General features: G+C 37.9%; 27 protein-coding genes and 1 non-coding gene across 28 annotated transcripts; 12 read left to right on the top strand and 16 right to left on the bottom strand.

Moving 5' to 3' along the window:
- Positions 1–2385: 2385 nt before the first annotated feature.
- K444DRAFT_707122 (uncharacterized protein) lies at positions 2386–3207 on the bottom strand (the record flags this gene model as incomplete). Its single annotated transcript, XM_024888154.1, has 1 exon — positions 2386–3207. A coding segment is annotated over one exon (822 nt), but the record flags the coding sequence as incomplete, so codon positions are not given.
- Positions 3208–28780: 25573 nt separating this feature from the next.
- Positions 28781–29174, bottom strand: K444DRAFT_601439 (uncharacterized protein; the record flags this gene model as incomplete). Its single annotated transcript, XM_024878678.1, has 3 exons — positions 28781–28837; positions 28888–28959; positions 29000–29174. Coding segments are annotated over 3 exons (303 nt in total), but the record flags the coding sequence as incomplete, so codon positions are not given.
- Positions 29175–29718: 544 nt separating this feature from the next.
- K444DRAFT_620330 (uncharacterized protein) lies at positions 29719–30698 on the top strand. Its single transcript, XM_024881684.1, has 2 exons — positions 29719–30205; positions 30264–30698. Exons 1-2 carry the CDS (start codon positions 29935–29937, stop codon positions 30398–30400), a joined length of 408 nt encoding a protein of 135 aa, XP_024728083.1. The 5' UTR covers positions 29719–29934; the 3' UTR covers positions 30401–30698.
- A 583-nt stretch (positions 30699–31281) lies between these two features.
- K444DRAFT_493345 (uncharacterized protein) lies at positions 31282–31623 on the top strand (the record flags this gene model as incomplete). Its single annotated transcript, XM_024873238.1, has 2 exons — positions 31282–31379; positions 31416–31623. Coding segments are annotated over 2 exons (306 nt in total), but the record flags the coding sequence as incomplete, so codon positions are not given.
- Positions 31624–33785: 2162 nt separating this feature from the next.
- On the bottom strand, positions 33786–34382 carry K444DRAFT_620329 (uncharacterized protein). The gene has a single exon (XM_024881683.1). The coding sequence runs from the start codon at positions 34170–34172 to the stop codon at positions 33987–33989; it is 186 nt and encodes a 61-aa protein (XP_024728081.1). The 5' UTR covers positions 34173–34382; the 3' UTR covers positions 33786–33986.
- Positions 34383–34672: 290 nt separating this feature from the next.
- Positions 34673–38293, bottom strand: K444DRAFT_647460 (WD40 repeat-like protein; the record flags this gene model as incomplete). The annotated part of the gene is made up of 2 exons (XM_024885342.1): positions 34673–38212; positions 38270–38293. 2 exons carry the CDS (start codon positions 38291–38293, stop codon positions 34673–34675), a joined length of 3564 nt encoding a protein of 1187 aa, XP_024728080.1.
- A 576-nt stretch (positions 38294–38869) lies between these two features.
- On the top strand, positions 38870–41493 carry K444DRAFT_620327 (uncharacterized protein). The gene is made up of 3 exons (XM_024881682.1): positions 38870–39887; positions 39937–40389; positions 40502–41493. The coding sequence occupies exons 1-3, from the start codon at positions 39327–39329 to the stop codon at positions 41123–41125; spliced, it is 1638 nt and encodes a 545-aa protein (XP_024728079.1). The 5' UTR covers positions 38870–39326; the 3' UTR covers positions 41126–41493.
- Positions 41494–42296: 803 nt separating this feature from the next.
- K444DRAFT_620326 (DUF1769-domain-containing protein) lies at positions 42297–43551 on the bottom strand. The gene is made up of 3 exons (XM_024881681.1): positions 43173–43551; positions 42597–43128; positions 42297–42538 (listed from the first exon to the last, which is right to left on the bottom strand). The coding sequence occupies exons 1-3, from the start codon at positions 43311–43313 to the stop codon at positions 42468–42470; spliced, it is 744 nt and encodes a 247-aa protein (XP_024728078.1). The 5' UTR covers positions 43314–43551; the 3' UTR covers positions 42297–42467.
- Positions 43552–43878: 327 nt separating this feature from the next.
- On the bottom strand, positions 43879–45640 carry K444DRAFT_636518 (uncharacterized protein; the record flags this gene model as incomplete). Its single annotated transcript, XM_024884001.1, has 3 exons — positions 43879–44030; positions 44101–45324; positions 45430–45640. The coding sequence occupies 3 exons, from the start codon at positions 45638–45640 to the stop codon at positions 43879–43881; spliced, it is 1587 nt and encodes a 528-aa protein (XP_024728077.1).
- Positions 45641–48586: 2946 nt separating this feature from the next.
- Positions 48587–51948, bottom strand: K444DRAFT_647456 (transcription elongation factor Spt5; the record flags this gene model as incomplete). Its single annotated transcript, XM_024885341.1, has 3 exons — positions 48587–49236; positions 49284–51546; positions 51634–51948. The coding sequence occupies 3 exons, from the start codon at positions 51946–51948 to the stop codon at positions 48587–48589; spliced, it is 3228 nt and encodes a 1075-aa protein (XP_024728076.1).
- Positions 51949–52596: 648 nt separating this feature from the next.
- Positions 52597–54024, top strand: K444DRAFT_656605 (zeta-crystallin; the record flags this gene model as incomplete). Its single annotated transcript, XM_024886099.1, has 4 exons — positions 52597–52629; positions 52679–52786; positions 53105–53758; positions 53803–54024. The coding sequence occupies 4 exons, from the start codon at positions 52597–52599 to the stop codon at positions 54022–54024; spliced, it is 1017 nt and encodes a 338-aa protein (XP_024728075.1).
- Positions 54025–54239: 215 nt separating this feature from the next.
- Positions 54240–56454, bottom strand: K444DRAFT_647454 (WD40 repeat-like protein; the record flags this gene model as incomplete). Its single annotated transcript, XM_024885340.1, has 3 exons — positions 54240–54733; positions 54783–55392; positions 55453–56454. The coding sequence occupies 3 exons, from the start codon at positions 56452–56454 to the stop codon at positions 54240–54242; spliced, it is 2106 nt and encodes a 701-aa protein (XP_024728074.1).
- A 293-nt stretch (positions 56455–56747) lies between these two features.
- On the bottom strand, positions 56748–58753 carry K444DRAFT_669071 (nicotinate phosphoribosyltransferase). The gene is made up of 2 exons (XM_024887485.1): positions 58271–58753; positions 56748–58224 (listed from the first exon to the last, which is right to left on the bottom strand). The coding sequence occupies exons 1-2, from the start codon at positions 58464–58466 to the stop codon at positions 56999–57001; spliced, it is 1422 nt and encodes a 473-aa protein (XP_024728073.1). The 5' UTR covers positions 58467–58753; the 3' UTR covers positions 56748–56998.
- Positions 58726–58820, bottom strand: K444DRAFT_t35. Its single transcript has one exon. It is a non-coding gene; the product is annotated as a tRNA-Val (tRNA).
- Positions 58821–59626: 806 nt separating this feature from the next.
- On the bottom strand, positions 59627–61398 carry K444DRAFT_647452 (glycoside hydrolase family 76 protein; the record flags this gene model as incomplete). The annotated part of the gene is made up of 5 exons (XM_024885339.1): positions 59627–60232; positions 60289–60725; positions 60815–60938; positions 61057–61232; positions 61299–61398. 5 exons carry the CDS (start codon positions 61396–61398, stop codon positions 59627–59629), a joined length of 1443 nt encoding a protein of 480 aa, XP_024728072.1.
- Positions 61399–63224: 1826 nt separating this feature from the next.
- K444DRAFT_636510 (TRP-domain-containing protein) lies at positions 63225–65524 on the top strand (the record flags this gene model as incomplete). Its single annotated transcript, XM_024884000.1, has 2 exons — positions 63225–65437; positions 65491–65524. The coding sequence occupies 2 exons, from the start codon at positions 63225–63227 to the stop codon at positions 65522–65524; spliced, it is 2247 nt and encodes a 748-aa protein (XP_024728071.1).
- An 880-nt stretch (positions 65525–66404) lies between these two features.
- K444DRAFT_601407 (uncharacterized protein) lies at positions 66405–67606 on the top strand. The gene is made up of 2 exons (XM_024878677.1): positions 66405–67038; positions 67114–67606. Exons 1-2 carry the CDS (start codon positions 66549–66551, stop codon positions 67347–67349), a joined length of 726 nt encoding a protein of 241 aa, XP_024728070.1. The 5' UTR covers positions 66405–66548; the 3' UTR covers positions 67350–67606.
- A 2152-nt stretch (positions 67607–69758) lies between these two features.
- On the bottom strand, positions 69759–77977 carry K444DRAFT_225634 (1-phosphatidylinositol-3-phosphate 5-kinase-like protein FAB1). Its single transcript, XM_024871188.1, has 7 exons — positions 70649–77977; positions 70494–70592; positions 70391–70444; positions 70314–70341; positions 70210–70262; positions 70111–70159; positions 69759–70060 (listed from the first exon to the last, which is right to left on the bottom strand). Exons 1-7 carry the CDS (start codon positions 77816–77818, stop codon positions 69966–69968), a joined length of 7548 nt encoding a protein of 2515 aa, XP_024728069.1. The 5' UTR covers positions 77819–77977; the 3' UTR covers positions 69759–69965.
- A 595-nt stretch (positions 77978–78572) lies between these two features.
- K444DRAFT_636507 (uncharacterized protein) lies at positions 78573–83062 on the top strand (the record flags this gene model as incomplete). The annotated part of the gene is made up of 3 exons (XM_024883999.1): positions 78573–78752; positions 78800–78964; positions 79061–83062. 3 exons carry the CDS (start codon positions 78573–78575, stop codon positions 83060–83062), a joined length of 4347 nt encoding a protein of 1448 aa, XP_024728068.1.
- A 337-nt stretch (positions 83063–83399) lies between these two features.
- K444DRAFT_546165 (bola-like protein) lies at positions 83400–83868 on the bottom strand (the record flags this gene model as incomplete). Its single annotated transcript, XM_024876198.1, has 2 exons — positions 83400–83717; positions 83779–83868. 2 exons carry the CDS (start codon positions 83866–83868, stop codon positions 83400–83402), a joined length of 408 nt encoding a protein of 135 aa, XP_024728067.1.
- A 441-nt stretch (positions 83869–84309) lies between these two features.
- Positions 84310–86213, top strand: K444DRAFT_647447 (acetyl-CoA synthetase-like protein; the record flags this gene model as incomplete). The annotated part of the gene is made up of 4 exons (XM_024885338.1): positions 84310–84529; positions 84584–84879; positions 84931–86080; positions 86152–86213. The coding sequence occupies 4 exons, from the start codon at positions 84310–84312 to the stop codon at positions 86211–86213; spliced, it is 1728 nt and encodes a 575-aa protein (XP_024728066.1).
- A 400-nt stretch (positions 86214–86613) lies between these two features.
- Positions 86614–88093, bottom strand: K444DRAFT_656596 (glycosyltransferase family 50 protein; the record flags this gene model as incomplete). Its single annotated transcript, XM_024886098.1, has 3 exons — positions 87358–88093; positions 87033–87303; positions 86614–86943 (listed from the first exon to the last, which is right to left on the bottom strand). Exons 1-3 carry the CDS (start codon positions 88074–88076, stop codon positions 86614–86616), a joined length of 1320 nt encoding a protein of 439 aa, XP_024728065.1. The 5' UTR covers positions 88077–88093.
- Positions 88094–88276: 183 nt separating this feature from the next.
- Positions 88277–89334, top strand: K444DRAFT_601390 (Translin). The gene is made up of 3 exons (XM_024878676.1): positions 88277–88514; positions 88566–88583; positions 88629–89334. The coding sequence occupies exons 1-3, from the start codon at positions 88345–88347 to the stop codon at positions 89242–89244; spliced, it is 804 nt and encodes a 267-aa protein (XP_024728064.1). The 5' UTR covers positions 88277–88344; the 3' UTR covers positions 89245–89334.
- A 247-nt stretch (positions 89335–89581) lies between these two features.
- Positions 89582–90522, top strand: K444DRAFT_573611 (uncharacterized protein). The gene is made up of 3 exons (XM_024877410.1): positions 89582–89643; positions 89715–89875; positions 89931–90522. Exons 1-3 carry the CDS (start codon positions 89633–89635, stop codon positions 90272–90274), a joined length of 516 nt encoding a protein of 171 aa, XP_024728063.1. The 5' UTR covers positions 89582–89632; the 3' UTR covers positions 90275–90522.
- A 292-nt stretch (positions 90523–90814) lies between these two features.
- K444DRAFT_656592 (eukaryotic translation initiation factor 4E-1) lies at positions 90815–92242 on the top strand. The gene is made up of 3 exons (XM_024886097.1): positions 90815–91306; positions 91360–91431; positions 91485–92242. The coding sequence occupies exons 1-3, from the start codon at positions 91076–91078 to the stop codon at positions 91971–91973; spliced, it is 792 nt and encodes a 263-aa protein (XP_024728062.1). The 5' UTR covers positions 90815–91075; the 3' UTR covers positions 91974–92242.
- A 1854-nt stretch (positions 92243–94096) lies between these two features.
- Positions 94097–95829, bottom strand: K444DRAFT_545809 (uncharacterized protein; the record flags this gene model as incomplete). Its single annotated transcript, XM_024876169.1, has 2 exons — positions 94097–94353; positions 94404–95829. The coding sequence occupies 2 exons, from the start codon at positions 95827–95829 to the stop codon at positions 94097–94099; spliced, it is 1683 nt and encodes a 560-aa protein (XP_024728061.1).
- A 1461-nt stretch (positions 95830–97290) lies between these two features.
- On the bottom strand, positions 97291–97990 carry K444DRAFT_647444 (uncharacterized protein; the record flags this gene model as incomplete). Its single annotated transcript, XM_024885337.1, has 3 exons — positions 97291–97412; positions 97444–97646; positions 97803–97990. The coding sequence occupies 3 exons, from the start codon at positions 97988–97990 to the stop codon at positions 97291–97293; spliced, it is 513 nt and encodes a 170-aa protein (XP_024728060.1).
- Positions 97991–98509: 519 nt separating this feature from the next.
- Positions 98510–100423, top strand: K444DRAFT_543673 (uncharacterized protein; the record flags this gene model as incomplete). The annotated part of the gene is made up of 2 exons (XM_024875982.1): positions 98510–98692; positions 98750–100423. The coding sequence occupies 2 exons, from the start codon at positions 98510–98512 to the stop codon at positions 100421–100423; spliced, it is 1857 nt and encodes a 618-aa protein (XP_024728059.1).
- Positions 100424–124046: the final 23623 nt, after the last annotated feature.

The raw sequence follows: 124046 nt of genomic DNA, 5'->3' as shown, positions 1-124046 counted from the left end.
ATAATTAGCTGTTCATATTGCCAAAAGGGGATAACCGCCAGATAATTTTATCAGTCTCTGTATACCCTATAAAAGGCTTGTTTTGCTTTGGAAGCCCTATAGGCTATATGTTCCTTAAATCTGAGGTTTTCATCGAAATAGATCCCTAGCCATTTGACTACTTTGCTAGGGGAAACTAGTTCCCCATTAGGTAGTTTTAGACTAGGCTTATTTTTGGAATTATCAAAATGAATAAGCTCAGTTTTATCTATATCAAAGCTAATAGCATTCTTTTTCCCTAAATCGACTATATCCTTTACTTCCCGTTCTAGGGTCTTTATATTCTTTTTAAGACTTTTAGAAGCGGTAGTAAGGGATATATTATCTAAATAGGATCTGAATTTGATATTTGCAGATTTAAATAAGTCTCGGATATAGATAAGGAATAGTATAGGGGATATAGGGCTCCCTTGTGGAATGCCAGTAAGTATAGACCTAAATGCTTTAATATTATTATCAAAAGCTAGCCTTAATACCCGGTCGTCTAGGAATGACGATACCCATAGAATAAGGCTAGTAGGTAGTAGTAAACTAATCATAATCTGTAATAGCCTATTCTTGGACACGTGATCGAAGGCGCCTTTGATATCTAGGAAGAGAGTACTAGTTTTCAGCTTATAGGACTTATTTGATTCTACTTCATTTTGTAATAGTAGAGCAGTATCAATAGCTGACTTGTGGAGCCTACCTCCCATTTGAGTATGGTGCAGTAGGTTACTAGTCTCGGCTAAATAGCTAAGTCGCCTAGCTAGTATTCTCTCAGAAACCTTCCCTAAGCAATTAAGTAGGGAAATAACTCGATATGCTTTAGGTAGGGAATAGTTTGGTTTCCCTGATTTCTTTAGAATAAAGCCAGTAGCTTGTTTCCAGACTTTAGGGTGGTATCCCTTATTAATAAATAAGGAATATAGCCTATAAAAGATGTCTGGAGAAGCTCTATAAGCGTGGACTATAATCTCTTGAGTAACTAAGTCTGGTCCAGGGGTTTTCCCTTTTATCTTAGAAGTACAGGCTTGTTCTAGTTCTATTTTAGATAAAATAGGCCAGTCCCACTTTGAGCTAGGCCTATAGTCTATTAGACTAATAGGTGCTGTACTAGGAGGGGGTGGGAAAAGCACAGTTCTAAAGATATTATACTTCTCTTGGAAAGTCGATTTTAGCTCATTTGAGCTATTACTATTTAGGATACTAGGAATAGGTTGATATATAGTATCCTTAGTATATTTCATAGCTTTATAAATCGACTGGGAGTCTTTATTCTCTAAGAACTTATTCCAGTGTGCTAGTTTAGTGCTTTTAATAGCATTAAAATAGGTATTCTTTGCATTTTGGAGTTCTTGTTTATAGAGAGTATACCCTGAAGCTTTAGACTTACGGCTATAGTATAGCATTGATTTACATAAGGTCTTTAAGTCCTCATTCCACCAGGGTTTAGAATACGGACTAGTAGTAGATTTTGGAATACTATTACTAGCTGCTTCTACTATTCTATTAGTAAAGTCTTCTGCTAATAGGTCTAGTTCATGGGTTCCAGGTATACTAGTAAGTGGAAAGGGCATATTCTCAAGGCTATTAATAAGGTAGCTTGTAAATTTAGCCCAGTCCGCTTTCTTAGTATTAAATCTGACTGGATTAGAACTAGAGCTATAAGTCGACTTACTAATAGTAAATAGAACCCCAAAGTAATTAGAACCTAAGTCTGGTAGTACTTGCTAGTCTTTGATCTTAGTTACTATTCCACTAGTAGCAAAACTTAAGTCTAATACGGAAGGAATGGACATATTAGGCCTATAGAAGGTACCTTCCCCTATTTTATTTAATAGCCTTAAAGAGTGGTTCTCTATATAGCTAATTAAATGGATTGCATGAGTGCTTTGAGGTTTAAGGGGATCCCACCAAGGATGATGCGTATTAAAATCGCCTAGTAATAGAGAGCTATCTAAGAGAGTAGTAGGTAAAATATCCTCTCTTAGTATAGTTAATATACTATTAGGGTCTTCTGGGTGAACTGCATTATAGAAATTAATTAGCTGCATTTTTAGTGCACCTAGACTCAAGTCTATAATTAGGCAATCAGGATCACTTGGTGAGTTTTGAGCTAGACTAGCCTGTAGTTCGCGAGCTACGTAAACTAGAGTTCTAGGTCTCAAGGTACCGTAATTCGGGAGTATTTAGAAATAGCTAGGGTGTATAATGGAATGATATCCCCGATTAGTACTATCCCTTGCTATAATCCAGGGCTCTTGAATTACTAGGACTTTAATATCCAGTTCTATAGCCATTTGCAAGACGTTTTCAGTAGTAGGGCCACTACGATTTACATTAATTTGTAGTACTTTAATATAGCTACTCATTAATAGTAATAGTAGGAGTAGTAGCAGCTTGTTTGATTGCTAAGTAGACCTCACATAGCTTAGAACTAGCTGAGTGGGTAGTACTAGAGCAGTTGGCGCATTTAGTAGTCACGTGGGGGCATTTTTTACCCTTCTTTTTACAGATAGAGCAGAAATGGTTCTCTGTCACGTGCTCCTCACTATATAGCAAGTACTTAGGGTCTTTTTTGCAAATAGAGTCTAAGTGCCCGTACCCTGCACACTTAGTACACTGCGCAGTGCTAGAGATAGTATGGTATTTTACTACTTTAGCAGAGATTCCGGCTATAAGGAGTCTGTTTTTAATAGCTCTATTAGCTTGAATCTCGGTAGGGAATGCTACTACTACTGAACCGGCTCGCTGGAGGCCTGAGTCTCTCTTTTCCTTAGAAGTAGCCCAATAGGGCTGGCCAATAGGCTCTAGACCCTTATTAAAGGTCTTGATCTCTTCTAGGACTAAGTCCATTCCTTCGGGTATATCGAAATCACGAATAGGTAGACCGTGGATAATAACTTTATACCAGGGCTCTCCTTTTTGTATGCTTTTTACTAAGGGAAGCACCCCCTTTATAGTAGCTTCGTTTTGAACCAAAAAGTCAGAGTTGAACTCAGGGGTAGTATTAACTATAATATTACCCTTTGAGGAAAGAGAGACTGTAGAGATTACTAGTCCCTTGATTCCCTTAGCGCGGAAAGCATTATTAAGCAAATTGCGGACGGAAATAGCTGAAAACAAGCTAGCCTGCTCTATATGAGCTAGTAGGAAGGTGCTTTTCCTAGAGAGGGCTATAGATTTTGTACTAGTATTACGGGCACTAGAACCACTAGGTGGTTTCTTAGTGTCACGAGCACTACCGCCACTAGTAAGTGTACTAGGGCCTTTTCCTCCCTGATTTTTGGACTTAGTGTGTGATACTATAGTCTAGTCCTTTTCCGAGTGTGGTAGTTCTTGAGTAGCGATTTTAGCCCAAGTAGGCTTTCCGGAGGTAGTTTTAGCTTGATTTTTTTTTTTTTTTTTTTTTTTTTGTAACTGAAGGTTCTCGAGCCTCTCGAAGGTCTCCGGGATCGCCTGTCGATCTCTATGGATGATCGAGGGGTGATCGAGCAAAGTCGTCGCCTCGAAGTTAAGCGTAAGCTAAATGCGATGTTTAGGGTAGAGGAGTCTGCTTGAGCCGTCGGGGAAAAGGAGTCGGATTAAGCGATCACGCCGAGCTGACTCGGCGGAGGTCTTGCCCGATTTCGCCCGGGATCGAGCTCGCTATAGTTATCATTATAACTATTCCTGTGGGTTTTGGTGCCTTTGGTGGGGTCATGGTCTTAGTTCGAAGTTTGCTTTCGATTTTAATGACTAAGCAGTTCGGCCCTGAAGTTATCAGTTTCGATAATGATAATGAGGCAGTGTAACTGGTCGTTAGAGCTGATGATCTAGATCATCTTAGAAGTCTCTTATGTGACTTAAGCACGGCGTAGGCGGTATGATACATGAAATGATCGGAGGGTTCATCGTTTGCGAGCTTTTACGATCGATTGCCTAGCTTTAAGTTCGTCTTGGTTCGATTTGGTCTATGAGTTCGATAAAGTTTCGATCTGTCGATGGAGGCTTCAGTCGGATAGCCCGATGGTGTTAGCGAGTGAGTTGCTTGATGTGGGAGGTTGCTCAGAAGTCAATGGAGGGGGGGCTAGAGCCCGGGGGGTCAGGGGGGGCCATTTAGCCTGTTCTAGTTCTACTTATAGTAGGTTCTAGAGCCTGGGGCTAAAGGGCTGAAGTGTATGGAGTGAGTTCTGAAGGTGAGTGAAGTGTGGGTGTGAAAGTAGGGGGGGTAAAAAACCGGAAAAAAGGTGCCTTCTGGAAGTATTAAAGATATACTATCTAGCTTTAAGATTATTAGCTAATAGTAACTTAAACCTTAATTCTCTAGGTTCTGAAATAGCTTTAGTATACTTAAATATCTTAGTAATATCTAATTTAATAAATATATTAGTATTCTAATATTTCTTATCTTTAATATATTCTAAAATAGCTTTATTAATTAACTAAATAGCTTTATATACTAAAGCTTTTATTTTAAAAAGAAAATATAACTTCTTATAAATATTCTTACTAAGATTATTACAGATATTATTAATATATGAGCTAAAAGCTTTATTATATAATATAATTTTATTCTGGCCTTTAGTATTAAAACCGTTTATTATAGTCTTAATCTTATTAAGCTTCTCTTATCTACTTTTGGAAATGCCTTTAATAATATTCTCGAATTTCCTATTATTAGCTTAATAGTTCTTTAGCTTCTTCTTAGTTAATTCTAGTCTAGTTCCGTTTCTAATAAAGGTTTTCTATTTCAAGAGCTTATTATATATATTATTTAGCTTATCTAGAATATTTATATTAAATTTAGTATTTATAGCTATCTTTTTTAGTATTAGTAAGCCTTTTATAACTATTTAAGCTTCTTTAATATTCTAAACTTTAATATTATTAATCTATAGGCTTTTAATAATACTATAGCTTATAAGAACTAGTTACTATACTTTACTAACTTGAGAAATCTATTTTTTAGCTATTTTATTATTCTTAATAAATTATAAAGATATTATTAGTATAATAGTTATTAGTTATAGAATTAAAGGTTCTCGAGATTATAAGAATTTCTTTTAAGTATATCTTAAAATAAAGAATAAATTAGAATAGTTTTAAATTATATAAAGATATTATATATATTCGAGTTTTTCTTTTTTCCTAATAAGAAAATAAAGCTAAAATAGTAATATATATAATAAGAAAAGTAAATATAATAATTAGATATATTTAAGGTAATATAATTATAAATTAGAAATAAATATAAAAAATAAAATATAGAATTAAGCTTTTATTATAGAAAAGAATACAAATATATATATTTAAGGAAATATAATCTAGGAAATAATTAAAGCAAGTTAAACTAAATAGTAATAATAGAAAAATAAGAAAGTAATATAATATAAATATAAATATAATAGTAGTAATATCTAAAGTATTAGAATATAAAAGGAAATAATAAAATTTTTATAATATAGATATACTCTAATTCCCTATTTATTTAAAGATATCTTTATTAATTCAAGAAATAGTATAAAAGAAGAGAAATAATATAGGAAATATATAAAAAATAAAATATATAAATATTAGGAAAATATATAAAAAATATAAAATAAGTATTAATAAAAAAGAAATTAGAATAATAGAATAAGGTATTACTTCTTCCGAAACTAATTTGTATTTCTTTTAAAAGCTAATTATATTTATTTAATATTTATTAAAGTCGGCTTTATATAATATAAAACTATTTTAATATATACTTAAAATAAGAATTTTTACTTTAAACCTAATTCAAGTAAGAATTAAGCTAAGCTAAGTAATTACTAAAAGAAGCTATATTATAGCTTAACTATAGCTTAATTATAGTTCTACTATAGCTATACTATAGTTCTAATTTCGCTTGTATTAGTAAACTATAAGCTAGTTTAACTTTTTATTTTTTATTTTTATTTTTATTTCTTTTAATATACTTTATTAGTTTAGAACTATATAGTATAGTTAGCTAAGCTAGTATGAGTCTCAGTAGCTTATATATAGGCCCAAATTCCAATATAGGTAATAAATAGTTAAGAATATATTCCTGAAACAAAAACTTAAGGAAATAAAGAAAAATAAGTATAAATTATAATTTCTCTCCTATTTCCTATTTCTTTTTTCTCTTTTTCCCTATTTCTTTTCTCTTATTTCCTTTCCTATTTCCTCTCCTATTTCCTCTCCTATTTCTTCCCTTATTTCCTCTCTTATTTCCTCTCTTATTTCTACTTCTTTTATTTCTTTTACTTTTATACTTTGCTTAATATACTATTTTCTTATATATATACTAGTTTCTTTTAAGAATACTAGTATATTTAATATCCCAATTTCTGTATATAATAGTAATTATAGGTTAAAAGCACTAGCTTCTAAGCTTCCTTTAAATAAACTAAATAGTCTAAGTTATTTCTCCTTATATAATATATAGTATAAAAGGAAAGACTTTATATTCTTAGTCTTTCTATATTTGTATTTATTATTAGATATTATATTTAATCTATATAAATAGAACTTTAAATATCTATAGCCTAGTTTTAGTTAAAAGGCATTAGCTAGAAGCCTAAATATTCTATAAAATAGGTTTATCTTTCTAGATACTTTCTATAAATATATATTACTATATAATTCTAGCTAGGTTTTCGGTTTAGTATAAGATTCTAAAAGTAGTTTATATTCTAGTTTCTTAACTCTATTAATTTTAATTTCTAGAAAAGCAAAGAAAGTTTTTATTAATTCAGGTTCTAATATAGGAGAAGTAGTATCTAGCTTAGCTAGTTTATCTATTTCTTTATTCCCTATTATATCTATATATCCTAGAACCCAGATTAGTTCTATATTAGCTCCTTTAGCTTTAAGAACCTTAGTAGCTAATATAGCTCTAATCTATTAACTTTATTCTAGCTTATTAAAAGAAGTTTTTAATCTTAGTAAACTAGCTTATTAAAAGAAGTTTTTAATCTTAGTAAACTAGCTTAGTTATTTATAAAGATATTAAAAAGCTCTTCTATTATATAGATAATAGAGATTATATTACCGTAATATAATATAAGCTATACCTTAGAAGTAGTACTTCCCTTATATAGTAATATATTATCTTTTATATTTTACTCAACTCATTCCTCTTATATAACAAGTAGTAGTAATTATTAGATTTATATATATTATAATATAACCTGGGAATCTCTTTATTTTTGTAGTATTTCTACCTATAATTCAATAACCCTAGAGAGTACAAGCCATACTTAATAACAAGTTTAACTTTTCTATAGGACTTTATTAATCTCGCTTATTAATTCGATTAGTTTCAAGTAACTGGCTATTAATTTGCAGAGAGAATACAAACTATTAATAATATTATTAACTGCCTGGTCTTATAATATCTTACTATAGTCTCGAATATAATATAAGGTAGTTACTATAGCTAATTATCCTCGGTTAATAAACTTATATCCGTATAATAGCCTTCTTACCCAGCCCTACCGAGTATATAGGCTATTAACAGATCCGTATTTAATACTGCTATTAAGAAATTCGCCCTTCTTATAGACAAATACTTCCTGCTATAGAATAAAGGTATAGCCAAAACCGGAAGAAGTATTGAAAATAATAATTACTATACTGAAACTAGTATAGAGCCTTAACCAAGCAGCTGCTAACCTTCCGAACCGAATAGTAATAGAACTAAAGAGATCCCTAGAATAAATAATAATAGTAGTAATATAGCTAGTATAGCCCCGGTATAAGAATACCTTCTTTCCCCTAAAATAGCTACTAAAATAGCTATATTTATTATATGAGTACTAGATAAACGCAACAGATACTAGAGGCACTAGTTACTTGGTAGTAATAGAGCTAGGGCAAATAACAGAGGTAGTAGAGAAGGTAATAGTTTTAATAATAGAAACCAGAACTTCGGTAATAGATATAATATAGTTAATATAAGTAGAATTTCCTTAAGGTGAAATCCAGAAAATATTGGTTTTTTCGAACCTAATAATTCTGCAAATATAGAGGATTTCAAATATTAAGAAAAGACTATAATCTAGAGAAATATATATCTCTTTATTAATATCTTTTAATTTAATATATAAGAAGAATATAAAAGTATTATATATATGAACTTATATATTTACTTATATAAAATAGCTCAGAGATAATATATAAAGGAAATCGAGAAAATAATAAAACTTGCCTTTCGATTTGTACTAGAAGAAGTTATTTTATAAGTAAAGCACTTAGTAGACTACTTTAAAGACTCTATATCCAAAGTAATAAAAAAGCTCCAAAACAAAAAATATACTATAGAAGATATAAAGAAAGATTATAATATTTGCAGATATATAGTAATAATTATAAGATATATAAAAGCTATAGAAATAGACAAATTATATTAATAGCTTTCTTATATATATAATAATTTTAATCCCGAGCTTTGACCCTATATCTCTATTCCGGATAAAAAAACCTTACTATTAGAATAACTAAAAAACTTGGCTAATAAGTAAGAAGCTTAGTAAGACATAATTATAGTAAGATATTCTCGTAATATTCCGGCTTAACTAGCTCTATATTTCAATACCAGAAATACTAGCTCTAGATATTCATATAATAGTAATTATTAGAATACTACTTCCGAATTCTGCCCTTACTAATTCCGGTAGTAATAATAACTATACCAGTTTTAGTAAAGAGATAATACTAATTATAAGCAGAATATAAAACCCCTCTTATTACTAAAACCCTGATACCTCCTTATAATAGTATATAGAAAAGACAAAGAGAATAAGACTTACTTTAATAAAGGGTACTTCAAGTAAGAGTATAATAGGTAATAGTTTTACTAATACTACTAAAATAAGAGGGCTAACCTGGTATCTAATTATATTAATATACTAGAGGATTACGGAAATAAATATAAAAAGAAATTAGAAGATAGTAAATATATTACTATAGAGGAGTTTACTTTCCCAGACTTCCCGGTAAATAATATATAATCTCTATAAGACAAATTCTATTTAGCTATCTCTAATAATATTAAGTTCTATACTTATAGAAAGTATAATAACGTTTTCTTATTCTATTTCCAAATATTCAAATATATTTATACTAATACTTATAATAAAATGAAAGCCGGAACTATAATAACTCCTGAAGCTATAAAGCCTATTATAATAAAGGTTATTAAAGTAATTCCTTATAAAGTCGGATATAAAGCAGATAAGATTTCTTATATATATATAAAGATATATATATAGTTTGGACCGGGAAAACCGACCAAATTAATATATATTAATATAGGATATACTTGTCCTATTATAGGCCAGAACTAGCTGGATAGCTATAAAAAAGTTTCGTATAATACCTCCCAATCTATATCTTTTAAAGGAATCCTAAATAAAGTTATACTTATAAAACAAGTAATCTTCTCTATATATATACTTAATATAATAAGTGGCTAGAGATATTTGGATAAGATCTTTATTATAGTATAAGTTATAGACTAACTAGAACCGGGCCTGCTTCTCGGTAATAAATTCCTTTAATAAATATCCTCGATTATTAATTACCAGAACTCTATAGTTATAATAGGTATATATAATAATCTTATTATAGATATTATAGTTCTGTATTATATCCCTAAGATAATATATTATATTCTTGTAGCCAGAAAGCTTATTATTTTTCTAAAGTTAAGGGTAATAATTCCAGTCTAGTATATATTAGTTCCCGAAAACAGAATATATTTCTTCCAAGAAAGCTATACTAGTATAGAGAATACAATTCTGAATTATACTAACTTTATTAGTATAATTAATAATATAGATATTATAATAATAATCTTAGTAAATATAAATCTGGGCCAATTAATAAATATTAAGAACTAAGCCTTTTTTGGAGCCCCGAGTAACCAAGAAGAAATAGAGCTAATAATTCTATAAGAAACCGATCCGAACTTAAAAGAATCTTAATAGAATAAGTAATACAAGTTCGGTATTAATAAGCTATAAGATATACCGGAAATTATATATAAGAATAGTATATATATTTATAATAGAGATATACGAATAGTATATATCCTATATAATATTATTACCGAGTTTCGGGAATATTAGACTAATAAAAGCCTAATTAATATACTAGAAGAGAATTATATAAGGATCTCTCTTATTAAAGGCTAGTAAAATAAGAAGATTATATTAAAAAAGTTCCTCTTAAGTTATAAATATAAGAAGATTATTAATAATACCTTTAATAGGTTATACTAATAAGACTAAAAAGAATGGATTTATAAACCGACTTTTTTTACCTTACTAGTATTTATAGTTATAAAGAAATATCCTGTTATTAATCTCTATATTATAAACAAATTAGCTATTCCGGATATATATATACTATTATTATAATTAGACTTAATTAAAGTATTATAAGAAAAGAGGGCAATCTCTATTATTAATAGCTTTTAATTCTTTTACTAATTCTTTATTATAAGAAAGTATTAAGATTACTTTATAATTATTAGCTATTATAGCTTGGAATACTTAAAGGTTATACTTATAGGTTTCCGAAACTCTATCTAATATATTTAATAATTTATAAATAAATAGCTATATAACTATACCAGCTTTACTAGAAACTTTATTAATAATAATATTATTTTCTCGGATATAATAGAGTAGTATTTCTAATACCTTTATATTATTCTCGAGCTATTTACTAAATTATAGTTATTTCTATTAGTAAAAAAGTTCTTTATAGGATACCTGTCTATAAAATTATTAGACTATCTAGTAAATATATTTAGAATAGTAATAATACAGAAGCAAGTTTTAGTATTTAAAGAACTCACCTTTCTTATTATATTACAAGCCCTAAAATAATATATTAGAATAACCGGATAATTATAAGTATATCTTCCAAGCTATATCTATATAGTTAAACTAATATAGGAGCAAAAGACTCAGCTACTAGAAGCTAAATAAAAAATCGGTACTATAGAAGAGAAGTAAAAAGGCTACTATACTAGAACAAAATATAAGCCTATAATCCAGGAGCTTGTAGTATTTCAAAAGCTATAAAGTATATTTATAGTCCCCAGATTTCTGGTCTATTTCTTACCTAATAGAGTTCTTTTACTCAATTCGGATATATTACAGGAATAAGAGTTCTCTATTATAGCCTTTTATTTAGTATCCGGTATACTATTTTCCGGTTTTTTTACCCCCCTTACTTTTATACCCACACTTTACCCACCTTTAGAACTCACTCAATACACCTTAGCCCTTTGGCCCCAGGCTCTAGTACTTATTATAAGTAGAGCTAGAACAGGCTAAATAGCCCCCCCTGACCCCCCGGGCTCTAGCCCCCCTCCCATTGACTTTCAAGAGCTCGGAGAGCTTCCAGAGGGCCCTAGCGAATAGCTAGATCTATCCACTAGCTTCCTACTAGCTCGGTTTAGCCAGGGAGCTCAATTCGCATTCGATTTAGCTATAAATCCCATCTCTTTAAATAAACTCGCAGCCCCTTTTCCTTAGCCTAATTTAGCTAGTATAGCTTAACTGAGCCGCCTCTAGAACAGGCTAAAGCATAGCCCTAGCTTGAGCAATATTAATAGTAATATTAATAAGGAATACTAAAACTACGGAAACTATTACTAATATTAGAATTAAGCTTTAAATAAAGCTAAATTACTAATTTATTAAGCCCGGGACCTAATAGTTAAAGCTATTACTATTACTCCGTTATATAACCAGTAATCTCGACTACTAGATTTAGTAGAAATCTTTAGAGAATATACAGAATTTGGCCGTATCCGCTATACTAGTACTTTACTAGCTTCCCAGGTAGTAAACCTCGAAAATACTACTAAACGGATTGAAATTCAGTTAAGAACTCAAGCCAAACTAGCTACTTAAGCTAAAACTACCTCCGAAAAGCCTACTTGGGCTAAAATTGCTACTCAAGAACTATAATCTTACTCGGAAAAGAACTAGACTATAGTATTATATACTAAGTCCAAAAATCAGGGAGGAAAAGGCCCTAGTATACTTACTAGTAATAGTAGTACTCGTAATACTAATAAATTACTTAGTACTCGTAATACTAGTAGTTCTAGTACTCGTAATACTAGCTCGAAATCTATAGCCCTCTCTAGGAAAAGCACCTTTCTACTAGCTTATATAAAGTAGGCTAGCTTGTTCTCTGCTATTTCTACTTGTAATTTGCTTAATACTACTTTCTGTTTTAAAGGAATTAAGAGACTAGTAATCTCTATACTTTCTCTTTCCTTAAAGGGTAATATTATAGTTAATACTACTCCCGAATTTAACTCTGACTTTCTGGTTCAAAATTAAGCTATTATAAAGAGAGTACTTTCTTTAGTTATAAGTATATAAAAAGGAGAACCTTGGTATAAAGTTATTATTTATAGTTTACTAATTTATGAGTTTAATATACCCGAAGAAATAAACTTAGTTCTAGAAGAAATTAAGACCTTTAATAAGGGACTAGAGCCTATTAGCTAGCCCTATTAGGCTACTTCTAAGGAGAAAAGAGACTTAGGCCTCTAGCGAGCTAGTTTAGTAGTAGTAGTATTCCCTACTGAGATTCAAGCTAATAGAGCTATTAAAAATAGACTTCTTATAGCCGGGATCTTTACTAAAGTAGTAAAATACTATACTATTTCTAGTACTATATAGTATACTAGGTATATAGGGTATAGGTACTTAGATTCTATTTATAAAAAGAAACCTAAGTATTTACTATATAGTAAGGGTTACGTGACTAAGAACCATTTTTGCTCTATCTATAAGAAAAAGGGTAAAAAATGCCCTTATATAACTACTAAATGCTCTAATTACTTAAGTATTACTTACTTAGCTAATTTTAAGCTATATAAAGTTTATTTAGTAATTAAAAAAGCTACTACTATTATAATTCCTACTATTACTATTAATAAGTAGCTATATTAAAGTATTATAAGTTAATGTGAATTATAATAGCTCTATTACTAAAAATGTCTTGTAAATAGCTATAGAACTAGATATTAAAGTTCTAGTAATCCAGGAGCCTTAGGTAATAGTAGGGAATAATAATCGGGAATATTATTCTATTATATACTCTAGCTATTTCCAAATACTTCCGAATTATAATATCCTGAGGCCTAGAACCCTATTTTATATAGCTCGCAAACTATAAGCTAGTCTAGCCTCAAACTCACTAAGTAATTCTAATTACTTAATTATAGATTTAAGTCTAGATATACTAAAAATATAGCTAATTAATTTCTATAATATAATTTACCTAGAAGACCCTAATAATATATTAACTATATTAAGAGAGAATATTTTACTTATTACTTTCTATAATAGCTCTCTATTACTAGATAATTTTAATATATATTATTCTTAGTAAGATTTCCTTAAACCTTAAAGTAGTTATATAGTTTATTTAATTAGCTATATAGAGAACTATTCTTTAAGGCTATTAAATAAACCAGAAAAAGGTATTTTCTTTAGACCTAATATATCTATTTCTTTTATATTAGACTTAAGTTTTATTACTAGTAAAATAGTAACTAAGATTAAAGACTAGTAAGTACTACTAGACTTAGGTTCTAATTACTTCGGGGTTTTATTTACTATTAGTAAGTCGACTTATAGCTCTAGTTCTAATCCAGTCAGATTTAATACTAAGAAAGCAAACTAGGCTAAATTTATAAGCTATCTTATTAATAGCCTTGAGAATATATTCTTTCTACTTACTAGTATACCTGGAAACTATAAACTAGACCTATTAGTAAAAGACTTTACTAATAGAATAATAGAAGTAGCTAGTAATAGTATTCTAAAATCTATTACTAGTTCATATTCTAAACTCTAGTAAAATAAGAACTTAAAGACCTTATATAAATTAATACTATACTATAGCTATAAATCTAAAGCTTTAGGATATACTTTCTATAAATAAGAACTCTAAAATATAAAAAATACCTATTTTAATATTATTAAGAGTACTAAGCTAGTATACTAGAATAAGTTCTTAGAGAATAAAGACTTCTAGTCGATTTTTAAAGCTATAAAATATATTAAAAATACTATATATTAATCTATTTCTAGTATCTTAGATAATAGTTTAAATAAGCTAAAATCGACTTTCCAAGAGAAGTATAATATCTTTAGAACTATACTTTTCCTATTACTTCCTATTACTAAGCCTACTAGTTTAATAAACTATAGGTCTAGCTTAAAGTAGGACTGGCCTATTTTATCTAAAATAGAGCTAGAATAAGCCTGTACTTCTAAGGTAAAGGAGAAGATCTCTGGACTAGACTTAGTTACTCAAGAGATTATAGACCATGCTTATAGAGCTTCTCTAGATATCTTTTATAGGCTATACTCCTTATTTATTAATAAGGGATACTACCCTAAAGTCTGGAAATAAGCTACTGGCTTTATTCTAAAGAAATTAGGGAAACTAAACTATTTCCTACCTAAAGTATATTAAGTTATTTCCCTACTTAATTACTTAGGGAAGGTTTCGGAGAGAATACTAGCTAGGCGACTTAGCTATTTAGCCGAGACTAGTAACCTACTATATTGCTCCCAAATAGGAGATAGGCTTCACAAGTTAGCTATTAATACTGCTTTACTATTACAAAATGAAGTAGAATTAAATAAGTCCTATAAGCTAAAAACTAGTACTCTCTTCCTAGATATTAAAGATGCCTTTAATTACGTGTCCAAGAACAGGCTATTATAGATTATGATTAGTTTATTACTACTTACTAGCCTTATTCTATGGGTATTATTATTCCTAGATAACCGAGTATTATGACTAGCTTTTAATAATAGTATTAAAGTATTTAGGTCTATACTTACTAGTATTTCACAAGGCAGCCCTATATTCCCTATACTATTCCTTATCTATATCCGAGACTTATTTAAGTTAGCAAATATTAAATTCAGATCCTATTTAGATAATATATCCCTTACTACTACTTCTAAAAGTCTAAAGAAAAATATTAAGACTCTAGAAAGAGAAGTAAAGAATATAGTCGATTTAGGGAAAAAGAATACTATTAGCTTTAATATAGATAAAACAGAGCTTATTCATTTTAATAATTCCAAAAATAAGCCTAGTCTAAAACTACCTAATAGGGAATTAGTTTCCCCTAGTAAAGTAGTTAAATAGCTAGGGATCTATTTCGATAAAAATCTCAGATTTAAGAAATATATAGCCTATAGGGCTTCTAAAGCAAAACAAGCCTTTTATAGGATATAGAGACTTACGAATATATCGCGTGGCTTATCTCCTTTTATAATTAGATAGCTATATTTAGCCTGTATTACTAGTATAATAGACTATGGTTCTATACTATAGTAAAAGACTAAAAGTAAAGCTCAAATTTGGCCTTTATAAGTAATTTAAAACCTAGCCCTAAGGAAAACCCTAGGAGTATTCAAAACTGCTTCTATTATTCCTATAGAGGTCAAATTAGCTTTAGTTCTACCTATTATAAGGCTAAATCATAGTCGACGTTAATATGCCTTCCGTATCCTTAAACTAAGTCTAAAATACCCTATTAGACTAGAGTTCGAGAAGTTCTTCCAAAGATCCCGTAATTTAGAACTAGTAGAATCTAATATAAACTCTATTTATAGTCTAAATACTGATCTAAAGCGAAATCGCATGGCTAAAAAGTCTTAAGTAGAAACTATAGTAGACTCTATTAGTAATCTAATAGACTCTAAAGACCTAGAGACTATAAGACACTTTTATTTTGCCCCTTGGGACAGAGAAGTGCCTTATAAAATTACTATATTAAAAGAGCCAAAGAAAGAGACTACTATATTATATAACTTCTATCTAAAGACTTTATATAATAATAGCTCCATACTATCTATATATATAGATGAATCTCAAACTAAAAAAGGACTTGGAGTAGGCCTAGGGCTCGTAGTTTATAGTCACGAAACCCCTTATATTCCGGTCATAGCTAAATATAGAGAAAGCCAGAATATAAGAGCTAGTGCTATAGTCTATAATAGAGAACTAGAAGGCGTTACTAGGGCTATTGAGTATGCTAGTAGTAAAGTAAAGAGAGGGGAGCTTTTTAATATCTTTATAGATAACCAAGCTAGTTTACTAAGATTAAAAACTCCTTCTAATAAGCCAGAATAAAGTTAATAGATTAGAGCTATACTAGCTACTAAGGCCCTTAAAGCTAAAGGAGCTAATATAGAACTAATCTGGATTCCAGGGCATATAGATATAATAGGGAATAAAGAAGCAGACGAACTAGCTAAGCTAGGCACTACTTCTCCTATATTAGAACCTGAATTAGTAAAAACCTCCTTTGCTTTCCTAGGGATTAAAATTAATAAAGTTAAGAAACTAGAGTATGAACTACTTTTAGAATCTTATACTAAACCAAAAACCCAGCTAGAATTATATAGTAATATATATCTATAGAAAGTATCCAGAAAGATAAACCTATCTTCTGGAATATTTAGGCCCCTAGCTAGTACCTTCTTCTAGCTAAAGCTAGGCCACGGATATTTAAAGTCCTATTTATATAGGCTAAATATAATATCTAATAATAAATACAAATATAGAAAGACTAAGAATACAAAGCACCTCCTTTTATACTATATACTATATAAGGAGGAATAACTTAGACTATTTAGTCTATTTAAAGAAAGCTTGGAAGCTAGTGCTTTTAACCTATAACTACTATTATATACGGAAATTAGGATATTAAATATACTAGTATTCTTAAAAGAAACTAGTATATATATAAGAAAATAGTATATTAAGTAAAGCGTGGAAGTAGAAGAAGTAGAAGAAGTGGAAATAAGAGAGGAAATAGGGGAGGAAATAGGAGAGGAAATAGGAGAAGGGAAATAGGGTAAAAGAGAAAAGGGAAATAAGAAATAGGAGAGGAATTGCGATTTATACTTATTTTTTCTTTATTTTCTTAAGTTTTTGTTTCAGGGATATGTCCCTAACTATTTACCACCTATATTAGAATTTGGGCTTATATATAAGCTACTGAGACTCACACTAGCTTAGCTAGCCGTACTATATAATTCTAAACTAATAAAGCACGTTAAAAGAAAAAAGAAAAAGAAAAAAATTCTTTAGGCTAGAAATAGCTTTTTTTCCCCGAGCTTTAAGCTTTTTATTAATCTTATAAATAGAGATTTAACTAATAATAATATTTTTTCTTTTAGCTATATAATTAAATACTATAAAAATAAGAATAGCTAAATCTAATATTTGCTTTTTATTAAAAACCTCTTCTTATTTCTTTAGCTTTTATTTAGATATTATATCTTAATTAGACTATAGAAACTTCTTTTCTATAGTCTTATATAATTCCTTCTAATTAATTTAAAAGAAAGAAAACTACTTAAAAATAAAAGATTTCCAGAAATAGCTTATAATAAAATATTATTAATTAGTATCTTTTTAATATTTCTTATTAGATTATTTCTCTAGCTATTATTAAGAAATACTAATAATATAACTGAATTATATAAATTTAGGCTTATTTTTTTTTAGCTATATAAGCTTATATCTTCTATAATTAACTAGAATATTAATATATATTATCTATTTTCTATTAAGAATAATATTATAATCTCTAAGATTTAGAATAATTATAGATATATTAATACTTTATTTATTAATTAGAAATAAGACTTCTATATATTTCTTAGTAAACTTAACTAGTTTTCTATTAAAACTATATATAGTATAAAATAAAGAAAGAAGTTATAGTTCTATTTCTAAAAATTACTTTATAAGCTAAATAAGCTTTATATTAATAAAAGTATAACTATTAGTATTATATTTAAATAATTAAATAATTATTTATATATTACTTTCTTTAATAATATAAGTTATTATATATTAAATAAAAAATACTAGAACCTTTTTATATAGTATACTACTATATATAGTATTTTATATTTAAGATAAAATCTACTTTAATTAATAATTACTTTAATTATTAGTTTTCAAAATTAAAGTAGTAATTAAGAGATTTAAAAAGTCTTTAACTTAAGAATTATTATTCTATAAAGACTTAAATTTTTATATTAAATAATTAACTAGTAACTATAAATTATAAAAATTAAACTAGCCTTATTAAGCTATTTTATCTCTTATCTAAGAGAGCCCTCTTATGAGTGGCTAAAATCTCTTAGTTAGTTCTTAGCTAATTAAGAACGTAATTTCTTAGTAAGCTCTTAGCTAATTAAGAACGTGACTTGGATTTGGAACTAAGGATTCGGTTTATAAGATCGGGGCATCTATTAAGCCATAATTACGATTTAATGAGACATTTATTTAGCCGTCTTATAATTTGATTTCTAATAATCAGTGGATTTATAGGCCGTGCTTATTATAATCAATGGAGTTATGAGTCATTCTCGTGGTTTGGTATAGCTAGATTTTGTTATTTAAGTAGCTAGATTTCCCCCCCCTTAGAACCAGAAAATCAAGCACTCGAACAGCACTTCAAAATCACTCTACTCTTTGGTTTATAATCTAAAACCTTACTTTACTTTACTTTACTTTTAGTCTTTAAGACTTTACCTCCTATTAATTCCGACTATTCCGACAATTAGCTCTAGTATTAATAAGGAAAAAAAACTTAATTCCTAATTTATTTATACTAATAATATAGAATATTATAAAAGTATTTCTTTCTATTAGATAAGTTAAGTTAATCTTTACTAAATCTATATTATAAGCTCCTAAAGTAAAGACTTTCTTTAGAAATACTTGTTTTCCGGTTTTATATTATAATTAGAGCTTGAATTCTCTAAATACTTTATTAGAATAATATATTCTAATAGAATAGAAACTAAATCTAGCTTAATTCTAGAAAGAGCTACTTTAATTTCTTTACTATATAGAACCGAATAGTATCTAATATAATAGCTAAACTTGTTATAGTTATAGTATTTAATAATTAAGAAATCTTTAGTCTTTATAAGATATTACTTATATTTATAAGAGAGTATATACTTAATAAAAGTAGTTAATATAAGCTCTTTAAACTCTTTTTTAGAAGTATATTTTTTAGAAATATATAGAAATATAATACTAGAAGTAAATTTGGCTAGAATAATTCCTGTCTTCTTATATTTCTTAATCTTCTTATATATAACCTTAATCTACTAGTTATTAGTAGTATAATACTAAAGAAAGCAAGTAGTATTAATAAAAGAATTATTATAGTATATATATACTAACTTCTAGAGCTTTAGTAAGAGCTTCTTATTTAGTTTATATTTAATATCTTAAAGACTAATATTATTTTCTATAAATAGTTATAAGAAAAAAGTATAGAACTTCTAAAATACTTTATTAGAATATATTTAAAATTTATTAAAGTTATAGTAAATATTCTATATCTTATTAAAGTTAGAAAATAGTTTCTTTAGATAAGAATAGAATTCTAAGAACTAATAGTACTAATTTAGACTATTTTTATTTATATAAGAATTAGTTAGAATAAAAGTATTACTAGTAAATTTACTAGAAATATAGATAATCTTGAGATTTTCTAAGAAATATAAGATATAAAGAATTCTAAATAGAAATAAATAAGAGATAATTCGGAATTCTTTTAAAAAGAATTTAAAATAGCTAGAATAAATAGAACAGAAATAGTTAGAGCTATTATAAGCTAATTTATTATAGCTATATAGTATTTGACTTTATTCTCGAGCTTAGTATTATAAAGCTTAATATTCTTAAAAATAGCTTTATTATAACTATAGATATTTTTATATAAAATAGCTTTTTAGATATTTTTCTAATAGCTTTTTATAATAATATTAATATCTGAAAATAAGATATTAGGTTTTTTAGTCTATTTATATAACTCTCTAGTAATAATATAATTATTAGTTTCTAAAAGCTTTATAATAAAAGTAGAAAGTTTTATTTCTATAGACTTATTTATAGATTCTCTAAAAATACTAATAGAATATTTGGTTCGGAAAAAGCTATTAATAGAATAACCTAAACTAGTAAGAGCTTTACTAGAAGCTTTAGTAAAAGTTAATATAGTTTCTAGTTATATAGTATTTTAGAAAATTAATTTATTATATTTTTTCTTTATTATATTTTTTCTAGTAATTTTATTACTAGTATATATATAGGGCCTATAAGATTATAAAATAAAGCTTAAAAATAGTAATTAGGTTACTAGCCTATATATGCCTATTACTTTAGGATTTGATTAAAAAGTAGCCTTTATTTAAGGTTCTTTGATTTTCGGGTTTTTAGAGAAATTTCTAATATATTACTAATATATATTTATAAAGATATAAATACCTGATTTCTTTAAGAATTCTAAAGCTTTTTACTTTTATTATTCTAAAATCTATTACTTATATTTCTAAGATTCTATTATCTTAATAGTACCTATATTACTAATAGTTCTAAATTAGTTTATTTGAAATCCTTTATAAAATTAAAAGAAGAAAGCTTTAAATACTATTATAAATATAGTATTTAGGGCTTAGAAAGTAAAGTAAAAGGTTTCTTATAAAGACAATTCAAAGCTAAAGAAGAAAAAACTAGAATATAAGAGGCTATAAAGAAATATATATATCCTATAATATATTAGTTCCAAAGAAGCTTAGCTTTCTAAATATCTCTAGTATATTTCAAGTATACTTCTTTAGTAAAGCGGCCGCGTTATATATATCTAAAAGGTATCTAGTATCTAGTAAGATATCTCAAATACCAGGTATCTGAGAATTATAATAATTCTAACTAAATCTAAACTCTCTAATAAACTAATAATAATATTAAACTTAATAAAACTATTAAAAATTAAGTTAATATCTAGTTTAGTATTAAATCTATATTTTCTATTAGATCTATAATAGTAAGTATACTAATTAGATAAGTATAATTTTATATTATATTTTTAAAGACTTTATTTTTATTTAGTTTAGCTAATATAAATAAGCTAGAAATTTACTTTAATAATCTTACTAATTATCTTATTACTTTTACTAGAAAATATATCTATAATATAATATTTCAAATATTCTTTCCTGCTTTAAAATACTATATTATAAGGCTTTATTTCTGAATTATTTATTTATAATTTCTGCTTTTTTATAAAGATTAAATTATAATATTTATATTATTATTTTAGTTATTTATTTATTAGTAAGCTCTAAAATATACTAGAATAAGCAGGCTATAATATTAATATAGAAGCCCTTAAATATTTTATAAAATACTATAAGTAATATTAAAAATATATAAAATTACCTAAATAATTTAAATTTAATCTAAGAAATAATATTAGCTTTAACTATTTTATTATTATTAATATTTTCTATATTTCTAATAAATTTATATTCTATATTATTAATAAAAGTACTCGATATTAAGCTAGTTAATAGCTCTAGAATATTAGTATAATATATACCTGAAATATACTTAAATAATACTAGATTAATAACTATTTAGGCCTTTCTAATTAGATTATAATAAATACTAGAAAGTAGTTTACTAGTAAGAAATTTGCTTAGCTTATAAATATTATAGAAACTAAACTTAAAATTATTTCTATAAAAGCTTATAATTCTAATAGAATTATAAAATACTATTATAGCCTAATCTAATATATTTATTTTATTATTATAGCTAAAGTTAATAGAATTAATAAGAATATTATACTTTAAATAGCTTTTAAGGCTATTAATAATTCTATAAAATCTAATAATATTATTTTAATTCTTTTAATTTATAGTACTTTATTTTAAATAACTAAATATAATATTCTATTATTTACTATATTATAGTAATTAGTAATAATAGAAATTCAGAAGCTTTAAGCTAAATATTAAATTATAAATACTTTAAATATCTGAAATAGTTCTAGTATTACTAATATTTATAAACTATTTCTGAATTCGAATATTTTTATTTAGTATAAAGGAACTATTAGTTAATTTAATAATTGAAATAAATTATATAAGCTACTAGCTATTAATAAAGAGAACTATATACTAGCTCTATTATATAGTAATACTATATTCTATTTAATTTCTATAAAGCCTTTTTATATAAAGAATATTAAGATTATTATTAATAGCCTCAAATCTAAATCTATTCCCGAATTTAATAATAAGATTAAAAGTAATATAAATATAATTCCTTTTATTATTTCTGCTATTTTACTAAAGTATAATAAAGAATACCTTTATAAAATTCCGGATATTATAGTATTTCTATAAAATAATAAATTATATAAGAATTTCCGTTAAGTTAAAATTACTAGTTTTCTAAAAAAGAATATATTTAAAAGTTACTTCTAGATTTCAGATACTAAAGAAGATATATATCTTTAATTCCCGGTTTATTAATAAAATTAAAAATAAAAATATAGAAAAAGAGTTTAAGAAATTAAAACTAGTTATCTAAGCCTATAATAATAATAAGAAATATATAATATTAATATAATTATTTATTATTTAATATATTAGCTAGAGAATTATTCTTAGTATTATTATTATAATAATAGATATTATAGAATTATATTTATATAATATCTTATAAGCTTATATCTAATTAATAACCTTATTTAATTATAATTTCTATATTAACTTACTTTATAAGCTTACTAGAAAACTAAATCTAAAGAATAATTCTATTCTAAAAGTTATAAAACTATTATATAATATATTAAAAGCTAGAAACTATTAGTTTAAAACTTATTATTTCTATTATATTAATAAACTTTCTATAGAATAATTAACTTATAATTCTTGCCTTTTTTATAATAAGTAATTCTTCGGAATTATTAGTCTTTAAACTAATAATATTTTATTTATTAGAACTAATAATTTTATAAAGGCAAAGTAACTCAAGCTTTATAAAGTTAAGTTCTTAGCTAAGAAATATAAATTCCTTACTTTTAATTATAATCTCAAGTTTAATAGAGGTATTATCTATATAAATACTACTAGAATTACTTTTATATAGAAATTCTAATATAAAAACCTCTAAATTATTTCTATAAAAAATACTATTACTATAAATAATAAAGATACTATTTATTAAAATCTCTTTATTAAAAACTAATATATTATCTAAGATACTAGAGAAGTATATATTATATTAATTTATTAACCAGAAGCTTTATATAACCTATTAATTACTATTTAAGCTATTAAACTTTTAGAAACTAATATAAAAGTATTTAATAAGTATATTTAATAGCAAATTAAGAATATTACTAGAGAATTTAGATTTATAAAGCTAGTAAAAGAATTCTTATATTTAATTATTTATAAATAATAGAAATTTCTTTTTTTAAATTTAATATATTCTAGTTCTAATAAATAGAACTAGATATACTAATATTATTTACTAGTTCTTTACTAAATACAAGAGAGTTATTAGAAGTACTCTAGCTTTAGAACTCTATAATATAGCTTATAGTTTTAATATAAGTACTTTAATTAAATCTATAATTAATAAAGTACTAGAAATAGAACTATTATTAATTATTTATATAAATTTAAAGTTATTATATAAATGCCTTATTAAATTAAGTATTATTTAAGAGAAATATTTAATAATTAATATAATATATTTCTATTAGATATATAAATAATAAGAGATTATAAAAGTTAAGTAAATTAAAAGAGAATTGAATTCTATTAATTCTATAATAAAATTAAAGCTATTAAATACTCTTAAGTATCTTATTAATATAAATATAATATAATTAGATATAAAGAAATAAGTTAAATATAAATAGAATAAGAAATAAATATATGAGATAAAAGAATATATATAGAGATTTCTTTAGTATCTAATATCTAGATATCTAGTATTTAAATATCTAATATTAAACCGAATTAGAGAATATAAATATATGAAATAGAAGAATATTATAAGAAGAAAAGTTATATATAAAAAACTATAGCCTTTAGTATATAACTAAAACCTTAAAAATAATATAAATATATAAAATATTTAAGAGATCTAGTATTAGGCCGGATTAGAGAATTTATATATAATTAGAAAAAAGTACTATTTTTCTATTTTTCGCGTTTTTAGAAAAGGTTTTAATATTAATATAGCTATAATTATTAATAGTTATATAATATAATTATATAATATAGAAATAACTAAAGATAATAAAATATAAATAATAATTATATAACTTTATATTATATTAGTAATTCGACTAATAACTAGTTTCTATTAGACTTAATAAATTTAGAAATTATATATTAATATTATAATACTATAATTCTTATTTCTAAATAATTACTTTACTAATTTATATAAATAGTATTTTATAATTATATAATAGTATTATATATTTCTAGTAAACTAATAATTATAAAACTTTTAAAAAAATATTTTTATAACTTATAAGTTTTTTATTTTTAAATATCTTAAAATATATTTTTTAGTAATTTATTTTTCTAAAATAAATATTAATATTATATATAAAAAGCTTTTAATAATAAAGAATTATAAAAGAATATTAATAATATTAAAGAAATAAAAAAAGAAATTCTAATATATTTATTTTTAAAACTATAAAAAATACTAAATTTTAAAAGTATAATAAATTTAATTTTTATAAATATATTTTTTAAAACTTATTTTATAATTTAAAGAAATTATTTAAAAATATTAGAAATATTAATATTAAAAATATTAATATTAAAAATTCAAATAAATCTAATTTTTTAATAAAATTCAAAGCTATTAAAGCCTTATTATAACTAGTATAAAAGCTTAATATCTAGTATTTTTCTTAAATAAATAAATAATATTTCAATTTAAATTATTTAAATAGTTTTTTATTTATTAAACTAGTATAAAATAAACTAATTAGAAAAAAAATATATAAAATTTTAATTTTTTTTTAGTTTTTATTAAATATATTTAAAAAACTAATTACTTTAAACTTTGAACTTTTTATTATAAAAATAAATAATTAAATAAAAATAAGAAAAAACTATAATAAATACTTATTTATATATAAATAATATAGTTTTTTAAAAAGAAAAATTATATTTAGCTTTTTATTTTAATACTAATAAGATTAAAGTTTCTAGTATTATAATTTATAAAAGTAAACTAATTCTAATTTAAGTTATTTTTATTAAAAAAATTAAAAGTATTAGAAATTAATAAATAATAATAATTTATTTTATATTATAAACTTTAATAAAACCCCGAATAAATAATATATAGAATTATATATTAAATAACTTTAAGAAACTTTATAAAATAAAAACTAGTAAAATTTTCTTTTAATAAATAAAGAAATACTAATATTAGTAATTTATATTAATATAATAAATAGAAAATAGAAGTTTTTCTTTTCTTTTATTTATTTTATAAAACTAATTTCTTTTACTTTTTATTAGAAAACAAGCTATTTAAATATTATTTTAATACTAGTTTTAAATTAAATAAAAAATATTATAATAGTTATAATAAATAATAAATATAAGCTAATTTCTAATAATAATATAATTATTTATTAATATTATAATAATAATATATAAATAAATAAAGAGGAAAAGAAATATAATATAAGTAGCTAAAGCTTAAATATAGAAATATAATTATATAAGCTTATATATAATTACTAGTATATAGTTACTATATAATAATTAATTTAAATAATTAGAAATAAATCTAAAAAATCTAAATTTAAATTTACTAATACTTTTAATAAAATTATTTAAATTACTTTTTATAAATTACTTTCTTATATTTATATCTAATAAATTAAATATAAAAGAAGAAATTATAATAATTCTAGGTTTTATTTTTTCTATTTTTACTAAAGATTTATTATTTACTTTAGAAATTCTAATATTTACTTCTTTTTATATATTAATATATTTCTTTTAATTCTAATTAGTTTTTAATATTTCCAAGCCTTATATATTAAATATTTCGAGTTTCTTAATTCTTAAAATATTAATATCTCTAGCTTTTAAATTATTTATTACTAGATTCTTAATAACTAAATCTTTATTTATTACTTTTTAGAATTCCTTATTTAATATTTCTCGAAATTAGTTTAATATAAAAAAATATATAAAAGAAAAATATTAGAAGCTAGTAGCTAAATAAATAAAAAAGTATTTAAAGAGAAATAATAATAATAAAATAGCTTATTAAAAAAATTAAAACTTATTTTATTTAAATTATTTTAAATTATTTTTATATTTTCTATAATTAGAATTATTTAGAAATACTAGTTTTATTTAATATTATTCTTAAATATAATTATATAATATATTATATATATAATTATATATAAAAATATTATAATAATATTAATATTAAAAATATTAAAAAAGTAAATAAAGAATTTATAATTATTATATATATTTTATAAAAGACCTAAACTTTTAAAATTAAATCCCAAATAATTATAAATATTATATTATTAATATTTTTAAAAATAAACTTTATAATATTTCTTTAAGAAATTAGTAAATATTTAAATATATTAGAAAGACTTATTTTTGAAATATTAATTTAAATAATACTTTTATTAGTTTTATTAAAATAAAAAGTAAAATTCCGAAGTTTAATAAACTTTTTTAGTTTTTGAAAATCTAATTAATAATATTATTTAAAATATATTTTAAGAAATTTTTAAAAATTATAATAATATTTTTCTAAAACTAATAAATTTCTAATAAATAATAAGAAATCTAAAATTATATTAGCTTTAATAAATATTAAAACTAAATAATTTATTAATATATAAGATTTAAAACTCTTATTATAATATATAAAATAAGGAAATTAATAAGTAAATACTTAAAATATTTCAAGTATTTATTAGTAATAAAAAAGAAAACTATAAGATTATTTTTATATTTATTATAAAAACAAATAATAAAACTAGATATTATAAAAATAATTAAAAATAATTAAAGAAAACTTAAAAAGAGAAAAAAAGAAACCTTAAAAAGAGAAAAAAAGAAACCTTAAAAAAAGTTATTATATATATAATTATTAGAAAAAAGAATAATATATAATAATATAAAGAAATCCTTTTATAAAAATAAAGAACTACTTAAATTAATAATTTATTTTTATATTAGTTCTAATTAGAAATTAATATAATTAATTAATATATATTTTTAAAAGCCTATAAATAATTTTCAGAATTCTAGAAATATATTATTTAATTCTTTCTATAAAGCTATTTAAATTATATTAATATAAAATCTAATAAATAATATTTTAATACCTTAAATTAAACTAATTAGAATAATTAATTCTTAAATAAAATTATAATTATTAGCTAGTTCTTATATCTAAAATATAGTAATTATTTCTTTTTACTTTTTTAGCTTTAATCTAATTAAATAATTTTTATATTTATTATTTAAATTTTAAAAATAAAATTATATATAATTAAAAAATATATAATAAACCTTAAATATTATAAATATTAATTAAAGAGATTAATAGCTCTTTAATATTATATTTATATTATAAGTTTTTAGTTTATAAATTATTATATATATTATTAGAAGCTTTTATTTAGAAAAAGCTTTTCTAAATCTTATAAAAGAAATAGAAATTAGTTCTATATATAATTTAATATTATAATTTAATATTTTATTTTAATATTTTATTATTTTAATATTTTATTATTATTTAATTATTATTATTTAATTATTATTATTTAATTATTATTATTTAATTATTATTATTTCATTATTATAATTATAAGCTTTTTTTATATAATATTAATATATTTTAAAAGCTTTAAAATTATTAATTAATTAATAATAATTCCGAAAACTTCTAATAAAAACTTTATAATTTTATTTTAATATAATTAATATATTTTAGCTATAAATTAATAAATAATTTATTTTATATAAAATATAATTATTTTCCGGAAATCTTCTAAATAATATATAATAAATCTTCTAGTAATAATTCGTTTCTAATAAATATATTATATAAATAGTAATATTAAATCAATAGCAAGTTATTAAAGATAAATTTTATTAATAATAACTTTAAAATTATATAAATGTTATGATACCGGGCTCTAGGCTTGGAAAGCAAAGTAGAGTGGCTCTTAATCCGAGGATTCTAAACTAAGGAGGGAAGCTCGTATGTACAGGAGCTTTGGTGTTCTAAATACTAGCCAGCCGTATGCGTCATCGGTGATCACGTGACGCTAAATTTCCTAGTGAAGCGGCAGAGCATAACAATGAAATATATTCGATTTATTTAATTATATATAGTAGTAAGTAAATACCGGGCTTAAATACTAATATTATTAGGAAACTAAAGATTACTATATTCTATTATTTAATTAACTTACTTTAGAATCTGGAGTTATTATTATTAAGTAATTCGCAATTCAGTAATAATAGTTTATATGCAATGCGGCTCCTAATGCGGTTTTTGAAGCTCGGTAAAAAATAGTGTTTTAAAGCTAGTTTCGCCTACTGCTGTAGGACACAAAGATTATGACTGCAAATCTTAGCGCGTACCTTGACCCTTAACGAGATCATACCTGTAATACTGATCTAAGAAGTGCCTTTCCTGGGACAGATCGCTCATGTCGCGGGATTTGGTCATATGATCTTCTGAAATCCCGTTCCGTTGATTGAGCTCTGAGGCGGTTTGGTGAACGGAAAGAGGCGCAATAGATGCTTCAAATACATTCAAAGACGTGAGTGCACCGGGCAAACGAGGAGGCTGATCTGCAATGTCGAGAGGAGGACAAGGGCGATGTTTTGGAGCACTGCAAATAGTCAGTAGTGCACGTTAACGGAGCTGGGCTGTATGTATTACCATCATGACCAATTGTCGCTAGCAGTGGGAGAAAGAACGCGGACAGAAGTTCCTCCGCTTGTTCAATTTTGTCTCTTATGCTAATAGTCGTTAGCGCGACGTCAAGTCCGACTATTAGATCCGTCTCTCCTCGTCAATGGCGGTATTTTGTCAAATGCTAGGCTCCTATCGGGGTCCAAATACCTGGCCGGTTGCCAGATATTCGTACCATCCGCGAGGAAATCATCCCAGTGTACCTCTTCCTGTCGTCTGACGGCATCGTGATATTCTTTAGCAGCATCATTTGCTTGCCATGCCACTTCGAGAAACACGTGGCCCAGTCGCCGTTGAGTTCCAAACAATTTCTGTAAATAAACTTCGGTGAATCAGTCACGATCAGATGGCTTGTCCAGCCTTTTCAGGTCGCGCTCGGCAAGTGGCCACTTCGTGGCTATGGTGTCGCTTAGGCACAATACAGAACACCATATTCGTTGCTTCCATTCAGCTCGGCTTTCCAACCAGGGCTGAGAAAAGGATTTCGGGGCTTGAGTCAGGGAAAACACGAGGAGGTGTGCCGAATGCTGGAACCAATCAAGTGGTTTAAGGCCAGGAATATGCTCCGCCTCTCAGCCCTACAGGTAGGCTTTTCGCTGTTCATGAGCAGGCTTAACGCACTGGCGACTGAGTCTCGCATCCTTGTGAACTGTATTATTTATAGCACAGCATACTTGCCGTACCATAGTGGGCTTGTGGGTATTTTCCGTGATTTGGTCGATCAGAGACAAGCCAAGGGCTGTGGAAGAGGCTCAGGAAGACAGGATCAAAAGCTGACATGACGCCGGGTCAGCCATTCAGCAACATATTTCGAGGCAAAACTATACTTCTTAGCTGTGCAAAAGATTTTATAAAAGGACCCCACTTCCCCCAAGATATGGAATCATTTCCCAATACTCCAGGCTTCACCTCCCACACTGAGCATCTACATTCAATCCACCTCCAGTAATTCAACTCCACCACTCCAACCCCTTTTCTACCAGTTTTAACACCATATCATTCAACTCCAACGAAATGGTTTCCTTTACCACCTTCGCCTCCGTCATCTCTATGGCTCTCTTCGCCAGCGCCGCCCCAGCCGTCATGGAAGCAAGAGGCCCACCACCACCAACCTGGTCCGCCCTCGACTTCGCGCTCTTCAAGGCCGATGCCGGCCAGGAGTACCAATGCTATAACAATGTTGCAGACCTCCACGTACCGCCTACCGATCTCGGAAACTGCCACACGGCACCTACTTTCTACAATGCCAGAATCTGGGATCAGGCTTGGGGTTATACCTGTAAACGTATGTTGTTGCCTCTCAAAATACTTTCTTTGAAGAGACTTGCTGACGGTGATTGTAGTTGAGGTTTATGGTAACGGTGCGTGCAATGACCCGCCTGTGGGCACTATTTTGCCTAATGACTTCTCCTACCCTTGCAAGTTTCCCGGGGGCTCGCTTGTTGCGCTCAACTCTTGGAAGGCGACCTGCACCTGGTAGGTGCAGATCGCGGGTACATTGGATAATGGAAGAGGGCCGGGCATCGGACATCGGGCGTTAGAGAGAGGCAGTATAAGATGGGTTAGGAGTCCTAATGAGTTAAGCGTTTCTGGGTTCTTGAGCATGTTTGATGGCACTTTATGTATCTTCAGCGTTTTCCCAGCGTTTTAGTGTTAAGGTAGCTTAGAAAGGAATTATATTTGAGTTTCATTTAGAACTACGTCTCTTTCATACGAGGCAAAGAATACTCATATCTATAGGCAGATGTATAAAAACAATGTCTAAACATCTACAGGCGGATATAAACTCCTTACTTATAATGACCTCCGGCTCCGGTTCATGGTGAGAAGCTACAGTCGACTGACAGGAGGACGCCCTTGCAAAACCACACGCCACCGATCATTAAAGCAGGGGCCTCCATCTTAGGAGCTGTTGGGTCTGTTTCAGACGATGAGAAAAGGAGAGGTGCTACTGCTATAGCTTTCAAATCCCACCAATTGCCTCCCGCTGCTCACCGTAGTATGGCATAGAACTAATCATGAAAAGGAAATTCCCCATGTGGTGGAAGGAAACGGAGCTGCTGCTATTGCTACTGCAACGACAGATACGGAGGAGACTGCGGTAGAATCCGAAGGAGAAACCGAGGGAGATATTGCCTCATTAGGCAATGGGCAACTTGCCATTTTGATATTTGGTTTTTGTGGAGCTACGTTTGCGGTTGCTTTTGGTGAGTGGTTGTCCTGTCACCTCACCTCACCTTGTTGCTTTCCGAGGAATCGTTATCTTGATCATAGGAAGACTGTGAGAACTCGCTTGAAAGTCCAAGAACGGCTGAATAATGATCCGGGCTTATATGTCACTGATGAAAGATACTAACTGCTTTAGACAACACGATTATAGCTACGGCCATTCCCAAAATCACCTCGGCCTTCGACTCACTGCAAGATGTGGGCTGGTATGGTAAGAAGATTATTTTAGTGTTTCGTTTACTCTATGGCATCTAACCCGTCTATAGGTTCATCTTATCTTCTTACGGCCATAGCACCCCAGCCTTTATTTGGACGAATTTATACATATTGGCTCTAGTTATCTTCGAGCTCGGATCCATTATGTGTGCTACTGCTCGGAACTCTATAGTGCTTATCATTGGACGCGCTATAGCAGGTGCCGGAGCAAGTGCCCTCTTCTCTGGTGCAATAACTATTGTGGGCTTTACTACCCCGTTAAACAAACGGCCAATCTATATGGCTTCTATTTCTAGCATGTTCGGCATTGCTTCAGTAGTAGCGCCAGTTCTAGGGGGTGTATTTACTGATAAGGCAACCTGGAGATAGTGCTTCTGGGTAAGTTTCTATTCTAATTCTCATGGAATATTACTTACTAATTTGATAAATTAACTTGCCCTTTGGTGCCATCGCTTTAAGAATTGTGTTCTTTTACTTCAAACCTCCTAAGCGAAAGAATAGCGGCCTGACTACTATGGAGCAGATCCGAGAATTCGACCTTATAAGTACGGTATTCCTAATATATGCTATTGTGTGTCTTCTATTAGCACTACAGTGGGGAGGATCGAAATATGCATGGAAAGATTCCAAAATCTGGGGCTGTATCCTAGGATTTGGCCTCCTTATTATCGTCTTTATCATACTACAATCCGGCGGAGTGAACGGGCTATAATCCCGCCGCGAATATTTGGCCAGCGAACTGTATTCTTTGCATGCTTATACTCGTCTTTCATGTCTATGGGCCTATACGTACGTCTGAAATTCCATCCCTTGCCAGCGATTCAATTATACTAATAATTCTTGATAGGCACACATTTTCTTCCTGCCGCTTTACTTCCAGGTCGTAAAAGGAACTACTGCCGAGCAATCCGGTATCCGCAATATCTCGTATCTTGGGTCTATAATAGTTTCCTCGATTATTATTGGAGGTGGAATTACGGTTATCGGGTGGTATAAGCCATTTTTAATTATCAATGGTATTATATTTACTATCGGAGCCGGAATGATTTAGGCCCTGTTTCGCAACTTTTGAATGCTAGCATTTGGTCAGGAATCGAACACTAGCTTTCGATTATTAGGAATTTTAGTGTTTCGTAAATTTTTGTATGCTAGCAACCAAACACTGGTATTCGATTACCAGTATTTGCTCCCATATAAATCGCAGTTTTTTCAGAACCACCTACCATAGGTGGTTCTGAAAAAACCGAGTATTTGGATACTGGCTTTTGTCCTTTCCAACTACCTTTATAGCACTTCTTAAGACACAATATTTTAATTATTATATTAATATGGCGCTTCTCGTATAATTTTTGTTGTGAATTCTTTCTTAGGCCCTGTTTCGCAACTTTTGAATGCTAGCATTTGGTCAGCAATCGAACACTAGCTTTCGATTATTAGGAATTTTAGTGTTTCGTAAAATTTTGTATGCTAGCAACCAAATACTGGTATTCAATTACCAGTATTTGCTCCCATACAAATCGCAGTTTTTTCAGAACCACCTACCATAGGTGGTTCTGAAAAAACTGAGTATTTGGATGCTAGCTTTTGCCGTTTCTAACTACCTTTATAGCGCTTCTTAAGGCATAATATTTTAATTATTATATAGATATCGCGCTTCTCGTGCAATTTTTATTTTGAATTCTTTCTTAATATGAAAGCTATAGTAAAGTAATTAATTAATTAAATATTTTCGCCTTAGTAGAGAAATAATTATTAGGCTATAATACCCTATAAATATAGGGAGTAATCACTAAAGAAAAGTAAGCCTTGAGATTTGAGATTATCGGAGATTACTCTGAAACTTCCGTAATTGCGATGGTTATTGAGTATTTGTATTTTGCGAAACACCTCTAAATTATATGAATACTAGCTTTGAATACTGAGTATTGAACGCTAGTATTTGGTTGTTGGCGAATGCTAGCAATCAAAAGACGTGCGCCCGTGCGAAACAGGGCCTTAATAGGAAAGCTATAGTAAAGTAATTAATTAATTAATTACTTTTGCCTTAGGAGAGAAATAATTATTAGGCTATAATACCCTATAATTATAGGGAGTAATCACTAAAGAAAGGTAAGCCTTGAGATTTAAGATCACCGGAGATTATTCTGAAACTTCCGTAATTGCAATAGTTATTGAGTATTTGCATTTGCGAAACACCTCTAAATTATATAAATACCAGCTTTGAATACTGAGTATTGAACGCTAGTATTTGGTTGTTGGCGGATGCTAGCAATCAAAAGACGTGCGTCCGTGCGAAACAGGGCCTTACACACTTCAAATTCCATCTGGAGCTGCGAAATGGATTGGATATCAATTGCTAAGTGATTTCGGGGCCGGTGCCGGAGCTCAAATCCCTTTTATCGCTGTTCAAGTCGTGCTAAGCGCTAAAGATATGCCAACGAGCAACGCCCTTGCTAGCTTCTTCAATTCTCTCGGCGGAGCAATCGCAATTTCAATAGCTCTAGTTGCAACATAGACTAGAAGAGAGTTCATGGAGGCTTCTACCTATGGAAAATATCATCCCGAGATTCCATAATAACAACAGCATTACGGTTGCCCCATCAAACAATCTTAAGACCCCTTCAAGTCCTGCAAAGCATATTCTCTACCTCCTCCCACCTCTCCTTTCCAACACATGGCTTACACCAAAAGACGTCCTCCGGATCGACCCTCGTCTTAATCTCTAAAAGCCTCTCATAATTCTCGCCCCAAAACGCCTGTTGGAAACTAGGCTCACTTGCATCAACTTCGTTCACAAATGCGCCCATATCAGGAGCCAAGGCCCGTAGGGCAGCCACATAAGAGTTTGTCAAGAGGCCCTCCTGCTCAGCTTGTGCTGCTGGGTCGAGAGCGGGCCAAGTCACCGAATTCGCTATTTATGGCAGTCATTTGAGCACCATACTTTTGGATTTTGATTGGGGATAGAGGCCACTTACTCAAATGCACAATCGTCTTCCCCCAAGCGGGATTGGCAGCACTTCCTCCTGGAGGCACAAAACTGTTAACCTTTCCGCCAATCAGTACACTCTGCCCGCCAGTATCATGAGCGAAGATCTTCAATGCTGCTTGCAACGCAGCTAAATTTGCTGTTAAAGCCTTCTCGTCCAGAAGCCTCGATAAATGGCCTCAGTATGAGTAGATTTTCCGCTTTTGATACTCATGATATCAGACCTAGTCGAGAACCGCCAAGCCTCGGCCACTATGAAGTGAGGCCCCCTCTCATGTCCTCACCAGCTCTTTCGCATTGAAAATAGAATTAGGTTATATTTTATATTTTCCACCCCGATGTTGATTCTTGAGCTAGATCCACATCTTCTCTTGTCTGACAAACGACCTTCCAGACCTCCATCCCATTTCCTACGACCAGGATTTTACCGCCATGATTGTCTACCGCAAGTGAAGCTACATCCCCGACGTCCGCTACAGGGGTAAAGGCATCTCCTATCCTTTTGATATCGAGCGACAAGTTTCCCCTGCGATCGTTGTCCAAGTTGACACTCCACACCGTGATCTTTTGGTCGTTGCCCGAGGAGGCGAGTTTGACGCTCCCTTCCCGACACCCCGTCGCATGATTATGGAGAAAGCAGAGACCTGTGACAGCAGCAGCATGGGCTGATCTCAAAATAAAACAAGGTGGCATGGCAGTCGCCATCGAGCTGGAGATTGGGAATACCGAGATACCGAGAGCGTTGTCATCACCCCCGGTGGCAATCAGAATCTCTTCGTTGAACCTCATTAAATCTAGAGATTTGATCGCGCTTTGGTGGATCCTCCGGACCGAGACCAGAGTCAGTTGGACTGGTTCTGGTAGACCATTTCTCGGGACTGAGTCGAAACATCCCTTCCAAAGAGCGAGCCTGCCGTCCGTTGCCGTTGTGAAAATATAGGCCTCATCGTCCTTTATCTGAATATGACGGATCTGTGTGAGACAAGAAGATGTATACCTCCCAATGCAAACTAAGTGGAAGGAGTCGAGGCCGGAATAGATGTATGTTCGGATAGTTGAATCTGAATAGGCCAGGCTGACAAGGAGCCGGGGATCTTTTTGGACACCCGATAAGTTTGGCAACGCAGTAACGTGGAAATTCATGACTCTTAAGTCCCTATCCTCACTTGGATCAGGACAAGTTGCCTCACAGACGATGCCAATGCCAAAACCAGGAATCTGTTCCACTGCCCAAACGAAGAATTCCTCGTTGCCGCCACTACTGAACAGGTATCCTGACCCGTGCCATTGCAGATGCTGAATGCCAGCGGAATGTCTCTGTATGACTGCTGAACAGGCCAGAGGGTTTTGAAAATTTGGAGTTTTGCTGTGTTGCCAGATTCGTATGGCAGTATCTTCTGCCCCAGTTGCGATCAAACTCTGATCTTCAGATACTGCACAGGCTTTGATTTCTCGTCCATGACCGCCTGCCTTGACGATTTTGTGCGACGAACCCCGGTGAGAATGAAGGTATATCTTTGAGGCTTTCGTATAAACAAAATGACCACAGCCTGAACCTCTTATGGGTGAGTAAGCATAACTCCTATGGGAGCCACCACACTCAACACTCGTAACCTCGCACTGCTCAGTCTCATCCCATACCACAAAATTCTTGCCCTTGAATCCACGGAGGAAAAGCTTTTCGCCTTCGAACCAACCTGCCTCAATTATAAGTCTGAGCGGTGGTGCGCACTGGTGAACCCGGCGAACCATAAGTTGAGCCGCATTCATGCTAATATCTTGAACGATGGTGGTTGAGAAGATGGAGTAAAGGCCATCCCGGCTGGTAGTTAAAAAATACCTCGAGCCATCGTCTCCAGAGGCATCTGAAGATGGAAGGCTCGTGATGGCTGTAATGGCATCCCTCGGAACACTTCCAGGATGCGTCCAGATCTGGAGAGGCGATTCAGGGCTTCTGGAAGTATATAGAGCCAACGAGCCCGACCTAGATCCCATAACTAACATTCGGTTAATATTTCCAGCACTCGTAACCACGAATTTATTGGGCAAGTTGTACACTCCATTCTCAACGAGCCGCACCTGTGCTCCCGATAAATCAAGAGAGAAAAGCATTGCATTCGTTCCGCCTAGAGTCGTGACAAGTAGCTCAAAAGAGGACCTTTGTGAATCAAAGATTTTGAACATATCTGCAACCTTCCCCTCAACTTGTCCTAATTTGAGGAGTCTCTGGTGGCGATAGACATGGATGCTCCCATTAGTTCCAGCGAGACATGTCACACCTATCTCCGGAAACCCCACGAGAACAGAATATGACCGAAGATCTCCTGATCCTGACTCGGGAAGACTGACTTCGCTCCAATGCATCTCTGGGCCAATGTCACAGAGCAGAACACGGCCATACGTAGTAGTTGCAAGCAACTCCTTCTCCGAAACGAAAGCGTATTGATTGAAGCCATCTTTACGAACCTTCTTCGGTTTCATTTTCTCTGTTTGATTTCCATTAGTAGCTTCCGGCGAGTCCGGATGCGAGGCATTCGAAATGGGGTGCTCGATGACCGAGTTTCGGACAAGGCTTTTAAGTGCGAAGTCTTCCAGAATTTCATCAAGCTCCCATGATCTGCCCCAGGTCAACTCATCTGATGCTCCTTGCTTACCAAGAGATGGCGGGCTAGTGTCTCCCCGCAACGGAGTCTCGACAGCAGCCAGCCAGCTTGGGGTCGTAACCTTGTAGCTCGAGATTTTGCCATCTGCACCTCCAGTAATCAGGATGGCTTTCGAATGCCCGCTTCGGCGCACAGCTGTAGACCAGATGTGTTTTCCGCTGTGGAAAGCAAACGTGTGCAATTGATCGAGCCTCCCAGATGACCGTGGATGAGATGTTGGTGCAGTTGTCTCAAAATGTAAAGCCCATTGCTGTACCGCCGAATCCTCTCCAAACGAAAGTATGCTAATTGCAGAAGCATCGAGGGGTGTTGATTGTTCTCCGAGAAACCTGACTCGCCAAATTCTCGAGGCGTGGCCCATCGCCATGGCCAAGTACGACTTACTGCACCCGGTGTGAATTCCATTCTCACCAAATCCAGTCTCGCGGGCTTGCACCGCGGTAGCTGTGCGCTGACTATCCTGTGACTCCGCACTTAGATTCCACACCCGGATTGTGCGATCATCACTGCAGCTTGCCAGTAATCGAGTAATGCCATGTGAATCAATGATAGGTGGGGAGATATTGACACCAAAAATTGAACCTTCATGGCCTGTAAAGGTAAAAAGGATCCGGCTTGTCGAGGAAGACGCCTCATCTGATGGAAAGCAATGCCAAACAAGAATTTCACCAAAGACGGTTCCAGCAGCCACCAGGACTTGGGAAAGAGATTCCCAAGCGAGATGCGCAGAGTATAGAATTGACCTTGACGGCGAGTGCAGCGTCTCTAACACGTGTGCCTGTGGGGAATGACCAAGTCTTGCTCGAATGACTGTATTGTGCGCAGTGACAAGGACACAGCTAACCGCATCGAAAGGCGAAATGGCAACGTCAAGGATCCAATCTGATACTGGTATTGCAAAATCTATGACTGAACCCACATTTTGATCTAAGATCTGGTCAAATTCTCGCCTCGAAAGCAGCGTTAGGCTCGACCGGCCCCAGATGACGACCTGTAGGTCGAGTCCATGGTCGACATCATCTCGAACAGCGATACCATGAATGGTTTGCCCGTGGAATATCTCGCACTGGTGGAGCAGTTTGGCTTCTTTGGCGTCGAATATTTTCAGAAACGGGCCTTCTCCAGCGAGAATAAGAAACGTGCCTGCTCTGGTGTGATAGAATTCCAACGCAGTGATAGGGTTCACCAAGTGATCATGCTGGGTATGTTTAGAGGCGGCTTGAATGGTTTAATGGGAAGAGATGTCGAGACTGACCTTGATCGATATCGACATCGACATCGAGACACTTTCGTTGGCGGTTGTGGTTGATGGAGATGGAGGTTCTGGTCGTAAGGTAGGGCAAGGCGAGAGAAAATTATTGGCGAGCGTCGGTCGGGCTCGGGGTCGGGGCGGGGGATGGGACAAGGTTGCGAGTTAGCGAACACGTGCCTACCCGCCCAACCCCTGATTCCAGCCCGCACACTACAGCAGGCTAACCGAGCCTTTGGAACAACACCAGGGAGGCCATTTTTGCTCCTTCGAGGCTCGGCAAGCGACCAAGTTGCGTGGAGGAGGACAAAAGAGGAGATCTCGATGCGAGACCCAGGGTCAATCTGGCTGCGTGCTGACTCACAAACAGGACGGGAAATAAAATAACTGTTGTTCACGATGACGTACCGAATCCTCTTATCTGAGGATCGCTCACCCATCACGATCAAAGTACGGATACCAAACCAAATATTTCCAGCAGGCTGGAAGTGCCACAGAAAATAGTTTAGTAAGCTCGTTTGTGGTATCACGTGTGATGTGCTTGCAGGGCTGTCGTTCCCGTCACCTCTAGCTCCTTTTCCTTCTGCAGGGTCTTTTGTTTCATGCACCGGGCGCGTCATCGCCGCCAAACAATATCCACACCGAGGCAGCGACACGTGAAGGCAGCATGTACTGTACAGTATGCAAGCATGCAAGCAGGTCACAGGCCACAGTAGTGGCGTTGTTGACGACGCGAAACACCTGCTTGAATAAAGCAACATGACTACTGGCACATGCCACCTCAACCCCATCCATCCTCACGACGACACCTCCATCCTAATTTTCCACCTCCGGAGATTCGCATGTGCTTCGCCATCTGCCATGACAAACCCCCTTCTCTCTTCCTTCGCAGCCCCGTCTCGACCTCGCCCTCGCCCTCATTCAACGATCCCGACCACTAGGCTGCAACAAAACTGTTGAGCCCCTCTATGTTCTCGTCACCCTTGTCGCATACTTCGAATACAAGGGCATCGGAGTTGGCAGGTCGTTTGGAAAGTCAGAGGATCTGCCCCAAGCAACCGCCATGATCGGAACTTCGAAACTCGAGTATTACTTTATTATATCCTGCATCGTGGGCTTGCACTATCTTGCGCCCATATGCCTACTCTATTGCGTCTTCGTCATAAGCCTCTATGGCTTCAAGGCTGCAACCTATAGATTCCCTCTGCTCATCGAATCAGTAGCCGTTGCCGAATCTCTTTTCTATCTCCTAGTTTTTCTCCCCTACCGTTTCCATCTTCAGAAGGAAGCTGTCCACCCACCGGCGCCGACTCGGGAAGAACGACAGGAGCTCTTCCAGTTATGCAACGCGAATATTAGGGATCCAGAGGCATATCTGCGGAAGTGGTTCTTGGGGGCTGATCTGCAGGATATCAAGCGCGAGAATGTGAAAGATTTCTTCCTCTGGGCATTTTTCAACCGTGGCGGACCGCCCGGCGACGACGATGAGGAGCTGGAGGAGTATGTCGGGGCGACTGAAAAATTGCTGGGAAGGCCGATTGAGGCTGGCAGAGGAAGTGCACAGTGCTTACGGTTGACTCTTGACAAAGTTGGCATGTTGCACCGTAGCTTGACCTGGTATTGCGTAAGTTAGTCTTTGATTAACTTTGAGAATGTAGCTTACTCCGTGGTAGTGCGTTGGGTTTGTCGACTTCCTGACTTACATGAAGTTACTATCCCATGGCTTTCACTTTCATCGCCTGCGCCTTGCTCGATTCTTCACCCTCTTCCCTTTCCGTCCCCAGACCCTCCTGACAAAACATCGGTCTCCTGCAAAGCACACAACATACTGGCACCGGCCTCATACATCAACAACAAAGCTTCCTGTTGTTTTTATTCACGGAATTGGCATTGGTCTATATCCCTACACGAACTTCCTCAGCGAGCTCAACTCGACGTCCGGTATCGAATCCGATGATCCTAATGACCAAGTTGGGATTATTGCTATTGAGTTGATGCCTGTGTCTTTCAGAATCACGCATTCTGCATTGGGACGGACGGAGTTGTGTTATGAGATCGACCAAATTCTTAACAAGGAGTTTGCACCTGACCAGAAGTTCGTCCTAGCCTCTCATTCCTATGGAACAGTACGTGCAACGGAATTTTTCTACCTTGAGTGCCCTATAGAGTGAAGAACTCTCGCGGAATTTCTTTCACGCCCAGATTTCTCACCTTGAGACAATGCTAATGATTGCCTAGGTAATCACGACCCACCTTCTCAAGACGCCATCTATTGCGGAACGCATAGGATCTATTGTCCTGATCGACCCAGTTTCTATCCTACTGCACTTACCAGATGTAGCGTTCAACTTCACACGGAGGAAGCCTATACACGCCAATGAGCACCAGCTGTACTACTTTGCCAGTATGGACATGAGTGTCAGTCACACGCTGAGCAGACACTTTTTCTGGAACGAGAACGTCCTGTGGAAGAAAGATCTGGGAGGGAGGAGAGTAACCGTGAGTTTGAGCGGTAGAGATTTAATTGTTGATACAGAAGCCGTTGGACGATACCTGAGCACTGGAGCTGGATCGGAACTTCCGAGTGGTACAGCAAGCGGAGACGACGCGGACACTCTGATCGAAATTGAAGAATACAGTGACACGGAAAGAAATAGAATGAGTCTTCGTGGTGGCGAAGGTGGTGCGGATGGGGACGAGGAATTCGATATCGATGACGAGGAGTGGAAATTCCGGCCATGGAGAGGCGCCGGGATTGATATTCTCTGGTTTAGGGAATTGGACCATGCGCAGGTATTTGACAAGGCTTCCACCAGGAGACGGCTCATCGGTGCGATTCGAGCATACTGCGAGCACGAATGAATGTTTGCTTAGAGGGAAAAGGGGGGTCCGGGCCGGGCCGGGCTAGAAGAATTGAATGCTCGTTTAGCGCAACAGAGCACCAAGGTTGAGAAACTGGGAAATTGTTTCTTTTGAGCGTGCGAATTCTTTTATAGACCAAGAGTTCGGGACTAGTGAACCAGATTCTAAAGAGGGAAGCATACCATCCCACACAAAGTTAGACATGACCGTACAAGTAGAGATACCACAATTATTTTTTTCCTGAGATCCTTCCTGAAGCCCACTTTCCAGCGATGTTTGCAGATACCTTCTTCTCTTTCTATTAGATTGTAACAAAATGTCTCCCTTACAGAACCTCACGCCCCCACACTCAATAACTCACGAACCTGACACGGCGACCAAAACAGTGAGACCATTTCCTCTCCCAATTTGTACTGCAGCTGATGCGTGCAGTAGAGGGTCATCATTATTCTCTCGATCATCTTTGGTGTCTCTGCTCTATTTGGGATATTTATTTCCCTCGGGGTTCTAGTATGGAGACGTGCTGAGCGGAAGGATTTGGAAAAGAGGAATTTAGGAAAGGAGAATGGGAAGGGAAGGAAAGGGGGCGCAGAAAGAGGCTGAGGAGGGAGAGACGAGAGCGCCCGGGAGGGCAATAAGCCGTGCGTTATAAGATCGAAGCTGGTCGCGACGGCTGTAATGCTGTGAGAGGCGGAACGTTCGAGTGGAGGATCCAAAATAGAGAAGATGATGTTGTAGGTGAACAGAGCCCTACTTGTTTTCGATAGCATGTTCAATATCATCTGAATTCTCGAAAACCGCGATATCATCTTGTCTATTCTCATCTATCCTGATCTAGAGCCGAGTGATGTCCTGAGATCCCCAATTTTAGTACTTGTACAAATCCGAGACGCCTGGCCTCGGTTTCCGTTTATGTTCCTTCACAGTCCTTTTCCCAATGTCCCATCATACATCGTTCGCAGTCGGCACTGTCTATCTGGCAGCTCAGTCCACATCATCCTCACTCGTATCCGGCAACTTCTCGCTCTCTTCCTTTACCCCATGTTTAGCGATGCCATTCTTCTCCCTCTCATGTTTCTCCGCCTGCTCCTTCGGCATCATCTCGAACGGCTTTCCACCCTCCACGCCATCTTTCACATTTCCATTCTCATCGACATCCTCTTTCAGGTAGAGCGTGAAGAGCACGACGAAGAGCACGGTATCGGTCTTGCGGTTCTTAAGCACATATCTTAATGTGTGTGAGCGTTTTTGGACTTTCCTGTTGGCGCGCAAAAAGCAAGGTTGGTATTCCTGGTTAAAAATCAAAGGGGAGAGGGGGCTGAACACGCAGAGGAAAACAGACTTACCGTAAGCCTTGTCCGTCCCAGTATTTCATGATCGGGAGAGTGAACCCCGGTAATCGTAGGGCAAAGTCTTGAAGAAGTCAGCGAGAATTTGTGACGCAAAAACGAGAAAACGAAAAAAAACCTACCGTTGAAATCTAAATACGGGTTGAAGAAATCGCACCCGTAGATCTTGCCAGCCTCCCAGTCCCACTCCTTCCTGTTCTCCTCATTCAAGAAGTGTTTCTTCCTTGCCGCCTCGCTTTCGGGAATCCCCTTCTCCTTTCTCAACTCCACACCATCCTCATCGCCTCCCTCAGTAAACACCAACCCAGCGTCATGTTCAGGCTGTCCATCTACCTTCCCATTGCCACAGATATGCAACGTGTTTACACTGCTCGCAGCAGGTCCATACAGATACGGCTTCTCCGCATACACATCCCCATCCAAGCCGGGATCTACCAACCATTTCACAATCTTGAATGCAGTGCTGAATCCCGGGGGTAACCTGTCTCGAATTGGATGGTCGAAATCATTGCCAAATACTAGATCATTGCCATTGATGTTTTCTTTCAGAGTGAATTTGAAGGCGATGCTGTATTGGTCTTTGTTCTTGTCGTGAGGAGGGAGCTCGAAATACGGTGAGGAATTGGGAGAGTTTTGTGGCAGGCCGCGGTATGACTGGTATTGTCAGCTGGTGTGTTTGAGGGGGGACTTGGCCGTACTTGGATGCGGACATTGAGGTCCACCGAGATGAGCTCGGAGTGGATCGTGGTGGGTTTTGCATGGTTGACGGAGACGATTTGGTGCTTCGTAATATCGTACTCTGACCCCGCAGTGACCTGGAGGATGTAGTTGTGCGCCATGCTTCCGTCGTACTTGGATTTGCGTTTTCAATGTTCGAGTTACTGATGGCGCATTTGGGACGTTACACGCGATCAGCGGCCGGGAAACGAGTTGAATTGTTGGGAGGGAGGTCCAGACCGATCGCATTTACTGGGCAAATGCAGAGCCAAGCGATAGATACAAACTGGAAAGACTCGCTGGCAAAGTTATGATATCGGGACAGCAAGGAGGAGGTGATTCTGCGATAAAAGGTTAAATACCGGAGGGTATGTCCGAGTTTTTATTTTGCCGCGCAGGACAAGATGATCATCGAAAAAGGAGGCGGTGACGTCGCGAAAAGCTGGGGTCACATGCATGTGACAACCCCGCGGCAGTACAGCGACAGTTTTGATTCACCACGCTGGGATTTGGCAGGGCATGCGGTGAGCAGCCGGACAGATCAGAACGAGTTCTCAGCATGGCTGTAGTTATATCAGCACGCCATATTAAATTGTCTCGGTCTATTAATATTAACGTTATCTACACAACATGCAAGCCATTCTTGAAGCTGCCCTTCCCTCTTCTGTGTTATACCCCGTGGCTCTGTCAACATGATGTCGTTGGAGGAGGATCATTTGTGGGTGAGAGGAATTTGTCGATATTGACTCTCTCGTAAAAACTGATATGACCAAATCCAACCCAGTACTGAGCAAGTTTGTTGTGTGAGACCATGATCAGCTGGCTCTCGATATATTTGTCTGTGAATTGTCAACCTCTGTGAACATAATAATAATAATAATAATAATAAGCAATTGAAAGAGGACTCACCATCTCGGAACATTCTCGCTGCGACATGTCCTCTGCTCTTGACAATTCTTGCGCCACGAAACGTCTTCTCGGTCGCCTTGCGAACAAATCCAGTTTCCGAAATATCATCAGCGATGAATGTGTATTCTCCTCTTGGGATGTTCGGGTCTCCTGTCAATTTGATGGCTTCAATGCTTCCACGGTAGATCCTTTCTTCTTTCTTTCGCACTTCCCATTCTTCTACAGTCTCGTCATCGGCCTGAATAACGCTTCCCTCATCGAAAGGCTCCTCATTGTCCGGTTGATTCATGAGTAAGAACTCACACCCATGTCCACTGTAATCACCAACCCAGATTCCCCTGAAAGGCTTCTCCCCCGTCGGCGTATAAAGTTTTGGATCCAGTGTTGCGTAAGTGGATACTTCCTCTCCCATGTGAAAACCCGGCGTGTTACGGCCAGCAACCATTTCCATCCAACTTCTGATCCTGAAAGCCTGGTCACTAACTTCCTCCCGCCTCTGTGGTTTGTGGCCACTGCCTACGAAGGCTTCTTGGCTAGCGTTCCGAACACGGTGCCTAGCTGGAATCGTAGGAGGCGGCCAGAGCTGCATGTTTGGGCGAACGTCGACGGGCTTGGTGAGAAGGAAGTTGGAGAACACGCCACGGTGGTTTCGATCATTGAGATGCATGGAAGTTTCGGCACAAAAACGATGTCCCCGTTGGATTTTGGTGGATGATGCCGTAAGTGACTCCAGGGGGAGTGCATCAAGTTGGAGGACAGGCTGATCCAAATGTAGACGACATCGAGGATTGAAAGAGTGGATGAGAACTTGGTCGTCGGCCTCCCAAGGATCGAAGGTTGGTGGCGACCGCTCTGCCACAAGGCGGTAGCCTTCGATACAGCCTCGGCGGGGATCATAGCGAGCAATGATAACCTTCCCTGTTAGAAAATTGTCACAGAACCAGATCTTGTACTTCGGCAGGAACCAGTGGGGATCATGGGAGATATAGAGGTCTCGGTATGTGCTGCATGGGTACGGTGAGGTTAGAGTAAGCCCAGGAACATTCTCCTGAACATGACGTTGCCATGACAAGTCGGATTTGCTGTGGCTAGAAAGGAGCTTGCAGGTCGAGGAGACCCTAACCAGCTCAGCGGGGCCGAGAAAGGACAGGATCAGATCGATCAGTTCGGATGGAAGACGCGTGAGGCAGCTCCCTTTGGGCGACGGATAAGAGGCGAGTATATCTAGAATGGGTACGAATTAACAATGACTCGTGAGTTTGAAGCTATAACCCAACAGAAAAGGACATGGTAATGGCTTCAAAAAGCCAGGATGAGTCAGTGGCATACCGACAAGACTTTGAGAAGCTTTGCTGGACTCGCCGTTCTCCTTTGAGGACGACAAATTGTTCCTCTGCTCGAGGTCTGCTTCTTCTGGCCCCGTTACAGCCACTGACTGGACCAAATTCAGATTCTCGTCCTGCCCAGGGTCGACTCCACCATGGAGATACTCCCAATCATTATCCATTGGGGGGTCGAGTCCAGATGTTGAGGACGCCATGTTTCAAGGATTTGGTCTGAAAGTCGGCGGACGAACAGCTCGTGTTCCAATTCTCACAATCTCTCTTATCGAAGGTTTTCCCCTCGTAAAGACGGGAGATGGGGCGGGGGGGGAGGGAGAAAGACGAAGCTTTATGGCTCGTGCCAGCCTTCCTGCTGCATGTACGCACGGGTAGAGGGGGTCCGTAGGAGCTCGCGAATCTCTGTACCAATCCCCGGTAGACGCCCTGCACCTTGTCCTCAACGTGCAGAACGCCACCAGGATAAAGACCGTCTTTGAAGGGGTGGCGGGAAGGGGGCAGATGTTGTGCGACGGTGAGGCCTGGCGTCGCGGGAGAGGGCCTTGAGCTTCCTATTCAGGATGACGAAAGTGAAAGTGCGGGGAGTTGGCGTCGGCAAGATAGAACGAACGAACTATTGGGCCTCCTGCCAGCGGACGGAGCGGGCTGGGGGTTGGGGCGAGTGCTCAGCGGAGGAGGCTACGGAGTAGATTTCTACCTCGACCTTGGCCGGGGCTTGGCATTAGCTTGGGCAATTGGTTCAACTTTTCGACGCCGAATTATTCGACGTGATGAATGATGCTACCTCGCTACTATTGGCAAGCTGTTGGCCGCAGCCGCAGCCGCAGCGGAGCTCGGAGTGTGGGTGGCCTGCGTGGGCTGTTGCAGTTGCAGTTGCAGTTGTAAGAGGGCATGAAGGCAGGCCGCGACGGCGACAAGTGGGGGAGCCAGTGGAATGCGAGTGGGAGCGGGAGTGGACTTCCAGCGCAGAGCAGCGCAGAGCAGATCACGAAGGGCAGGTCACAGGAGGTGCTCGCTCAGGAGAGGAGCTGTGCAAGGCAAGGAAAGGCCCATCGCTCGCATCGCGCCGCCGACATCGCCATGGCTGCACAGTTGAGCGTTGCCCGGTTTAATTTTAGTTCCATGCGGCAAAGTGTGCAGCAACAAGCAGCAGCATCGCGCACGGCCACCGCGCCCTCATCGTGGGGAAACCTCGTGGCAAGACATGGATGCTATTCCCGCGCCGCGCCGCTGAAGAGCTTCAGCCTTCAGCCTTCAGCCTTCAGCAAACGAGGCTTGAACCTGATTGTCCTCTCCACCTGTGTGCTTCTCAGTTGGTTCCCCGATCCCACAAATTAAGTGGTGTGGACCGCAACCACGGAGCTGGGCTCGTGCCTGGAACATCGCGACTCGTGAGTCAGTTTTCTCTCTGAGTGAGACAATCATGTCGAGACTCGAGAAGGGAGAACATTATTCCGAGACTTATGGAGCTGCTCGTCGAGTGATGTTTGATGATGGCTGGGGTGGAGGATTGGCTCAACAAAAAGACTCGCTTACACTGTGGAGCAAGCGAACTGGAACGTGCCACCACTCTTCACTCAACTTCACGGTTCACGGTTCACGATTCACGATTTACGATTCTACACTCTGTGCTGCTATTACTTTCCAATACAATACTTCCCCCTGCGCACTGCGCTATCCAACTATGTTGTTTGTGTCCCTATCATATTAATCGCCCATCGTAAATTAACATTCTCGTACCCCTCATCCGTATTCAATGAGTTCCCTTCTCGCGCTCTTGAAGGATCTCGTGCCCGTTGTGACGGGCAGCTCTCCCGTTCTCATTACAAGGTCCACCGACTTGGATTCGGGTACTGGTCAAACAGAAGGTATGATTAGAAAGGGGCCAATCATAAACATGTCGGACGAGTTGTGCACAAGCCTTCGCCACTTTCTCGCTACTTTGCGGCAGTCCTTACTCTTTTCTTGTACCTAGCTCACACAACCCTCGTCCTTTCCCATCTAACTTAATATCGTAACAGCTCCCACTCTTGGTCATCTCTGTATGTTCTGGTAATGCAATTTTGTGCATTGCGATTTGTAACAGCAAATTTCCCACCATTAGCTGAAATAAATGAAGTCCTTTGCAAACCTCAAAAGGTTGATGAATCTGCCTCGTACTCAAGTGCATGTGCGGATTGGAGCAATGCTATAGATACTCGGAAGTCGCCCTTGTTCAAGAGACCTCGCACCCGAGAATTTTCTTCTCTTAAATTGGAGCATGAGAACATGTCTCCAATTCTCAGCAACTAGGGTTTCTCCTCGGAAGTAAATCCTAATGAATTCAAGAATCTCACATAAATACTGCATGTCATTTCAATATAACCTGGTTATATTCTCATTCTCACACCTCATAGTAACGGTCGCGCACCCACACACCGCCTCCGCAGTTCATCATCACGGAGAACAAGGCCAGCCCTCCCCCCTTTCTTCTTGCCGAGCTAGCTCCAATCCTGTTACTTACTTCACAACGGACACAATTGTCTACGCCGCTAGTCGTCGCGGGGGCCGTGATATCAGACAACGGCAAAACAAGACAGGAGCTCTCTCCAGGAGATCTTGCACTGATTCCAGCGTGCACTGGACACCAGGAGGTGAATGGTGGCGATGAAATGACCGTAAGGGAAATAAATCCATTTTCCTTGACAACCTCCTGTCCCCCTTCTTCTCGAGTGCTCCCAAGACAGTCTTTTTTGACAGATGTTTCCAGTGAGACCCTATTGTAGGAAAATGCTAACTCCTCGGCCTTTAGTGGATAATCACGAGGAGTGGAGGAGAGCCCGTAGTCTTAAATCTCGAAGGCTGGGGTGGCAATACAAAAGCTTAACCAACGTCTGATCACAGCTCAGGCTGTCCTTCACAGGATCACATAACAATATGTAAGAGCTAGGGTGAACACTTGGGACCCACAAGGATGATTCTGATGCCATTTCTACTCAGCGCTAAAACTGAAAGGAGACCGAGACCCAAGCGGGGTTGGGTTAAATCTCAATATGCAATCCCATGTGTCGAACCTTTTGGTTTTTTAAGACAGTGATGAAAAGTAAAGCCCGACGCCTGCCGTCCTCAAGAATAACCCGCCCATGCAAATGCTCGCCCTGATGGTTTCAATCTACGTAACGAGGTCCATCGTCCTGCCAGTTTGCTGCTGGTGTCTCTGGCATTCCATAAGCCCCTGGTGTTGGTGCTGCGTAATAACCTTGTTGGGCTCCAGGGGTAGGTGCGTCCATTGCCTGAGGAGTTGGTGCCCATTGAGCTCCCCAGGACGGGGCCGGAGTTGGGGCTGCTGCAGGTGTCGGTGCGTTGTACGGCGCAGGAGTTGGAGCTGAGTAGGCGCCTGGAGTCGGAGCGTTCATAGCCGTAGGCGTGGGCGCTGACATATGCGCTCCAGGAGTCGGTGCATCATATGAATTTCCGCCCCATCCACTAGGCGCTGGTTGGTTCGAGCCCCAATTGTCATTGGAGGGAGTAGGATGCTGGTATGCCGGTGTTTTTGATCCCCATGTGTCACCACCGCCTCCATATCCCGGGGTCTTGGAACCCGCAGCGAACCCATCCTGCTGGAGACCGTAAGCCGGCGTCTTTGCCCCCGAAGACCAAGCAGGGGTTCTGTTTCCACCACCATAAGACGTTCTACTGCCATCGTACGGGTTCACAGTCCGTGAGCCATCGACCCAAGCAGGGGTTCGACCACCATTTGCATCGCCAGATGATTTCCAGGCAGGTGTACGCCCACCGTTGGCCCCCCCAGCAGGTGCTATAAAAGTCAGCAATGAAAACTCAACATGCGACTATGGAACTTACTTCTTGCGGTGTTCCAGGCTGGGGTCCGCTCGACACCTGCAGCTGGCGTACGACCACCATCCCACCCACCGGGAGTAGCTCCTCCCATACCTCCTCTGCCACCCCGAGGAGTAAAGCCCCCTCTGCCTCCACCGTGACCACCTCTCGAGTTGGGATCAATACTCTGCCCACTAATCCGATCCTTGAATCCTAACGCATCCTTCGGAACATTCACAGTCTTGTTCTTGGTGTGCAATTCGACTCGAGCATTGGTATCTGTTGTCTCTTTCACAATTCCAAGCAAGCCCTTGTAAGGCCCCCGTCGAATGGTCACGGTCTGGCCAATAGAGCGATCTCTACCAAAGGTTTTTGGGGGTGCCATGGCGCCATTGCTTTCCGGGTTTCGTTTCATGGCGGGGTTCATGGCGTTGAGATCCGGAGCCGCTGCCGTCGTAGTGACTCGCCCCCCCTTTGCAGAGACCGTGGCGACGCTTGTGGTGCGTGCAACAAAAACACCAGCATTTTCGCTCTGCGCAGAATTTCGTAGGAACAGGTATGCTCGATGGATGTGAATGATCTTACCAGATCTGGCTTCTCCACCGAACTCCTTGACAACATCGTCGACCCGAATTTCAGATCCATTTCTGTCTGTGGCAACAGCGTGTTTGCGTCTCTCGAGCTTGTTCGAGATCTGGGAAGGCATGACCATTCGGGTCTGGCTGTTTTGATCAAGAACAACCAATGACTCGCGATCGACCTTGACTACACATGCCACCGTGGAAGGATCAAGTTGGACCAGATCCCAAAGCTCGAATTGTCCCAGAGATCCGCTACCACCTGAGTCGCTTGCCTCTCGAAGGTCTTTGCTGAAAACAGTGATCTCCGTATTGCCTTGGTCACTCAAAAGAGTGACGCGATCTTCCACAATCTTCACGACCATGCCCACCTCATCTCTAAAACGACTTCCGCCGATGACCTTGACATGATCTCCCTCTTTAAATCTCTTGCGGAGACCCTTGACTGGAACCTCGATTGTCTGGCCCTTGAGGTCGCCCTCAGAAACAGCCATCGTGACGATGTCGCCTTGCACAGACACAGCTTTTCCCACAACCCCCTTCTGCTCGCCCTCGTAGACTTCGATCACATCGCCAGGAAGGTATGAAGCATTAGCCGTGCTTGCTTTCAGACTTGCAGCAAGAGCGTTCAGATCCAGATTTTCGGTGCCGTCCTCAGCCCCAGAAGCAAATCTCGTGACTTCTTCCAGAGTTGGGTTCACATCTTTCGTAACCAAAGTTTGAATCTTGACCTCCTTTTCGCAATACCCGTTGATGTATTCGTCGCCAAGATAAGACCAGGTCTTTGTATTAGGGTTACCCTGCAGGTACTTTGCATGTCGCTTCTTGGCTTCCACCTCACTGAATAATCTTTGAGGGGGTCGAGGGCCCGCAGCCACCCGTTTTCGCTTTGCGCCGAATGCATCCGTGGGGGCGTTGGCATCATCATGTAAACCGTAATCCAGACGAGGCACATATCTTACCCGCATTTCGAGGCCCGTGTCCGTGACATCTATAACTTGAGCAAGGTCGCCAGCATACTTAGGAGGCCGTCTCAAACGCACATAGGCTCCAGGCTCCAGGGAAGGAGTCTTCGAGACTCTGAGTAGATCCGGCATTTCCTTGATCTCGACCAACATCATCTTGGTCCTCGGATATACGTTCATCAACCCATCTAGAGCAACCATGATGTCTGCCTGCCTTTGGGCCTCAACGTAGATGAAGCCCTTCATTGTCGACTGTGTTCCTCCACGCTCGAAAGCACAGGTAATGGCAAGCTCGTCCTTGGTGCCAAGTCTCTCCTCAATACGCTTCATGATGGAGAACACTGCCTCTCTTTCCTTCCCCTCTTTACACCGGACTGCCCAAATGCTTGGATCATCGACACTGGGAAGTAACAAGCGCTTTGGTACCACAGCAGAATCTCCCATGGCTCGCCCGGATCTGTTCTTGTTGGCATATCGTTGCCGCAAGATTTCTGCCTGCTTCTCGGCATCGAGGCTCGCTTCCATCTCACGTCTTCGATCCAACTCCCTGTGCCGCCTGTCATCCGTCTCGCCTCCCGCTGGAAGATCTGCCAAATCATCGGGATGCGTATCGGCAATGAAGTTGTCTTTGATTTCATTGAGCTCGTCTTCGTCGTCATCGTTCTCGTCTTCATCTTCGTCAACTTCGGCTTCGACATCGAGGAACTGATTGCGGCGTTCCCGTCGACGTTTTCTGCGATGACCCTGCAGAAACTGTCAGACACTGTAGCCTGGAGATTGAAACAAACTGAAAGCCTGTGGAATGTGTCAAAAGGGAATCTGAATGCTCACTGTGATCTCTTCCTCATCGTCGTCGTCCTCATCTTCTTCATCCTCATCCTCATGTGCGGCTCGAGCTGTATCTTCCCCTTCACCTTCGGCATCCTCTTCATCCTCGTTTTCATCGTCATCGCGATCATCTACAGAAGACCGCCGCTCGTTCACCTCCCGTCTTCTGGCTGCCTCGCTTTGGATCTGCGCGCCTGCGTCTTCGTCGTGGTCAGATCCTCCATCTTCAGCGTCCGAAACATCGGCAGGGGCAGGATTGAAGTCATCCTCGTCATCGCTGTCATCGAACCGGGTATTCAGAAGGCTTGAGGTCAACATTGTGGATAATGGAGGTTGTAGAGTGTAAATGTAAGTAGAGAGCTTGCTGTTGGTTTTAAAATGGAAATCGCGCTAAACTTGACCCTTGCCTCCCGCCGCATTTGATAGTTCTATACCACGTGATCTCAGCCTCGTCGGCTAGCGAGTTTGGGAGCTGCCGCTGCAAACTCGTAAGGTTGAGGGTACCCGGATATTTTTTCCCAATGTCCCAAGTTATATTGGATATTAACTGGACCGAGGACTTGAATATTCTAGAGCTTCTAAGGACAAGTTGGAGAGGACAAATATGAATTAAGGGAATATTCGAAGTAGCAGGCACAGAAGCCTTGTTTGAAATGTTCAACTTCGCTCGCGCGAGAAGGTGAAAGCGGCACGTCTCAATGTTTCAAGTCGGCTTGGATATTTCAGATACTTCTTCACTAGAAATACCTTCTATCTATAGTAAAGCCAGAGTCTACTTCCTCGTATATTTGTGATGATCTAGAATATTTAAGATCCGTCTCTTTTTATTCCCCAGCTCGAATCTAAAGCCCTCAATAATTAGTGCCGCTTTTCCGTCTCCGCATCCGACGCCGCTTTCACCTCAGCTCTCCAAGCCGCGAGCCCGTCTATTCCCTCCTGTCCACTTCACAGTATACCTTATAAGCAATGAAGGCCATCCGGATAGAAGAATTTGTTAAAGTGAGGCCATTTCTGCACCATGGAAGTCCTCAATCTAATTCATACTTAGGACCTGGAAGAGATCAAGGTATCCGAGGTCCCAAATCCTCAAGCCAGGGAGGGCGAGGTTATTGTGCAAATCGTTGCAGTCGGTGTGAACTTTGTAGACATATTATATGTAAGTCACCCTCCTACCCTGTGTCAATTGCGCTTTTCTCTCACTTATGTTGCCTCAAAATTGTCGGGAGTGGGGCGTTGGTGCGATGAGTTTAGTTCTGAAGTTTGATTTTTTCTTCGACTCCGTGAATATTGAGAAGACAAGGGTCGTTTGGGTGCATATGCTTCTATTCCATGAACATCAGAAAGTTATACAATTACTCTAGCAATTCTTAGATCTTTGGGGAGTTCACTAGTCCTGACCTCAAGAAGATACTTTTACCAACCCTTTCTCACGCCTGCTCTCTTTCTCAGACCAATTTCTCATTACTTCTTTCAGGCTCGAGGCAAACATCAAAACAACCGGTCCTTAGTCAGGCCCCCCTTCATCCTCGGACTCGAATTCGCCGGGATCGTGGTATCTGCCCCTATCGGTTCTCAATACTCACCAGGAGATCGAGTATTTGGCAGCGGGCTCGGTTCCTACGCCGAGCAGATCGTCGTCAAAGGAGCCTCGCTCCATCATATACCCAAAGACTGGGACTTCAGAGATGCCGCTGGCCTTGCAGCGACTGCACCTGTCAGCTATGGCGCCCTGATCACTCGGGGGAGGCTTCAGAGAGGCGAGACAGCTCTGATCCATGCAGCAGCTGGAGGACTCGGTGCTATGGCTATACAGATATCCAAGGCCGTTGGAGCAAGAGTGATAGCCACCGCTAGCTCTCAAGCCAAACTCGATGTTGCAAAAAGCTTTGGTGCAGACGAGTGTGTAAATTATGAAACCAATCCTGAATGGTGGAAAGAAGTGCTCCAACTTACCAATGGGAAAGGTGTTGATGTTGTTTATGATCCAGTGGGACTCGTGGGCGAAAGTCTGAAATGTCTAAAGCAGAAAGGCCGCATCCTCGTTATTGGATTCGCTGGGACAGAAGGGGATATCGAGAGAATTGCAACAAACAGGATATTATTAAGACAAGCCCAAATAATTGGCTATGTAAGTCGAAACAAACTCAGTTGCCTCCCTCTGACCTTTACCAGCGTTTCGGTATGACCGACCGAACAGATCCAGGAGAGACGGCTGAAATATGGAGAGGGTTGAAAGTCATGTGGGAAGATGGTCTACTCAGACCAACGGTCTTTGATCGAAGCTATAGAGGATTGGAAAGCGTGGTCAGCGCGATGAAGGACCTTCAAGCCCGATATGTTTGGGGCAAAGCAGTGGTGCTGCTGGACCATGGCCGCCATGGGTCGCGATTGTGAATTTGAAAGCTAGGTTGAGTAAGATAGTTCTATTGACTCTTCGCTACCCCATCAAGAGGTTCATGCATTTCCTTTATAATACAATGAGCGCTATAAGCGACATCTTTCTCGTCCCAAATGCCTGGATATTGATTCCGCCATGAAAATCGACCTAAACGCCTGGCTTGACAATGCGGATATCATTTCGTCTATGATCTTCTTGAACATAACATTCATCACAGTTTAACGCCCCAGATTCCCCGACCACCACTAACTCCAACCCAATCCCCACCGTCGTTGTTCAAAGCACTATGGGGTGCCCAGCTGATGTTACCAACTTCGTAATCACATTGCCAGCTGGCTGCTGGTCCACGGGCGTTGTCTGATGCCGATGCACCATTGACTGCTGAACCTTGTGGAGTAAGTGCAGTGCTTTGGCTCAGTAAGTCCCAAATCAGAACTAGGGAATCATCAGCGCCAGAGGCAAGGGTGCCTCTTCGCGAGGGTGACCACTCTATGCAATTGATTGACGCCGCATGCCCTCGAAGCTCGAGCAAGGCTTGCCCTGGTTGCCGGACATCAAGAATCCGAATAAGATTGGAATCTTGAGAGAAGGTGGCTAATAGGTGAGTATCGTGAGGTGATGCAGCAAGCCTCAGTAAGGGTGGAGCGTATGACATCGTCTGCTGCGCCAACGTAGGACTTATTCTTCCTCCACCAGGACTGGCATCTAGCGAGGAATTAGTATCTAAGTCCAAGGAGCGTAGGGCACAACTTACCTTTGTCATCCTTGGCAGTGGGCTCGTAAATGATGGTGCTATGCTCCAAACTTCGTAGGTCGAACATTCGGACACTCCCATCTGCTCCACAGCTGACGAAGACATCAACACTATTTGCACAGAACCTCACATCGAAGACCTCCTTATCGTGAGCAATTAATTGTGTTTTTGCCGTCAACGTTGGTATGTCCCATATTGTACAGGTAGTGTCAATGCTTGATGTGATGATGAGACTAGGCGAGACGGTATTCCAGTCCAGCGAAGTCAAAGGAGCTGTGTGTTCGGGGGTCTTCGAATTTGAAAGGAGCGCTAGTGGTGTAAGCTTGCTCGCCGGGAGATCTCTTCCATGATTCGCGGAGCGGGTAATAGAATTTCCTGGAGACGCCATTGGTGTTTCTGAGGGTAGAGACCAGAGTCTGAGATGGTCTCCAGAGGTAGCAAGAAGATCGGTTGATTGCTTCTGAGACGATGGCGGTTCCCACAAGAGGCGTGTGACTGGATACGAGTGGGTAGCTTCCGCGATTTTGATAAACTCCAATCCATATTTTGGAGCTCCTGGGGTATACGATTCAGGCGGTGTCGGGGTAATTTGTGAATCTAGAATTTGAATCTGACAAGGACATGAGCATATATCCATATCATAACTGGCTTTTGATGGGCAAACACTTACAAAATTATGTCCATCTTCCAGATAGCTCCCAACAGCCACTTTCCCCGCATCGTGATTCTGGGCCGGCCATTTACACCAGTCAAAAGCATATATGGCCCATGGTGCAAGATAATTGCTGTTGGTGGGGACTGAGTTGGCGCCGTCATATGAATATGGATTTGCCCCAGGCAATCCATCAGAGAGACCAGAGTCAGCGCGGGGTCGGATATCTGCGAGGCCAAGCGGCGTGTTCGAGACTGCCCGTTGGGTACTCTGGGGGGCATATTTCTGTGTCGTGGGAGATGTAAAGTGACCCTGGTCAGTTCCTCCTGGTGTTGTTGGTGTGAAGGGCGTGAACCCTTGGCCATCGAAGCCAGCGGCTGGACTCGAGCGTGTATAGCTGTGCGAGAGACCTAAAGCTGAGGATCTTGAAGGAGAGGAATACTGTTCTGGCGCCATGGTTGGCGCATTGGGCGCGGTGTTGGCTGTAATCGGGCCTGGTCTGCCAGGTTGCAAAGAGCCTGGGAGCTGCCCCGCGCTTGTATATTGAGATGCTTCGGGTGCGGCTTGCTCAAGGCTGATACGAGGACCTGCGGCTGTTGTATAGTCTCTAGGAGACAGAGCTCCGCGCTGGGAAGCCATGTTCGTTGCGCCGCTCAGATGGAGCTCATCTGGGTGTCGACTGCGTCTTTGGTTCTCGAACTGCTGTGACTGGCTCATTTCTCCGCTGGAAGGGTGCGCTGCAATCGATGTATTGGCGTGCTGTGGAGCATAAGCAGATGGCAGCGCAGACTGCTGTCCTCCCAGGTTCGAGTTCAACGACGTTGCACCGGAAGGGTAGAGCCTGTCTGTGCCAGCTACCGTTCTCGCAGACCCGATGTTGTTGAGGCTGCCAGCGGGGGCCCCGATAGAACCTAGATTGTGAGCTGCTTGCAGGATACCAGAAGCAGTAGCAGCTCCAGGAACCTGCTGCGCATGTTGCGACGAGGAGGAAGATGTGTGCGAGTGGAAACCGAAGGGCATATTCGACAAGGCGTTCGTTTTGACAAGATGCACGTCGTCTCGTTGGCTGAAATTAACTCGGGGAGCTCGCTAACGTCCGCACAACCCCCTAAGTGAGCAGAGAGCCGCACAGTACGTACTTTATTAACAGCACTGCTCTCTCTTGAGGGGCACACCTGCCACTTGAGAAACTTCGATGTCTGCTGTATAACGTGGATTGAGTCCGTGTGCCATGGTTCATTTTCCGATTTTGCTGCAATAAGTAGGTCCTCAAGTGAGTGCAATATTAGCAACAAGTTAACACCTCATTCCCTGTCACTTTGATACAGTACCCATTCAGTGTTGACGACTCGAATAAAAATTCCTGTCATTGATTAATTGCTTCTTGGCACCGACGACCATCAAGTCAAATCGAGCTCTAAATTCTAGGGCCGTTGCTGGGACATGTGAATGACCGAGGTTGTCCCCCCTATCCCAACGCCGTTCCATGCAAACCAACCACGCAGACCGATGCACAACCAAGTACACACAAAAGCCACCAAGAAGCTCAACGATAGGGATCGACCTATTTGACTTGATCATCATCCGTCTCCCATCGGTGCTCTTCATCACCCAATTTCCAAACCTTCTCTTCATAGCCCAGTACCTTCTTGACTTTCTCAACCGTGGCCATGTCGCCCGTATTTTTGCCAATATTATCACTGATCTTGATGGCTTGGTTGCCCGCTGCCGAGCTCAATTTGATAACAATATTGAGAGGGGTAGACTTGTGACCAGTGCTTTGATGGACAAAATCGTTGGTGAAAAAGGTTCCGACACCGAATGTGCACTTGAAGCCGGCCTCCTCAGCAATCTTCTTGTACTCTAGACAAAGATCTATGTTGAGGGAGTCGGAGAAGACAATCGTCTTCGGTTCCTTGATGCCCTCCTTGGCGTAGAACTCTCGCATAATCTTGACGAAGTTTGCAGGGTCTCCGGAGTCTTGTCGAACACCCGTAAAGACCTCGGCAAATGTTTTTGTTTTCCCCGATCCGTGGGCTGAGGTCTCAGACTCCACCACGCCGTCAGACAAACTCGTTTGATGTGTTGGAGTGATAGGAGGAATTGGTTCTCTGAATGCTTTCAAGAAGATGGGTGTGCCGAAGGTATCAGTCAAAGCTATGCCGAGAACGCCCTCCCCGAAACATCCCACCCAGTAGCTCAACGCGGTCTTGGTCGCGGTCTCATAGTTACCAGTAATTGCTGCTACTCCCATGAACCATTCGTGTGCAACTGTTCCGATGGGAGGAATGCCAAACCTCATAGCAAGATGGACATTACTCGTGCCAGAGATCTCGCCCGGTAGGCCATTCTTCACCCCCTCCTTCTTCGCCTTGACCAAACCTCGGAATACAAGTGCTTGAGTATGGTAATCTCTCCTCCGTCTGGTTCCAAACTCCGAAACGATACAGCCAGCTTCTAGCAGGCGCATGCCTTTAGCATAAGCCTGCTCCTCCTGGCCATCGTATATCCAATCCTTGTCAATGAACCGGAAGTATGCCTCGCTTGTCAGAGCCAGCAGTGGAATCTCGTAGAGGATTGTCTCGACCCAGGATCCCTTCACAACAAGATTGACTTCGCCAATATCTTCGTCGCTGCCTGTGTCGTCTTTCGCGGTGAACGAGGCTGTGACTTGCTCGCGAGGGTTGAGTCTGAAGTCCTTGAGGAAATCGAGGTATTCCTTGTTGAGGTAGGTACAGGTTGACTGTAGAAAGCGGAGTTCTTCAAGCGAAAGGGCTATGTTTCCGAGCTCTGTTTGTGTTAGGTTGCGCAAAGCGCAAGGCTGGGAGAGACGTACTATTGATTTGGATCTGGAGCCACCGAAAAGCAGCTCTAGAAAGCTTCTTGTCAGGAGTCCTGTTCTTGAAAGCATAGGTCACCTTCACATCTGCAAAATACTTCAAGACTGCGCATTGCATAGTCAACTTGTAGAGGTCAGTGTCCAGGAAGGAGATGACCCCCTCAGGAAACGGCGACGAACCATTGAAGTCCATGGCGGCGTGGTTGAAGAGGACTTCAAATGGAAGGTGGGGGAGACGCTTGTGTGGAATTTAGGGAGTGGAACGCGTGTCAAAACATGCGGAAGGATGAGCTTAAAGACGCAATAGAATAGAGGCACCTGTGGTCGGCGATTCGGTTAAAGGTTCCAATGTCAGATGATCGCAAGACTGTTGTAAAAATAAAAGGAATTGGAGCAAAAGAACCAAAAAAAAGCCCAATCACTTAGGGCATGGAATGAAGAAGCAAAAGCTTTGAACGATGCAAGGATCGAACTTGCGACCTGCTGCGATATGAACATATAATTATGCTATGTAAAGCAGACGTGATAACCGCTACACCAACCGTCCTGAGCAACGAAAAAGTTCCTTATCTGGATCTATATAGCCCTTCGTCTGGCAAGAAATGGTCCGTACTAGCGGCCGCATCATGCGGATAGCGTGATTGGAGGAGATGGTTGTATTCTTACCTACAAGGGATATTTGTGTGCGGCCGCTAGTACGGACCATTTCTTGCCAGACGAAGGGATACATTATTACCAATTTCACAGAAATATTTCTGCACAGACACTATGCTCCTTTTCCTTCCGCCCCGCCCCGCCATGTTTTCCACCAATAAATGAACTTTGCAAAGAATTGGAGATCTGAGTTCTTCTAAACATGACTTTGCAATTAGCTATTACCTAGGACTTTGTGAGGACGAGAACAGCTCTTTAAAGACCCCATATCTTCAAACTACAAATAGCTAACAATGGGGAGGAATTAACAACACAGTAGCCCGCATTATGGAAAAGATATCTCCACTTGTCCAGAGTCATCTAGGACATTGAGATGACTGAAAATAATAAATATCAGCTACGAAGTTTTATCTTAGAAAAACAGAATTGTGAGGGGCTATTGTCCCATACCTCTTAGGATTCTGAAATGGAGCGACAGGTCAAGGTATGTTTTGCATCGAGGACATCAGGGATCAGGAATTCAGGATTATAATTTTTTAGTCATTTCAAGTTCTATGCATTCAAAACCAGGTATTCCTGACGCCTCTTCATGATGATGCTCCAAAAGAAATCCCAAAACCTCCCAGAAAATGCGGGATATTCATCTCCTGATGTCGTACCCGGAGTTGCCGTTTGCCAAATTCGAGTCCGACACCATAATCATCCCTTCATGATACCTACCCCCTTCTCGGCCATGCTCACCCAGGCCAGGCCACTCACCACGATAGCAGACAATAAGGCCGTCAAAATCCCAGCACCGGCTCGATCCGCTGTGGTAATCGGCTTCACTACTTCTGGTGTGCTGATATCTCCGCTTCCCGCGCTGGGGTCTCCCTTACTCGTGCCCCCAGAGCCCGCCGTCAGAGGGGCTTTCGCTTGCGTGATCAAATTGCTCTGAATGACCTCCATCGCAGCCATTTGCTGTCCGACTCCCGATGTGCCATCCCACGCTGCCCCGAGTGCCCAGCTGAGTCCACACGTTCTCCCATTTGGATGATCGGCCGGAGAACCGGAACATTGGAGGGCTGCCGCTTTGGCAGAGCTCTCGAGAACCCCCTTGACCTGGTCGAAGATGAAAGGGGCTTGTTTCGTGGCTGCCGCCATCCAGCGCGTGAGGTAGGCTTTGAAGCTGAGCATATCGATCGAGCATGTGCTTACTTTCGCTTCGCATATGTTTTCGTAGGCGATGCCATTTCGGAAGAAGTTTGTGAGGGTTGCATTGAGGAGCCCGGCGACCCGGCCCTGCCAGATTTGGCTACCATTTGTCTTGTATATGCTGTCAGTCTTTGTGTAACATTCGGCAAGCATGATTCTGCACTTACATAGTTGTACATGTGTGCAGCCCCGAGGAGAAAGATGGCAGAATTGTACGAATATTGCTGTTTGTTGACCTGCGTACAGTTGTCGACGGTCGATTGCGCGCCGTCATACACATTATAGGCGTCATCTATGAATTTAACACTTCTCACCCAATCCCATGTTCGTTCTGCAGATACGGCATATGAATCATTGGCCGTGTATACGGCCAGGCGAGCAGCGATATTGAAGAAGCACCCATTGGCGATGGAGTTCTTGTAGGTGAAACCGTTGAGAAAGGAAAAGGCTTGCCAATGCAAGCCTCCATTACACGTGGTAGGGTCCCACTTGCCTGCCTGAACGTTGTAGACTCCTTGAGCAAGTGCGAGCCATTGTGGCTTGTCGGGTGGAGGGTCTGGAAAGCCCAATTCTGCTGCAGTCATTGCCGACATGCCCCAGAAACCTGTTATTTGAAGATCGGTCAGCGCAATCGTGTTGCCAGAACACACCCTGGACTAGGCAGGTGCCAAACATAAAGAAAGTTGTAGCTACCTTGATCATCGTTGCCCATGCCGTTGGTTTGGTTCGTAGGAAGGTAGTCATTATCCGGACCGGTCTGAAATAGCAGTGCTTGTGAGACAACGTCATTGTATGTCGTGTCACCTGTGTAATACCACTGGAAATCCAAACGGTTAGAAATTTCCGAGATGAAGATGATGTAACGACAAATTGGAGCGGGCAAGTGTCTTAGGGAATAGGACTATTGGAAATAGCAGAAGTGTGGGCGTGCTTACGTAGTCGACGAGACTTCCAAACATTGCACCTGCTTCCCACCAGAAGTATCCCGCATTTGTTATAGAGGGGGTCGCTGGAGGACCGGGCAGTAGCCCTGGCGTTTGGCCTGAGAGGTTTCCTTTATAGTAGGACATCATGTCAAAGGCGATTGTGCTTGCCGCTGACTTGATCGACGCTGTACTGAATATCAGCCAAAGAGCCTGGGGGGGTTTAGCGGGTTGGGAGAGCCGATGGAACGCACCACTTGAGGTCAAGTCAAGCTCGATGGCGGTGGCGGCATCACCAAAGAGCGACAGTGCCAGAAGCACCGCCAGCGGTCGAGGGATAGAAAACCACGCCATGATGCGTGCGATGCGTTCGGAGGGCGGATTAAGCTTATTTACAACGCGTGGGGGGGGGAGGTGGGATCCGAGCCAGGCACGCAAAGCCAGTCTAGTCTGGTGCTAGACCACGTGCGGGGGGGGAGCCGTTCGAAGGCTCAGGTCCAAAACATGGAATTGGAAAAGTTGCGATGTTGTTGTGAGGAGAAAGATAGAGCCCAATCTTCGGGCGATTATCTCGAGCCGCCTAATGACGCAGGAACCATGGCCCTCCCTATTTTAAAGATCAGCGGCTTGCCGTCCAAAGGCTGCACCAACAGGGCGGCCGATGGCTTGCTTGTGTGTAGCGAGTCGCTATTTCGGGAGGTCTGGGGCGGGTGGGTTGGTGGTGTGGACTTGGTGTGGAATTGTGGTGTGTGCTTGGGGGCTTGATTTGATCTGCGAACGATTTGGCCTGGGGTGCGCGAGCGAGTTTGAGGTTGGGGGAGGAGGGAGCACGGAGCGCGCTCGGCGAATGGACCAAGTCGAAGATGAGAGAGGGCTCTGGACAGGGATTGTGTGACGTTGACTGTTTGGGGCGCAGCGGAAAACAATTTCACGCCTCTCGTCCGGTACACGGTACACCAATGTCACCACAGGTCCAAATGGTGTTTGCCGTGCAGGAGCAGGCGTGCAGGCGGTCTTTGGCTGACTGTGCGGCTGTGAGGCTGTGTGTGCCTCGCGGTCCGCAGACGGATGTGTCTCTGCACAGCAGATTGGCGGCTGGTGGTGCTGGATTTCAAACGATACGACGATATGGAGGCAGGCAACATGGGCCGCGTCCCTTTCAATGTCGTGACCGCCTTCAATTCTCACTTAATTTATGTACAGTACTCGTAACTCACCCCCTCACCCCCTCGCCCCCTCACTCCCTCACTCACTCATGTTCTCCTGCCTCCTGTGCTGTGTACTGTATCTGAAGGAGGGCTGCCTGGTGTGTCAGCTGCAATACGAGCTTTGATTTGGAAGTGGGGCTGTGCTGGTTGTGCTGCGCGGCACTGCGCTGCGCTGCGCTGAATTGGACTGGACTGTGCTGAACGGGACTGGACTGGAAGAGGCGGCGCCGCAGTTCAGCAGCTGGGTCGAGTGTGTTGGAACTGGAACTTGGCCTGCAGCAAGGGCGCGGGTCAGCCCATGGCCCCATGCCCTCCCATGCCATGCCATGCCATGCCCATCCATCCCATCTCATCTAGCAGCTAGCAGCCAGCCTCCAGCCTTCTTCTCCCCTTCCCTTCCCTCCCCTCCGCTTCCTGCCCTCCCCTTCCCTTTCCCCTTCGCCGCTGCAGACAGGTTTGATCATTTTGCTCCTGCCCATCGTCGACAGGAAACAAAGACACTGCATTCTTTACAAGAGGCTACAGCACCTTGCGGCGCGTCGGTTTGACCCCCGTCTTCACCTCCAGTTAGATTGAGAGTGCGCACGCGATGCCCGGCTGCAGCTTCTTGAGCACTTCCTCCTGAATGCTCCCTCTCCCTTTCACTGTCGCTCCCTCCACCACTCCAACATTTTGATGGGTCGGCCCACTCTCGCTCAGACCCCCCCAGATCCACACTAGCAACACGTGACCCCCACCCCCCTGTTCAGACGACAGTCAGACTACAGAAGACAGACGACAGACCTCAAAACCTCGCCTGACCAACTCGTCATCGACCTTCAACGGCTATCAACTATCATCGCGTCGGAGCAAAGGGGAGGAGGACTTCAAACTTTCCGTTGCCAGTGAGCCCGTCGCGACAGCACGACACGACTGGCCCCCAACCCCACTCCCCACTCCCCACGAGCTTAGACTGATCAACCCTCATTCAAAATGCGTCTCTATCCCTCATCTACCGCCGTTCTGCTCTCGGCCCTCTTGTCCCTTCGAGTCCCGACGGTCTCCGCCTCTCGAGTCTTCGAGTCTCAATCGTTGGATTCCTGTCAATCCACAACCAATTTCACCGTTACCTTATTCCAAATCGCCTTCTCCCCCGACAACGGGACCTTGTCCATCAATGTCAAGGGCGCCACATCTATCACAGGAAAGGTGCGTCTCGAGGTCGACGCTGCCGCCTATGGATACACCTTCCTCAAAGAGTCCGTGGATCCGTGCACCATGGGCGTCGCCTTTTCAGGCTTCTGTCCATTAAATCTTCCCCAGATCAATTTTGACACCACCTACAACAACATCTCATCGTCCGTGACGAGCTCAATCCCAGGCATTGCCTTTCAAATCCCCGACCTGGATGCAACCGTCACGGTCCACTTGTATATGGCGACTGACACGGAACTAACGAACAGTTTGGCTTGTGTTCGCTCGCGAATTTCCAACAGGAAGACAGTAAACCAAGACGGAGTCAAGTGGGCGACCGCCCTGATCGCCGTCTTGGGTCTCATTGGCTCTGCCTTGGTATCTGGTCTTGGACATGCCAACACCGCCGCCCACGTATCGCTCTATGCAGCATCGCTCTTCAACTACTTTCAGGCCCTCGCTATCATCGGCCTGTGTGCAGTCCCTCTCCCACCGATCGTGCAGGCATGGACTCAGGACTTCAATTGGTCGTTGGGAATTATCAAGGTCAAATTCCTCCAGAAACTGGCGACCTGGTATCAGATGTCGACGGGTGGGACACCGTCGACAATCCTAGCTACGCTGGAAACAAAGTCCGTCCAGGTCGCCAAACGAGCTCTGGAGGTGCTTGGACCAGCTCGCTCACTCTACCCGCGTACTGCTCCGATTGCCACCACGGAAAGTGGCGAGTACATTGTCACGGGTATCGACCGAGCTGCGTTTCGTGCAAATATGGAACCGACGAATCTGTTCCTCACGAGTCTGATTTTCTACTGCATCTTCATCATCCTCGCCCTGGTCGGTCTTGGGCTTTTCAAGTTACTGTGTGAATTGGCACTTCGACGCAGATGGTTCTCGAGCCAGCAAAATCTTCTCCAAGAGTTCCACGATAAATGGCTGGTGACGCTCAAAGGCGTCATCTTCCGACTGATCTTACTGGGTTATCCTCTCATGACTATTCTGTGCCTCTGGGAGTTCACGCAGAATGACTCTCCAGGCGAGATATTCTTGGCCCTCATTTTTCTGTTCGGCATGACAATAGCACTCGCCTTGGCAGCCGTCAATGTCATCAACATCGCCAAACACTCTATACGGATCCACAGGACCCCGGCTTTCTTGCTTTATTCAGATGCAAGTGTATTGAACAAATGGGGGTTTCTGTACATACCATTCAAAGCCACCGCCTACTTCTACATTGTTGCCACCTTGGCGTATATCCTACTAAAGGGTATCTTCGTTGGCCTTCTGCAACACAAGGGCACGGTGCAGGCTTTTGCTCTCGTCATCATCGAGGCGGCTGCGCTTGTCGGGGCATCAATTGTACGACCTTGGATGGACAAGCCAGCAAACGCTATCAACATCTCCATCTGTGTGGTCAACTTCGTGAATGCGATTTTCCTGCTTATTTTCACCAACATCTTCAAGGGACCTGGCCTTCTCATTGGCATTACGGGCATGGTATTCTTCTTCCTGAATGTCATATTTGCCTTGGTATTACTGATCCTCGTCCTCGTTGTGGTTACCGTTTCCCTCGTCAGGAAGGACCCAGAGAGTCGATATCAACCAATTGCAGACAATCGAGGATCATTCATCAAATCTCAAACGGCCTTGGTGCCTATGGAGCTTGATCAATTGGGACTATCGGCGAGAGGAGCACTCGATAACGAGAAAGAGATGCAGAGTCGCGATCTTACGCATCAGCAGGGTGACAATGGCTATCAAAACACCTACAGCGGGGCGGGCGGACCACCCAGTCCCGGGCTCCAAGCCTACAACCAGTCTCCAGCTTTCAATCCGACCCACTATCCCTCGGAATCGCACGAGAGACTGGGTGATCCCTATGGAGGCTCCGACAGTGGACGATTAAAAGCAAGCCCAGTCTATGGTTCTGATAGCTCGCGCCCAAGCTCGTCCCACTCGAACATCCAGCGCGAAAAGAGTCCTTATGGTGCTGAAAGAAAACCCGTGACTAGGTAAGCAACGCTGTTTCACACCCTTTACTTCACCAATGCTAACTTCCACACAGCCCTTGGCAACGCGGGGCCGGTTATGATCATTGATGAGCCAGGCCTTTCAGTGTGTATTCCTTCTATGCGAGTTGCGAGATGGTCTAGGCCCCATTTCTGGCGGATGGTGTAGTGCCAGCTTCTCACTGGGAAGCTGGACTGTTCGAATGATGGATTTGAAGGGTCAAAGCCAATGCCCCTTGATGGTCGTGCAACACCCAAAGAAAGTGGTTGGCTACGAAACGTAAGCATTGGCAACTCATTCCGGATATTTTGGATACGACAGCATTGCGGCTGATGGCCAAAGAACAAGCTTCGATCTTCCACTGAGTGATGAGCGACGGAAAGATCTGAGACAGACACTGGTGACCAGCGGACGAAATAATTTTGAGATCTTGTGGTGGGGGGATGTATGATTGTGTAAAATATGAGGGGATTGGCTGCCTCCAGCGTCTGGAAACGTAAGGGCGTTTTTGGATGCTAATACCCGGATATACATGTAGCTCCGGGTTTCTGCAGATAGAGAGGGTCTAATTTTACTGTAATTGATACCAACACTGTGTCCTACCCAGAGAATGATCTAGATTGGATCACCCAACAAATCAAGGTTGTGCAAAGTGCCACTTCAACAGAGGACCTTCAGTGTACGAACTTGAGACGAAGGAAGCTTAGTCTCAAAGTTCGGGGAGCAATTTCGCTCGAGATATGGGACATTGAAGAAAGCCATTCGGCCAGCAGCCGTCGTCTCAATTAAATAACAAAACCAATAGACTTCCGCAACGGAGAAGCTCGATGTGAAATACTCGATCCACTTTTCGAGGGGCCTTGCGAGAAACATTGTGAAACGGGTTCGCTGACTTTCTATCCAGTTCGGAGTCCGTGGGGAATCGTGTCACGTGCTACAAGATCTGACATCAACTTCAACAAACATCCAGGCCCTTCCATTTTCCTCGCCTCCATCAGGCTCACATTTTGGAAGTCATTTCTTGCAGCAATAATCCCATTGACGGTTTCATCTGTGTCCGTTTTCGTAGGCAATTCGTACCTTGGCGAGTCACATCTCCTCCAACAGAAGAAGATGGCGCCTCTCCCCCGGGTGGCCTGCTTCCACGGCGGCGGCTCCTCGGCCTCGATCTTCGCGGCGCAATGCGACGCGCTGCAGAAGCACCTCTCTTCCGCCTTCGAATTCGTCTTCTTTGACGCTCCTTACGAGCGGGATGCCGGACCGGGTGTCCTGCCCTTCTTCTCCTACGAGAAGTTCGGGCCGTACCGCACGTGGTTCTTCAAGAACGAGAGCGGAGCGGAGGTCCCTGATGGGAGGAGGGATGGTGGGGGAGGTGAGGGTGGTATTGAGAGGGTGCTGAGGATGATCAGGGAGAAGGGGGACGGGGGTGAGTGGGTGGGCTGTATGGGGTTTAGTCAGGGGACGAGGATTGTGGGGGGGTTGCTGCTGCATCAGCAGAAGAGGAGGGAGATGGGGTTCCAGAGAGAGGAGGGGGAGGTGGATTTTAAGTTTGGGGTACTGTGTATGGGATCTTTTGCGCCGATGGTGTCGGATTTGACGGGTCGTAAGTTTGGACACTCCTGTTCATCAATCTCCAAGCTGTGGTTGAAGATACGCTAGAAATTGCTAACTGAAACAGCGGTGATGAGTCTGTCTGGTGGTCCAGACCTTATCACCATTCCGACATTGCATCTCCACGGGACAAAAGATGTCAATTACGCCAATGGGAAGAAGCAATTGGCTGCGTATTATGATCGGAAAACGGCGAGGCTGTTGGAGATCGACTATCACCATGCCATGCCATGGTTTAGAGCCGATTTGATGAAGTTTGTAGACGGCATAGAGAGTATCTATGAGGATTCTCAAGATGATTAATGACTGGCGGGTATAGCATTGTGAATTTTGGGTTAGATATCTGGATCGGGATGGAGTTCATAGGCGGAAAATCTCTGGTTCAGGTCAACCTAAATACGTTTGACAGGAGGAGCATATGTCAAATATCAAGAATAGTTTCCGCCTTTTTCTGCAAGGTCAACTTTGGAACCATCTCGAAGAGAGAAGTCACGACTCGCAAAGAAAGATTCCCTTCAACCTCGATAATCAGCTCTCTCTAATACATCCTTTTCCTCAAAGACTTTCACCCTTCCCTTTCCCAAAAAGACATAGCTTGTCATAACACGATATATTTAACTGTTATAAATGTTGCGAATTAGTCACCGAAGGGGTGAGTGGAGGATGCAATATCTCTAGTTTCTTCACACTCTAGACTCTTCACACTCTCGGCCCCCACCTCCCCCTCCTACTCCTTCCCGTTTCACTTTCAAAGTCGACCGCTTTCGGATTCGTCAATTCACCATTTACCTCTCTCGCCTTCATACTATTTGATTTTCAACTCCACTTCACTATTTCCTCCCAGCTTCAGTCCATTCCGCCTCCTTGAACTTCATGTCTTCGTTGATTTTCTACGCCTTCTTATCGCCCGTTATAGGAGAAATGTGAATATATTGAATACGAAAGCAGGTTGTTTGCAGTCAATTCTAAAAATATCCTCACCCCTTTACCTCGAGTGATGCCTATCTGCGTGCAGAGTGCGTATCAGCAAATCCATCAACCAAAGATGTCTTCAAGCCTTCGGACATGTACCGCAGATATCTGAATATTGGCTGCAGAATGGCAGTCTATTGTCTGTGCATTATTTGGAACATTGTCACCAGATGCTCAGTCCATTGTCCCCACGCAATTAGAATACTAGGGGGAAACGGGAGAACATTCAACGTCCGACGGGCTTTTGAACAAACAATCTGAAGCAAGCACAACAGGACGGGGCATTATCAACGGTGAAGTCTTCCATATTTCGAATCCTTACATCGGTCTCCTCGTAGACGCTGGCTTCGACGCTACCAATGCAGTCTGGCATGACGGGTTCTGCAGACGCGAACGTCACCCAATTTCATCGCGATTGGTCTCACAAGATGCAAAACTCTACAACTGCAAATGTAGAGTTGCTCTTTGGTGATTCCGAGAAGCAGCGATTCTTCCAAAACAGCAAGGAGCGTATTCAAACACACACTCTCTCTCTGGGATGAATTGTCCGATGTCGAACTTGCCCCCTCCACAACGATCCCACACAGCGAAGCACCCGCCGCATCGTCGTGTTTATGTACCATCCTGAGGACTAGTTCCACGACTGGAGCTACAAGTCAGCTGTTCGGGCCGATAGAATCCTGAATGCTGCAGTTAACCTAGCCAGAATCGACATCCCTACGGCTATGGCTTTCACTGAGAGAGCAGTTGGAGCCGGTTCAATTCCTCTTACCACTTTGTCCAACTTCTAGCCGTGGACGAATCCGAAGCCGCGTCGCAAGGACAACAGCAACTACGGAATGCTACTAATGAAGCCGTGCAGGCGTGAGTCCGCGGGTGATATGGTCTTCGTGTGGGAGGAGTTGCCACCGAAGATCTTGGAATCATGTGCCGCCAGATTAGTTGTCCATACCGTCAATGAGTTCTGGGCAAACGTGACGCCAACTATCGATGAATAGCGACAAATCTATACGCTCATCAAATCTTGCTTGAATGCCGCCCCGGAGTGGTCTTGCTGAGAGGCAAATTGAAGAAGCATACTCTGTGGTCTTCTGCGGCGCAGGCGATGTTTCTGTTTGGGGCAGATTGTAAGGATGTGTGCGAGGAAGAAGGCCTTTCTCTGGCGACTGTTGAGGATCTTTACGCCCCTACATCGTGCGCTGAGAAGGAGAAGAAAGCTGGACCCCTGCTGCCTGTGCCATTGCGTCTGCCTTGATCCAGAAAGAGAATGAGGATAGAGCAGCAAAGAAAGGGGAGCGAGGACTTGACGATGAAGAGGATAGGACCTAAGGAGCAGGTGTTGTGGCTCGGGGGAAGAGTAGTGATGGCACTATGGAAGAGGAGTTTCGAAGGCGCTCGGATAGTTTCGCATGATGATATGGCTTCTGGAGGTCTTTGGGTGGAGGTAGCATCAAACGCTTATGCTAGTAATCTGAAATGGTCATTGGTGATGACCGAAACGTTCCGAACAGAAAATGAACTGAAATGGACATGACGTTCGGAGCAATGCTCTCCTTGGTGATGTCTGCGTAAGGTAGCTGTTAATCTTCTGAGTTTAACTTTGGTTTCCTGCCCTATTTCTTGATTGTCAGCTAAAGGTAATTTGAAAGATAATATATACCGTGTTTTGTGGGACATTCACCCCTTGGCCGCCTGGGTTTCGTAGCCGCCGCCGTTTAGGTGCCACATTCAGAAATGATAACAATCTGAAACCACCACACCGGTGTAAAGAGCGGTCTTGAAATGAGCACGGAAATACCACCTGGGGAATGATCGACTATAGTGAGTTTTCAGGTACACTTGTATTCTTGTATTCGTAGAACTGTTCTATCCTGTCGTTATTAGACGGCCGCCGCGAAGCGCCTTCCCGCTCAAGGGACCTTCTAATATATATCGTAACACGTTAAATCATACAGGGCCGGGAGCATCAGTGGCTGTCTCCTTTTTCGGCTCCCTCTGAGGCTTCGCCTCTATTTGCTGCCATTGATGCCAGCTGTTGGGTGCTTTGAAAATGTCAGCGAAGATCCTTTGGCTAACTTCGGACTCAATGTACCTTGTAGGATGTATCTATCCATAGCCTCCCGGAAGCGGCTCTTATATTCCTGAATTACAACTTAGTACCCTGTTAAGATGTCTAGAATGGTGCTCGTACCTTGGGTGATGTGACCGTTGGACGGTTTCTCCCACCACCGGCGAAGCCGCGATCTGGAAAACAGTCAGATAAATCACAGGAATTATGGGTCAAGTGGCTCTTACCTTTGATCCATGACTCGAGCTTTTTGTCCTGTAACGATGAGCACCAGTGTAGAAACGACAGGGTATAGTTTGCTTACCCAGGTGTAAGTTCGGACAACATCGATGATGCCTACCACGAGTTCTTTCCGAGCCTTTGTTGTGTCAGTCAAGTCACCGCCGGTGCTAGGTGTCAAAAATTACCTCATCGACAGCCACCATCAAGGAATAATCCATGACGTCGTTCCTCTGTAGAAAGAGGGTATCATTAAAGATGGCAGCTCGGAGAAGCTTTTTCGAATGCTACATCAAAAGTAAGTCCCCAAGTCTGGGAGGCATGAGAGGAATTAAATCTGTACCTCGCGAGCAAACAATGGCGACTCGTAGATGAACTCGACCATATTTTCATCTAGAAGAACTTCGTTCTGTTCTCCAGTTGACTGGATCTTGCGATTTCGCATTGACCCCTTGAGATCAAAGATGCGACTGGGCGAGCGGTCGTAAAATAGATTCTCCATTACAAGAACATCCCATTTGATCTCTGTTCCTGTCACGGGGTTCTTAATAATAATCTGGTAAAACCCAAGCATTTTCGCAATGACAGTCGGAAGATCATGGAAGAGCGCCTCTGCCATAATGTTGAAGTACGCCGGCGCAAACTTGAGGAAAGCCTGAGTCTCGATTGGTGAGAGCGACTTGACAACCAACCTCTCATCTAAAGTCTTAAGAAAGACCGACTTGGTTTTCCCACCCTTGGAATCCCATTTGAGGCAACGCGATAGTGACTCGACGATGCGATCAGACACACCACACTTCCTTCGTACTGCATCGAATTGCTCTGCAAAGAAGATCTTGCATTGCATTCTGGCAGAACCATCCATGAACGAGTACGCGAGGTGAGTACCAGTCGCCCTGAGTAATGAAGTTTCGACCTCTGCCTGGTCCATACCATCCTGGCATGCGTCGGGAATGTCGCCTTTTGTCGGCACAGGGCGAACTTCTCGCTTACTACTTGCTCGACCTTGACTGCGAATGTCTGCTAGCTTGTCCTTGTAGTCTTGTGTTTGCAACGTAAAGGCAATGAGCGAGCTCGGTTCGTCCTCGCGGACAATGACATCGATATCTGCGAAGATGTGGTCGCCAGCATTGATGGGGTAGTCCAGGGGTGTCCACCCACTCGCAGATCTTTCGGCCCAAAAGTTCGTCAGCATCTTCATCAAGCTTGTTTTCTCGTGCTTCGGTATGTCTAGAGGCATATCGTTGGGTTTTCCAGCGCGTAAAGACTCAGCTATCTCAGCAGCGCCGGGAATAATGTCGTCAAGCAAGGACTGTTCGATATCGCTGGGGGGGCCGTCATCGTCTGAGCCAGTTTGGCTGACATTATGCTGATTATCATCAGTCTCAGCCTCAGTGGCTGTCTCGTCTGCGGTTACTGCAGTATCGGTGGGAGAATGGGCACCGCTATCACCAGGGGTAGTGTTGGTGTTCAGGTCAGCAAGACCTCCGACAACACTGGTGACTTCGTCTGCCGGATGCGTCGGTTGAACAGCAAGCAAAGCTTCATCACTGGGTCCACGCTCCTCCACGGCTTCATTAACGTCTTTGTAAACCTCAACGATCGGTTTCGACGATGCCGTTGGGAATGCTCTCGATTGAGTGACCTTTGCTGCACGTTGTTTCCTGTCCCGCATCCGTTCTTTCTCAAATTCTCGGCTCAACTGCTCGAAATGCTTCGCTAAGGTAGAAACTTTTGATTCTTTGCGTTTGCTGTGAACAGATCTCGGAATGAGTGAGTGTCCAGCCTTGCGATGTGTTTTGAGAGTATTAAGTCCTAGTCTTTCAGACAACTTCTTGTCAGTCGGCTTCGCGGGCTCCGTTGCCGATGGTTTAAGAGTTTCAAGAGGAGTCGATCCGCTGTCAGCTTGTGATCTACTGTCCTCAGGCTTGCCAGGAATTTTGGTGTTGGTATGCACACGGCGCAATGTTCCAGCAGGCTGTGACTGTGTGCGGTTCAAGGGAGGAGAAGTAGCTGTGCCACTGCGTCGAGAACTACCGCGTTCGGAAGGTCGTGGGATGCCTGAATGTTCTGATGGGCCAGGCTCACCAGAAACTGAAAAGTTCGCTTTCCGGAGCTTTTCCACCTTCTCCGATAGTGTTGACTCTAGTGGTAGATCAGAAAACGCTGGGCTAGAGATACCGGAGTCATTGGGACTCATAGGACACGAGACATCATCAGTCGATAGAGGGGTTTCAGCTGGCGCCGGGTGAGACGTTTCACCTTGTATCGGAAAAGCTAGATCAAGATGTTGAATGCCCTCTCGTTCCAAGTCCGACACTTGTGGTTGTCCTGCCGGTAGACCAGGAGAATTTTGTGTCTCAGACAGCGAAGCTTCAGTAGGCATCGAGTTTTCTTCTTCCACCACGGACGTGAGAACATCGTGAGCTTCTTCTGCTGATACATTTGAAGGATTGCGGCTCAATTCCAGAGACGTGTGGGGAGACTTTTCGTCCATATCAGACGCTAGATCCGTGCCCTCTGCAGAACCAATAGTAGTCGAAGATTCGTCGCGATCCATGAACATCTTCTTGAGTTGAAGTGCAGCGAGCCGCCTGATATCCTTTTCAGATGGGAAGAAATTGGCATCAAAGTCGGCAAAAGCATCATCCCATTCTGCTACCTTTTCTTGCATGGCTCTCACGGCTCTGTTGAGAGGAATGATCTCATAGTATTTTGACTCCATGTACTTCTCCTGAAGCTTCCGAATGAGAGCTGCGTGTTCTTCTTGTGCAAGCTTAGTTAGACGTTCAACCTCCGCTTTGCAAGCTTCGGCTTTTTCTGGAGCGACACTGTCTATGTTTATCCCTTTGATTCTTGAGTGGACGGATGTCATGAACCGATTCCAGCGTTCCTCATACTTCGTAAACAGTTCATTCTTCAGCTTCAAATCATTGTCAACTTTCCAGGTGACTCTGGTTCGTGGTACGATGATTTCCAGGAGATCGATGGGGTCGTAGTGGATACGGATTGCTACATTTCGGAAGCCGAAGTAGCGGAGGTGGTCGCGATGGATATCATGCGGACAAAACCCAGCTCTCAGACGCAACTCACTGCTCCAAAATGATAGCTCCAAATATTTCCCAAGCGAGTATTTCCACGTGCTTTCGGACATTGGCATTACTTGAGTTTCCTTTTGGCAAATCTTGCAATAGCTCCACATGAGTATTGAATCTTGGAGGCCTTTGATCTTGCAAGGTGACTTCTCCACAAAGACCGTGATGCGTGCTTCGCCGTGTACGTAAGTCCTGTGATGCTCAGACATCTTGCGCTCGCAGCCGTTTGAAGTGCAAATTGTGTTGACGCCCAAACATAAGTCTTCCACGTACTGTCCAAGGGTACAGTCCGGATCGAACTCGGCGTGTTCATTATAGAAAGCCAATGCCAGTAACTCGGGACCTGCGCAGGGAATTGATGTGGCAGTGCAGACCACGGTGTAGAGAACTGTTATGTTCTGATGCGCATAAGGATCAAATAGATTGAGATTTCCTTGGATATAGTTCTCCCATTGTCGTTTTTGAGTTTGGTAGTTATGCAACGCTTTATCGTATTCAGCATCGTGCACAGCATGTAGAACCTCCATAATTTGACGAGGCGCTCTTTTGACTGTCTCATGGACCATTTCGGGTTTGATGAGCTGGAATTTTTGTAGTTTCAATTTCTCGGTATCGGTTTGCTCTTCGAAAGTATCTTGGTCTCGCAATCTTTTCAAGTATACAAGCCTTCTCTCTTGTTCCCGAGCCCTCATCAAGAGATATGGCAGTACAAATTTAACGAATGGAGAAGCGGATAGGATCTTGGTCTGGTGTTTTGCAACCATGTCGCTGTAAAAGGTGGGCATAGGTATATCCTCGGGCAGCTGGTCCTCATGGGATACATGAGCGTGGGATTCGTGTGCAGAGACAAATTTTGGCGCTTCCACAGATAATGCACCCTTGTCGTCCTTCGAGGATTGTGAGTTCTCTAGACTCTTTACATCCGTACTGGCAGATTTCGGCCGTCCATCATCATTGATGCCATTTCCAGTTCCTTCTGAACTGGTCAATTTTAGGAGCTTCTTTCCAGCTTCGGCAACAGCTTGTAACTTGTCACTGGCGGCTGCAACGGTATCGCGTGGAGGGGCAGGTTCAGAGCCTCCAGACCGAATTGCTTGAGAGAATTGCAGTCTGCTCGGGGAGAGGCTACCGCTGTTCTCAGCTATTGATGGAATAAGAACAAACTCATCTCGCATCAGACAAGTCTCGAGCTTAAGATTATAAACCACGTAAACCATGAACTCAGTGATGCGCTTCATCTTAGAGAGAATGGTCATGTCTGCGCCACGCAAAGCGATAGTGCAGCCAAGGTCTTTCGGGCAACCAGATAAGTAGATGTAAGTCTTCTTCTTCCCCGGGATGTCGTTGTGGACGTAGGTCTTGACATCGAACCCACCACTTTTGCCAACATGAACTGGTTTCAGAGCAACCATGTCGATTGAAGAGATAATCTCCGTCCGCGCAAACCGTGATACTGCTTCGATGACGGATTGCTTCACGTTATATGCCACGGCAATATTGGCTTCCGCCAAATATTGTAGTGCTAGCCCAGAGATGTGTTTTTGTACAAGAAGAAGTTGAGGGCGCAAGGAGGCAATGCGATTGACCATATTTCGAAGGAATTCTTTCTCCTGAGCAATGACAGGCTCAAGGCTCATGAAATGATGTTGATGCCTTTGATACTCAATAGGGAACGAAACAATCACAATTCTAGGGTTCGAAATACTCCGTGGCATGCTTTTAAGGGCGAGATTTTTTGTGAAGACAACGCCAGAAACATAAGCTGTATCTCCAGGCTTTCCGCCAGGGATTTTTTTGAGCTTCACATAGTGTCGAATGTCAATATCATCGCCAAGGCGAACGTTGGGGTTGACATCATCTGTGCACTGCAGCAGTATCGGAACCAGGGCTTTCTCCCAGGAAGAGACATTAGGGATGTTGGCGTCCTCCAATAATTGATGCAACATTCGTCGAACGTGATGTAAACTGGCATTATTGAGTTCGACAGCTGGTGCTTTAGCATCTCTCATTGATGCACTTCGGGTCATTTTTGATGGTCCAAGGGTGGAGGCCGTGGACAATTTATCTACGCCATTGAACTCCTCGTCCAGATTCCCGAACCCCTGGACCGGCTGACGAGGAGAAGTTCTGGAATGATGCAAACTGGCGCTAGCAGCACTGAGATTGCGTCGCCGGTTCGGCCGCCCGAATCCAGCAGAAGCACTGATATCATCTAAACCACGACTGGTGAAGCTGACACCACTGACACTCTTCTCTCCGGCCCTAGCTCTGTGTTTCTTGCTCGAGCTCAAGAGTGAGCCAAAGCCCGACCTGTCATTTTCAAAGCTGGGACTGATGACGCTGCCGCTATTCAAGGTTGCAAATATACTCATTTGCTCATCTCCGCTCGACTCTTCGTCAGACATGTACGGTGCCAGATCCGGGTCGATGATGTTGTCGTCGTGAAATGCAGGTAATCTGGATCTCTTTCCCAAATCATCCGTCACACCACGGTGGAAAGGAGCTCTTTCTTCGGCTGTGGGCTTAAAGCGACCAAGAAAGTTATGCTTCGAATGGTGCCGTTTATGGCCCGACGATGGTGGCCGGCCTGCCGCAGACAGAGCTTTTAAAGACCTGGAGGAGCTGGGACGGCTCAATTGCGGGGCATCTATTTCTAGGACTGCTGAGCGCCTGTTGGTTGATTCGCCGATTCGCCGAGTTGCTGGTATGGCCATCATTGGAGTCGCCAAGGGTCTAGAGGGATCGTTTCCAAAGGCTTGATCCTCGACAATCTCCTGATTTACTCCTTCTGCCGAATCAGCCCTGCTTGAAGCTTCGTACTTTGCTTGCTGTGCCTGGAAGAATGTAGGCAGGACGGAGTCATCAGCAGACTCGTCAGATCCGCTACTATCGTGCCGTCTGTTGATGATATCAAGACACGTCTTGCAAACTCTCAACGAGCCCTGAACACCAAATCGTTGACCGGATATAATAGATGTGCATTTGGAGTCGAAAATGCACCCACATGTTCTACAGTGGTGTTTTCTTCGAAATGCAGAGAATGCATCTCCACATAGGAAACATTCTTTGCAAATCTCGTCTGCCATCCAGAATTCCTTACTTAGAACCTGCTTTCTCATCTGCTCGAGCCTTGCATTAACAGCTTCTGGTGCACCTTCATTGGTCGTTGTTCCAGGTATGCGTAACCTGCCCAGATAGCCTAGCTGCGGGCCATCATCAACGGAAAAGGACTCATGGCGTACACTGTTATGTGCAGAAGTGTTGATAGGACTAGTCTCAGCAGTGCTGCGATCTGTCGAGGACGCCCTTGAGGCTTGATACCCAGGTAGATGGGATTGGGTTATTCGTTCAATTGCAGCAGGCCTTTTCATTCCATCTGGACCACTTCGAGATGAAGCATTTGCTCGTGTATCCGTAGCTTGGAGCGAAGATAACGCTGAAGAAGCACTTTTGGATCCGCCAATCGGCCGCTTCATCAGGTCGAGGCTTCCGTCTCCACCACCAGTAACATGAATACCCGGACCTTCCTCTGCTTCGACCCCATCTTCAGTACCTTCTGAATCATCCAGAATAGACAGGTCATCCACCGTACGCGCAATTTGACGAGAGTCAAAGCCGAAAGTGCTAGGATGTTCATGTGTGGTACTCGTCGCAGCCGAGGATGGCCCCTCAGACCTTTGATCCACTGTCGTCCGCCCACTGTCGCCATCCTTGAAGGCACTGACGTTGACCGGAGCAACAGTAGGGACAATTGCAGACGATGTTGTAGCCTTTGTCATAGGCGTTATGGGGGGGCGGGATGAAGACGCAGATTTTGTAGTTGCAGGGGTGGTCGCTGGAGTAAAGGAGGTTTTGGAAGACTTCAAGGTTTGTGACTGGCTTTGTGACTGGCTTTCTGATGACTGTCCAGCAAAAGTTGAGGCCGTGGGTGATTGAAGACGGGATGAAGATGTCGATAATTGAGCTGGAGATGCGCTGATTCCACTGTCCTCTCTGGTTGGAGGTAATGTTGATTTAGGGTTGGAAGTCGGAGTTGTCTGACTCTTCGCTGATACGCTCTCTATGCTTTCATGATCCCCCTTCGTCGATGATGGGCCACTCTTCTCCTTTCCACCGCCTACCGCCCCCCGGAAACGGCTGTATAATCCACTAAGGCCATTTTGCATGATATCCCCAGCAAGTCCCTTACTTTCTGTATTGGCAGATGGAGGCGGAGGTGAGGCAAATTCGTTGAATGTTGTGAGGGTTTCTGAGTGACTAGCAGTACTGTGTATTTTGTCCAAGGCCTGAGCCAGCTGCTCTTTGTCTACCGCTGTTGATCCGGAGACAGAAGCCAAAGAACCACGCCGTGACCGCAAACCGAGGGGAATCAGGGACGGCGGACCGTTAAAGGCCTGGGGAGAATCGTGTGTAGACATGGTGGCGGATGTATTCGCGAACTGTAGGGTCAAGGAGTTGAGTAGTAACGTTCAGAGACGTAGAGTCGGTTTCTCGTGCTTGAAGTTGAGGCAAGGCTTAAGGAATGGTGTGGTCTAGGTTCAGTGATGTATGGCGGTGCCGCCAGACCGGCGTTTAGAATGGAGGATCATGCCATCGAGTCGAGATGGAGAATAGTTTGTGTTATCGAGTAACAGTCTGCATGGTCCAGATGTCAGACAGTCGTCAGTGGTTGAGCAGGAAGGCTGCCATTTGGGGGAGCTTGAACTAGTGGCAATGGCGATTCGGCGCACGAGATGGCTATAGAAACAGTTTGCGATGAAGCCTAGTGGTGGGGAGTTGTGAGTTAGGATTGGGAAGCTCAGTGCTAGGAGCTGCGGCTCTGATTTGAGTCGCCAGCCGGCTCATAAATCACAAGGAGTTGTAGCACGCCGTTGCCTCGCGTGCCAAATATTTGGTCATCACGCATATCACCAGCCACACTTTACCAGCCACACCAAACTTTCTTCAGCCTTGCACGCGTTAGACGCGTCCGACGTCAACCTCATCCAAGTCACTACATCGACATGTGATTGTGTTTCGTGCAAGATCCAATTTATTTGCCCTTTCTTCGAATGATTCGGACCCGTACCTCTGCTCTAGGTAGCCACTCCGGTATCTGGTGGCCGGGCGCAATATGGTCAACAAATAATCGTCTTCTAGGTCAAACGCGCTGGCTCTTGACCCTTTGGAATAATGTCTGCTTCAATGCGTGACTGGATTGGCCCGCTGGTGGAGTCTGAACTGAATTCTGCTCTGGCCAGCTTCGAAGGCAAATATGTCCCGGGCCAAAAAGTTGAAGATGGCCATAAAGTTTGTGGCCCGGACACCGTGACTATGCATGTCAAGAAAGGACGGGAGGTTCAGATCATTGAGGTGAGCAGCCACCTACCCATAATTGCCGCTAGCTAATATATCAACAGTTCAATGGGCGGGGTGTGCACCCGTTCGAGGCAACTGTCTCGGACGGAACAACACATATTCGGGCAACTTTTGACCGTGTTGCTACAGATGTGTTCAAGGAAAGGATTGGCCGGGATTTCTTGGATATCAGAGGGGCTGTGATTGCTCTTATTGATTATAGAATTGTAAGTTACCTCTCTAATCATGTTGCCTGCATATGCTGACCTAGAGTCCGGACCTTCAACCGAAATTCCAAGATGCCTAGAATACTAATCCTCGAGGTGTCTGAATTCAAGCTCAGGGGAAGTGAAGGATCCAAACCGTTTGGTCGACCTTCGGACGTTTTAAAAAATGAGAAAATCCGCTTAGCCCTTAGCAAATTGGAAGAACTGTTGGATGGCGACGGACATGAGAGTGAGATTCGTTCGCAGCCACCTTCACCAATTCGGCCGCGAGGGAACGAGGCCTTGGCTCCGGGTAATCCCTCGTCAAGCGGCTCTGGGTCTCAAGAGGCTTTCGCCACCCAAGTCTCTGTCAGAGTTCAGAGGAACTTAGCAAGCCGAGTCGATGCCGAAGTGTCCAAACCTGGAATACATCAATGCCTCATTGGTCTACTTTCGGAAAAGGTTCCACCCGCCGAGCAGAATGATAACAGCACGGCGAAAGACACTCTCTCAGAACTATCAACTACTTCGGCGAATCCTATTCAGAGGAGGCCTGTTTTGACGACAGTGTCATCTGACCGGGTGTTGGAGATGACCTCCAAGCTCGAAGCAAAGGCCAACGAACAGCGCAGCCAGTCCTCACCATCTCGGCGTGAACAGCCAAGCGATCCCAAGAGCCAGTCCATTTCTGCCAAGGATTCGAGTTGTGAGGATATGGCGGCCCCACTTTCTGATGACAGCGAAAAGGAGAACAGCCAAGAGAGCTTAAAAGGAAGGAGACCAAGAGCCAATGCGCCAAAAAGTCAGCCGATCCCACAACCCAACATTGAGCAAGAAGCTGTCCAAATGTCCGTTACCGATCAATTTCAGGATAGCAATCCATTCCATGGCCTCAAACGAGTGCCACGAAGATTCGTGCGGATTCATGAGTCCCAGCAAAGGCTGCTTGAGGACAAAGAATCTTGGTATAAACCTCCGGAAGACAGCCGATCTACTTATGCGAACCTCCCAGCCAAAGTGCGTGATGATTTAATTGCGTTTTCGGAGGAGAAAGCGCCATTCGATAAGTCAAGCCAAGGAGGTCGAGCAAGCGAGGTGGGTAGTGACGATTCCGACGACGGTGAACAGGCTCAGCACACGTCGAGTGGTTATGAGAGCGAAGGACTGGAGGAAGAGGGAGAGAGCGTGAATCTGACGGAAGACGAAGATAAGCAGACGAAGCATCCTCGAAAACGGACAGGAAAACATCTTGAAACACCTTCAGGGACTGCTGGTACTTTACGTGGGGGTAATAGAGGGCAAAATCTCGAGACCTCCAGCCATGGTCGACAGCATATCATACTTTCAAGCATATCTGATGGTCTGAGAGACGAGATTGATGAAGCTCGACAATCTGAAGACGATGACACACCGGACGAAGAGGTGGTTTCATGGCCTTCAAGTCCAGAACAACGACCAAACGCGATGGAACAGAATATTGTAAGCTACGATCATCCTTTGAGCTCGAGCAACAAGCAAGGTGAATTTCTTCATGTTTTTGGAAGGAATCGACAGCCTTCGCTAGACACGCATCCAGATATGGGAGCCTCGGAGCTAGAGTTAAATTTCCCCACTCACCATCAAAGCAACAACCAACGACAAAACCAGCTATCAACACCTCATTCAGTGGCACCGGTGATAATCCCCTCCAGCAGCCCTGTAGGAGAAGAGGAGCTTGAATATGCTACTCCATATGCGGTTGGAGACTTAGTGGAGGAGAATGACTCCGAAGAAGAATCTTCAGAGACATTCCAGAGACACCCGTCAACAACCTCACAGGACGCGAGACTAGTGCAGGTGGAACAAACACCTTTCCCACGAACCCGACATTCTGGCGGCAGGTCGCTCCGGTTAGAACAGGCCGACGATTCTTTGAAAGAATTTAAGCGAGTTGATGATATTATTTCATCAGATTCAAGAATTCCAGCCACTTGTGAGGCTCCCGCTCAGTTACAGACAACGCCAGGATCGAATGAAGCAAACGACTTCGATAACGAATCCGAGATGAAGAAGTTGATAGTAGAGTACCGAAGTGAGTCTCAGCTTGCAGGTCACGTGTACACTGGAATCAACCTCAAGGAGGAAGACAAGGAAGATGATCTGGCCCAGCAACAATTGTTCAACGAACACGAAAGCTCGCAGCTGGATCACACTGCACTATCAGCCAGAAACCAGGCTGCCATCTCGCTCAATATAATTGAAAATCCGAAAAGGTCGAGCCCAGAAAGAGAAACTGCTATGCTGGCGTCACCAAGGAACTCGACGACTGGCGAATACCGGACTGGGCAGCAGTCGCCGCCTTTAGGCACTCCTGTTTCGACCGAAAAGCAACTTAATGAAAGTTCTCCTATCGTGATAGGCTCAGTGAAGCGAGGTAGTGGTGAGGGATGCCCTCAAAATCCTGCCAAACGGCGCCGCCGTGCACCTATAGCCCGCATGATCGAGGAAGAAGATGATCCTGCTCAAGATACTAAGGAAATGGCCAGAATAAATCGACACAGTTTCAGCGATAATCTTTTATCGGCTAGGATGAACGCCTCCATCCCGACCGGCTCTCGGTCAGATTGTGCAAAAGCAAAAGAGGTCATACCTAGTACCAACCCTGCAGTTGGACAGATTCCAACCCTTTCGCCAGAAACCGCAATGCAGTCGTCGGCAATGGACGGTGTGCATCATGTACCAGCTACCTTCGAAGAACCGAATTCAACTTCACCGCCAAACGCCTTTAAGAACGTCGACACGTCTATGCAGAGTGCGGAGATTGATTACCATCCTGCTCCAGCAAGCCCAATTGAAGAAATGGATGCCAATTGTACCTCAGATGGCGAAGAAGATGCTGTATTGAGAGGCACCTTTCTTCCGACGGCCGAACCAGTACCGCATGCACAAATCGATTTCTACGGAGACTTCATGCATATGTATCCTGAATACCTGGGCAGCAGGAATGCTTTCACCAGGGCATTGGTGTACATTGAATGGATCAGAGAGAATGAACGATTCCTGCCCTGGGCTCGATACGATGATTTTATCCGGGTCCATGCTTCGGACTGGTTGTATTACGTGGACAAAAACCGTGATTTGGGTGATAAACTCATGAGTGGCTTGAAGTACTACATGGAGAACTTCCCCGACCAGCCTTCGTTCAAATCCAAGTTCATAACTGGCGAGAATCTGCAGGGCGCTCTGTCATCTCTTGACCCAGAGCAAGTCGCTTCGTACCGCGCCAAATATCGCGAACCGCTGCAGCCACCAAAGTCAACATCACCACAGACTGCAGTGGGGGTGGCTACTATACAACGATCAGCGAATGTAGAAGTCTCCGAGCCTGCACTTATTGGGGAGGGCTATTTGGCTTTGAACAGTGAGGAACAACTTTTCGTCTCCAACGGCCGGGAGGCAAGTCCTGAGTTGGGAGCAGCGAAAGTCTCGTCTGGCCGAAGTAATCACAGACCGAGAAGGCCATTCTTCGAGACTCATAGTCAACTTCCTGCTGCGAAGCGCCAGGCAGAGAGTCTCGACCATCGTCGACCGGTTGCCATGGGTCTCACCTCCGGTGAGTGGAAGACCAATAGTAACAAGGTTCTCCCATGGAATAAGAACGACTCGCCTGGAAGCTCGAGCTTTTCTTCTCCTAGATCAGAAGCCAAGTTTTCAACTCCAACGGCGTCTAGGCGAAAAAATCGTGGTCGATTACCATCCGCAGACCAGCGGGATGCGAGCAGCCCAACGGGCCAGCTACGGCGATCATTAGTCCCTCCTGTTCCTGTTTCTCGGAGCGAGTCCTCGAGACCCCTGAAACGAGTCAAAACTTCTTCCACGCCGCCATCTCGCGACCTAGACGTTTTCAAACGACATTCGTTACCAGCTTCGAGCGTCATTTCACTTTCCCGGCCAAATATGCCGAAGCAAACCATCACTGAGGGAGTGAGCCCGCGAGGACCAATGCTGCAAGAGTTTCTCGCCCGGAGAAATAAGAACGGATCGACACCCAAGACCACTCCCGGAAAGAGATTCTGCACTAAGCCGGCAAAAAGTCCGCCTAGACGAATCGAGCCGGAGACACAGGGATGGGACTCCTAAGACTGGAAATGCATATAAGAGTAGTGAGTAGGATAGATTGGAGATAAAGGAACGGAATTGGGCATTTGACCTGTTGGCTGTGGAGTCCAAATATTGTTGAGATATCCACTAAAGCAATGTTTAATGAATCTGCACCAAAGTGTCCTCATGCTCATCGTAACTCACGTGAGGCAACCTGATGCGAGATCAATGAGGCCTTTTCGTCTGGCACAACAGATGGTTCGCAGCTTGGGGTACTGCTGTCCGACCTTCAGCAACTTGTTCCTCAGTGCCAGACCGGCATCCTCAGTCCTTGAAGTAGCTCGAATTCATCCCCAATATCATAGGAACAATTCCTCTAGGCAACGTCAACCTTGGCGTCAACCCCCTCGCCCTTCCTTGTGGAGTCGCGCTCCGCTTGCTTCTGTTCCTCCTCCAATGTCCTGGTCCGCAATTGTAACGCATGAATGCCCCCCTCCCTTGCCATCTCCTCTTTCAACAATGCATAAACCATCCGGTGCCGCGCTGGCTGCATCTTACTCTTGAAGGCCTCGCTCGTAATGACGACTCGAAAGTGTGTTTCTTGAGACGTCGAGCCTGCCATGGCTTTGTGGTGTGAGTGCAGGTGGGAATCGTTATGGATTTCGAGTGTCGAGGGCTTGAGGGCTTCGGTGATCTGTTTAACTTGGGATTTAGTATTGCCTACGGTTGTGTGTAAGATGATGAAGGAGGAATACCTTTGTGCGCATGGCGTCTTCCATTGGTGTTTGCAAGGCCATTGCTGAGAGCTGTCGCCGTGCGAGAGACAACACCGATCTGCGCAGCATCTGAACTCTTATCCCGCTCGACAATCAACCGCAAATCCTCCGTTGAAGCTGAAGTTGAAGCTCGTGATGTTGTCGGAACGAAAGGATGTTGATCCGGCCCGTTGCTGCAGCCCGATAAGATCGTTCAAGATTGCCGGATGGTTTCGGCCTTCGGCCACCGGCCAGGCAATTTTTTTATGGCCGAAGCCCCTTGACGTCGTCCACTGCAGCACTCAAGCCCCTCTAAAGATATGCCGGACAGCGGACCTCCGTGGGTAAAGAGCCACCCCTGTCATACATTGATGGGCATCCCATAAGAGTTGATCCTCGTCGGTGATCTTTCCTTCCGCAATGCAGTCCGCCGCGAGAAGGATCTCCTCCTACCTCCGTCGAATACAGGCCGTTCCTCCATTGTGTTATAGAAGGCAGAGACAACTCGCCATCCAGTCCGTATCGTTCAGAATGGCGTCGACTTTGCCCCGGCTACCAATCTTCGAAGCCCTTGCAGGACACGATCCGAATTCCACCGTCGTGGTTCACTCTGCCTCGGGGCGGAAGTTTACATATGGGGAATTGTTGGGCGATGTCGTCCAGGGGAAGGAGAGGCTGTTGAAAGAGGGGGGTGGCAAGATGGATGGAGAGAGGATAGCTTTTCTCGTGGAAAATAGCTATGACTATGTAGGTGCGCATTTATTGATTCGATATATCTGTTGGGACTGTATTTGACGATGTCTAGTGACCTTGCTTTCTATTCTCGGGGCGCATTCAATTGCATTACCACTTTCTCCTGCATTCCCAGCACACGAATTACAGTATATCATGGATCATAGCCAGGCTTCACTGTTGTTGTCCTCGAAAAAGTTTGAAAGGAAGGCCTTGGAGGTTATGAAGGAAAATTTACAGAAAACCCCGAAGCACATTCGGTTGGCGAAGAAGATGGGTGGTGCGGCGTCTGAAAGGGTAACGCTGGAAGGACCTACAGACGGAGGGGCCGGAATGATGCTATACACGTCAGGGACTACGAATCGACCGGCAAGTTCTATACTCTATATAATCATTTCTTGCTGGCTGACAAAATACCAGAAAGGAGTTCTTCTCCCCCAATCCGTTATGACTGCGCAAGCTCAGTCTCTCATAAAAGCTTGGAAATACTCGCCGTTGGATCGCCTGCTTCACGTGCTCCCCCTCCATCACATCCATGGTACCATAAACGCCATTTTCGCTCCTCTTTTCGCAGGCTCTACGATCGAATTCCTCTTCCCTTTCAATGCCCAACATGTCTGGCACCGCTTCGCCGCTCCATTCCTTCAGAAACCATCCACTCCTGCTCCCTCACCGATAACCCTTTTCACTGTCGTTCCAACAGTCTACAATCGGCTACTCACAACATTCTCCGATCTCACTCCAGAATATCAAACCGCCGCCAAAACCGCAATCTCACCGCGAAATCTCAGACTCAACATCTCTGGCTCAGCGGCACTTCCTACCCCAACGAAAAAAGCCTGGAACACACTTTCCTCAGGAAATGTACTTCTAGAACGCTACGGCATGACCGAGGTAGGAATGGCACTCTCTTGTGGTCTCCCCTTCTCCTCACGTGTTGACGGCTCCGTCGGCTGGCCACTACCAGGGGTCGAGGTCCGCTTAGTCGATACGGACACCGGCGACGTAATTAAGGAGGGAGCAGAGCTCGACTCAGAAGGTCGAGAAAGAGATGGCGAGATTCAACTAAGAGGCCCGACTATCTTTAAAGAGTATTGGAAAAATCCTGTAGCAACGAAAAAGGAGCATGTTGAAGGCGAAGACGGGAAAGGAAGGTGGTTTAAGACAGGTGATGTTGCTGTTCGTCGGATCGTTCCTCTCCCTGAGCAGAATGGTACTATCAATGGCCATGGGGAGAAGTGGGACCGGGGCCCAATGTATTTCATCCGTGGCCGGCTCTCGGCCGATATCATCAAATCTGGCGGAGAGAAAGTCTCCGCTCTCGAAGTCGAACGCGAGCTTCTCTCTCTGCCGCAAATAGCAGAAGCGGCCGTCGTAGCTGTCCCATCGGGAAAATGGGGACAGAAGGTCGGCGCCGTCGTTATCCTGAAGGATAACGGAGAAGAGGGAAGGAAGGGGAAGTGGGGTGCGATGGATTTGAGAAGGTCTCTGAAAGACCGGTTAGCGAACTATAAAATCCCGCAGGTTATGAAGGTTGTGGACCATATTCCACGGAATGCTATGGGGAAGAGTAAGTTCCTTTTCTGCTTGTCTTCTTCGGCTTACTTTCTTAATTCTTGGAGAGGTGCTGACTTGAAATAGTTAATAAGAAGCAGTTGGTAAAGGAAGTCTTTCAAGATGAGACGAGTGGGGATGAGATGTAAGAATTGGGGCAAAAATTTAGAGTGTACATTACTAAATTTAGAATGTAACTTACATGTCTTCACCACTCAGCTTATAGCAAATACGAACAGAATAATCAGCTTGTTTGTAGTGGGGATGGTGCCTCCCTAATAATCTCAATGCACCAGATGGCTTAGGAAACATCGAAGCGATACGCAACAATTCTCTTCTCGTACCATATTCACTCGCGACTTCCGGATAGTCTCAACGTACCAGAATCCTTGGAATATTAGGTAGAATATGTAGCGAAATTCTTTGAATGTCATATTCACTCTCATCCCTGTGTATTGTTATCTCGTAACATCCAAAGAATGGAGAAATTCAGCACTTATAATATTCAACTTCCTAAACACATTACTCCTCTCAATTTTACTTTTGATCCTATTGAACAACCTTCCCCTCCCCTCTCTTGGTCACCTTTTCACCTACTCCTTTCGCCTGTCCACCTGTATTCCCAATATTTCCGATATCCTTAACCACAACCCCCAAAATCCAGCAATTGACAGCAAAGAACGCTAACCCCGCGCCCCATAGCCCAGGAACAAAAGTACTCTTCCCTAAAAACTCAAGCTGGAAACCTTGCTGAAGCCACAGGACCTGGGCTGCCACCCAGAGAGCGAGGGCTAAGAGGCCGGTGCGGGGCGAGGAGAGGAGTGTGCAACTGGTTATGGAGAGGTAGAGGGGGAGGAGGATTGTGTACCAGAGGAAATACTTCCCAAACGTTCTTATTAGCCTTCCGCGGTTTTGGGATTGTTTGGAGAGGGGGGGTGGTTAGAAAAAGAAGGGCAGGAGCGACATACCTGGCTTGTACACACTTTATTGAACGTCACAAAGGCAAAAGTCTGCGCTAGCATTGTCGAGGGTAAATCTTTCTTTGCTAGCAGGAGAGGGAGAGCGAAGGCGGAGAGGAATAATTGCGGAATGAAAGCTAGGGATTCGAGTTTTACTGTGTGGGTAGAGGGCGAGGTGGAAGAGAGGTATAGGAGCGTGTTGTAGGGGGAGAAGTTATGCCGGTGGTCGATGCGGGTTACGTGGTGGAGGTAGGTGTGTTGGATGAAGGGGAAGTCGTATCTAGACGTATGAGATCAGCTGACTTCGGGAAGGAGGAAAGACGGGGGCGCTCACTTGGTATACATTAGTGTGTTGAGGAGGAGAAATGTCAGGAGACTTGTGACGGTAAGATCCATCCGGGCCTCATTGAGGAAGTTCTTGGCGATCGTGACCAGACTCCTGCTTTCTCCAGCTTTTCGTGCTGGGTTGGGCGACCCGATATGTTCATCGTCCAACCACCAGATAATAGATGGCGCGTAGATGAAAGGATAAATCTTGAAATGAACCCCGAGACCTAATAAAACTCCTGCTAGAGCAATCTTCTTTTGCGTAATTGCCCATAGCAGAGCAATGACCATCACCCCCAGTAACCCCTCTGAGCTCCCTCTCGTGCTGATAGTCGCAACCATCGGGTTCAAGAGCCAGATACTGGCAAACTTCAGTGCTCTTTCCATTGACATCTTCTTCCCATTCACGAGAACCAGCACAATCAACCATCCGGCAACAATATCACTGAATGCAAAAAGCACCTTGCCAAACGAAAACAACGTGCCTGACCACGTCGTGGGTAAGAGCATCCATGCTAACAATGGTGTGTATCGATATGTTTCTCGCTCATAGGGTGAACCTCCTCGGGAAACAAATCGAGCTGCATCGGTGAAGACGTAGTAATCAATGTCGGTGTATTTCATGGGCGAGTTGGCGTCTTGCCAGAGGCCATAAAAGAAGAAGCTGGTCCTTAAGGCGATGGCGGAGGAGAAGACCAGGACCGGAGAGGAGAAGAAACCCGCCATTGTGACTGGCAAGAGCCGCGGTAAGCGAAGAGTAGATCAAAATAGGTGGCTTCAGGACCCGAGTGAATTCTGCATGTCGGCTTGAGTTGAAGGTTGAAATCACGGGGGTCTCCTGATGAGTTTGAGGTCGGTTACGGAGTGGCTGAGATTTGAAGGCTGCGCTCGGCTGAATCCCTGTTATTTTCGACTCCACAGCACCATGTCAGCTTCCATCCCTCATCGAGATCCAACATCTGGGGTGGAATCGCTGTCCCGCAGGTCGAGTCAAATGCCAGCTGTTAAGAGACATCGTGATGGCGCTGAGAAAGAAAAGGAGGTAGCGGCCTCGCCGTTCATGCCGATGTTTGAGTCGTTCCGAGACGAGTTGGATGAGCATCATGACCGGAGAGAAGGCATTATAAAGGCTTCGAGAGATATCACTGCGGCGAGTAAGAAGATGTAAGCATCTCTCCGGCCTTCGCTCAAGGTCTTCAAGCTAACTTTACGAAGTATTTTCTCCTTGCAAAGGTAAACATCACGTGCATACAGCTCGTCCTCGCTAACTCGAATCAGAGTGCGGACATTGAAGAGCGACATCCCTCCCAAAATTGCAACAGAGATCAAAGATCGTGGTGCTGGGATGCGAATACAGTTTGAGTCCATCGCTGCAGACCTCACTGGCATTAACGCATGGAGATATCAACGTCAAATCTCGCCTGGCATCCAGGAGTTTATGGAAGCAATCTCATTCGAGCATTACCTCCGGACTCAGAAGTTAATCACGCTCGAGGAGGCTTCAAAGACTTTACCTGCAGGTGTTGATCTGACTGGTGATGACTACGTGCTGGGAATCTTTGACTTGGTTGGGGAGCTTATGAGGTTTGCTATTACGACAATGGCTACAACTGGGACGCTACCTGGATCGAAATCTGGTGAGAACTTTGCAGAGGAGCGTGACATCTTGATGGATTTGAGGGTGCTGCGGACTGCTTTCGAGGCCCTGGATACGACCTCGTGTGGGGGGACGGGATTAGGAAAGGACGTGGAGAAGAAGATGGAGGTCATGAAGACATGTGTAGAGAAGGTTGAAACTGCGGTGTACGGAATGATCATTCGTGGCAGAGAGAGACCAAAGGGATGGGTTCCAGACCTAGCAGATGACAGAGCACCGCCAGTAGAGAGCTATTAATAAAGTGCAAAATACTGGGCTTACTGCTGAGCGATTTGGCAGTGTGGGGGTTGCCTCATATTTCAATGTCATCAATTTGCTTCAAACCCCACTTCTCTATTCACCTGACATGTGCGGAAATGAAATTCCCAGAAGATTGTTCCTGGATGTCTCACTTCAGTGAGCATTCATCACACGTGAGCTTCAAAATCCAAGCCTCTTTCTCTGCTTATGACGGAATCCCACATCGAGATTACCGACGCTATGCCATAAAGGGATGATTGCCGACCCCATGCAAGCCACACAGCGGAGGGACAGTATTATTATTTCTGGAGCTGACGATATCTTGATGCACTAAATTTCCCTCCAGACAACAACCATCTTCTGGAGCAAAACAAAAATTGCAAAGATGTTGCGATGGTACGTGATGCTCTGCCAATATCAATTGATGTCCAAAATGAGGAAAATACTTATTGTTCATGTCGAACTAGGTATCAAATGAAGCTGGCCTCGCGCCCATTGCTAACCCAGAGCATCACAACGGCAGTGCTGTTCGCGACGGGAGATACCATGGCACAGCAATTGGTTGAGAAGAAGGGGCTCCGAAATCACGATCTCGCACGTTCGGGACGGATGGCTTTGTATGGTGGAGGTATGTTCGCACTCTCAAGTTGACGTTCCCACCGCTAACCAACAATCTCCCACAGCTATTTTCGGTCCAGCTGCAACAACTTGGTTTAAGTTCTTGCAGAACAAAGTCATCCTCAAAAACAAGAATACTGAAATCCTTGCCAGAGTTGCTTGTGATCAAGGAATATTTGCTGGCACCAACTTGTTCGTCTTCCTGAGCAGTATGGCCATCATGGAGGGTACAAGCCCGAAGGAAAAGCTGGAGAAGAGCTACTGGACCGCCCTGACAAAGAATTGGATGGTTTGGCCATTCGTCCAGGCCATCAACTTCAAGTTGGTTCCCTTGCATCACCGAGTCCTGGTCGTCAATGTTGTCTCATTGGGCTGGAACTGCTATCTCAGCTACTTGAATAGCCAGTAAGGGAATAATTGTATTTGGCTGGTGGTTTCGGACTACAGCTGGCTTAGCGAATTTTCTAGAGTCTGCATCTTCACGGATCACTGCATAGGGCTCAGCGTTGGCGTTCGGGGCGTATAAAGCAATAAGAGAAGACAGAAATAGATTCGAGAACTTTTTCATTTGTGGAATAGAAACATTCCTGATTTCTCTTATTCATGGGTGCAAGGTGAAAACTAATCCATACATATTAAATAGAAAGTGCTCGGCTCTGGAAACCTCGAGTCATTATTGAATTGTCCCGATGTCATCTTCCAGCTCTCCCTCCCTATTGAAGAAACGCCGAGTCAACGAAACATACAGGGTAAAGTGACTTACGAACTCCCCAGAGTGAGGCAGGGAGGGCCCACACTCGACTCACAAAACTCTCTTGCTGTGTTGCTGGCAGGGCTTCTGCCGCTACAGTACAGTACCCCTTTTCTTTGATCACGTGGCTGATTAGATCCCTCGAGTTGATTGGAAGCAGCTCCCAAGCGCGCGACTCTCAATATTTTCAGAAGGAAGGCGCAACTCGCAACTCAAACAACCTTTTGCCCTCAAACCGCACCGCCCTCTTCCCAGACGACACATTGCCTGGAGCAATAGTCGCCACACTGTCAGCTTCCGAACAGACTACCGTCTGACTTTCTTTTCAATCGTCTTGACTGCCGAGCACATTCACTTTGTCTAGGCACACTCCTGCTTCCCACCAACAACCTTTGCGCCACCTCTCCAACCTGCGACCTTCACCTCTTCCTATTAACTCATCTTCACACAGTCGTAATCATGGCAGCAGTTGTTGCTTCCGCACCTGCCAACGGCGACAAGCCCTCGTCCCCCGTCGACCTCTCAACAATTCCCATCTCCCCAGACGGGCACGACGAAAACAAGAACCCCAACGGAGAGAGCTCAGGCGAAGAGCAAATCACCGTTTTCCACGATAAGGACAACTTCAATGTCAAGCATCCGTTGATGCACAAGTGGACTCTGTGGTTCACCAAGCCACCGAGTGGCAAGGCAAGTTTGCGCCGCGTCACCTCCACTGCCATTACGCTAACATTTCCACTCAGGGTGATAACTGGAACGATTTGCTGAAGGAAGTCATCACATTCAACTCGGTAGAGGAATTCTGGGGTGTCTACGTATGCCATTTCACTGCTCCAATATACTGTCTCAAAACTAACATCCTTCCCAGAACAACATCGCACCCGTCTCGGAACTCGCTCTCAAATCCGACTACCATCTCTTCAAGGAAGGCGTCCGACCAGAATGGGAGGACATCCAAAACAAGCACGGCGGGAAGTGGTCATACCAATTCAAGGACAAGCGGAGCATCCCTATCGACGAGCTGTGGCTCCACGTCATGCTTGCAGCTATCGGCGAGACTCTCGAGGATGAAGACGACGGGGAACTCATGGGGGTCGTCGTTAACGTCCGAAAGGGCTTCTACCGCATTGGTGTCTGGACCCGCACAATTGGCAAGAGCATCCCTGGTGGCGGAGACGGCGACGTTGCAGGCGGAAAGGGTCGATCCACGGAGAAGGGCAAGGAGGTTCTCATGAACATCGGCAAGAAGTTCAAGGAAGTCTTGAAGCTGCCTGCTGCTGAAGCTGTCGAGTTCTCTGGACACACAGACAGTGCACACAGCGGCAGTACGCGTGCGAAGGCCAAGTACACGGTCTGAATTTCGGGCAGTTGGCGGATCTGGGCGTAGCTACTTTTTCCGGTTGTTCATGAGGCATTGCGATATGACGTTACGGAGCATGGTTTCTTTACGATATGCATATGGTAGCCTCTGGCTTCCCTCCTTGCGTTGTTTTCTTGCTTTATGGAGGATACTTCAAGGCGTTATTAGCTGAGCGATATGGCTTGGCCTAGGTAATATCAGATGTGAATAGATCGGCGGGCAAATAAAAGTTCATAAAGAGTGAAATCTCAGCAGTACAATGTGAGATGAAATTCCGAGGAGTTAGGTTGAAACACCCCAGTGATAGAGATTGTCCTAGTGGACTCGGAACATCCAGGCATGGCGGTATGGCGGTATGGTACTGGAATGCAGAATTTCTTGCTTCTCCAAACAGGTAAAAGGGTCGAGGCTAGTTCCGCAATCAACCGCACGCCGCTGCTCTGCTTGATTCGTTGTCTCAAGCGAGTTCGGGGGTCCTGTGGGAGAAGAAGATGTTGATCTCAACATCGGGTCCGTCAATAGCTGCTAGTGTCAGTTTCTCGGGTGACTCTGAATGGGTTGAATACACATTGTCTATTCTCAAACCCTTGTCGATAGACTTGTGCTATGATTTAGTGGAATTGTTCCAATAAATATTGTATATCAATTCAGGGAGATAATCTCATTGTTCTCATTCTTTCAGGGGCTTTCACTTCGAGTAAGAATTTAATGTGAGGATATCAAATATTCAACACTTGCGGAGACAGACAAACCTTCGCCATTTCGTGAACTTTGGAAAAGAAGTCCTTTATAAACAACCCCCCCCCCCCCCCCCCCTGGTTATAATCTCAGGTAATCTCACCATGTTTTGTGCCAAGATTCTTCCGATGAACTTGAGTTTATTTAGTTCCTATATTTGGTTAATCAACCGAGTAGAGTGAAGACAGTAGCCCAAGAAAGATATTGTTTTAGTCCTTTCTCGGGGTTTTAATCAAATGAAGGATCAAGAAATACGCATAGGAGGCATAATCTGAGAAGGAGAACACGCACTTTATGACAAGTTGAAAGTGAGTAGTCTTATAAAGGAAGCCACTTCGCCTCCCCCCATTTTCGAGTGACTAATTCACTGTAAACAACTTCACATCATGCTCACTCCTTCCAGTGGATTTTTTGTTGCACATCAGCTGAATGTTTCAAAGGTCACTGGTACATTATACTTCTCCTGCCGCAATCTCGCGATGAATTTCATAGGTTTGAATCTTTGTTACATGTCGGTTCAATGTCCCAGAGAGTTTGGAACATTGACACTATTGCTTAATTAGAGAGAGAGAGAGTGTGTGTGTGTTTGAAAACAATGTTAGTTGAGCATCACTTCAGTGTTCTAACAGTTATAGTACATGGAGATTCTCTTACGGCGTTGTGTGAATTCTCAGAACTCGGGGATTCTGCACATCGCCCACCACTTTACTCCCCTGAGATTCAACGACTCTGAATTTATAAGGAAAATGTAAGAGCCTCCATGGGAATCAGAGGGCACTCGCGTATTGATCGTCTGAAGTCATCAGGGACATTAAAACCATAAAGTCTAGGTTCTCATATCGAATGAAAAGCCAGTTTCATCTCACTTTTCTCGAGACATTTACCTCATTTCTCTGGATCTTGGTGAACTTCCTCCAAAAGAGTTTTGGTGTACTGCGTAAATCGCACTGAATGTCTCAACGAGTTTTGGTACATTGATGTTGTCCTGGATGCTGGGTGTGATGCAAATTCTCGATCAAGGGTATAGTTTCACGACACATATGATTGTACTAACGTTCAATTTGGTATTATTGCAAAAGCCTACCATAGCGCAAAAGCTACGATGCGATTCATTCCCTCCCATCCCATCATAAATCATTATGCACCCCTCGCCGCAAATGCCAGCTTTTTATGATAGAGAACGCCCTCCATATGCCAGCAAACTCCATCGCTACCAACCATTCATTATGCACCATAACATGCCATAAAACTCCTCGGAAATTATTTATTCCTACAGATACCCGCCAAATAAGGACCAATGATAATACCAAACATGAACGCAAATTAATCACACAGAATTCCGACAATTTTCGGTATGGCGCTGCGGGATACACGGGTTGCTGTTAGTTGATTGTAATGCCGCCGGATAGAGACATGTAACTCGAGACTTTGACCGACAGGGGTCGTGTCTTCGAGAAGACGGGCGAGCCGAGTAATTGTCCGTCCTTGAACCCAATGTCGCCTAGATTTTCGGATTTCTCAACAAAGGAAGCCTTTGGCCGGGTTCTGGCAAGGGCATCGACAATCGCGTCGCTCCAGATGCCGGTGCATTGGTTGTGGTTGAGGTTGAAATAGGGGTTCAGGGCTGGAAGGGGTGATTCTGTGGTTGTTAGTGGCGCAATTTCAAAACCTCGAACCCTTGAAACATACCAAGATCGATAAAGCGGATTCGCAGGAAGTCCAACGCTGACAATCTATCCAATGATTTAACTCCAGAGAGAACTAGAGCCTCGAATGCAAGAATGAACGCCATATCTGTAATGCCTGATCCATCGTTCCAGAGAAAAGTTGGCCGGCAAATATTCTTGATAATCAGGTCAACGCTCTTGAGTCGCGACTCCCTAGGATTAGACAGCTTTGCTGCATTGTCGAAGAACGAGTGGCAGACTCGACCGGTATATACGAGATGTTCCAATGTTGGAATTGCCTTTGCCATGTCCACGCAGAAGTGTGTCTTCAGACCAACTTTCTTGAAAAAGAGAGGGGAGACTGCTTCCCTACGATAATCGGCCTCAAGACAAATATTGAGATGGGTGAGGTTCGTGGGTAGTTTCGGGAGAATGGTAGCCATTGAAATATAGCTCTTCGATTTGGGCTTTGCGTATGATCCATGCCACTCTTGGAGATTCGGTAGTGCTAGCGCGATATTCTGGAAATCCTCGAATGATCTGATAATATTCCACTGACCTTTGCAGACCAATGTTCGAATCTTTTCCAATAACGGAAGTGAGAAGCTCTCGTCGCCGACGAATTGTCGGACCATGGGTGGCTTCTTTCTCTCCCCCCCTTCTAATGTTAAAATGCAAGCCTCTTCGAATGTCATTTGAATAAAGGCAAAAACCTCTTCTAAAGTGCAATTGTTCGATGGCGACTGGTAGCTGATGGCGTTGCCAGAATCTGCTAGGTTCGCAAGAGATCGAATCAAAGTAGAGCGATCTGGGGTTGTCAATGGAATGCGAAGAGTGCGATCAAAAGCCGGATTCTTCTGTTGGAAGACGGGGAACCATATCTCAATATGTTTGACGTAGGGACGAAGGTGTGGATGCATGCAGAACCAATACATCGATTGCTCCACGGATTCCCGGGTTCCCTTAATCTTTAAGTGACGATAAAGCCGGTCTTGTATGAGTTCCCTCCATTTGTTACTGACAAGCGCCAATTCCGAGACCTCGCGACGTCTCGAGTGTCTCAAAGCAGTACCCCAACCCCGCAGTGCTTTTGACTTCCCCGCAGTTGTCCGTGACGAGGCTGACGATCTGACTCCGGACAGGTGGTCGAGTATTTGCTCGTGGATTTCGGTAGGCAAGTCGTTAAGCGCTGAGCTCGAGGATTCTGACTGAGGGGCCTGGAGGGAATGAATACGGTAATCATCCTGGCGCTCTGAACCATTTGGCCGCAGTGAACATTGAATGTCCCCTTCAAGCAGATCAGGCTCAGGGAACGGCGTACTCTTCGGTCTATCGGGTGGTATGATATCCTCATCGAGATCGCTGATCTTCACTTGGTCGAGAGGAAACGTCCTGACTGTCGTTGGAGTCGAGGGGCCGGGGGTTGCAGGCGTTGACGCCGTGGTCATGATCGTGGTCAAGTGAAGGCTATGGACCCCGTCATCCACCCTGGATGGGGTTTCTGGTATCATCGCAGTTCTCTTCCTTTCTTCTTTGCACCAACTTTGCAGCTTATCAACAACTTTGATGGTCCTTCATGCCAGTCTTCCGACGCGGGAAGCTGTTCCGTGCGATTGGACCCGATCTGGCTCTGCGGGGTCGTGAGAGGGCTGGTAGATGTGGACAGAATGAGGAGTTCGTGGTTCGAGTCGGTCGAGGGTCGTCAATGAGCGAGCTGAGTCGGCAGGAGGGTGCAAGATTGCGTCGTCAAAGGGCTTTGCGCTGAGGGGGCAGTGCTTCGAGGACGCCTGCGGTGCTGATTGCGCCTGGGTGAATAGATTAGGGGAGCCGCGGAATGTTGGTCTGGCAGATGCGATGCCGTCGTGCTCATCTGAGAAGGAGCGTCGTCCTGGTTGCTGTTGGTGTCCGCTGTGGATTGGGTTTTTCTGCGGAGGGGAGGTGGTGATTGTCGTGGGGAGCGCTGGTTGGCTTTGCCGGCAAGCATCTCACACCACCGGCGCCGGCAGACAATCAAAATCCAACCGCTGCAAATAGAACGGACCAGCCCAGCGTCCCATCGAAGGGTGAAACGGAAATTATACCAAGATCAGACATTAGACCGCCGACCGCCAGTCCCAGCCGTTGACGCCGCCAAGGGTCTGACGTCTTCGACCTGATCCGAAACCTTAATTTTCAGTATAAGTTATATAACCCTCCTCAACCCGCTCCCTCTTTGCTGTCCGAGAACACGCAGTGCAGCACACGCGATCGGGCGCGACTGCAGCAGCAGCCCTACCCGCCTTTCTTCACCAGGAATAGACAAGTGCTTCTGCGGCGTATTGCTTGGGATTCCCGATGGAGTACGTAGCAGTCTGCGCCATTACTGCTGATATTATGCACAAAAGTACACACAGATGTTGAGTTTGACGCATCGCTGCTCGTGGTATTTCCAGGGAGAAGATAAGAAGATGGGGTAAAAGATAGAGATTGAAGATGGGATCTGTCGAGAGTTTTGTATTCCCTCTCGAAGTCCATATGGAACTTCATCCTGCCAGGCCTTACTGTGCACGCGTCTAACTCGTAAGTAGAGCTTCCCGCAACCGGGGCGGCCTTTAGGTGGTAACCACCTTCGCCGGCGCTTGAGGACAGGGGATCGGACCAACAATCCTTTTCATGTATCGTTGCGGATGTCCAACTCTATTAGTAGAATTTCATGCGACCTCTTCTTCACCACGAGTTCTAATTTGGGCTGCAGTGCTTCTGCAAGAAACTGAGAGGCCGTGACATACATTTGAAGAAACCGTATTGCCGCAGCTCCAAATACAAGAAAGCGTCAAGCAGGACGGGGCAGCAATTTAACCAGGTTGGTCTTGGTCACTGCCCATGAAATGCGTAAGCAGAGAGAGGAATTACGGTAACATGAAACTCATCTATCGCCACAGCCCTTTTGGGTCCTGTCGAGAAAGAATTTCGTAGAGATCCACACGTCCCTTCTCCTTGGCCACCCCAGCTGGGGTCAAGCCCCTCACATTTTTGGTTGTGCCATCCACCGCTTTCAAGCAAGAGTTCCACTTTTTCTCTACTTCCCATCCTAACAGCGTAGTGTCGAGGTGTTTCCCCTTCCCGGCGGAAAGCATTGATATCGATACCACGATTAATCAAGAACTTCATAACTGGAAGTCCCCCATGACCTCGCGGACTCATAGCACTGATCAATACCTCTGGATCAAGATCCGCTCCCCCAGATATCAGTGCCTCAAGAACGGCAATATCGGAGTAAAAGCAGCTGTTGAAAGTGGGGTAGCCGATTTATTCTTTCTGAGCCACGCAGGTTGGGATCTGCTCCGTGAGAGAGAAACCACTTGACTCGATCAACGTTGTCGGTTGCAAGTCTGTCGGACATTTGAATTCAGTCTTTGCTCATCAATCGCCAGAAATGAACCATAAAGCAGGCTGGCCAAATTCCATCGAGTTTATATCCCAGCCGTGGTCAAGCAAAGCCTGGAATGTGATATTATCGTCTCTATGCAAGGCACCGATAAAGGCAACCTCAGTGATAAGGGCACCAGTAAAAAGAAGTAGCTCCACAGCGTCAATATAACCTCCATGTACCTCGGAGTCAGCAGCCATCGAGAGAGCTAAATCCAATTCCTGCTGGGATGGAGGCGGGATGGAGGCGGGATGGAGGAAAGTATTCTTTGGATTTCGGGGAGGTCCCGATCTTCGACAGCATTTTCTAGAGGTATCGTGTTTGTTGTCGTAGTTGCAGCAGATAATGCCAAGAAAGTAAAGCGGGAATTTTGGAAGGAAGGTGCGCCCTGATTGTTGGTTACCTGGGGAAAATCCGGGGATCCTCAGCCAGCAAGCTATTCGCGGGAAGCCCCTATCCGCTTTATTCTGGGCTCTAGCGCATTATTTCAAACCTTCCTTTAGAATTTGTATTTTTATCAAGCAATAAGCGACGGCTTTTTCGGGAATCGTATTTAATCAGCCATTCCCTATAAATCCTCCGTCAGCCATTATTTACGGCATACCTTACTTGTTTGGACCTGGGTTTCGTCCGTGTGCTTATGGTGCCTTGTTCAAATCACCCCAATTCCAATGTCATCGAGTTTTTGACTTCCTTCTATCACCACAGCAAGTTTCGCGATGGCTCGAACACGCTCGTATTTCAGCACTCGCGCTCGCAAGCGCCAAAGTGAGCACCAGACCAGGAACAAGACCGAGCACGTGCCCGCCCGCATTCTCGCACGTGAGCCGGTACCCCTCGACCCAGGGCGGCCCTCACTGGCGGAGCTGCCCGACGATGTGGTGCTCCTAGTCCTCAGCTTCGTCGACAATAGCGATTTGGGCAAAGTGGCCTCACTTAGCTCCGCCTTTTACGAAAAGGCACGGCATGTCCAGCACCACACGGTACACATCAACCTGAGCCAGCGTAGCCAGGCGCTAGGGCGCCTCGATGTCCTGGCACGCAATCTTCTGCTGTCTGCCGTCCGCGTGCTCGAGGTAGACAGCAGTAGCAATGTAGCCCAGGAAGGAGAGGAAAGGGACGAGATCCTGACCCGGCTGGCCGATATGCTGCCACACATGACTGGGCTGCGTGACCTGAACTGGCACTTGCCACCTGTCTCACGTGACTGGCGCAGGCACGTGCCAGTGCTTATCCCGCACGCCTTTCTCGATCACGTGCCCACGCGTACGCGCCTGCACACATGCGTTGCCTGCATCGCCACGGACGAGTCGCATGGCCAGGCGAGGGCGTTCCTCGCTCAGCTTGCAAACAACCAAAACCTCTTCTCCCTATCCGTTCACGTCGCCTTTGTCGGCGAGCACGCATGTCGCGCAACGATGCACGTCTTAAAGCAGGTTCTACTCTCGTGCCCGCGTCTCACCCGTATTCCATTGCTCTATATCGGGCCGCCTGAAGGCGTTATGGGTATATCTAGACCGGGGGCCCCGTACTGCGGGCTGGGCCTGTCTGGGGGCGAGAGACTGCCGGCGCTGGAGGAGCTTGGCGTTACGATCTATCCGTGGGGCTATGTGCCCACGGCAGCTCTCCTCGCCATGTATGGTATTTATTGTGCCGCATATCCCGAGAAGGTTAATGAGCTGCAATATTGGGCTGAGACGTTCGATTGGTCGCGAATACGCAGACTAAATGATATCCCTTCTACCCTAGGGCTGGATATTGTTCCGAAACTAATAGCTCTCAAAGAAGTTGTCTTCGAGCACCGATTCGGCCGGCAATGGAACAAAGCTACGTTTCTAGAGCAAGTTCCTACAGAGCTCGAGCTTGTAAGCATTCCGGCTTGGAGCTACGTCAGTAGTAAGCCTGGTCCCATTATTCGGCACGGAGCGGCGCTGCGCAAATTAACGATCCATTGTATGGAGCCGTGGACGGCTGGTAGTCTCGTAACCGATGCAGATCTAGTCGCCTTGTGCAACGGCCTCCCGTATCTTACAGAGCTAGCCCTGGATATTGCCAGGAACAAAAACGAGAACGACTGGCCCTATAGCTCGCTCGAAATTATTGCGAGGTTTCCGTACCTGCAAAGCGTCAAACTATGGTTCGAGCTAGGCTATGGACTTCCTTCACGGCCAATACCACACGTCACTGTTTCTGCAGCCCATCATCTTTTTGCCTACCTCCGGGAGCGGAACAGAAATATACAGCGTCTTGAGCTTTCCTCGGGTGCTCCGAGTACTCCGAGCCAGGCGACCTGGACTCCAGACTCGGATTGGGCGATACAGAATTCTGTCCGCCTCCTATGCGAGGTTTCGTTGCGTGATGGTGATGCAGTTAACGGGTTTATTAGGGTGACATGCCCGGATTTTAGTAAGGAGATGAATGCGGAGCTTGGTCGTCGTGTTAAGGAAAATAGGGAGGGTAGGAGAGGGCTAGCTGAGGATGTAATGGGATTATTGCTCGAGGTTGCACTTGATGGACCGCTGACCCTGCAAGAGTGGAAGGCTTGGGTCGAACTGATGCGGGGATACGAGGCCCAGCGCCAGCAAAAATCTGCTTTCAGGAGGCTCCTTTCGTGTATCTCCAAGTGTATCTGAAAGCTGTGGTCGTTTCGGTTCTTGCTGGGCTACTAGCATCGCAATCAGTGAAAGCAGCTTTCTAGCTTAGTTCTTTTGCACTAGTTTGTTCGTTCAGGATAACCATCTGCCGTTGAAGGTCGAGGGGCGTTCAAGAGAGCTACATCAGCTTCGCAGACTTGGTGACCAGTGAGGTGCATTCAGAAAGGGAGGTATTGAGAAGCCTGGTCGATTCGAGAGTCCCGTGGAAGGCTTGAGTGGAGAATTTAGGAGCTGGTGCCTAAGACGAAGGTGGCACGGACTGAGGGTCTAGAAGCACTCTACGAATGTACGTCTGCAGAGCTTCGAACTCGAGGACGGATCGAGCACTGTTTGAGACCTCTGCTCGTGGCAACATGAGATTGACCTTACGTAATGTCATGGCCCGTTCAGTGATCAAGGAATCAGAGGAGGTAAGGCTTGTGGTGCGAGAAACTTAAGGAGATAGGGGGAGAGGACGTTGTTGTTCGCTTAGACCCGCGCTAGTACACTGATCATGCGACCTGGTTCATGTGTCATGTAAACTCATGACACTCGTTCCTTAGATCAACAATAGCAATTGCCAATATGCCCATCCTCGTGGCTCTATATATTCGCAGCATCATTGTAAAGATGACTTGTGTTCTAAAGCCCACTATTGGCCAAAGTTTTGACTGTGGAGATTTGATAATGGCCTGAGTTCATAGCCAAGGTCTCAATTACTCTCTCTCTATGCCCAGGTGCTCTATTTCCTCTGCATCCTTGCTGGCTTCTCCGCTGCCTACTGGAGGGACAATGACATATAAGAGCAGGTAAGGGAAAGTAGTCGAAAGCTCTTCTCAACTAGTTCCTATATGTTTAGCTTTCACATTATAATTTATAATCACTTAAAAAATACCTTCACGGCCCTCAATTCATGAAGTTCTCCTATTTATATTTATTAATGTCTACGCCTCTAATTATGTCTAATATTATTGACGAACCGCTTATATAGCCGCCGCATGGCGCCGATGTCGTCCCAAGTATGTGCATGAGCCCCTTGAAACTCACAGCTTGCCCCATTTCACCTCTTCCGTCCGTGACTTCCCACCTTCCTCAATCTTTCCAGAGGTGTATTTTGAATATCCAAACTAGCAGTTTCCTAAGCGCTATTGCAAATTGCCTCGCCCTGTTTGTTACTACCGCCAAGACCATGTCCACCAAGGGCCTTCTCTCTAGCTCGCCCGAGATTCTGATTCAAATCTTTGCAAGCTGCGATACCTTTGTAATCGTGCGTCAAGACTTGCACTAAAGCCCCTGCGTCCCTGCGGGTTTAGTGCGTATCAGTGATGCGGTCAAAAATCAGCGATACGGTCATTTTTTTTAGAATACCAATTTTCGGAATTTTGGTGAAAATCAAAGAAAAATATTTTACAGTTTATATAGAGTTTATACTATAATTAATAAATGAAATTCTCTAATTTTCATATTATATATATATATATACTAAAAAATAGTAGAAATATTATATACTTTACCTTATTAGTAATTCCTTTAAAATACTACTATTTTAAGAAATTAATTAATTATATACTAACTATATTCTTACTTATATATCTAATAATTATTTCCTCTCTATTAATACCTAATCTAATTATATTACTAAAGCTATTATTATAAAATAAAGAGAGATTAGATAATAGCCTAATAAAACCAAGCTTTCTAGCTAGCTATTCTATTTATATATTACTAAACTTACTAATTTACTTCTTTTTATATCCAGAAGAAACTAGTTTAAAATCTATTTTATTTATATAAAAAAGCTTTATTCTATAATTAATTTTTTTCTATTTCTTCTATTTTTCTATTAACTTTTAATAATAAGCTTTAAAACTAGTTTTATTATAATTAATAAATAATAGTTCTTCTTTATAGTTAAAAGACTCTCCTAAATTATATAAAGCTTTTTCTTTATAAATATATTTTCTATATAAAAGCTTACTAGTAATATATTTTATAATATATATATTAATTTCTCTAATTTAGTAATTTAGATAAGTATTATTATCTATTTTATTTATAATAAAAAGAAACTCTTTATAATAAGTAATTTAATATATAACTAAGCCCTTAGAAATAACTTTATACTTTTATATATATTTTTTATTATCTTTATCTAGCTTATTATATTATTTCTATAATATTACTTTTTTTTATAAGCTTTCTTTCTATAATTAGCTCTGCTCTAAATAGTTTAAATTTAGTTAATTTCTAATATATTTTCTAGAATCTTTAGAAACTAGATATAAGAATATATTCTTTATTATTTTTTATAAAAATAAAATAATTATTAAGATATTAATTTATATATATATTATATATTATATAATTTATAAATATAAAGAATTCTAGAAGAATTTTAATATTAGAAGAATTTATAGAAATAAAATTTTCATTTATTTATCTATTATAAAATTAGCTTATATTATTATATAAATCTATAATTAATTAATAAAATTTTTTTTAATTAGAATTAACCTAGCTTTTTATATATATACTATATAGTTTTATACTTTAAAAAGCTTATTTTAGTAAAAGTACTAATATATAATAAAAATTATATATTATATTTCTTATTTTAAAAATATAACTAGAAATATCTAGAAATATAAAGAATAATTAATAGATATTAATACTATAAATTAGAAAACCTTTATTAAGTTTATAAAGAATTCTATTTTAGATCTAAAGAATTATAATAATAATACTTTTACTAAATTTAAAAATATTAAATAATAGTTAGGCTAGAATATCTAAAACTTTATATTTTATTTAAATAGTTTATTAGATAATTTAGGATATATAAATTTATTATAAGAATAAAATAACTTATTTAATAACTTAAAATAAAAGATTTAAAACAAAATTAATTATTAAAGAAATATTTTATAAAAAAGAAAAAAGCTTATTTCTATAATTATAAGAATTAAGAATAATTTAAATCTATTAATTTAATAAAAATATAATAATAATTTAATAAAATAGTAAAAGAAAAAAAAATAAAAAAATAAAAAGAAAATAATAAAAGAAAATAAAAAAGAAATATATTTCTATTATAAGATTTATAAAACGGAAATAATAAAGATATAATAATAGAATCTAATATAATACTTATATTAGAATCTATAAAACTAAATATATTTTATTTTATTTACTAGAAAAAGAATTATTATATTATTATTTATTTAAATTAGAAAAAACCAATTTATTATAACTATAATAAATCTAGCTATAAATTATATAAATATCTAAAATTAAAAAAGCTAAGAAATAGATATATTTTATAATAAAAATAATAATTAAAGTTATTATTAAAATAAATAAAAATAAATAAAAAATAAAAATATTAATTAATTCAAATATAAAAACCAATTATATAAAAAAGAAATTAGCTTTAAATATAAATATTTTATTAATATTAAAAGTAATTTCTTTATTTTTACTAGAAAAAAAGAAAATCTATTTATATAAAAATTATATTTTTAAAATTATTATTAAAAATATATTAGAGAACTAAAAGAAAACTAATATATATTTTATATTATATAATTTTAATCTAAATTATATTAATATAATATTTGAATTTCTATAGTTTTACTAGATTAATTCTTTAATTTTCTTTAGGAAAATAATATAAAAATATTAAATTTAATTATAGAAAATTAAAGTTTTAAATATTAGAAAATTTATTAAAATAATAAAATATAAAATATATTTTTTTATTAATTATTTATTTGTAATATATATAGGGTCGCACGTGACTTAAGAGTATATAACGAACCTCGGATATTACAGGTATTAATTAGGGAGATTAGCGGCCCTTTAATACTATAACTAACTACTATTTATATTATATATATTAGGCTTATAAATTACTAATTATATATATATTATTAGGGCCTTCTATTTAGAGGGGGCTTTCTTGAACTTTATAGAAGAAATAGAGATTAGTTTTATACTAAATTTAATACCATAATTTTATAATATATTAATTTATTCTATTATCTTATTACTTACTAATAAATACCTTATAAGCTAATTTCTTTACTCTTAAAAAAGGTAGTTTAATAAGTAATTATATCTCGAAATCTATAAAATATATAATTCCTTACTAAAGCTATTTCTATAGAGGAAGTTAACTAGATTAACCCTAATACGGGTAATAGTAAAGGCTTATCTAATACTTTTAATAGGGCCTTTTAGGAGCCTCTGAGAGCTAGTAATAATAACGGAAATAATTCTAGTAATAATTAAGATATCGAGATTAATATTCGAGTTACTATTACTTAAGCTATAGAATAGGGCTTATATACTAAAGTTAAAGCATTCTAATAAAAGCAAGAATTAGTAAATATAATTAACTAGTATATCCTATAATTAGAGTAATATAAGAGTATTCTTAGGGATATCTTATAGTTTATTATATCTTATAGAAATTCTATTTGTGAGTTTACTTTCTTTTTCTTAGTAATTTTTACTAGAGAACTTCCTAAAATAAAGTTAGAATTCATTTCTTTTCCTAATATAATAAGCTTTAAGAGTAATCTTAATACTATTTGTTAGAAGCTATTATATAATATCCTAAAGATATATTTAGACTAAGAGAAGCTTTTTAAGGTCCGGATACCTGACTTATATTATAGAAAGTTCCTTAAGAAATAGAGAATATTTGTATTTTCCTAGAAAGTAGTTTTTAGGACCTAACCTTAAACTTATAATAGATACTTTTCTAGAATTAACTTTACTATAAGTATTTTTAGGAATAAATCTTATAATATTTGAGAAGCTATAATAAAGTAAAGCCCACTATTATATAAGGTCTATTAGAAGTAATTTAAGGCCTACTTGGCTAATATATTTTAAGTACTTTAAACCCGTTAATAAAATACTTTTAAGGAGCTCTGAGATCTTTATTAGAAGAATAGTAAGATAGTTACCGAATTATATACTCGGATAATTAGTCTCGAAATTAACTAGAACTTATATCCTAAATAAGACCGGGTCTAAACTCTTAATATTACTTTATCTAACTATAAGACTTATTAGATACTTATATTTATTCTCTTAGGAAATAAGGCAGTATCTATTTCCGAGTAGCTTGAGAAAGCTTAGAAAGCAAAGTATATTACTTATCCTAAATTAAGAAAAGTAAAGATAGGGAAGTCTAGTAAGAGTAACTTTGTCTCTAAAAACTCTAACTTAGCAAATTCTAATTTATAAGGCTATTAAAAAAGAAAGAATAAGTTCCGAAAATTATATAAGAAACCTTTAGGTAGTACTTTAGTCTCTTTAAGGCCTTAATAAAGTACTAGTTCTACTTTAGGTATAGTTTATTAGACTTATAAATAGAAAGAATACTTTTTAGAAAGTATAAAGTATTCTAAATATACTAAATAGGCTTAGTAGAACCTTAATAAGGCTAAAATTATAGAAAAGTTAAAGTATCTATAGAAGCAGGTTAATACTATTACTATAGAGAAGTACTTTAGAGGAGACCTTCCTAAGAAATAGGAAAAAGGAAAGATTAAATCTTAAATATTAATAATTTTAGCTATAATAAAAAAGATATATTACTTTATATAACTATTTAAGTAAGATTAATATAGCTAGAAATAGGTACTTTAAAAATATATAGCAGACTCGGTAATATTAGATTAGACTATAACTTCTTTAATAATAATTAGACTTAAAGCCAGGGCTTTATTACCTTAGCTAAATATAACTAAGAATTTATAATCTTTTATAGAAATAGATTTAAGGTTTATTAAGCCTATAATCTTAAGGTATTTATTATAGATAATTATAGTAAAATATATTCTTTTAAGCTCCGGTTCTATAAATATAAGAATATTAGCTCTTATAGCCTTATCTTTAGTATAGAATTTTATAAAGTAATTCTTATATAATATATAGACTATATTAAGAAATAATAGATATATATACCTATATAGCCTAATAATATTAAAATCCTAATACTAAAAGAGTTTAGTAAGGAGCTTAACTAGTATCCTGAGCTAGTACCTTAAGTCTTATTCTTAATAAAAGGCAAATATAACTATTCTAGATAGTAGGCTTTATATATTTATAATAGTTACTAGATCTTTACTTTATTATATAATTCTAGTAATACTAAATAGAAGTTTTTAATATAGTAAATTAATACTTTCCGGAAAGAGACTTTAGAGATACTTATTTATTTCCAAAATAATAAATATAAAGATTTCTTAGAGGTTTTTAATTCTAATAAAGCTTTGGAACTTCCTAATCTTAATAATATTAAATACTTTATTAATATAGATAGTATAGTCTTATATAGGCCTTTATATAATTTATTAGAGATCTAACTAGAAGTATTATATCTGTATTTATAGGATATACTTTATAAATATTAGATAAGGCCTAGTAAAAGCTTTATAGAAGTACTTATCTTTTTTGTTTCTAAGAAGAATAAAAAGCTATATCTTTATATTAATTATTATAAACTTAATTAAGTTATAATTAAGAATTAGTATTTGCTTTCTCTTATTAATAAAACCCTTAACTAGCTTTAAGAAGCCAAGATCTTTATAAAGCTAGATCTTAAGAATATATATTATTAGATAAGAATTTATAAAGAATATAAGTAAAAAACGGCTTTTAGGACCTGCTATAGCTATTTTAAATATCTTATAATACCTTTTAGGCTAGCTAATATATTAGCTATATTTTAAATATATATTAATATTATATTTATAGGACTTCTGAATTATTTTATAATTATTTATTTAGATAATATCCTTATTTACTCTCGAAATAAAGGTAAATATTATAATTATATTTACTAGATACTTACTAGGCTATATAAAAATAACCTGTTTTATAAACTTAGTAAATGCGAGTTTAATATTAAGGAAATCGAATTTCTAGGCTTCCTTATTAGAATAGAAGGTATTTGTATAGATCCTAAATAGATTCATAATATTATTAAATAGCCAGAACTAAAATTATTCTATAATATCTAAATATTTCTTGGATTTACTAATTTCTATTATAGGTTTATCTACTATTACTTTCAGGTAATTATAGGCTTAATAAATCTTTTAAAAGAAATAAAAAAGAGCCGGAAATCCGGTTTTTTTATATAAATAAATAAAGTAGCTAAAAGCTTTAAGACTTTAAAAAAAGCTTTTACTATAATACTTATCCTAGTCTATTTTAACCTTTCTAAGAAGATTTATATTAAAACTAATATATTAAAATTCGTAATTACTAGTACTATTTTATAATAAGTTAATTCTAGTAATAGCCCGAAAAAATATTAGTATCTAATAGTATTCTAGTTCCGGAAACTCTCCGGAGCCAAATATAATTATAGTATCTATAATAGAGAGCTACTTATAATTATTAAAGCCTTTAAATATTAGTACTATTACCTTAAAGAATCCAGGTTTATAATTGAGGTTATTATAGACTATAATAATCTCTAATACTTTATAGAAATAAAATATCTAGAAAGCTATTAAGTATATTAGATAATATATTTTATAATATATAATTTTAATATTATTTATTATAAAAATACCTCAAATCTAGTAAATAGACCTAGTAAAAGACCTAATTATAAAGAAGGTCCTATTAATATAACTTGGCTTCTAATCTTTTAAAATAAGTTAAAGAAAGCTTTTATAGTTATAATTTAGAGGTTCTTATAAATATCTAAAAAGTTCTCTCTTTAAAATAAGTATTATTTAATATTTACTATATTTATAATAGCTAAGAAGAAATATTTATTATAAGACAAGTAAATAAATTATCTTATAAGTTCCTTAATTATAGAATTAGTTAAGAAATAAAATATAGAGAAATGCCTTAAAGGCTCTACTACTATAGCTAAGGTAATAGGAATATCTATAATTATATTACTTAATAGAATTAAAGATTTTTTAGTTTCTCGAGTTTTTGAATTAGATAATTATAAATATCTAATTTCCTATATATAGATATATACGGCTATTAAAAGAGCTATAGTACTAGCTTCTTTATCTGAATTCCTTCTGGATATTATCTAGGTAACTTAGAGAAATAATTCTTAATATTAGAATATTATAAAGTAGAGGTTTAGTAAGAAAGATACTAAGGAAAAGGAAATCTGGAAAAATAATTTAGGCCTATTTAGGTACTATTTAAGAATTATTATACCTAATAATCCTGCTTTATATTAAGAAGTTATAAAGCTTTATTATAATAACCTAATAGCCAGATACTATAGAATAAAAAAAATTCTCGAGCTTTTTAAAAAATCCTAATATTAAAAGAATATAAAAGAAAATATTTGTAATTATTATTAAGAATATAATATTTACTAGAGAGTTAAAGCAAAGAGGCATTTGCTATATAGTTTACTTAGTAGTTTATTATAGCCTAAAAGATTCTAGAATAAGATTTCTATAAATTTTATTATAGGTCTATTACTATATAAGAACCCGGTAAAAGGTCCCGATTTTAATATAATTCTTATAGTTATTAACTAGTACTCTAAAATAGTAAGATATATTATATATTATAAAATTATTAACTTTCCGAAGCTTACTAGAATTATATAAAAATATGTTTTCTTAATCTTTAGTTCCCCTAATGAAATTGTTTCTAATTAAGAAATAGTATTTACTAGCTAGTTCTAGTTTGCTTTCTATTTCTATTTAATATATAAATAGTATTTAAATATAGCTTATTATTCTTAGAATAATTAGATAAAAAGGCAAAACTAGGCCCTGAAATATTACCTGAGATATTATTATAATACTTAAAAGAATAACTAGTTTGAGAAGTTATTTTTTATGAAATTTATATATAATAACTTAAAATATTAGGTTTTATAGAATATATTTTTTTATATATATTATAGATATTATCCTTAATTTCTATAGAATTCTAAGAACAGAATTATAGGAAAGATATTAGCTATATATAAAAGACTAGAAATCCTTAAAGTAAAATAGAGAAAGCTTAAGAATTTATAGTATTATATATAAAATAACCGGGAAATCTATTATAATAGGTACTAGTTAGCTAAATACTATTCTAAAGAAGCCTAAATAATACTATTAATAAAAAATATTAAGCTTAAAATAAGAAAGCTTAAGTTAAAATTTATAAGACTATTTAGAATTCTTAAATATATTAGTAATTTAGTATATAAGTTAGAACTACTAATTATATATAATTATTTATATTTAATTTTCTATATTTCCTTTCTTAAAAAATATATAATAAAAAAAAGTTAGAAACTATACTTATATTTTTCCGGAGAACTTCCGGAATTAGTAAATAATAATAAAAAATAAGAATAGGAAATAAAAGCTATTATTAATTACTAATAAGATAATAAAAGCAAGAAGTAATAATATTTAATTAAATAGAAAGCCTGGCCTAAAGATTATAATATCTAGTTATCTGCTTTTTTTAATCTTAAAAATTCCAAGAAACTTCTGAAATTATATAACTAAAACTATAGCTTGAAATCCGAAATTATCTTTTAATAATCTCTTAAAATTAAAAAGAATTCTGGACTACTAAGAAAAAGGCTATTTAAAAGAAAGAGAGAATCTAAATAATTAAGAAAAGGCCCGGAATAGTAATAAAAATACTTTTTCCCTAGAGTTTTTTTATTTATAAAGGTTTTCTAGGATTTTATTAAGGCTTATAAGAATTATATTTAAATTATTAGAAAAAGATTCAGAATTAAGAAAGATTTATTATAAGTAAACTAGCTATAGATATCTTAAATAAATAAATTTTAATTTCTATAAATTCCTAATTTCTAAAATAAGAATACCAAATACTAGCTCTATTTAGAACTTAGTAAAGAATTAGCTAATACTTTCCGGAATTCGCTTATCTTTTAATAGAATATAGTTATATTATAATAATATTAGTATTAAGAATATTAAGAAAAATAAATAAGGAACTTATAATTACTATATATATTTTATAAAAAGCCCAAACTTCTAAAGTTAAATCCCAAATAGCTATAAGTATTATATTATTAGTACTTAAAGTACTAGTAATAGATTACTTAGTAATCTCGGTAATAATTATAATAATAAGATTAATATCTTAAAAATAGATATTATAGTATTTCTTTAAGAAATTAGTAAGTATCTAAATATATTAGAAAAAACTTACTTTTAGGATACTAACCCAAGTAGTATTATTCTCTGCTTTATTAAGACAGGAAAAAGAATTCCGAAGCTTATTAGTATTTTTCTAATCTTTAAAAACCTAATTAATAGTATTATTCTTATTAGTATAATACTATTTAGGATATACTTTAAGAAATTTCTTAAAAGTTATAATAGTATCTTCTTAGAACTAGTAAGCCTCTAATAAATAGTAAGAAATCTGAAATTATATTAGCTTTAATAGATATTAAAGCTAAAGAACTTACTAATATATAAGACTTAGAACTCTTATTATAATAGTTATAATTCTTCTTACTAGGTATTATAATATATAAGATAAAGAGATTAATAAGCAAATACTTGAAATATTTCAAGTATTTACTAGTAATAGAAAAGAAAGCTATAAGATTACCTTTTATACTTATTATTATATTAGTAAATAATAAAGCTAGAAAAAGATATTATAGAATTAATTAAAAATAATTAAAAAAGACTTAGAAAAAAGTAAAAAAAGAGGCTAGAAAGTAATAATAAAAGAAGTTATTATATATATAATTATTAGAAAGAAAGAGAGTATATAGTAATATAAAAAGGTCTTTTTATAGAAATAGAGAATTACCTGAATTAACTACTAGTTTTTATACTAGTTCTAATTAGAATTTAGTATAACTAATTAATATATATTCCTAAAAGCCCGTAAATAATCTCTAGAACCTCAGAAATATTTATATAAGTTTCTTATATAAATATTTATTAAATTCTTTTCATATAGCTATTTAGATTATTCTAATATGAGATCTAATAAATAGTATTAATTTCGTAAGATAATACTTTAGTACTTTAGATTAAGCTAATTAAAATACTTAGATTTCAAATAAAATTGCAATTACTAGCTAGCTCCTATATCTAGGATATAATTACTCTTTCTTCTTGCTTACTTAGCCCTAATCTAATTAGATGATTTTTATATCTATTATTTAGATTATATTAGTAAAACCACCTTCTAAGATATTAGAAGTTTACCTTAATTAAATAAATAATTAATTAAATATTTACTAGAATAAATTAATGAATCTTGGGAATAAGACCCTAGAAAGGGATATAGTTATAATATATATAGAGTTATATATAACTTGAGAGTATATAATAAACCTCGAATATTACAGGTATTAATTAGAGAAATTAGTAGCCCTTTAATACTATAACTAACTACTATTTATATTATATATATTAGGCTTATAAATTACTAATTATATATATACTATTAGGGCCTCCTATTTAGAGGGGGCTTCCCTAGACTTTATAGGAGGAATAGAGATTAATTCTATACTAAATTTAATATTATAGTTTTATAATATACTAATTTATTCTATTATCTTATTACTTACTAATAAATACCTTATATTATTTTATAATAAATAACTAAAGAATTATTATTATTATTATAAATAAAATAAATATATTTTCTAAAAAGTATTAAAAAAAATTTAAATTTTTTTTATAAAGGCTTTAAGTATATTATCTAATTATTATATAATATAATATTATATAAATTTAAAACTAGAGTTTTTTATTATATAATTTTATATATATTTTATTAGAAAAAGAATTTAAAATTCTTTAGAAATATTTTAATATTAGTTTAAAAAAGAAATAAATCTATTATTTTAATTATATATTTTTATTTTTTAAAAAATAGTATATATTTATATATTAATTATTAAAATCTAAATAGAATTATTATTAAAAATCAAATATTATTATTATTTATTAATAAAATAATAAATAGATTTTATAAAATAAAAATATATATAAAGCTAAATTTAAAAAATATTTATTATTAGTTATAAATATAAAAAAATAATAAATAATAAATAAAAAATAAAAAATAAAAAATAATATTTTAAATATTATATTATATATTAATAGATTTTATAAATATTATTTATATAGTTTATTTAAATAATATTTTAATTTATTTAGAAAACTTAAAATAATATATAATAGTAATCTAATATATATTTAAATAATTATAATAATATTAGCTTTTTATAAACTTAATAAAATATAAGTTTAATATAAAAAAAATAAAGTTTCTGAAATTTATAATTAATTTAAATAATATAAAAATAGAAATAGCTAGCTTTAAAAAATAATATTCGAGAAATCTAAATATTTCTGAGTTTTACTAATTTCTATTAAAGATTTATTTATAAATATTTTAGAATAATAAAAGAATTAATTAATTTATTAAAAACTAATAAAAACCTATAATATTATTTTAATTAAATAAATAAAGTAAATAAGGTTTTCAAAAAGCTATAAATTATATTTATAATAATATTAATTTTTTATTATTTTAATCTAGTTTTAAATATTTTAGAATTTATAATTATAAATATAATTTTCTAGCTTTTTAATAAAAAATAAAAGCTAAATAATATTTTATTACTTTTTATTTAAAAAAAATTATAATTTTAAACTTTTAGTTATTATTCTAATATTTTATATTTAGTAATATTATTTAATATATATATAATATATTATTATTATTAAAATAAATTATAATAACTTGAAATATTTTATAATTAAAAGAAAACTAAATAATTAATAAGTAAAATAAATAGAAGAACTAGTTATTTTTAATTTTATTTTAGAATATTAGCTAAAATATAATAATTCTATTAATAAACTATTAAAAAAACTAGACTTTATAATAAAAATAAATAAAAATATTTTATTATTTATATTTTATAATAAGTTATAAAATATAAAATAGAAAGCTTTATAAATAATAGTAATAAAATATTATAATTTAAAATCTAAAATATATATATATTAATTAGTAAAATATTAAAGAATTCCAAAAAAAAAATCCATTTTAATAATAAAATAATATTAGAAATATTATTATTTAAATCTATTATTAATATAATTAGTTATAAATAATATATATTATAAATTCTAATTATATAAATAATTAGATCTAAAATAATATATAAAAAAATAAAGAAATATTATTATAATACTAAAAGCTTAATTTATTAATATAATATTAGTAATATAAATAGTTTTTTAAAAAAATCTTTATTAAAACTATTAAAATTTAGAAATTTAATATCTTTAAATTATTAAATTATTAGAATATTATTTATATATTAAATAAGCCGGCTTTTAAAAAAATTATTATAAACTAATTATAATAATTCTATAAATAAATATTTTAATATTAGTAAAATATTAGAAATTCTTTAAAGAAAATACTTTTAATAAAATATAAAAAAGAATATAAAAGATTATATTAGAATTTATTCTATATATTAATAAATTAAAATAAAGAAATATCTATTATAATATATATATATTTTTCTAAATTATAATAAGAAATTATTATAAGTTTTATTATAAAATTATCTTTTTTTAAGTTTTATAATAAAATATATAATTTTATATTTATTATTATTAATAAATATATAAAAATATTATAATATATTTTAATTACTAAAGAAATTTTGGCTTCTAAATTAGTAAAGCTATTTATATATTATATTATTAAAAACTTTAATATATTTATAAATATAATTTCTAATAAAGAACCTGTTTTTATAAATAAATTCTAATTAAATTCATACTTTTATTTAAAGATTTAATAATAACTAAATATAATATTTTATTTATAAACTAATAAATAAATAAAGAATTTAAACTAAATTTTTAAATAGTATTTGAAATATTATATTAGTTACTAATAAAATAACTAGATAATAAAGCTTATTTTTATAAAATTTATATATAATAATAGAAATTTTTCTATTTTATATATTATATAGTATTAGTATAACTATTTCTTTAAAAATTATATATATAGTTATAAGATATAAAATATAGAATATAAGTAATAGAATATAAATAATAAAATATAAAATATAAAATATAATTATATAATCTTATATTTTATTAATAACTTAACTAATAAACTAGATTTCTTTAGGCTTAGTAAATTTAGAAATTATATATTAATATTATAATATTATAATTTCTATTTCTAAATAATAATAACTTTACTAATTTTATATAATTAGTATTTTATAACTATATAATAGTATTATATATTTCTAGTAAACTAATATTAATTAGTTTCCGAATTTAGATTAAATTAGAAAAGAATTAAATTATATTTATTTAAGATTTAGTTCTTTAAAAATAAAGCTATTATTTTATATTAAAGAGAAAATAACTATTAATTACTTTTATCTATAATTCAGTTCTATAAAAAGGAAAAAATACCTGATTTTACTAATACCCGATTATTATAATAGATATATATAATAGTATATAAACGAGTATTATATATTATAGATCTAGTTATTTATTTTAAGTAAAGCTTATATTGGAATTATATAAATTATATAGGATTACATTTCCTAATTATATAAAGAGCTTTATATATTTAGCTAAATACTAGAGAATATATAGAAAGATATTTCTAGTTTTGGAAAAGAGTATTAATTAGTCTTTTATTAGAATTAACTTTTAGAAACTAGTTATACTTATAAGTATTATTCTATAGCTTACTTATCTTAATTATTTATATATTACTCTACTATTATATATCTTATATTCTAATTAATCCAACTTTCGAAAAGCAGTTTATTATAAAGTAGTTAAGCTATTAATAGACGAAATTACTAATAGCTAGAATATTAACTAGAAGAAGTACTTCTATTATTACTAGAATAATCTAGTTAGATATCTAGAGAAGTATCTAGTTAGATATTCTAGCTACTACCTAATTAAAAGAAGGAAATAGAACTTAGATGCCTTTAGAATTAGCTAATAAAATAATAATAATAGAAAAGCTAGTAGTAGCTTATTATTATATTACTAAATTAGAAGCAGAAATATAATAGAGGAAAGATTTAGAGAAGCTAGAAGCTCAGATTTATTATCTTAAGAATATTTAAATATTTATTAGTAGTATATTTAGTTTATAAAGCTTTAAAAACCCGAGAATTATTAACTTATAAAAAAAAGAATATTAAAGAAGTCTAGAACTTCTTTTATTAAATAGAACTAAAATAGTATAAAAATAGTAGAATTATCTAAATTATAGATATAATAAAGGTTATATATTATATTTCTTATTTTAAAAATATAGCTAAAGATATCTAGAAATATAAGAAGTAATTAGTAAGTATTAATACTATAAATTAAAAGACTTTTATTAAGTTTATAAAGAATTCTATCTTAGATTCAGAGAATTATAATAATAATACTTTTATTAAATTTAAAGATATAAAATAATAGTTAGAATAAAGTATCTAAAGCTTTATATTTTATTTAGATAGCCTATTAGATAATTTAGGATATATAGGTTTATTATAAAAGCAAAATAACTTATTTAGTAATTTAAAGTAAGAGATTCGAAATAAGATTAATTATTAAGAAAACGCTTTATAAGAGAGAAAGAAACTTATTTCTATAATTATAAAAGTTAAAAATAACTTGAATTATTTATTTAATAGAAATAAAATAATAAGTTAATAGAATAATAAAAGAAAGAATTAGAAAAAAGAGAAAGAAAATAGTAAAGAGAAATAAAAGAGAAGTATATTTCTATTATAAGATTTATATAACCGGAATAGTAAAAGTATAATAATAGAGTTTAATATAATATTTGAATCGGAATCTATAAAACTAAATATAATCTATTTCATTTACTAAAAAAAGAATTATTATACTATTATTTATCTAAATTAGAAGAAACTAACTTACTATAATTATAATAAGTCTAGCTATAAATTATATAAATATCTAGAACTAAAAGAGCTAGAAAATAAATATATTTTATAATAGTTATATTTGTTTATATTATAGAGAATAAAGCTTCTAAAATAAGAATAATAATTGAAATTATTATTAAAATAAAGAAAGATAGATATAAAATTAGAATATTAGTTAATTCGAGTATAGAAGCTAATTATATAAAGAGAAAGCTAGTTTTAAATATAAATATTCCGTTAATATTAAGAGTAATTCTTTTAATTTTATTAAAAAAAAAGAGAATCTATTTATATAAAGATTATATTTTTAGAATTATTACTAAGAATATATTAAAGAACTAAAAAGAGGCTAATATATACTTTATATTATATAATTCTAATCTGAACTATATTAATATAATACTTGAATTCTTATAGCTCTATTAAATTAACTTTTTAATTTCTTTTAAAGAAGTAATATAGAGATATCGGATTTAATTATAAAAGATTAAAGTTCTAAAAGCTAAAAAGTTTACTAAAATAGTAAAATATAAGATATATATTTTTCTATTAACTATTTACTTTATAATAAATAGCTGAAAAGTTATTACTATTATTATAAATAGAATAGTTCTATTTTCTAAAAAATATTAGAATTTTTTCCGGATATTTTCTATAAAAACTATAAATATACTATTTAACTATTATATAATAAAGTATTATATAGATCTAGAACTAGAATTTTAACTATTATATAGTTCTATATATATTTTATTAAAAAGAGAACTTGAAGTCTTTTAGGAATATCTTAATACTAGCTTAAAAAAATAGATCTATTATTTTACTAGTTTAGCTAATATCTCAATTATATTTATTCTAAAGAAAAGAGGCAGCCTATATCTATATATTAATTACTAGAGTCTAAATAGAATTATTATTAAAAATCGAATACTATTACTATTTATTAGTAAAATAATAAATAGACTTTATAGAATAAAGATATATATAAAACTAGATTTAAAGAATATTTATTATTAGTTATAAATCCGGAAAAGTAATAAATAAAAAAATAGTATTTTAAATATATTATAGATATTTTAAATACTATATTATATCTTTTAGACTTTTTAATATTCTAGTAATATTTTAGATATATATTAACTATATACTAGTAAGCTTTATAAATATTATTTATATAGTTTATTTAAATAATATTCTAATTTATTTTAAAGACTTAAAATAATATATAATAATAGTTTAATATATATTCGAATAGTTATAATAATACTAGCTTTTTATAAATCTAGTAAAGTATAAGTTTAATATAGAGAAAATAAAGTTTTTAGAATTTATAATTAGTCTAGATAATATAGAAATAGAAGCTAGCCGGATTATAGCTATTAGGAAATAGCTAGCTCTAAAAAATAATATCCGGAAAGTTTAAATATTTCTGGGTTTTACTAACTTTTATTAGAAGTTATTTATAGATATTTTAGAATAATAAAGAGATTAACTAATTTACTAAAAACTAATAAAAAACTATAATATTATTTTAACTAAATAAATAAAGCAAATAAAGCTTTTAATAAGCTAAAAGTTATATTTATAATAGTACTAATTCTTTACTATTTTAATTTAGCTTTAAAGATTTATATAGAAATAAATACTTTTAGATTTATAATTATAGATATAATTTTCTAGCTTTTTAGTAAAAGAGTAAAAATCTAATAGTACTTTATTACTTTTTATTTAAAAAAGATAACTATAATTAAAAATAGATATAAGATATATAATTCTGAACTTTTAACTTTTATTCTAATATTCTATATTTAGTAATATTATCTAATATATATTTAGTATATTATTACTATTAAAACAGATTATAATAACTTGAAATACTTTATAACTAAAAGAAAATTAAATAGTCGGCAGATAAAATAAATAAAAGAGCTAGTTACTTTTAAATTTATTTTAGAATACTGCCCGAAATATAGTAATTCTACTAATAAACTATTAAAAAGACTAGACTTTATAGCAGATATAAATAAAGATACTTTATTATCTATATTTTATAGTAAATTATAGAAAGTTCTATAAGTAATAATAATAGAATATTATATTATTTTTATAATACTATAATATAAAATCTATAAAAAAAAGAAATAAATACTTTTTAATTAGTAAGATATTAAGGAATTTTAAAAAAAAAGTCTATTTTAGTAACGGAATAATACCGGAATTATTACTATTTGAGCCTATTACTAGTATAGCTAGTTATAAATAGTATATATTATAGATTCTAGCTATATAAATAGCTAGATCCGAAATAATATATAAAAAAAGTAAAGAAATATTATTTGAATTACTATTATAATACTAAAGGCTCGATTTTTTAGTATAATACTAGTAGTATAAATAGTTTTTAAAAGAGACCTCTATTAGAGCTATTAAGATTTAGAAACTTAATATATCTGAATTATTAAAATATTAGAATATTATTTATATATTAAAAGAACCGGCTTTTAAAAAAGAATTAGTATAAGTAAACTATAATAATTTTATAGATAGGTATTTTAGTACTAATAAAATATTAGAGATCTTTTAGAAGAAATATTTCTAGTAAAATATAAGAAAGAATATAAAAGCTTATATTAGAACTTGTTTTATATATTAATAAATTAAAGTTAAAAGATATTTATTATATAGTATATTTAGTTTATTTCTTATTCTCTTAAAACTATAGTAAGAAATTACTATAAACTTTATTATAGAATTACTATTTTCTAGATTTTATAGTAAAATATATAATTCTATACTTATTATTATTAATAGATATATAAAAATAATATAATATATTTCGATTATTAAGGAAATCTCGGCTTTTAAACTAATAGAGTTATTTATATATTATATTATTAAAGATTTTAGTATATTTATAGATATAACCTTTAATAAAGAATCTGTTTTTATAAGTAAATTCTAGTTAAGTTTATATTTCTATTTAAAGATTTAGTAATAGCTAAATATAGTATTCTATTTATAAACTAATAAATAAACAGAGAATCTGAACTAAACTCTAGAATAGTATTTAAAGTATTATATTAACTACTAGTAAAATAACTAGATAATAAAGCTTGCTTTTATAGAATTTATATATAATAACTTTATATATTTAATAATAGAAATATTTCTATTTTATATATTATACGAATTTTACTTTAATATTAAATTATATATTAAGGATAATATTCTAGAAAAAGAAATACTAGTAATATAGGAAAGAGTATAAAGAATTTAAATAGAATAGAAAGTACTAGAGAAGTAATAGTAAGAAGTAGTAAATATATAGAAAAAGTACTATAATAAAAAATATATTAATATAAAGTTTAAAATATATAATAAAGTTATACTTTATATAAAGAATATTTAATAGCTTTATTCTAGTATAAAGCTAGTAAATAGATATTTCGGTTCTTTTAAAGTTCTGAAAGTTATAGAAATATATAAATAAATATATTACTTAAAATTACTATTATTATATTAGATCTATAATATTTTTTATATTTCTTTCTTGAAACTATAATATTTATAGGCTAGTACTATAGTAGAACTAGAACCGGTCGAGATTAAAAGCAAAAAAGAATTCGAGATAGAATTTATTATAGCTAATAAAAAAAAACAGAAAAGAAAAAAAATATCTTATTTATTAGAAAAGCTATTTACTAGTAGGTAATATATAGAAACTACTAAGTAATCTAAAGAATATAGCTTAAGAATTATAAGAATATTTGGAAAAAACTAATATTATAATATTATTAGCTAAATAGAAGTATAAAAGATAAATGCTTTTATTAGAAAACTATTAAAAACTATATATTTATCTTTAGAAAAACTATATAAAAATTATTAAAAACTTTAAAAACTCTAATTTCTATATTTTATAAATACTTTATTTTTGTAACTAGTTTTTACTATCTTTATTATTATCTTTATTAGAATTCTTTCGAGAAATAAATAGTAAATTAGCCTAGAAAGCTATTAGCTATTAATAAGAAATAAAGAAAAAATAAGCTTATTTAATACTAAAGAATATTAATTACTTTTTTAAAAGTACTTTATATTTATACTAAGCTAATAAGAATTACTTGACCTATATTTTAAATTATTAGAGGAATCTATTAGCTTCAAATAATAACTTTAATATAAGAAGTATATAAAGATTAATATAAAAGAAGAATAGAAATAGCCTTTTTCCGTTTAAGTAAAGAATTAGAAAGATACTTATAGGTATTTATAGTTTAAAGAAAGTAGTTTAACTATATTATATATATTTAAGAAACTTTAGATAGTATTAGAATAGGAAATAAAAAAGAAAATTATAATTTATAGAATTATATTTCTTATTCTTGAAATAGTAATAATTATATATTAAGTAGTTATTACTTTTAATATAAATAAGATCGGGAAACTTAATAATATTCTTAAAATATTAAAGATAATAAAAGCAAATTAAAGCTATAGAAGTATTAGCTAAATAGTTAATAATAGGCTAGTAAGTATTAAAGAAAGAATTTATCTTAATAAATAAAGAAGTAGAAAAGAATATTAGAGGAAGCTTAAAGAGGGTTTAAAGAAGGCTTAGAAAAGAAAGGCAAGATATAAGAAAGAACTAGATATAGTATTATAATTAAGGAAAAGAAAGTTAGTTAGTAGAAAAAAGAGGCCTTTTTATAATATTCTTTTTCTAAATAGTAATTGCAAATTCGGAACTAGTTATATACTAGAAATATTCAGAAAATTCTAAAAAAGAAATTTATAAATAAACTAGAAGATTAGATTAACTTTCTAAGCTTCTAGGCTTATAAAATAATAATTTATTTATAAAAGAAAGCTGAAATAGAATTTATAAACTAATTAGAAAATTAAATAAACTTTATATCTAATAATATATATTATATTTATACTATTTTTATAAAAGAGAATTACTAAAAGCAATTTATAAGTTAACTAGATAGAGTTAGTAAACTATATCTTTAGATCTATTATCTAGTATAATAATAAAGCAAATATAAAGAGTTTTTAGAGGAAACTATAAGCTAGAAAAGTTTCAAGAAGTATTTATAAAGCTATTTGTAGTTTTCTAAAGTCTTTTAGAAATAAGAGCCTAGAAAAAGAATTAATATAATAGATATATATAATAGTATATAAATAGATATTAGATATTATAGATTTAATTATCTATATTAAATAAAACTTATATCGGAATTATATAAATTATATGAAATTGCATTTTCTAATTAAATAAAGAACTTTATATACTTAATTAAGTACTAGAAAATATATAAAGAAAAATTTCTAGCTTTAGAAAAGGGTATTAATTAATCTTTTATTAAAATTAACTTTTAAAAACCAGTTATATTTATAAGTATTATTCTTTAGCTTATTTTATTTTAACTATTTATATATTATTCTACTATTATATATCTTATAATTATATTATATTAAAAGAAAGAAATAATAATTACTTTTATTTATAATTCAGTTTTATAAAGAAGAAAGATACTACTTTTTACTAATTATTATTAAATACTTAGCTATTTAACTAACTCTTATATTAAATCTCGTTCTTTTATAAGACTAAATATCTTTTATAAACTATTAGAATAACTTATTAAAATCGCTCTTTTATTAAATATTTTATAAACTACTAGAATAACTTTTAATTACTCTTTTATATCTTCTATAAATTACTAGAATAATTCTCTATTCGGAATTAATAATCTTTTATCTTTAAAAATCTATTAAATACTATTTTATTCTTTAGAACTTTATTTTCTAAAGTTTTATTTTCTGAAATACTACTCTCTAAAATACTTTTAAAATACTTTAGCTTTATTTTTAAGTTAAATCTTTTAAGCTTTAAAGCTTTAGAATCTCTTTTAGAACTCTTACTCTTTTTTAGAATTATAATATTTTACTTTTAAATTTCTTGTTATAAATGAAATATTTATGAACTTTTATAAACTACTAAACTTCTCTATCTAGAAATAATAATTCTTTACTTTAGAAGCCTATAAATACCTTTTCTTATTTCTCTTTTAAATACCTCGAATTCTATAAATTATTTTACTTTTAAGTTCTCTTTACTTTAATCTATATATATATATATATATATATATTAGAAAGAATCTAATAGATTTAGTTTAAGATTTAAAATACTATAAATAATTCTCTTTTATAAATAGAATAATAGAAAATATAAATTAAATAGAGATATAGAATTAATATAGCTATCTCTACTAAAAACAATTTATTCGAATACTTAAATACTAAGCTATTTCAAGCTATTATTTATAAAATAGTTAATAATAATTTCTAGAACTTATTTAAATATAATTTTAAGAACTTTAATTAAATAATTTTTAATTATTTAGATTAGATAAAATTATTATATTTATAAATAGTTTTTTAATATAAAGGTATTTATATATATTAAAATTATAAGAACCTTTTAATTATTATAGTATAGCAGGCTATACTCATTAAAAATCATATTATTTTAGTAGTTTTAAGGTTTAGATTATATAGTAAAGACTATAGCCTTTTATATATAACTTATAGAAATTATATAAAAAAGCTGGTTTTTCTATAGATATAGAGAATAATCCCTTATAAGTATTTAATTAATTGAGCTTTTATATATTATATATTATTTATACTTTACTATTTATACTTTTAATTTATTATTTTACTATTAAGTTATGTTTTATACTCTAGTATACTTTATATAGGTTTTTGTCTTATTATAGTTTCTTTCCTATATTATCTAATCTTTAATTAATTTTATTTAGAAGAAAGAATAATATATCTGAAGTATAGCTAATATTAATAAAGCTAGAATAAATCTTTAGAAAAGCTTTATTACTTCGAGTTTTATATTCTTAAAAAGAAAGCAATATCTTTAACTATCTAACTAATTATTTACTAATACTTATTTTTAATATATAACTGAAATAAAGCGCTTTTATAAAGACTATAAAGCTCTTTTAATCCGAGCTCTTCTAATTACAGAAGCTTTTCTAATTAAAGCTTTACTAATAGATACTAATAAATTAACTCTTCTAGTAAATACTAGTACTAATAAATTTCCGAAAACCGATTTCTTTACTTTTGAAGCTTTTCTATTAGAAACTAACAAACTAGTAGAAACTAATAAACTAGTAGAAACTAATGAACTAGCTATTCTATTAGAAACTAATAAACCGGTAGATACTAATAACTCTTTAAAAACTAATAAATTGGCTATTTCCTTTATAAATACTACCGAACTATTAATAAAAGACACCTTTACCTTAGAAACTAACGAACTATTAATAGAAAACACTCTTACCTTTAATACCTTTATTTTATCTCTTTTAACTACTATTCTTATTTTATCTCTTTTAACTACTACTCTCGTTTCACCTTAATTAATCCCTTTTACTAGTAGCTATCTAGCTTATACTCTCTCTTTACTTTCTTTGATTCCTACTACCGGTTTCGGATAATTCTATACCTTTTAACGAACTAATAGAAGTGTTACACTTATCTATACCTCTGTTAGATTCGAATTCCAAGCTTTATAGTAAACAGAAGTGGGTTGAGCGAGAAATGGGTATATTGGAT

The sequence above is a fragment of the Hyaloscypha bicolor genome, assembly GCF_002865645.1.
Source record: "Hyaloscypha bicolor E unplaced genomic scaffold K444scaffold_182, whole genome shotgun sequence".
Taxonomy (NCBI): domain Eukaryota; kingdom Fungi; phylum Ascomycota; class Leotiomycetes; order Helotiales; family Hyaloscyphaceae; genus Hyaloscypha; species Hyaloscypha bicolor.
Note: the sequence above shows the minus strand (reverse complement) of the source record. Positions and strands in the feature narration are given on the sequence as shown.

What these genes read in the sequence shown, in the direction of transcription:
- K444DRAFT_620330 (XM_024881684.1), top strand. Translation starts at nt 29,935, where the DNA reads ATGGTTTCCTTTACCACCTTCGCCTCCGTCATCTCTATGGCTCTCTTC. An exon ending in TTGGGGTTATACCTGTAAAC is followed by an intron (nt 30,206 to 30,263) that starts GTATGTTGTTGC and finishes CGGTGATTGTAG; the next exon opens with TTGAGGTTTATGGTAACGGT.
- K444DRAFT_620329 (XM_024881683.1), bottom strand. Translation starts at nt 34,172, where the DNA reads ATGGGCGCATTTGTGAACGAAGTTGATGCAAGTGAGCCTAGTTTCCAA.
- K444DRAFT_620327 (XM_024881682.1), top strand. Translation starts at nt 39,327, where the DNA reads ATGATCGGAACTTCGAAACTCGAGTATTACTTTATTATATCCTGCATC. An exon ending in GTAGCTTGACCTGGTATTGC is followed by an intron (nt 39,888 to 39,936) that starts GTAAGTTAGTCT and finishes ACTCCGTGGTAG; the next exon opens with TGCGTTGGGTTTGTCGACTT. An exon ending in CCTCTCATTCCTATGGAACA is followed by an intron (nt 40,390 to 40,501) that starts GTACGTGCAACG and finishes ATGATTGCCTAG; the next exon opens with GTAATCACGACCCACCTTCT.
- K444DRAFT_620326 (XM_024881681.1), bottom strand. Translation starts at nt 43,313, where the DNA reads ATGGCGCACAACTACATCCTCCAGGTCACTGCGGGGTCAGAGTACGAT. An exon ending in ACCTCAATGTCCGCATCCAA is followed by an intron (nt 43,129 to 43,172) that starts GTACGGCCAAGT and finishes TGACAATACCAG; the next exon opens with TCATACCGCGGCCTGCCACA. An exon ending in CCCGTATTTAGATTTCAACG is followed by an intron (nt 42,539 to 42,596) that starts GTAGGTTTTTTT and finishes GACTTCTTCAAG; the next exon opens with ACTTTGCCCTACGATTACCG.
- K444DRAFT_669071 (XM_024887485.1), bottom strand. Translation starts at nt 58,466, where the DNA reads ATGGACTTCAATGGTTCGTCGCCGTTTCCTGAGGGGGTCATCTCCTTC. An exon ending in GCTCCAGATCCAAATCAATA is followed by an intron (nt 58,225 to 58,270) that starts GTACGTCTCTCC and finishes TAACACAAACAG; the next exon opens with AGCTCGGAAACATAGCCCTT.
- K444DRAFT_601407 (XM_024878677.1), top strand. Translation starts at nt 66,549, where the DNA reads ATGGCGCCTCTCCCCCGGGTGGCCTGCTTCCACGGCGGCGGCTCCTCG. An exon ending in GGTGTCGGATTTGACGGGTC is followed by an intron (nt 67,039 to 67,113) that starts GTAAGTTTGGAC and finishes TAACTGAAACAG; the next exon opens with CGGTGATGAGTCTGTCTGGT.
- K444DRAFT_225634 (XM_024871188.1), bottom strand. Translation starts at nt 77,818, where the DNA reads ATGTCTACACACGATTCTCCCCAGGCCTTTAACGGTCCGCCGTCCCTG. An exon ending in CGCCATTGTTTGCTCGCGAG is followed by an intron (nt 70,593 to 70,648) that starts GTACAGATTTAA and finishes CTTTTGATGTAG; the next exon opens with CATTCGAAAAAGCTTCTCCG. An exon ending in GCTCGAGTCATGGATCAAAG is followed by an intron (nt 70,263 to 70,313) that starts GTAAGAGCCACT and finishes ACTGTTTTCCAG; the next exon opens with ATCGCGGCTTCGCCGGTGGT.
- K444DRAFT_601390 (XM_024878676.1), top strand. Translation starts at nt 88,345, where the DNA reads ATGCCAGCTGTTAAGAGACATCGTGATGGCGCTGAGAAAGAAAAGGAG.
- K444DRAFT_573611 (XM_024877410.1), top strand. An exon ending in GATGGCTTTGTATGGTGGAG is followed by an intron (nt 89,876 to 89,930) that starts GTATGTTCGCAC and finishes AATCTCCCACAG; the next exon opens with CTATTTTCGGTCCAGCTGCA.
- K444DRAFT_656592 (XM_024886097.1), top strand. Translation starts at nt 91,076, where the DNA reads ATGGCAGCAGTTGTTGCTTCCGCACCTGCCAACGGCGACAAGCCCTCG. An exon ending in CCAAGCCACCGAGTGGCAAG is followed by an intron (nt 91,307 to 91,359) that starts GCAAGTTTGCGC and finishes ATTTCCACTCAG; the next exon opens with GGTGATAACTGGAACGATTT. An exon ending in AGGAATTCTGGGGTGTCTAC is followed by an intron (nt 91,432 to 91,484) that starts GTATGCCATTTC and finishes CATCCTTCCCAG; the next exon opens with AACAACATCGCACCCGTCTC.